Source organism: Antechinus flavipes, chromosome 1, assembly GCF_016432865.1.
Source record: "Antechinus flavipes isolate AdamAnt ecotype Samford, QLD, Australia chromosome 1, AdamAnt_v2, whole genome shotgun sequence".
Taxonomy (NCBI): domain Eukaryota; kingdom Metazoa; phylum Chordata; class Mammalia; order Dasyuromorphia; family Dasyuridae; genus Antechinus; species Antechinus flavipes.
The window spans coordinates 205,372,843-205,517,021 of NC_067398.1; the positions used below are offsets into that span (position 1 = coordinate 205,372,843).

General features: G+C 33.0%; 1 protein-coding gene across 1 annotated transcript; it reads left to right on the top strand.

Annotated features, from left to right (window-relative positions):
- Window positions 1–5,092: 5,092 nt before the first annotated feature.
- LOC127560387 (serine/threonine-protein kinase 16-like) lies at window positions 5,093–6,417 on the top strand. Its single transcript, XM_051994928.1, has one exon. It carries the CDS (start codon window positions 5,186–5,188, stop codon window positions 6,101–6,103), a length of 918 nt encoding a protein of 305 aa, XP_051850888.1. The 5' UTR covers window positions 5,093–5,185; the 3' UTR covers window positions 6,104–6,417.
- Window positions 6,418–144,179: the final 137,762 nt, after the last annotated feature.

A 144,179-nucleotide genomic window follows, 5' to 3' on the forward strand; every position in this document is an offset into this window, starting at 1 on the left:
AGGCACATAAGCCTTACTTATAGACCAGATCAACAGACAACAAACTCTTGAGGTTTTCCAGTAGTTTGGTTCTTAAAACATGAATGAAAATAGTATTAATTTGCTAGTAACGTGTTTAGAAGTGCATACCTTTTATAGATTATTTTTAAAAGGTATATAATAATCAATTAATTGGTAAACAATGCATAATCAGAAGTCAAATTTCTCTGTTATATTCCCTATATGTAATGCAAAACCAAATTGAATTGTCACTATTTCACAGCAGAAAACGTTTTATAAATGCATTCTCTATTATTTGTGGTTATAGAAAATAGATTGCATTGTATTATTTTAAATTCATGTTTGTATATTTAATTGTGTTTATGAATAAACAGGAGGAACAATTTTGGTTGAACCAACCATTTGATTGAAAAGACAATGAGAAATGAGAACCTGAGGCTAACTTGTAAAAAGCTTTAGCTTTGAAACATAGGAGTATATACTTGATCCTAGAAACAAACAGAAGCTATGGTCAGAACTGAACTTTAGGAAGATCACTTTGTCCATTGAAAAAAGGAAGAATTTGAGAGAGGATAGAGGAGCAGAGGGACAAATTATGACACATAAGCTCTACTACAGATGAGAAGTTTCTAATGTCTGAACTAAAGTGTCAACTGTAAGAGTAGAGTGGAGACACTTTTTGGGATGAGTAGAAGATTTAACAGTTGTTTGGATATTTTGGGGGGTGAGTCTAAGTGAAGAGTTGAAAAGTAAGCCAAAGTTGTGAACCTGGATAATTATGAGGACTTTTACAGAAATAATGATGTGTAGAAGAAGGGTAAATGATTAATTAAAGAGATAATAGTATTTTAGCAGCTAGGTGCTATCATTGATAGAAAGTTCAACATGGAGTTAAGAAGACCTTATGTTAATTGAGTCATTTATACTTATCTTAGCCTCAATTTCATTATCTGTAAATTGGCAAGATTAATAGTAACTTTCACAGGATTGTTAGGAACTTTGAATGAGATTTATAAATAAAGTGCTTTGGAAACCTAAAAGTGCTATATATTAGCTAATATATGGTAAAAATATGTGATATAGGTTACAATCCCTCCATGCCTTTTCATCAATGTCCAAACCAAGAAGAAAGATCCTAGGTCAGGACTGTTAAACTATTGATCATTTCTCTCAACTGTCATACCTATTCTATCCAGCTCTATTCATTATATGAATTGAGAATCCAACTTTTTATTTGTTATTTCACTCTTGAACCTTTCTTGATCTTTCTTTCAAATAAAAAACTTTGGGAAATAAGTATGATAAGATTTTGATTACGGCTTTTTCTGTGAGAAAAAGATAGTTTTGTGATCTATGAAGTCATCACTGAACTTAGCTATCAAATAGTAAACATTTATTAAGTGTGCATTATGTGCTTGTCACTAAAATCAACATAAAGAAATAAAAGAATTTGTGACATCATTCCTCCTGTTTTGAGAAATGGATACAATATATTCACTGATAAATAATATCAGGATATGTAAAACTGAATATAAAGTGACAAAATTAAAAAACAGGCACTAACAAATGGGGGGAATAAGGAAAGACTTCTTTTTTTTTTAATAATAACTTTTTATTGACAGAACCCATGCCAGGGTAATTTTTTTTTACAAGATTATCCCCTGTACTCACTTCTGTTCCGATTTTTTCCCCTCCCTCCCTCCACCCCCTCCCCTAGATATCAAGCAGTCTTATATGTGTTAAATATATTGCAGTATATCCTAGATACAATATATGTTTGCAGAACCGGACAGTTCTCTTGTTGCACAGGGAGAATTGGATTCAGAAGGTAAAAATAACCTGGGAAGAAAAACAAAAATGCAAATAGTTTACATTCACTGAGGAAAGACTTCTTAAAGGAGATAGCACTTTATAAAAGATACTTCAAGGGGACTAAAATTTCTGAGATGCAGATGAAAATGGAGAGTCAAAGCCAGTCAACATGGCAGAATGAAAGCAGGAACTTGTTCAACCTCTCCCTCTAAACTGTTCACTCAGTATGAGTATAGACATCTACCTCACACTTCAGGAAAGTAAGAGGGGAATGATATAAGTAAAGAGGGCAGAATTATAAAAGAAACAGCATATTGGGGGGTGGAACTGGTAAGTTACAAAACATTTTTGAAAATGGACAGGGTGAAAGGAAAGAGAGGAAAAAAATGGAAAATATAGTTAGCAATAGAAATTGTAAAAAAGAATTGTGAAGTACATTTCTCTAATAAGACCCATTTCTCAAACATAGATGGGGCTGAGTCAAATGTATGTGAAAAAAAAAAAAAAGAGCCATGTCCCAATTATTAAAAAAAATTTTTATGATGTGTTCCCCAAAGGGCATATCCATTGATGCAACTATTGCACTACTAGGATGAATTGCAAAAGATAATTTTTTTTCCAAAAAGGAAAAAGACCTCCATGTACAAAAGTATTCAGAGCAGCTCTCTTCTCAGGGCAAAAAATTGGAAATTGAGGGGATGCCCATCAATTGAGGAATAGCTGAATAAATTGTTATAGGGGATTATGCTGGAATGGTATTTTTCTACAGGATATGATGAGCAAAATGCTCTCAGGAAAAAAAAAAAAAAAAAAAAACATGGAAAGCTCTCTATGAACTCAAGCAAAGTGAAATCTATTGTATACAATGCAATAACAGTGTTCTGGGATGATCAGCTGTAAATGACTGTTATTCTCAGCAGTACAATGATCCATGACTACTCTAAAGGATTTATAATGAAAATTCCTATCCATATCCAGAAAAGGAACTGTTTGTGTCTGAATACACAATGAAACATTCTCTCTCTCTCTCTCTCTCTCTCTCTCTCTCTCTCTCTCTCTCTCTCTCTCTCTCTCTCTTCTCTCTCTCTCTCTCTCTCTCTCTCTCTCTCTGTGTTTATTTCATGTTTTTTTTTTTTTCATTTTCTTTTTAGAGTGGGAGATCTATGTTTTCTTTCACAACATAACTTTTATGGAAATGTTTGCACAACTTCACAAGTGGTTTCTTAATGAGACTAGAAATGGTGATAAGGGGAAATGGGAAAATATTAAATAAATAAATAAATAAATAAATAACTTTAAACAAACAAAAAAAAATAAATGAAGAAAGAATTATGGAAGCCTATGTAAAGGCATAGAGGATTCATTGTCATGTATGTAGAATGAAAAGTTGGTCAATGTCTAAATATGGACTATGAAAGAGGAATCATTGTGGGGTAAAACTCTAAAGAAAGAGGAATGATTCATTGTGAAAAACTCTGAATGCTATTATTTTCATAAACTGTGGCCTTCAAGAGCTAATATTCTTACTTTTGAAATGGTAATTGTCAGACATTCCATAAAACAAAAAGAAGTAACAATTTACTCTTCGATTATACATATTATATATAATATAATTCCTAGATAGAGCTATTTACATATCACAAACACATATATTTAGCTATAGATATAAATGTGTATGTGAATATATTGAAATGGACAAAGGACTGGCCTCCCCTCTCCTTCTTCAGTCTTAGGGCCTGGGGCTCACAGAGAAAGGTCTGCTCAGCTAGATTAGGGGACTTTTTTGCACTTCAAAGTGCCAGATCAGCAATGCTCCCAAGGATATCTGTTCCATGAGGGTGGTCAACTAACCCTGATCCCTATCTATGTTAAAATATCTGCCATTGTATCTTTCCTCCTGTAAAGTGGAGTCACTGTTTAACGTCAAAATGTGCCAGAAAGGGTGAACAAAAATGCTTATAAGGCTGTCCCTACTTCAGTTGGTCACGGAACCATGCCAGAATCCTACTGGAGGTCTGTCCTGGCCATGCACACCATTTAGGCCATTTACAAATAAATTATTTCTAAATTATGAATTACTATGGCCATCTTGAATTTTATTGCCTGGGCTATTTCACTTGGAGGTCCCCTGGAGATAAGCCTTTGGCTCCCTCTAAGGGCCAGTCCCTCTCCCTGGAGGGCGAAAGAGATTATAGATCCTAGGGGATGGCCACCGAAAGAGCTTCCTCGGCCTCTAATATTCAGTAATCTCTTTTCGGGGGACCAGGAGAGTGAGACCCAAATTTTGAATTCGGTCCAAAATTGGCATAAAGCATTCTAAAAGCCAGTTCTGGTTATTTTGAGGGGCCCCTGCACTTGCAGCTGCCTAACTATCCTGCAGCCGCCTGTCTGGTCTGTTGAGTACTCCTGTATCTGTAGCAAGTGGGCCTACCTGGACGCAGTGTTTGACAATGACCCTTGCTGGCTCTTCATGGGACGCCATCATAAGAGTCCTGACCTGGTTCTGGAAGACTAGTCTGTGTGTTCTGTGTGATTTGTCTGTCTAAAAGCTTTGTTAACAATGTTGCAACGGTGCTTAGTTTAAAATTGTGAACAACGTTGCAACGGTGCTTAGTTTAAAATTGTGATTTCTAACTTTTAATCTGTTGCACTCATTCATAAGCAAAAAGCAGCAACAGGATTTAAAATATATATATATAAAAGATGAAATGGAGATCTGCGTGTGTCTGTGTGTGTGTTTGTTTGCTTTGTATTTTGTGTTCTGTGTTTAAAAGTTAGCAAGCTTGTAAGAGATAAGAATTCAGCCTCTGTGTTGCAGGCTTAGAAAATATCAAGAAGTTTGAAAAATCTTTTTCTCTCCTTATCTCTGTCTCTGGCTGATTACAGCAGCCTGTGAGAAAAAGAGAGAAAAGGGAGAGAAAGGAAGAAATAAAAAAATTAGATTGAAAAGGATTTGAAAGTTTGGAATGTTAATTATATATATATGCAGTGTGCTAACATTTAAAGAAAAGAAGTTGGAATAGAATATCTAGGCATTCTCTGTGAAGGCAGAGAACAGCACTAAACGGGCTTGCAAGTTCACAGAATCCCCCTTTGGATTCTGGTAGGACAAAAGGGAATTCAAGGTGAAACAAACTTCTCTCCTGCAGCGGCGGAGGTCCTGGAAAAAGCCCCTAGTCTGTTTGCTGATTTAAGAGCTTTGTTAAGTTTTAAGAACAATGATTTAAAAATTTGGGAATTGGGCCGCAGCCGCAGCACCGGCCACTCACGCTTCTGGGTCAGCCTTTTGGACAGGACCCCCTGGAGCGTTTGCTCATCCCTGCCCACCTGGCTGGGCAGCCGGTGCGCCTACCCTGAGGATGACTAAGGCACCATGGGCCACACGCTGTGTGTCTGCTCCCGAGGGACCCTCACGATCGACAACAAGAGATACCTCTTCATACAGAAGCTGGGGGAGGGCGGGTTCAGCTACGTGGACCTGGTGGAAGGACTGCAGGATGGGCAGTTTTATGCCCTGAAAAGAATCCTGTGCCATGAGCAGCAGGACCAGGAAGAGGCGCAGCGAGAGGCTGACATGCACCGACTCTTCCAGCATCCCAATATCCTCCGCCTGGAAGCCTATTGCTTGACAGACCGGGGCTCCAAGCAGGAGGCCTGGCTGCTGCTACCCTTCTTCAAGAGAGGTACACTATGGAGTGAAGTGGAAGGCCTGAAAGACAAAGGCAGCTTCCTGTCTGAGGATCAAATCCTGCTGCTGCTGTTAGGCATTTGCCGGGGCCTGGAGGCCATTCATTTCAAGGGTTATGCCCACAGGGACCTGAAACCAACCAATATTTTGCTGGGAGATGATGGGCAGTCAGTGTTAATGGATTTGGGGTCCATGAACCAGGCACAAATCCAAGTGGAAGGCTCCAGACAGGCACTAGCCCTGCAGGACTGGGCAGCCCAGCGCTGCATCATCTCATATTGTGCCCCTGAACTCTTCTCTGTACAGAGTCACTGTGTCATTGATGAACGGACTGATGTTTGGTCCCTAGGTTGTGTGCTGTATGCTATGATGTTTGGGGAAGGCCCCTATGACATGGTGTTCCAGAAAGGCGACAGCGTGGCCTTGGCAGTACAGAACCAGCTCAGCATTCCCCAGAGCCCGAGGCATTCCCCAGAATTACGGCAGCTCTTGGCCTCCATGATGACTGTGTACCCCCAGTGCCGGCCACATACTTCTCTCCTCCTCAATCAGTTGGAAAGTTTGCAGCCCACAGCTCCAGGCCAACATACCACTCACATCTGAGAGAGCATGCAGTTTGAGAACAGAGAACTTTCTATAAGAGGGAACTACTTTTCCTCAAAGGGACTTTCACAATAGATTTGCATCCACAATTTCAAGAATATCTAGGTGCTTCTGAGCTCCTACCCATAAAGGACCAAGAGTGGGTCCTTGAGAAGGGTCCTGGCTGATCTAGAAGTGAAGAAATGGTCACATACTGTACAATCAGGCCCTTGAGTTGGACTGCTGTCTCACCTCATGGTCTGTGGGTGGGAACAGCATTTTCAGAATATGTAAATACAGAAGTAAAGCTAAAACATGTCCATAAAAAAAAAAAATGGGAATTGGTTGTTTGAAAAGTACTTGTGATATTAAATGTTTTTAATTTGTAAAGTGAATGGAACTGGCTAAGTCTTTCCAGGAAGGAATTTGATTAAGAATTTTGGGATGATTCTGAAAAAAATTGTGAGAAATGATTATGCTGTAGTCTTTGCATGCTAAATTTGTTTATTCTGAGTATAAGATCTTGGAATTTGTTTGAATATTGATAACTTTCTTACTAAAAAGGAAGAAAGAAAAAAAAAAAAAGGGAATAGAATTCCAATTTAGCCTGGGCTCAGTCATGGACGCTTTGCCTAGAGATGCTAATTACTGTCAGACAACACTCAGGTAGAATAAGAAAAAAGCATTTGTAAGAGCCCTGTATTAGGTTGGTTCAGAATTTGTTACCTTCTGGAATATATTGAGTTATTTGTTAACATAAGTTATACTTTAAATCCAGCTCTGCTGGACATTTGTGGGTTTTATGGAGGTTTGGGCTATTCACTATAGTGTGAATCTTACAGGTTTTTGAAGAAAAAAGGAAAAAGAGGCATGCAGGTGATTTAGGAAGGACTGATTTGTAGGAACAATTAGAGGTTTGCATAGTTTTAGAAAGATGAAAGAAAGACTTTTGGGAGAAGGTGAAGAGATGGGGGAGGGAGCCACCCACCCCCACTGCCTTCTGCTTCTTTACCAAAGGAGCATCTGGTAGGTAAGTTCTTTAAGGAGATTGTTCAAGTATGTAGCCAGGGAGAAAGAGAAAGTTGGAAATGGGTAGATTTGGGAAGAAACCTGATGTTGGGAAATTGATGGGCTAAATCTTGAAAAGGATCCTCATGTAAGAAATTGAGTGGGGAACCTAAGGGAAATTTTTTCTAGGGGGCAGGAGTGGGGAAAGGATGGCCACGTGGAATCCTCTCCTCCCTTTACCCCTCTAAGTGTGTTCCTGCCGTTTTTTTTTTTTTGTTTGTTTGTTTGTTTGTTTGTTTGTTTATCTGATTATGGCCAGTGCAGCAAACTGTGATTTAAAGGAACATTCTTACTTTTAAGTTAATTGATTGAATATTTGTTTTTTTGATACATAAAGGTTTTCTGTGTTAAGGAAAATGGTCATAAATGTAATCCATACTTTGGTAGGAATATTTCTAAAAGTTTAATTGCTATGTTAAAAACTTTCTTGAATTCTTTTATGTGGAACTGGGTATTCTGTATAAGTTTAAATTGATTGTATTAGGTCATTCTGAGGTTATTTAAAGGGCCTCTGAAAATAGTAGTTTTTTCTTTGTCTTTTTGAAAATGTTTCTCTTATGGACAATATGCAATTTGGGATGTTTTTCTGTGTATTGGGTTTTTTAAAAGCAAAATGATTTGTATGTATAATGTTCGCTAATGTAACATCTACTTAGATATGATCATTGTTCTAAGTTGTGAACTTACTGAGGGAAAATTTCTTTCTGTTATTACTATAAGGTTATGATAAATAATTGTTTAGGAGTTATCAGACATTTGATTAATAAAATCTGTTATTGGAGGTAAAATTTCTTGGGTTTATAGTTAATTAGTTAATGTTATTTGGGAGTTTTAGAGCTCCCCCCTCTTACAGTTAGTGGGAAGGTTGATTGGAACAAAACTGGGTTAAAGTTATTTTATTCTGTATGTGCTGAAGATTGAGTTTTAACTACTTATGTTATAGTTATGTTCTTGCATTTTTCCTTCTGTAACTGATCTCTATGATCAGAGCAATGGTCAATAGAAACTGTTAATGCAATTCAATTATGTCATACCTTGCTATTTTCAATCTAGTTATATGTAATCATTGTATCCTAAATGTTTGGGCAACTGAGTATTTTGCCTGGTCATCTGTCTATTACTGGATATTTGTGTTTTGTTTCTTTAAGGTTTCTACATGATAAGAGGACAATTAATAATGGTCTGTAAGACTGCAGCCATCTCTTCCCATAAGGAAGCTGATGGCCTCCTCAGTTTGCAGCAGTCTGGTGAACAGAGTCTTTTTATCTGAGACTGATCTAATCTTTATTTGTTAGATTTGTGTTTTTGTTCTAGATTTTGGTCAAATTACAGATATTGACTTGCTTCTGGAATCTGGATCAGCTTTGATTGTTGTCATGACACACCCACTCTGCAAGGAATGAGAGCTTCCTATCACTTCACAGCCTGAAGCAGCAGTTTTTTTTTTTTTTTTTTTACATGAGACCATGGACTGGACTCTGCATCTAGTGTACGTTGGACTGATATGAGGGACTTTGGGAATGGTTGGTGACTGACTATTAAACTTTGCCTGGATCATCTATTACTGTGTGTTTAAGATTTGGGATGGGATTTTAAAACTATGTAATTATTGCTGTTATGTTTGAGGGATTTTAGGAAATGCTACTGTACTGGTCTGTTATGTATAGGGATTTTGATTCACTCTTGGGGTTTAAATGTGGAATGGTCATTTGATAATTCCTTTCTGTGAGAAATGGAAACATTTGGGGAAATGGGTGTATTTTTTTTCAAAATACCTGAAAGAATGGGAACCATTAACTCCTATTCACTTTGCCTTAGGTATTTCTGCCCCACCCCCTATCTCACTAGTTCAGATTGAATTTGGATGCTTTAGTTTTAGAATCCCTTATTTTGTTAAAATTGCCCTGGCAGACTCAGTTTTGGGGATTATTATTATTATTTTTTAGAAAAGTTGTAGAAATCAGACACCTATCTTGGGACTGGCAGTCTCTCTGATTTGTTTTTCTTCAGTCCTGTAACCCCAGTTCATTAATTAGTACCTCAGCATTGCAAAGGACCTTGTTTGATATCAGGCATCTAAAAGTTTAGGGTTTGCCTCCCTTGGTCTAACTGCATAATCTGCTCGGCAGTCTGATCCTTTCTGCAGCCCTGCCTGTTTCTCTAGGGGGGGGGGGGGGGGGGGGGGGAGGAGGAAGGGGGGGGCAGGTGGAGCTACTACAGCCTCACCCTTCTCCCCTGGGGAGATCTGCCCCTCTGAATGGGCTTGAGCCCTTGGCCCTGCTGCTCTGTAAGCAGAGACTGAGTTCAATGCACAAATGACCACAGACCTAACTCACAATGAACTGTCCATCTCAAACTGGATTCTGTGGCTGAGATGGTGCCTCAACTATAGAGGACCTGATATGCTTGCAACAGGGAGCCTTTGTACTGCTGTTAACTCTGGGGTTATCAGGGAGAGACTTGTCCTTGCATTTTTCTAGTTTTATTTAATGTTAAGCCACAATTCTCTTTAAATGACCTGACTCAGTTTCCCTAATTGGTCACCTCGGTTTCCCTAAATTGTTCTGTCTGAAGTTTCCTTAACTGTTCTGCCTAATCCCCTTAGTTGCAAACCCTGCTTCTGGTTCATTAAGGACTGAGGGCCACTTGCTCTAAGGTTATAAAACGTTAATGTGAGACTCAAGATAAGGGGGAGTCCAGACTTCCTGGCTCCTATCAGAAGGTCCAGTGTCTCCCACTACGCTGTCACAGCCAGATCCGTAGTCTGTTCCCACTCTCTGTGTTCTGACCCTGCCCCTGCCTTGGTTTACCCCTGTGGTTGTACCATGTATGTGTATAATGTCATTGAGAACTCACATTCACCACTGGATATTTTGAGAATAGAGTCCTGTCCCGTCAATCAAACTCTCCCGTTGATAGAATGTTGGGAGCTTTCTGGTTTCTGTTTTGCCTCAGTTTCTCCAGCCTTACATTTGCCTTATTAGCTCTCAGGTCGATGCAGACATTAGGGCCCTAGAGAGTCTCCTTACTCATCTAGGAAGGTCAGTGGGCTTCCTGGCAGAAGTTGTATTACAGACCCACCATGGGTTAGATCCGCTGTTCATGAAGCAAGGGGTCTGTGCATGGCACTAGGAGAATCTTGTTGCTTCTATGCAAATCTGTTGGGTGTCATTAGGGAATTTCTTTCTTTTCTGTGTAAGCAGATGACCACCCTCCTCGGGAGATACAGGCCCAGTCCTTTTGTTCCTTCTCCTCCTGCTCATAGCTCCCTGCATCAGAAAGTGCCTCATCTCTTACATTCAGGATCGCATACAGAACCTGGAACTTTTCACTCTTAAAATGGCTTACTCCTGGTTGGCCTCAGATGAGTCCCAACTATGAGCATAAAAAGGGGGGACTGAAATGGACAAAGGACTGGCCTCCCCTCCCCTTCCTCAATCTTAGGTTAAAAGGCCTGGGGCTCACAGAGAAGGGTCTGCTCAACTAGATTAGAGGACTTCTTTTGCAATTCAAAATACCAGATCAACAATGCTGCCAAGAATATCTGTTCCATGAAGGTGATCACCTAACCCTGATCCCTATCTATGTTAAAACATCTGCCTTTGTATCTTTTGTCCTGTAAAGTGGAGTCACTGTTTAATGTCAAAATGTGCCAGCAAGGGTGAACAAGAATGCTTATAAGATTGTCCCTACTTCATTTGGGCACAGAACCATGTCAGAATCCTACTGGAGATCTGTCCTGGCCATGAAGACCATCTAGACCAGTTACAAATAAATTATTTCTAAATTATGAATTACTATGGCCATCTTGAATTTTATTGCCTGGGTTATTTTACAATATATATATATATATATATATATATATATATACATATATATATCCTTATGCATATACTTATTCACACAATTTTTAAAAGTGACTGTATATTAAGTTTATCTCAGTCTTTTTACAATAAATAAGTCTTTATCTGAAATTCTTCTTTGTATTTTTCCTTAGTTATTTTAAATTATTACTTCTTTTATTTAAAAATTTATAGACACACTTTCTTTTTATATCTCTCACAGACCATGAGAACTCTACCTAGTATGGTGATTCTCTTGAGAAGATCATAAATTACTGTTTAAATAAATGACACAGCTATTTTTGGGACTCTCAAAGAAGGTATTAATGGACTTGATGAGAAATGAATATTCTTCTACAACTGAGGTGTTAAGCCATTTAAAATAAATGAAGAAATGAGTTTTTCATTGTGGAAGCTTGTGAAATATAAGTTATTTATCTGTTCTTCAGGGATTTTTTTGGTGCTCACTTCTGCAGCTGGGAAAGCTATGTCAACTATATTTGTGACTACACTTAGAATAGTATTTCCCCTTCCTCTCCTTTAGGAATTCCCATTGTACTTCCCTTTAAAAAAATTGTCATCACTTAATTGAATATCTCCCTTTAGAAAATAATGAAAATGATCACCTTCCTTAATACATAGCTTTGTTTTTAATGCTTCAACAAACAGGTGTAAGTGTACATTTTACTAGATGATTAACTGGTCTGTGATTGAAAAAGAAATATCTTTTCCCAAGATTCAATTGGTAAGTATTAGTCTCTCTAAAGTCATTAAAAAGTCAAGTATAGAACTACTTAACTGGTCCTAGATTTCATTTCCACCACTCAACATAGAAAAAAAAAAAAAAAAAAAAAAAGTAACTACTTTAAGGAATTATTGATTTTGAGGTGGATTGCAAATCAATACCAAAAGCAATAGTGACCTCAGAGATCTTCCAATTAAACCTCTATATTTTTTTTAAAAATTGTATTTTTTTAAAATTTTATTTTATTTAATGTGGTTTAACAATAATAACCATCACAAACAATCCAGAGATAAATAACAAGGAAGAGGACAATTTAAAAAAACTAAATATTTCTGCTGTATGCAGTGCATAGATTACTGGGTCTAGAGTCAGGAAAACCTGAGTTCAAATCCAGCTTCAAACTCTTACTTATATGACCATGATCACGTCACCTAACTTCTTTTGTTTCAGTTTTCTTGTCTGTAAAATGACCTGGAGAAGGATTTTGTAAACTTACCAAGAAAACTCCAAATTGGGTCACACCTGAATAACAGCAACAACATAATTCAGTCAAAAAAAGTGCCTATACCAGTGTTTATTATGTACCAAGGCTATGTGTTTAAGAGCTTGGTAGAGTCTCAAACTCGCTCAGATTTTCATTTTATTTATTGAACTGATTTTTTTTTTAATAAATTGTTGAAAAATCACATTTCTTCCCTTGGAAACTGCCTATTTGTATCTTTTGACCTTCATTTTTAAGCAAAGCAGAATGAAGCTCAAAAAGATCAGGTCATGTTGCCCAAGGAAGTAAAGGACACAGTTTAGATTCAAATTCAGTCCCATTATTCTAAGTTCAGTACTTTCATATTATGATTCCTAACAGAATTCATATATTTCATTTGCTAATCATTCATTAAAAAGCATATAAATATGCATGTTATATGCTACCCACCCATTTTCATGTTCTCAAGATAAATAAGGCAAACATTAACTCGCAGTGATAATTTGCATTATAAACTGAAATGACAGGTTTATTGGGAACCTTCAGGAACAGATCCTTCAACTATAATTTCATAAATTCAATAAATCTCCTGGATTCATCACTTGTATTTTTTTATTCCTTTCCTTACCCCAGATACTATATAATAGTTCAGTTATCAAACTTCATCACCCACAAAGTACAGTTGATTTCCAGTAATTCTTATTCTGTTTGTGCTCTTCCAATCCTGCTCTGACCCAATTTAACACATAATATTTGATGGTGGCTGAGTTAAAACTTGAAATCAACTTGGTTCTTTTGGGTGTATAGACTAGGAAGTATTATAAAAGTTAACAAAATAGACTTTTGAAATGGAAATATGATTAAATATACTATTTTTTTTTCAAATGGATGTATTTAGTCTACACACATAATAAAACAAGCTCAGAAAAAGAGAAGAGGAATGTGAGAAAGAATAGAAATAGAAATATGAGAAGGTTGAGGATAAGTTTTTTTTTTTTAAAGGAAAGTTTTGAAACTTTCAGAAAGTAAAACACCAATTAACAGGTTAAATGGAGAAGTAGGAAGTGATAACTTAAGCATCATGAAGGGAGATAAAAATGAAAGTGTTAAAAAAGTCTTCAAGAAATACTGGAAATCCTTTAGAATTTTAAGGAAATTTCTTAAAATTTCTGTATCATGTCTCTGCATGCATTTTCAGGCATAAATTGTCCAATAAAGTTTTACATATCCTCTAAATATTACAATATCCTTTTCCATAGATCTTTTTTTTCCCCTTTCCTTTTGGTATTCACTGTCCTTATGCTTTTAGAAATTTTTTTTTCAATGAAAACATTTGCAATGGAGCTATACATGCAAACTGGAAGAGAAGTAAGTGCCTGAGGCAAATGAATGAATATTTAAGCACCCTACATTATCATAAGCCTGAAATTACTTTATAATTAAAGTAAATTCCTTTCCTTTTCCATAGAATGGGAAAAAGAGGGGGAAGTGACCGAGCACTTATTAACACTCTATTATGTGCCAGACTCTGCACATGAAGAGAGATAAAGCTCTTTTGAATAATTCAAGTTCATTCTTTTTATTTTTTATCATGTATATCCTGTATACTCTGAAAGGTAGATCCTGGTTACAAAGTCTTCTTTACTTATAGTAACTCATAAGAATCTCAGCAGATGAGTTAAATCAGTTTGAGAGTAGCACACAGGCCTCAAACCCATTGGTGAGTAAGAGGGATGTCTATTTCAAATATTTAAAGGCTTCTCAAGAGGGAAATGGGTAAATGAGAACAACTTATTCCAAAAGTCATGAAAGTGGTTGAAGCAAGCTCTGTAGTAGCTTAGAGCTTGCTCAGACATAGAAGATAATGAGGTCATCCATTCTACCATGGACCATTGTCTGTCATCTTGATTTTTGTCCTGTCACTGAACTTTGATGACTAAGGAAGAGAGAATGAACCTGATAACTTTGCACCTCTCTGCCTCACTTGAAGCCAATTTACAATCATGATGTCATGATTCTTCTTCAAAAATGAACAGCTCATAAAATGCATTGTGGGTTGCAAGCTGAGCTGGTAAGAATAACCTTAAAATAAATCCAGAGATTTTCAATGTATTAAATTTGCTAGATGATCAAGTGTTATGTAAAAAAGCCAGGGATATCAAGTGAGACTTGGGATTGAATCTCTTTTTTCCTACTGTGTGACAATTAGTTCTAAAATGAGGTGGTAAAATTGGATGATACCTAAGGTAAAACTCCAAATCCTCTAATCCTACAATCAAATAATTCTCTAATTTTATCTTTACTCTCTGCCTCAATAACATGTAACTTTAGTTTCAAATCCTGTCTATGCAAATATCTAAAATATCCATTATCTAAGTTAATTGAAATTGCATAATAACTATTTTGGAGTCATTTTAATATTACCCAATGAAGAGAACAAATATCAGCTTCTCTTCAGGAAAAAGAGAATAAAATACACTAAAATAATTAGAAACAATTTAATTCAGAGAATTATAAGAATTATTTTCTTATTCTAAAAACTATAATTGGATTTTTATATAGGACTTTTATAGGGAAAAGAAGAGAAGCATTATAGAAAAGAACTGAAAATAAGATTTTAATTCTAATTCCAATCTAGATGGATAATCATGTCTAAGGGAGGTGAAAAAAAAGTTAATTAAATATACTTCCTTATTTACGGAACTATCTAACAATATCAGAATCTACAAATTGCAAAAGGTAAAAGCATCATTTTTTTTTCTTTTTTTGGTCTAGAACGATAATTTCATCAAACTAAAGACATCTTGGGATGAAAACTTCCACCAATACACATCAGCACTTAAACTGTAGCTTATAATTGTAGGTTTTTCTGGAATATTGAGACTTTCCCATGATCAAAAGCTGAACTTGAACTCAATTGTTTGTCACTACAATTATATGCTTCCTTGTATGTTTATCACTTATTTATAATTGAAAACAAGATAAATACTCTTAAAATATATTTTGTTTTGAAAATTGAAACCAAAAATTAATATTAGCACATTGATATCAATATCAAAGATTAATATATTCATATGAAATTTTTCAGTCCACAATAGAAAAAAAATCAGTCTTTGAAGGAGGAGGGAAACTGATTTTGGATTTCTTTGGAGAGAACATTTAAGATTCATTATCAATTCAATTTAGTTATGGATATCTAAATACAAAGGTTACTTTAATTAACAGAAAACATTGTATTTGGATTATGTTAGTCAAAAAGGCTATCAGATTAATTCATAAAATCCAATACATTCTGTTGGATGAAAACTGCTTAAGATGTTTAAATAACCCCATTCTCCATTATTGATCATATTTTTAGTAATTCAATACATAGAGCAGAAGAAATATTAGGTGCAAATTCACCAATGGAAATAAACTCTGTTTTGTAAAAATTCATTGTACTAATTTAGCAAGGACCAAAAGCACATTGCTATGGAAATCTTATAAAAAAAAAAAAAAGTTTTTTCCTACACATTTTGATACCTAGTGTGCAAACACAGTTTTGAGTATTGAAAATGAAAGTATTTACTTGAGAAAAGTTACATGTCAGTTCACAAAACAGGGAAAAAAATGAGAAAAGGAGAGGAAAAAAAAATGTATAGCAAAGAAATGATTCAAATTGAAGGTTATAGCAGCTGTGCAAATAAAGAAAGTGGGGTACACAACAGTTCAGCATTCCCCTGATGGATCAATGAAAAACTTCTCTGTAAATAGTCAATGTTCAAGTCCAGTTGAAAATTAGTCAAAGAAAATATAAACAGCTGAGAAGCTATAGAACATAAGAGAACACCTAACTCTTTTCTCCCCACAGATGCCCACAATCTTTCCATTAATCTACATGAAAAAAATCAGGCATGAGAATGAAATCCAAAGGTAAGGACAAAAGGCAGTTGTTTTTAAACTTGACTGAAAACTAAAAATCAGATTGTGATAGGAAGATAGTCCTGTTGAGCATGGATGTAACAGGAAGGATTGTGAGATGGGTCTGCGTCTAAAAGGAAACAAAGACAAAGCTTTGTGTTGCCTCCAAATGCACAACTTTCTCTCACCTCAGGATTTTTAATAAAATAAAGTAACAAAAGTTAATGGTCTGCCAGGTGTTTGCCACAGGGAGTTTGTTTCACGGAAATTGAAGAAGGAACTTAATTTTGAATTTATGGGAATGGTTTCTCTCCATTTTTCCCCTTGTTTGTCCCTTGTTGATTTTTCAGCTTTGCTGACCGATGCCAAAAGTGCCACACTGGGACTATAGCACTGCTATTCATCTCTGCATTAGAACAAGATGTGTTTAACTTCCCCTTTATGTTTTCTTCTCCTCACCAGGGTATAGCCAGAAGGAGTAATAAAATGATCCAGAAACTGACTGATAATTGCTCTGACAATTTTTGATCAGTTCAACAGAAAATGAATCAAATACCAAGTTCTTGAGCATAGCCAGACACTATAGGCCTCCAAAAAGTCAGACACTTTATCTTTCATGACTTGAAACCATTTAGGGCATGTGCTCAAGTGTATTTACCATTTAACAGGCATTTTGAAGATAAAATGAACCAAAACAAAGTACCTAGGTGGTCTCCAGAATGATATAACAATATAGCAGGTGAGGAATTTGTATTCCAAAGTTAGTTCTTTGAAAAGGAAACCGTGGGAAGTGAAGCAAAAATAAAAGATATAGGCAGTTCTTCACCAAGAACTCTATGTATTATCATTTTTAAAGGATGGATTAAATTCCCATCTGTACAGGATCTGCTGAAGGGAAGTAAAACAAGACAAGACTCCTCTTTTCCTAGAATTTGTCATTTTAAACTAAGCCAACCAGGCAGTATAAAAATGTCTAGTTTATTTAATTTCAAATTACTTGGAGGTGATTTTATATTTTCTAATTCCAGTCAAATTAGGAGGAAAAAAGACACAAGGTAAGTTTGGGAATTCATTCAAAGAAAAAGATATTTAAGAACCCCCGGAGCATGTGGTCAGTCAAGATAGTCAATTCTTCCACTTTTGGAGGGGAGAAAAGAAGGGAGAAGAGAAAAGATATATATAATTATTCAAACTAGGTTAAAAAAAAAAAAAAAAAAAAAAAAAAAAACACTTGCATGGTTTCTGACTTTCCACAGATTTTTCCTGTGGTCTGACTCAAAATAAGTCTCAGAATATATATATATATATATATATATATATATTTATATATATATATATATATAGACTGAGCAAATATTCAACAAATACACCTTCAACTGAAGGTTTTTCAACTGAAAAGATGCTTTGGTTGTCTCCATCATCAGCAGTGGATTTCTCCCCTCTCCCTGCGCCCACTGACTGAAATTTGTTTTGAAGCTTAAAATAACCTTAACTTGCAAAACCCTAAATATCTTCCAACCTTTGCCTATTGACCACTGAGTCTGCATCTGATGGAAGTTAGCTCCATTGGCCTGGAAAAGTGAAGTACTGGGTCAGATCTCCCCAGGCAGAGTCAAGTAGGGGATTGAAGCAATTATCAAAATAACTCAGGCAAAAGAACCACACTTTGTCTGAATCTATGTGAATCACCTTGTCAACCTACTTCAGAGAAAAACTTGGTAGCCATCCCCTCCCTCCCATTTAGCAATATAATCATATTTATCAGTTTCTTTGACTTGCTCAAGAAGACCCTGCTTTAGAATAGTCACATTTCTATTTTTATAAGATTCAGTTTCCTACAACTTGAGTCTGTGACTAAAATATCTTGCAAGAAAATAAATGATTGAACAAACTTTGAAATAAATATCTATTACAAAAGAGTATTTCATATATCACATTTTTTTCCCCTTCATTTCTCATTGTCAGTCAAAAAGAATGTATAAGCATTTATTAAGCATTTACTATGTGCGAGGCATTACCCTGTGTTGGAGAGAGAAATGGAGACAGAGAAATAGGATTTGCCCAATTTGTTGTTGTTTTATTAACTATTTCTACTATTCATCTAGTTTGTGATATGCTAAAAAGTAGAAAGATAATATAAAACTACAGCTATTTGAGTATCATAATACAGGAGTGTTTTCTTTTTATGTGGATCTATGACTAGCTTTCCAGTAGTACCAAAGCAATGTAAAATACCATTTACATTTAATTAAATAAGTAATTTAGAATTTTTCTACATAGATATAACTTCTTTCAGCATTATCTTAATTACACAGCATTGAATTTTTGCATAAATATTACTTCCACTTATATATTATGACTAAATCATAAAGTCTCTTAGTTATTCTGAAAACTACTAGATCAAAGATATGTCTTTTTTCATGTTTTTAGGTGTCACACATCCTCCAAGAGGCAACAAATATGAAGAATAAACTACAGAGAAGCTCTTGACTATGTAAGTTTAAAAAAAAAAAAAACTATTATCTGAATTGTACAGATATCTTGGGAGTTTCTCACCCTTTCATCCTTCAAGAACCTCTAAAATAATTGTGTTACAAAAGGTTTGCATTAAGTTGAATTACTCTTGGATTATACAAAATACTTTCCTCACACAGTTAAATTGAATATAGATTTTAAAAAATCTGACAATTTAAACTGTCCTTGCAAAGGCATTTCAAATCAACTAAACATTTTCCACCGCATCCAAAGACTACTTCTGTGTTCTTATATTGTGTCAAAGACTAAGAGACAGAGACAGAGATGGAGGCAGAGGCAGAGAAACAGAGACAGAGAGACAAAGAAAGCAAAAATAGTTTGATAAAAACAACAAACAAATGCCTTCTAGCAAACTATGTCCTCTTCCCACATTGCCAAGAAGAGATAAAGATGTATTTTCTCATCTCTTTTCTGGGGCCACTTTACTACTGTCTTCTGATTCCTATGGAGCAAGTTTGAGTTCTTAACCAATAGATTGGTGTAGTAGATAAAGCAGTAAGCCTAGAAAATCTCAGTACAAATACAACCTCAAAAACCAGTTCTGTGACCTTGGACAAATCAAGGAATTTTTGTCTGCCTTAGTTTCCCCAATTGCAAAATGAGGATAATAATAGTCCCCAACTTCCAGAATTGTTGTGAAAATCAAATTACACACCCATGCACACACACACACACACACACACACACACACACAAACACACATATTTATAGCACCTAGAACATGGTAAATACCTTTTCTTAAAAACAGCATTTAAACCTTCCTTATTTTTGTTATTATTGTTATATTTTAAAAGATTCATAGCACTATATCCTAAAAAGGAATTGTAGGTACTTTGTTGTGAGATTTATGAATTAATCAGTATAGATATACCAAATGAATATATCAATGTTATGCTATTTCTTCCTCCTTTAATCAAACAAACAAAACAAACTTACTATTTATAATATGGGATGACTCCTAACCAGATGGATTCATGGGATCCTATGGTCATGAAAAAAAAAATTATTGAAAAAAATTATTTCAAAATTAGCTCCCCTGTAATCCATTAATATTATATGACCTATTTCCCTTTTATTTTTATGATATAATATTTATTATTTTGATTGTATTTCTATTTTGCTTATTATAAAATATGACACAAGATGTTAGTTCAAATACAATTTCTGCCAGAACTTGTCTAAATTTTCCCAGAGTTCTTGTGAATAGGGAATTATTTTTCTAGATGTTTTATGTTTTTGGCTTTATCAAATACCACATTATTGAATTCAATTGTTTCTTATTTTTCCTTCTCAAGTCTGTTCCACTTATTTATTTTTCCATTTTTTTAATGAAAGACAAATCATTTGGTAATTAGAGAGAGGGATTGAAATGTAGAAGAGATTTATTCTAACTCTTTTCAATATTTTCCCTTGAAATTCTAGCCTATATTTTCCTTTAAATAAGTATTATTTTATCTAGATCTATAAAGTATCTATTTGGTACTCCTAGTGAAACAATTGTAAATATGTACATTAATGTTAATGATGTTTTCATTTTACTTATTAATCTTTGTTTTTTTCAGGAGCATTTAGTAATTGTGTTTATAGAGTTGTGCTCAGAAATATTGTATAATTGGTAGTCTTCAACCTTAGCCAAGCTATTAAATTTCTCACTTTTTCTAGCAAATTTTCATTAAAGCTTTTTATTTTCAAAACATTTCAAAGCTTAGATAATTTTTAACATTCACCCTTGCAAAACCTTGTGTTCCAAATATTTTCCTCTCCCCTTCCCTTTTACCCCCTTACCTAGATGGCAAGTAATCCAATATGTTCAACATATTCAATTCTTCTATTCACATTTCCACAATTATGAGGCACAAGAAAAATCAGATAAAAAAGGAAAACATGAGAAACAAAATGCAAGCAAATAATAACAAAAAGAAGGAAATACCATGTTGTAGTCCACATTCAATTCCCACTGTTCTCTCTTTGGGTGAGATGGCTGTCTTCATCACAAGACTATTGGAACTGGTCTGAATCACCTCATTCTTGACAAGACCTATGTATGTTCATAATAAATGATCATCATATTATCCTGCTATTGCTGTGTATAATGATCTCCTGATTCTGCTCATTTCACTTAGCATCAGTTCATGTAAGTCTCTTCAGGCCCTTCTGAATTCATCCTGCTGATCATTTCTTATAGAACAATAGAAAAATAATATTCCATAAAATTCATATACTGTAACTTCTTCAGCCATTTTCCAACTGATGAGCATCCACTCAATTTCCAGTTTCTTCCTACTACAAAAAGGGCTGCCACAAACATTTTTGCACATGTGGACTCTTTCTCTCTTTTGTGATCTCTTTAGGATACAAGCCCAATAGAAACACTACTGGATCAAAGGTTATGCACAGTTTTATAGCCCTTTGGGCACAATTCCATATTGCTCTCCAGAAATGTTCACAAATGTTGAATAATACCAACAATGTATTGATGCCCCTGTTTTCCCACATTTCCCATATCCATCCCAACATTGATCAATTACCTTTTCCAGTTATCTTTGCCAATCTGAGAAGTGTGCAGTGGTACCTCAGAGTTGTCTTAATTTTCATTTCTCTGATCAATAATGGTTTAGAGGCCCTTTTCATATGCCTAGAAATGATTATAATTTCTTCATCTGAAAACTGTTCCTAGCCTCTAACCAATTATCAATGACTTGAATTCTTATAAATTTGAGTCAATTTTCTATATATTTTAGAAATGAGGCCTTTATCAGAAACCTTGGAGATGATTTTTTCCCATTTTATTACTTTCCTTTTAGTCTTGTCTGGATGGATTTTTTGTACAAAAAGTTTTTAACTTAATATTATCAGAATCATACATCTGGAATTCCATAATGTATTCTACTCTTCTTTGACCACAAATTCCTTCTTTCTCCAACAGATCTGAGAAATAGACTATTCTTTGTTTTTCCAACTTGCTTATAGTATCACTTTTCATGTATAAATCGTGAACTGTTTTTATATAATATTGGTATAGGATGTTAAGTGTGAGTCACTACCTAATTTCTGCAATACTACTTCCCAATTTTCCCAACAATTTTTTGTCAAATAGTGAGTTCTGGTAAAGTCCTGACTAGCTCTTTGGAGGATTTCAGGATCAGCCTGAGTCCTTGGTCTTAGTGGAGGGGTGAGGGAGGAAGAAGAAGCCATGTGGCTGGTCAAAGATGGAGTCTGGTGTCTTCTCTTTTTCTGTGGCTGAGAACTGGGGCTGAGAGGTATGCCTGAGAATGTTCTGTGTCTGAGACTTCCTTTAAATACTCCAGTATGATTATGTCACTACATCACACTAAGCATGAGCAACCACACTGAGCATGCACAACTGTAGAACATCACATCACCATATTACCCTAAATATAGGCCAACTAGATTGATTCACATTAAGTATGTGCTTAGAGAACCATTATCTTATATTGAGTCGGTACTTAACTATAAATACCCTACTGTTCTAGATTTAAGTATACTTTTCAGAGTCCCTGCCCTCTACAAGTTCTTATCCCAGAAGAAGGAGTCTTTGAGTTTATCAAATAGAAGATTACTATAGCAATTGACTATTGTGTCTTATGAACCTAACCAATTCCACTGATTGACTACTCTTAATTCTTAGCCAATACCAAATAGTTTTGACGACTGTTCTTTATAATATAGTTTTAGATCTGATAGAGTTAGGACACCTTAATTGCATTTTTTTCATTAATTCCCTTGAAATTCTTGACCTTTTGTTCTTCTAGATGAAATCTGTTATTATTTTCTTTAGCTCTGTAAAATCATTTCTTGGGAATTTGATTGATATTGCACTGAATAAGTAGATTACTTTAGGTACAATTGTCATTTTTATTATTAGCTCAGTTTACATATGAGCACTTGATAGTCTTCCAGTTGATTAGATCTGACTTTATTTGTGTGAAAAATGTTTTGCAATGGTGTTCATGTAGTTCCTGACTTTGTCTCAGCAGGTAGACTAACAAATATTTTATATTATCTACAGGTATTTAAAAGGGAATTTCTCTTTGTATATCTTGCTGTTAGATTTTGCTGGTAAATATAGAAACGTTGATGATTTCTGGAGATTTATTTTATATCCTGAAACTGGCTAAAGTTGTGAATTGTTTCCAGTGGTGTTTTAATTGATTTTCTAGGGTTCTTTAAGTATACCATCATATCATCTGCAAAGAATTTGTTTTCCTCATTATCTACTCTAATTCATTTAATTTCTTTTTTTTTCCCTCTTATTGCTGAAGTTGACATTTGTAATATAATATTGAACAGTAATGGTGACAGTGCACAACCTTGTTTCACCCTTGACCTTAATGGAAATTGTTTTAATTTATCCCCATTAAATATGGTATTTGTTTTTAATAGGAATGAGTGTTGGATTTTTTCAAATTTTTTTTTCTGCTTTTTTCAAATGCTTTTTCTTAAGGTAAACAAATGATATTTTTTTTTTAGTTTGCTTACTAATATAGTCAACTATGTTAGAGTTCAAATGTTGGAGTTTGTTCTCAGAGGACAGCCGGTTTAGAGGCTTAGAGCCCTTCGGATGTCTCCAAATCCAAAGGTTCTGTCCTTCAGCCTCTGCCTCTGCCTTCTTCTGCCTCCAACAGAGATGGAAGATCTCTCTTATCTCCTTCTGGGGGGCCCAGGCACCAATTTGCCGCGGAGAGAGGGCTTCTGGCGTAGCTCCACTGAGGTCCGTCAAAAGTGTTCTCTGCAGCAGAGTCGTTTCTCTCGAGTCTAGCGCGATCAGCCAGCCAAGAGGAAAAAATGTATTCTGCCATAGATCCTTCATCGCTGGCTTTTTATCTGCCTCTTCTGAGAGAATGGGATTATGGGTTTTCTCCCATAGTGCTCTCTGGCCCAATGACTTTAAGGGAGGTGTGAACTCTCTTGAAGTTAGAAAGTGTACTTTGTGAAGCTAGCATACTTGTGGAGTCCAATGAGTAAAGGTGGGAACACAAGCCTTGTCTTGATTAGTTCTACTTAGTACCTTGTTTCAGGTTCTGGCCAAAACAACTTCTTGTAAGATTAGATCAACTCTAATTACTTAGCAGTTAGTAAGGATTCCAACATCTCCCCCTTTCTTTTGTTTTAAAACATAGGGGGTTTCTGAGGGGGTACACATAAATCCATCAATATGGGCCAGAACTTTGTAACAGATATACATGGTATACATAAATCCATCAATATGGGAGGCATTATACATAATTTACATGAGCACATAGTAATATAACACAGGCTAGTGGTAATGTAACAAATAACAAGAATCAATCTGAAAATTTACACATGTCCATAAGTCCTAGAAACAGTCCAATAGGATTCCATTGTCCATTAGTTCATGTGCCAGGAATCTAATAATTCTTATGAGCACAATCAGCAACAGAACCACCCGATATTTCTTGGGTCTTCTCCTTTGTTTCAAGGGTTTGCTCCATCTTTCTGCGATGGACAAGGCGAATGCGGCTCGTAGGCACCCATCTGATTCCTTCTCCACCTGTAGAGATGCAAGCAAATCCTCTCCCCCAAGCAGTTAGCCTATCTGGTCCCTTCCATTCACCACTTTCTGGGTCTCTCCACATCACCTGGCGATTATCTAAAGATAGTGGAGCTGCTCGCACTGGACACTGCTCTTCTGGTGGGTTATAAAACCTGTCTGCTGGAGCTAGTGCATCTTTATCAAAGATTAAAAAATTAATGGTATAGAGAACTAAATTTAGAAGTTCTCTAGGGTTACCCGTGGCTCCTCCTTTCTTTTGTTTTTGGAGGAGTGTCTTAATGTCTCTGTTTCTTCTTTCTACTATTGCTTGACCTTGAGGATTGAAGGGTATGCCAGTAGTGTGTAGAATCTTATACTGTGCACAAAAGTGTTCAAAATGTTTGGAGGTATATGCCGGTCCATTATCTGTTTTTATTTCTTGTGGCACACCCATAATTGCGAATGCTTGAATGAGGAATTCAGTGACCACTCGGGCTGTCTCTTTTGCTGCTGGTATGGCAAAAGTGAATCCTGAAAAGGTGTCTACCACAACGTGGATAAAAGACAGACGACCAAAAGATTTATAATGAGTCACATCCATTTGCCAGATTTCATTGGGTCTCAAACCACGAGGGTTCTTCCCTGGAGGCAGTGTAGGAGCGTGGAAGGGAAGGCAAGCTGTACAGCTTTTCACTATGCTCCTAGCTTCTTCTTTTGTAATCCCAAACTGTAAACGCAAAGCTCGAGCAGCCTGATGGTATTTAGAATGGGATTCCTGGGCCTCCTGAAATAAAGGCGTACTGGCCAACATAGTTAAAAGGCTATCTGCCTTTGAATTTCCATCAAAAATAGGACCTGGAAGTCCACTATGTGAATGGACATGCAGGATATAAATCTTTCCTGGATGCTTTCTCACTTGCTCTTGAAGTTCCTTAAAGAGCTGATATATATTAGAAGCTGCAAATTTTATTTGGGCTGTGGCAATTCTTTGTACCACACCTACTGAATAGGCTGAATCAGATATTATATTTATGTCGCCTGGGTAATAAGTGAGAGCTAGCATGATCGCATATAATTCGTTCTGCTGGGTGGACTGAAAAGGAGTTCTGACTACTCTTTTTACAGTTAGATCATGAGAGTATACAGCACAAATATTTTGTTTGGCTGCATCTGTAAAAATGGTTGGTCCTTCAAGAGGAACCTTAGAAACCTTCTCCTCAAAAATCCATTGCCAATTATGCAGTAGTCTGGTTATCTTTAATGGAGATCCATGTGCAAAATTTGGAGCCATGGCCAATAAAATCTGCCACTCTGGGATGGTTTCACAGCATACATTAATTTGTGCATTTGTGTAGAAGGTATATATCTTGTCAGGTCTTGTCCCAGATAATTGTACTGCTCGCTTAATGGCCTTTAATAGAATTCTAGCCACAAGCACTGGGTAAGGCGTAAGGCTTTGTTCTGGTTGTGCTGGGAGGTTCACCCACTCTATCACATTGTCTCCTTGATGAAGGACTGCTGTGGGTGCTTCTTTCGTAGCAAAAACCGATATTTCCAAGGGTTTTTGAGTTACTCTCTCAACTACATTGGATAAAGCCAGTTCAACTTCTCTCAAGGTCTCTTGAGCTTCTTTTGTAAGCCGGCGTGGTGAATTTAAAGCAGTGTCTCCCCTTAAAATGTCATATAGGGGTTGCAATTGATTGGTAGTTAAACCTAATACTGGACGCATCCATTGGATATCTCCTATTAATTTTTGGAAATCATTTAAGGTGTTCAACCTCTCTGTTCTTAAAGACAGTTTTTGTAGTGTAAGTGCCTTAGGATATATTTCATATCCTAAATATTGAAAAGGAGCATGTCTTTGAATTTTTTCTGTAGCGATATGAAGTTTGTAGTATCTTAGTGTTTCTATGGTTTTTTGTAGACATGCTTCTAGAATTTGTTCCTCCGATGCACATCCCAATATATCATCCATATAGTGTAATAGCATAACTTTTGGAAATGCTTTTCTTATTGGAGCAAGAGCAGCAGCAACATACATTTGACACATAGTGGGGCTGTTCTTCATACCCTGTGGCAAAACCGTCCATTCATATCTTTTATAAGGCTCAGCTAAATTGACACTGGGCACCGAAAAGGCAAATCTCTTCATATCCTCCTTATCCAGAGGAATGGAATAGAAACAATCCTTGATGTCTATAACCCAAAGAGGCCATTCTCTAGGAAGCTGAGTAGGAGATGGAAGTCCAGGCTGAAGAGTTCCCATAGTTTCCATCTGTTCGTTCACTTTTCTTAAATCAGTGAGCATCCTCCATTTTCCTGATTTCTTTTTTACAACGAACACTGGGGAATTCCAAGGACTTAGAGAAGGTTGTAAATGCCCTTGTTCAAGCTGCTCCTGTACTATATCTAATAAGGCCTGAATTTTATCGCTACTTAAGGGCCACTGTTCTATCCACACTGGTGTATCAGTTTTCCATTGAATAGGAATAGGTGAAAGTGTTGGCAGGCCTTCAACAGCAGCCCTGCTTAAAAAACCGAAGTACTCATTTTTAACCCCAATTGTTGTAAAACGTCTCTTCCCCACAGATTGATGGGGATTTTTTCAACTATAAAAGGAGTAAAAACTCCTGTTTTGCCTTCAAAAGTCCATCTCATAGGGACAGCACTAACTTCAGCTGCTATTGATCCTCCTACTCCAGACATATAGGTATCTGCTTTAATCTTTGGCCAGTGACTGGGCCAACTGGCACCTCTAATAACTGTACGATCCGCACCTGTGTCTACCAATCCTTCCAATGGTAGGCCATTTATATAGATAGTGAGCATAGGTCGGTCAGCCGTTACTGCTGCTGTCCAGTATATTTCTGGTTTTTGTGGTCTGGAGTCAGAACCTGGGTGACTATCACGAGGCTGCTTATTAGGATTCTGTATGAGTAACCCTGATGCTACTACGTCTCCTGGGTGATAAGTCACACATTGACTACCTGTATTAGTGACTGGGATATTATCTACACATTCCCCAGTTTCCCACATCAGTGTGTGGATGGACACTGTTTTGTACATACAAGAAGGTGAAATGGTCAAGCCTACTGTGCCTGGAGGTAAGGGATCCATAGGCTGGAGAGGAACAGATTTCACCTCTCCAGGGGGTATCTCAGTTGTCCCAGCTGCATACAGCTCTATTCTCCCCAATTGTAATTCCCTTCTGCCATCAGGTTGCTTCCTGGCTGGTTGACTGTGTAATCCCCTTCTCCCATCATATGGCTTTCTGGTTGATTGGTCATGTCTGGGTACTGGACTTCTAGGCACTCTCTGGGTGCACCATTGGCTGCCATCATGCCCCAAGTATTTTTTGCCTTGGGCCCTGGGGCTGGGCCCCTCATCCCGTTTCCCTGAATCTGTCTGCATTCTGAGGCCCAATGGAAGCCTCTGTTGCATTTTGGACATGGGGTTTGGGGTCTTGTTCTCCCACCTTGTCTTCCCATTCTATCTCTATACCAACATTGAGCTTTCAGATGTCCTACTTTTCCACACTGAAAGCATCTACGAGTCTCTCTGGAAGTCCCTTGCCAAGAGGGATTCTGTCTTCTCATGTTTGGATTTTGGGAAGTCTGCATCATAGCCTGGCTATAAAAGGCACCTGTGTCCACTGTGGCACAGCGTCTTATGAGTTCCTCTAAAGGAGCATCCTTGCGCAGTCCTAGTATAATTCTTCTGCAAACCTCATTAGCATTTTCCTTAGCAAGTTGCCTTATCAAGATGTCTGTTATTGCATTTTCTCCATTTGTTCTTATGATAGCTGTCTGCAAGCGTCCCACAAAGTCAGCGAAGGGTTCATTTGGCCCTTGTGTTATTTTTGTGAAGGCCCCCCCTTTGTCGTCTTTATTGTGAAGAGAAGCCCACGCTTTGATAGCATTATCAGCAATTTGCTGATATGCTGCTACAGAATAACCAATTTGTGCTGCGACATCTGCATAAGGACCTGTACCTGTTAGTAGGTCACAGGTGATTGCAGTATGAACTCCACTTTGAATATTTTGTTGGGCTTGTATCCTACAGAGCTCACTATATTCAGAAAGCCACAAGTAGTTCTGTCCAGGTTCTAGGCATATTTTTGCTATCGATTTCCAGTCATTAGGGGTCAAGATTTCAAAAGACAAATTTTGCAATAGCATCTTAACATAAGCTGATGTAGCCCCATAAAGAGTGCAAGCTTTTTTCAGGTCTTTGAGGATTTCTATATCAAAAGGTGAGTATCTTCTACTTTCTTGACCTGAAGAATTAAACTGTTGAATTACAGGAAAAATGTGGTGTTGAAATTCTGTTACATTTTTCCCTTCTTCTCTGGCCTTAATTAGTCCCTTTTGCAATCTAGTCAAAGGAGCAGCTGGATGCTGGGGGGGAGGTGCTGGATACTGGGGGGGAGGTGCTGGATGCCGGGGGGGAGGTGCTGGATACTGGGGGGGAGGTGCTGGATACTGGGGGGGAGGTGCTGGATACTGGGGGGGAGGTGCTGTTGCTGTCACTGCCCCCCCCACTACCCCTCCTCCCTCCATCCAGGAGGGTGGAGTTGATGAAGGAAAGTCAATTACCTGCTCCTCAGGTGGGGCTGAGGCTGCCTCAGATTCACCCCACCCTTGAGCCTCACTTAAGTCTCCCTGCCCTGTGGGGATATGGCCATTAATCTGTTCTTTGTCTTCCTCCTTTATCTCAGGCTTCCCCCTTTGGCTATTCCTAGAGTTTTTTCCTTTTTTCCTAGAACAAGTACGGTATTTTAAGGCTATCTGTATCGTATTATATAAAAAGAATACTTCAATGGAAACTGAACGAGGACCGTTTTCATTGTAATATGCGGAGAGCTGTTGACCAACCAATGCCCAGTTTTTTAGAGAGATTTTCTCTTCCTCTAAGAGCCAAGGGGAGGTGCGTTTTAATGTAGCCAGAAGTCTAGCTGCTTGTCCCCAAGTTACAAGTAGCCCTTGATCTTCTATCAGCTTAAGCAGGCTTTCTATAGCACCACTCCTGGGTGGGTCTGGGGTTGGGGGGGTTGGGGTGGGGGATGGAGAATCTTTACCTAGGATCTGTCCCATTTCAGCCAAAAAAGGTTGTACTCACTCAGTTCCTGGTCACTGGAGACTTCTTGTGAAAGTAGGGTCCTTGGTTCCCACGCTTGGGCGCCAAATGTTAGAGTTCAAATGTTGGAGTTTGTTCTCAGAGGACAGCCGGTTTAGAGGCTTAGAGCCCTTCGGATGTCTCCAAATCCAAAGGTTCTGTCCTTCAGCCTCTGCCTCTGCCTTCTTCTGCCTCCAACAGAGATGGAAGATCTCTCTTATCTCTTTCTGGGGGGCCCAGGCACCAATTTGCCGCGGAGAGAGGGCTTCTGGCGTAGCTCCACTGAGGTCCGTCAAAAGTGTTCTCTGCAGCAGAGTCGTTTCTCTCGAGTCTAGCGCGATCAGCCAGCCAAGAGGAAAAAATGTATTCTGCCATAGATCCTTCATCGCTGGCTTTTTATCTGCCTCTTCTGAGAGAATGGGATTATGGGTTTTCTCCCATAGTGCTCTCTGGCCCAATGACTTTAAGGGAGGTGTGAACTCTCTTGAAGTTAGAAAGTGTACTTTGTGAAGCTAGCATACTTGTGGAGTCCAATGAGTAAAGGTGGGAACACAAGCCTTGTCTTGATTAGTTCTACTTAGTACCTTGTTTCAGGTTCTGGCCAAAACAACTTCTTGTAAGATTAGATCAACTCTAATTACTTAGCAGTTAGTAAGGATTCCAACACAACTATGTGAAGTTTTCCTAATATTAAACCAGCCCTGCATTCCTAGTATAAACCCTACTTGGTCATGGTGGATTATCCTGGAAATAATTTACTATAATCTCTTTGAACCTACCTGGTTTAGATATCAGCATCATATTATGTCATAAAAATAATTTGATTGTACTCCTTCTTTCCCAATTTTTCTAAATAGTTTGCATAGTATTGGATTTAGTTGTTCTTTAATTGTTTAGTAGAATTCACTTGTAAATCCATCATGGCATAGAAATTTTTTTCTAGGGAGTTAATTAAGAACTTCTTCAATTTATTTTTTCTAAAATGAGATTAAGTAATTTATTTTCTCTTCTGTTAATCTGGACAATCTGTATTTTGGTAAGCATTCATCCATTTCACTTTATCAGATTTACTGGCATATAATTGGTCAAAATAGCTCCCAATTATTGCTCTAATTGCCTCTTCATTTAGTGGAAAGTCCACTTTTTTTAAATTTTTGATACTAACAATTTGATTTTCTTTTTTCCTCTTTCTAATAGAATTAACTAAAGGTTCATCTGTTTTGTTTTGTTTTGTTTTGTTTTGTTTTTCATAAAACCTACTCTTAGTTTTGTTGATTAGTTCAATAGTTTTCTTACTTTAAGTTTTATAAATCTCCCTTTTCATTTTCAGAATTTCTAATTTGGTGTTTAATTGAAAGTTTTTACTTTGTTTATTTTATAGTTTTTTTAGTTGCATGCCCATTTCATTTACCTTATCTTTTTCTATTTTATACAAGTAAGCACCTAGAGATATAAAACTTTTCCTAAGAACTACTTTGGCTACCTCCTCTAAATTTGTTTTCTCAGTTTTGTCATTCTCTTAAATGAAATTATTGATTATGTCTATGATTTGTTGTTTTACCCACTCATTGTTTAGGATTAGATTATTTAGTTTCAATTAATTTTTGTTCTAGTTTTCCCTAGTCTTTATTACATGCAATTTTTATTGCATCATGATCTCAAAAAGATGCATTTACTATTTCTGCCTTTTGGCAATTGATTTTCAGATTTTTATGCCCTAATTACACAGTCAATTTATATGTAGGTCCCATGTACTGCTAAAAAAAAAAAAAAAAAAAAAAAAAAAAAAAAAAAAAAAAAAAAAAAAACGTGCTGTCTCCATTCAATTTTCTACAGAGGCTTATCAAACCTAACTTTTCTAAAACTCTATTTACCTCCTTAACTTCTTTCTTACTTATTTTGTGGTTCAATTTATCTACTTCCAAGAGAGCAAGGTTGATATCCCCCACTAATATAGTTTGCTCTGTAATTTTTGCACCTATCTTAACTCCTTCTCTTAGAATGTGGATGCTATACTACTTGATACTTGATATATATATATTTAATATTGATTTTACTTCATTATCTATGGTACCCTTTAGCAAAGTGTAATTTTCTTTTATATCTCTTTCAATTAGATCTGTTTTGGCTTTTGCTTGATCGAAGATCAAAATCATTATACTTGTTTTATTATGTCAACTGAACATAGTAGATTCTGCTCCAGCCTTTTGCCTTTACTCCATATAATACATATGCTTTAAATGTATTTCTTATAAACATAATATTGTAGGAATCTGGATTTTGAATCCAGTCTGCTATCTGCTTCTGTTTTAAAAGAGAATTAATCTTATTCATGCTCACAGCTAAAGTTACTAAATCGGTATTTCTCACAATTTTATTTTCCTCAAGCTACTTTTCTCTTTTCTTACCCCCTTTCCCTTCTCCCTAGTTTTTACTTCTGACCACCACTTCCCTCAAGCAGTCCTCCCCTTTTACAGTCTCTCTCTCTTTCTTATCCTTTTGCACTTCTACTATTGTTCTCCCTTCTATTAGTCTTCCCTTTTCCTTTCCCCTTTCCTCTCTTACTTCTCTATAGGGTGAGACAAGTTTCTCTGTGAGGTAAATATGCCTGATAATCTCTCTTTGATTCAAATCCAATTAGAGTGAAATTCACACAATGCATATCTCCCTCCCTTCTTTCTCTCAATTTCAGTAGGTCTCTTTTCCCTCTTCATGAGATACAATTGACCTCATTTTACCTCCCCTTTCCTCTTCTTCCAACACAATGCTTTTTCCACCTCTAGTTTCTTTTTTTTGTATCATTGCAATAAAATTAAATTATACCTACACCCTCTAAGTATAGCCATATCTTAAATACAGTTCTCAATAGTTAAAAATGTCATCTTCCCATATAAAATTGTAAACTTTTAAAATTAAAAACAATTATTATTTTTTTCTTTCTTTTTTATCTTTTTATGCTTTTTTTGATTTCTACATTTGAAGATCAAATTTTCTGTTCAGCTCAGGTCTTTTCATCAGAAATAAATGAAATTCACCTGTTTCATTGAATGTCCATCTTTTCCCCTGAAAGATAAAGCTTTATTTTGCTAGATAGGTGATTCTTGGCTGCAATCCACATTCCTTTGTCCTTCAAGACCCCTTGATCTCTTAAAATGGAAGCTTCTGAGTCCTTGATAATCCTGATGGTGACTCTTCAATGTCTGAATTGTTTCTTTCTGACTGCCTGTAATAGTTTCTCCTTGAACTGATAATTTTGAAATTTAGCTGATATTCCTTGAAGTTTTTATTTTGGGGTCTCTTTCAGGAGGTGATCAGTGAATTCTTTCAATGACTATTTGCCCTTTGGCTCTAAGTCATCAGAGCTGATTTCCATGATGATTTCCTGAAACATGTTGGCTAGACTCTTTTTTTCATCATGGTTTTTAGAAAGTCCAATAACTCTTCAATGGTCTCTCCTAGATCTATTTTCCAAATCTTTTGTTTTTTTCAATGAGGTATTTTACACTTCTATTTTTTTCATTTTTTTTTTTTGTTTTACTTGATTGATTCTTGATGTCTCATTGACTCATTCAATTCCATTTATTCTGATAGTGAATTATTTTCTTCAGTTAGCTTTTTTATCTCCTTTTGCATTTGGCCAATTAAACTTTCAAATGTGTTGTTTTGTTCATTGTTTTTTTTTTTATTTCAAAAATTCTGCTTTTCAAAGAGCTTTTTTTTTCTTTTTCTATTTTATCAAATCTATTTGTAAGGAGCTATATGCTTTTTCCATTTTTCTAAATCAATTTTAAAGGAGTTTTCTTTAGATACTTTCTGTGTTTCCCTTTCCAAACTCTCCTGAAATATTCTCATCTCCTTACCCCATTTCTCTCCTCTCTTTTAAGATCCTTTTTCAATTCTTCCAAGAGAACTTTGTGAGATGGAGACTGTATCTCTTTTTGGGGTGTCTGTCTTTTTTTTGTGTCCATAAAAATTATCTATGGTGAGAGTTTGTTTTGCTGTTTTGCTCATTTTTAACTGTTGAGATCTGCTCTTAAAGCAAAGGGAAAATTATCACAAGCTTCTTCTACAGGAGACAGGAGCTTCATGTTGCCCTGGAGTCAATGCTGCTGACTTCCTTCCTGTGCTGGTTGGGCATGGCCAAGTCCCATGCTATTCTGGGATTTAGGGGCTCACTATTTGCCTTTTGTAGTTGTGTTGGGTGTCTCGCAGCTAATCTGTGGATCCACTGTCTTCTAAACCAGCACAGAGTATTCAATGCTACTGTTTCTTGGCTAAGAACCTCCCAATAGATTCCCTAAGGTGCACAGACACCATACCATCCTGGGCCCCTGAATTTTGCCTGTGCTACACCATTTCCCCACATATCTGATTGTAACATACCTTTTAAAAGGTTCTTTCAAAATATCTTCTGCTGGAAAATTTTTATACTCCAAATATTTGTGTGTTCTGTCACTACAAAAGTAGTTCAAAAGGCTTGATCTGGTATTGATCTGAAGGAAATCAGGAAGAGCTCAAAGATCTCTCTATTTTCTGCCTTCTTAAATCTGCGCCCCCCCCCCCCATTTCTAGGATTTTCTAAGTAAACTATTTTACATCAAGAGACAATGGTGATTTTGTCTTTTTTTTTTTTTCTGTATTTCTGTGTCTTTAAATTTGTCTACTTATTACTATTGCTAACAATTCTAAAACCAAATCAAATAATACCAAGAAAAGAATGGATCATTGTTTTACTTTTATATTAATTGGTAAATATTCTAATAGTTCCAAATTGCCTAAAATAATGATTTTAGATTTAGCTGGATACTTTTTGAAATATATATTTAAAACTCTGCCTGTACTTTACAGGTTTTTTAAAAAGCAAATGTTACACCTTATCAAATGATTATTTTTATTAAGATAATCATCTCAATATGGATGTTTTTTGTTTTTTAGAAGAATAGATTTAGAGTGAGGAAGCAGAAAGAGAAGGGAAAGAGCTTTTACATAGTATCTACAGTCACTGTGCTGTATTTTATGAATAAAATTTCATTTGATACTCAAAACCCCCCTGCAAAATAGATGCTCTTATTGTCCCTCATTTTATAGTTGAGGAAACTGGGAAGGACCTTAGAGCTCAATGAGCTCAACACCTTTATTTACTAAAGCATTAAAAAACAAAAAAAAAAAACAAACAAACAAAAAAAAAAAACTGTGGCACAGGTTAAATGGTCTTCCCAAGGACACACAAGTAAAAAGTATATGAAACAGACTTTCAATCCAGATTTTAGACTATATTAATTGATTTTCCTGATGTTGAACCATCTTTAACTCCCTGATAATAAAATGCACTTTCACTTTGGTAAGTTATCTTTTTTTTTCCCTTTTGGAGAGGCAATTGGGATTGTAACTTGTCTGGTGTCACACAGCTGGTGAGAATTAAGTATCTAAGGCTGCATTAAAAATCAGATACTACTGATTTCAAGGCTGGTGTTCTATCCACTGTGCCATGTAGCTGCCCCTGGTAAGTTGTCTTTTAGATAAATTACTGCAAAAAAAAATTTTTTGCTGCTATTTTACATTAGGAGATTCATGAAAAATACTATTCTATATATTTTGTCTTTATTCTTCTCTAATTTAGGTAGCAAAACATTTTTTTTTCATTCAAACATTTGGTAGAGTGTTTCTTGGCTTTTGAAATTGATTTGTGAGCTATATTAACTAATGATTCTTTAAAAACTTTATTAGAACTCTACTATAAATCAATTTGGATAAGCTTGCCCTCATTCACATTGTGATACTACATTTATAGCTAGTTCAATTTTCTTTTTTAAAAATTGGATCGGTGGTCAAATAATATGAATAGGCCTTTTTCAAATGAAGAAATTAAAGCTATTTTTAGTTACATAAAATTTCTTCAAATCTCTATTGATTAAAGAAATGCAAATTAAAACCACCTGACTCCTACCATGTATTGTTCTGTAATACAGGAAACTGATGAGTGTTGCAGAGAATGTGGGAAAATTCAAACACTAATGTATTGTTGATGGAATTGTGACTTATTCTCTTATTTCAAGGGTTATCCATGAATAAAAAAGACAAATAAGAGAAAACATATGAGAATAATCATCAAAATCACAAGTAAAATGAACTGATTCTATTATTTTTGCTTTTGTGTAAGTTGTAGCATTGCACTAATATTTTATAAAATGAATATCACTACATCATGTCAGTTCCAGATAGTAAAATTCTATGAGGCTTATTGCTTTTTTCAGAAGGATTCCTGGCTTGGCAAAAATATGAATCATTGTTGATTCTCCTTAGCAATGATAAATATGGAAGATCACTTCTCAGGAGCATTTGTGTTCTATACATGAGATCAAAACTTTTCTTGCACTCAATATAAAAAGGCTAACAATAATGATCTTTAGATACATATTTGGACATATATTTATAAATACACAATTTTAATCTCTTTCCAATTATAATTTTAAAACATCCAGGCACCTTTATTTAGCACAATTATTTACAATATTTTATAAGTATTTTACTCACCCTACCCATTCCTTCTCCCCATAGTTCAGACTTCATCTTTCTAATAAAGAGTGGAAATTAGGACATGAAAAAGAAAAACACCATTTTAAAAAGTCACAAATATTCTGGCACAAATCATTTCAGTATAATAAATCTAAAACATTTTACAAAACCACTAAAATGAAGATGCAAATCAAAATACTATTCAAATATTCTTTAATATTAGTGATCTTGATGTGATATAAAAGTATGGAACCTATTAAATTGGATCAGAATCAAATAAAATGTTGCCACCTTTCTAAATGGACATTTTTTTTTCTGGAAGGAACAGAAAATAATTATAAGGAGAGGAAATATAACAGAGGAATTTTCTTGGTGACAAAGAGGAAAGCTAGATCTTGTCTTTGTAACAGATCCAAAATCAATTCTCTTCCTTTGCTGTGGTTTTCATTTCTGAGCACTATAATAAATATTTAAGCAAAAAAACCTTTGAAATTAAATCACCTCTCCATAGCCCCAACTCTGAGTATTGGGGCTGTTCATTGCATAGCTTTTCTAGTTTTTAACCACAGAGTAAATAGCATTGTGCTCACTCTTGAGCAAGAAAGAGTATAACCTAAACATATTTTACATTTGTTAAGCAAAATACTGCATCCTGAAGAATATACACTTGGCATTGGCTTAAGTAACTCAAGCTGCAAAGATCCAGTTAAGAGGAGTCATTCAATGACTAGATGCTTATTTGTGGAGAATTGGAATTATGTTTCAGCATGGAAGCAACCTCCCTTAGAATATGTACCAACTTAGCTTCAACTTTCATGAAAGAGTAATATATTTTGAACCAACCTATTGTCAAAAGGCTGCTCTAATGGGAAAAGTTTATGTTACAGGTGTGTGTGATTAATGATTACCTATGAATTTTTTAACTTAATGATGTCAAATTAATGACAGATGGATTATGACCATTCATTAAAGACAAAATAAAATGCTGCACACCTGTCATGTTGAAGCAAGCAGAGTTATAATCCTTAAAAAGCTTTTCTAAACTTTTGTGGTCTAAAAATCTCATCAATATCAACTATAAAGAGTTTTACTTGCTTCTTTCATTTTTTTGTATTTCAATAGCAGAACAAAGTCATAAAGTCTCTGAAAGCACATCATTCTTGCTTCTCTTGTGTATCTTTCAGTGTTAGCTTTAAAACTACTTTGGGGTTATAAATTCAGACATGAGCTAATTGTTTAAAAAAAAAAAGTTTCTAGAGGCAGTTAGTTAGTGAAATGGATAGAGAAGCAGTTCTGAAGTCAGGAAGACCTGAATTCTAATTCACCCTTAGGCACTTAACATTTTCTAGCTGTATGACCCTGGGCAAATCACCCCCACCCCCCAAAAAAATCACTAGCTTATATTTATTAGCATAATAAATAAAAGCAAAAAATACCTAACATAAATGTAATATTGATCTCATGAAAAAGACTAAATTCCAAATTTATTTTAGTGGTCAAATTGTTTTATGACATAAATTTTAAAGTATTGATTTTAAAAAGGGAAAAAAAAAACTCAGTGGCACAAATGTAGGAATTCTAAAATATTTTCAGCTTTTTGCCTTGATTTTCTTTATCTTGATAATATACATGGAAAATAATTTTCCCTAAAATTCCTTTTGTAGAGACCCTCAAAAAGGCTAAAAATAAAAACCCAGAATCTTTTTTTCTTTGTTTCTTTCTCTTGGGGTCACTCCTTGATCATTATATTCTTTTAAATTCCTTGAAGTTTGTGTTTTATTTGTTTAATTTCTAGATAACTGGAAATGGAACTGTTTTGCTAACCACCAATTATGCCTTGAATTATTGAGTCATACTATAGTACTTAATAACTGTCCTGTTTATTATCTACTTTGTTTATGAACTGAACTTTAATATTCAATGCATTGATTATACCGAGAAACTTTTCTTTGAGGATAGAAGCAATAACCTTCCGTAGAATGCTAACTACCACTGAGAATTATGTTTAGCTCAGACTTCCATTGCCATAGGCAGAAATAATTGATTTTAGACTTGGTGAGCTAGTTCTTAATACATATGCCCAGAGGGAGAATGTCATTTTAATAAGGTAACTTCCATAATATACACACAACTTAAATGAGAATGCTTTCCCTTTGTCCTCTAAAGGAAAGAGCCCTTACCCTAAAATTAAAAGTAAACTGAAGAAGTGTACTAATGTATCTGCAAATTGGTTCTGTCAATTTAGCTATATATACCATCACTACATCTTGTCAGTTCCAGGTAGTAAAACTCTATGAGGCTTCTTGCTTTTGTCAGAAGGATTCCTGGCTTGGCAAAGATAAGAATCATTGTTGATTCTCCTTAGCAATGATAAATATATAGATTTCATAATTGAAGAAATCACTCTCTGGTACTGAGAATCTCTGAGTTTTACTAGTTATATATTTACTTCTAGTAGCTATGTTTTTATATAGCATCCATTCCCTTGCTCTAAAGGTCCATTATTCTTATCTACTGACTCAGACAGGCCATAATCAAACTGATATTATCAAAATAACTAAGGAGGGGAGAAATAAAGCAAACCTTTTCAATAATTCAAGTAAATGTTGGAAGTAAGTGAGCTTGCCTAAGCATATTGAAACTATTATTTAAATTTTTCATGGAACAGTAACAATGGTAGATACTAGTAGATAAGAATCATAGATAGCTTTAAAAAAAAAAAACTTTTTATCCTATAGTTACAAATTATTTCTTTATCTTATTGATCTTATTCAATTTAACTTGCTATCCATTGTTGTTACCGCATACTAATTTGTTAACAAACTCTAAACTAAGCAGTTCCTCATCCATTTCTTTATTTGACAAACATTTATTAAATCACTGTTATATAAACAGTTCTTTTTTCCTATGGGTTGTGGTATTTGTCTGTAATCCCACATAGCAAGAAAGTCAAGTCTTGTGGAACTTTTGAGTTCAGGCATTTTGAGCCACAGAGGGCCATGCTAATTGGGTATCTACACTAAATTCAGCATTAATAAGTGGAGTCCCCAAGATCACAAAACAAGCAGATTAGGTAAAGAATAGTGACTTGGCCCAAGTCAGAAATAGAGAAAATTCCTGTCCCAATCAATAATGAGATTGGGCCTATAAGTAGCCTCTGTACCTCCAGCTCAGGTAAGATAGGCAAACTCAGTTTTAAACAACTACAACTATCCTATATCTAGTTAAGTTTAATCTCATTACCTCAAAGGTTATGCCAATAAATCCATTTTTCTCTATGCAAGATTCTCCGTACCAATTTTAAATTATATGAAATTTCCACAAATCAGAATAGTATGTACTTATTTTATATAAAAAGATGTGAAATAGCATTTCCCAACAAAAGAAAGGTTTTTATGCCTAATACATGGTCAATTTTTGTGCAGGAGTACTGCACAGAAAAATGTATATTCTTTTCTGTCCTTCAATTTTCTCCAGAAGTCTATCATATTTAATTTTTCTAGGATTCTCCCTAGTTTCTTTCTTATTTATTTGGTGGTTAGATTTGTCTGATTCTTAGAAGGGAACTTTAAGATCCCTCACTAGAACAGTTTTTCTATCTATTTCTTCCTGTAACTGGCTTAAAATATTCTTTAGGAATTTGCCTGCCTCACTACTTAGTAGATACACATTTAGCATCCTTACTATTTCATTGTTTACAGTATCCTTTATCAAGATGTATTTTCCTTGCTTATCTCTTTTTATAAGATCTATTTTTACTTTTGTTTTATCTGAGATCAAAATTGTTACCCCTGATTGTAATGTTCTTGTTGGTTTTCTGGAGGTCTCTGGACCAGCCTTAATCACCAGGAGAATAGCCAGGTGTTAATGTCCAAATTCTTTATTGTCTCCTTCCCTGGGGCTAGCTAGCTTTCTGGAGAGCCTTTCAGACTGGCTTTGATCTCAGTGGGAGAAGTGCCGGAGGCACTCACACAGTGGTGTGAGATGAAATGAATGAATCTGGCTCTGAGTCCCTGGGCTTGTGCTTCAGCCTCCAGCAACCACAAAGGTGGACGATGGAATGAATATGTCTCTGCCTCCCAATCTGGCTGAGTTTGTCCCAGTTTATATGCTCTATTTGTATTACATCATTGTAGATGTGAATCTTGTAGAACTATATTAAGTACTAAGTACATGTACTGAACTAGAGAACTATTAATCACCATGCTAAACTAGATAACCATTGTCTTATCAATTCTACTGACTTAACACCTTGTAAGAATCCTGCTTTCAATATTCTGACCCATAACACCTGCTTTTTCTTTTTCTTCACCAAAAGCATAATTATGTTCCAGCATTTTACCCTTACTCTGTGTAAGTCTGTGCCAAATGTTTCTTGCACACAACATATTGTAGAATTCTATTTCTAATCCACTTTGTTATTTTCTTTGGTTTTATGGGAGAGTTCTCCCCTCCACATTCATAGTTATGATTACTAGCTCTGTTTATTTCCCTCCATTCTATTTTCTGCCCTGTATATACTTTTGTTCTCTTTCCATACTTTCTTTAGGTTATGTGTTTTTTACCCACCCCACCCACTATCTTATTACTTACCAATCCTTCCAGCTCCTCTTCATAGTGTTTTTTTACCCACTCCACCCACTACATTGTCTTCTATCAGCCATTCCTCCCTTCTCTTACTTTTTTCCCTAGCAATTCTGCCCTCCCTTCTATCCTGTCCCTCCCTTTTCTTTCCTCTTTCTCCTCCTACTTCTTTATTTTTTTTTTTATATCCTTTTATTGATAGAATGCATGCCAGGGTAATTTTTTACAGCATTATCCCTTGTATTCATTTCTGTTCCAATTTTTCCCTTCCCTCCCTCCACCCCTTCCCCCAGATGGCAAGCAGTCCTTTACATGTTGAACAGGTTACAGTATATCCTGGATACAATATACGTGTGCAGAACCGAACAGTTTTCTTGTTGCACAGGGAGAATTGAATTCAGAAGGTATAAATAACCCGGGAAGAAAAACAAAAATGCAAGCAGTTTATATTCATTTCCCAGTGTTCTTTCTCTGGGTGTAGCTGCTTCTGTCCATCTTTGATCAATTAAGGCTCTCTTTATCGAAGAGATCCACTTCCATCAGAATACATCCTCAAACAGTATTGTTGTTGAGGTATATAATGATCTTCTGGTCCTGCTCATTTCACTCAGCATCAGTTCATGTAAGTCTCGCCAGTCCTCTCTGTATTCATGCTGCTGGTCATTTCTTACAGAACAATAATATTCCATAACATTCATATACCACAATTTACTCAACCATTCTCCAATTGATGGGCATCCATTCATTTTCCAGCTTCTAGCCACTACAAACAGGGCTGCCACAAACATTTTGGCACATACAGGTCCCTTTCCTTTCTGTAGTATCTCTTTGGGGTATAAGCCCAGTAGAAACACTGCTAGATCAAAGGGTATGCACAGTTTGATAACTTTTTGAGCATAGTTCTAAATTGCTCTCCAGAATGGCTGGATGTGTTCACAATTCCACCAACAATGTATCAGTGTCCCTGTTTTTCCACATCCCCTCCAACATTCTGAATTATCTTTCCCTGTCATTCTAGCCAATCTGACAGGTGTATAGTGGTATCTCAGAGTTGTTTTAATTTGCATTTCTCTGATTAATAATGATTTGAAGCATATTTTCATATGTCTATAAATAGTTTCAATTTCTTCGTCTGAGAATTGTCTGTTCATATCCTTTGACCATTTATCAATTGGAGAATGGTTTGATTTCTTATAAATTAGAGTCAATTCTCTATATATTTTGGAAATGAGGCCTTTATCAGAACCTTTTATTGTAAAAATGTTTTCCCAGTTTATTGTTTCCCTTCTAATCTTGTTTGCATTTGTTTTGTTTGTACAAAAACTTTTCAATTTGATATAATCAAAATTTTCTATGTTGTGGTCAATAAAGATCTCTAGTTCTTCTTTGGTCATAAATTCCTCCCTCTTCCACAGGTCTGTGAGGTAAACTATCCTATGCTCTTCCAATTTATTTATAAACTCATTCTTTATGCCTAGGTCATGAACCCATTTTGACCTTATCTTGGTGTACGGTGTTAAGTGTGGGTCAATGCCTAGTTTCTGCCATACTGATTTCCAATTTTTCCAGCAATTTTTGTCAAATAATGCATTCTTATCCCAGAAACTGGTGTCTTTGGGTTTGTCAAACACTATATTATTAAAGTTATTGGCTGTTTTGTCCTTTGAACCTAACCTATTCCATTGATCAACTAGTCTATTTCTTAGCCAATACCAGATGGTTTTAGTAACTGCTGCTTTATAATATAATTTTAGATCTGGTACAGCTCGGCCACCTTCATTTGATTTTTTTTTCATTAATTCCCTTGAAATTCTTGACCTTTTGTTTTTCCATATGAACTTTGTTGTTATTTTTTCTAATTCATCAAAGTAGTTTTTTGGGAGTCTGATTGGTATAGCACTAAATAAGTAGATTAATTTAGGTAGTATTGTCATCTTTATTATATTTGCTCACCCAATCTAAGAGCATTTAATATTTTTCCAGTTGGTTACTCCTACTTCTTTATAGAGTTAGATAAATTGCTATACCCAACTGAATGGATAAATAATTCCCTTTTAGAACCAAAACTTATGAGATCAAGCTTCAAATAATGCTCATCTCCCTCCATTCTTTCCCTCAATTGTAATAAGTCTTATGCACCTCTTCATGTGAACTAATTTTCCCATTTTACTTCTCCTTTCCTCTTTTTCCAGTACAGAACTTTTTTCTATCCCTTAATGTCTTTTTCTTTAAGCGCACGCTCAGTCCATATGGTGCCCATCTCTCTCTGCCCCAGTGACAGATACAGTTCTCAAGAGTTACAGATATTGTTGTGTCATCTAGGAATGTAAACAGTTTAAACTCTAAATAATATATATTTTCCTCTGTTTACCTTTCTATGCTTCTCTTAAATCCTGTGTTTGTAGATGAAGTTTTCTGCTTAGTTTTGATTTTTTCAATATAAATGATTGAAACTCTCTTAATTCATTGAAGCTCCATTGATTCCCCTGAAAGATCAATCTGAATCTATCTCTCTGAGTAGTTAATTATTGATTGTAATTTCAGGTCCTTTGCCTTCCAGAATATGATATTCCAAGCCATGCAATCTTTTATTGTATAAGCTGACTGATCCTGGGTAATCAAGGTTACACCTTGATATCTGAATTGTTTTTGTCTGACAGCTTGCATTGTTTTTAACCTTGATACTATAGTTTTGGAGTTTTGCAATAATATTTCCTGGATTTTTCCTTGTGGGATCTCTTTCTACAACTGATTATTTCAATCAGTATTTCCCCTTCTCTTTCAAGAATGTTGGGGAAATTTTCCTTAATGATCTCTTGTAGAATGCTATTCAGGCTCTTTTTGTCATGGCTTTCAGGTAGGCCAATAATTTTTTAAATTATCTCTTCTAGATCTGTTTTCCAAGTTGGCTGTTTTACCAAGGAGATATTTGACATTTTCTTTCATTTTTTTCATTCTTTTTAGTTTGACTAATTCTTGCTATCTCACAATCATTATCTTCAATTTGCTCTATTCTAGTTTTTAATATGTGATAGCTTTTGTATCTTTTTTTTTTTCCAATTTGGCTAATTCTACTGTTTAAGTAGTTGTTTTCTTCAGACAATTTTTTTTCTCTTTTCCAAATTGTTGGCTTTCTCATTCATATCTCTCATTTCCTTTCTCATTTTTTCTTCTTTCTTATTTGCCTTTTAAAGTCTTGTATGAGCACTTCCAAGAAGTCTTTTTGGTCTTGAGACCAATTCATATCACTCTTTGAGATTTCTTCTGTCGATATTCTGTCCTTGTCTGAGTTTGTGTTTTGGTATGCTCTGTCATCATAGTAGCTTTCTATGGTCAAGATTCTTTTCTGTTTCTTGCTCATTTTCTTTCCTTTCCTTTTGGTGTTTCCTCATTTTTTTTTTTTTATTTTAATGGTTGAGCTCTGCTTCTAGGGTAAAGAGAGCATTTTTCCAAGTTTCCTGTGCAGCTCTGAGCCTTGACTTTTAGCACAGGGGCCCCTTGTGTTTTTAGGGGATAGCTTTGCCTGCTCTATTCAAGAAACAACCTAATTTCCCAGAGTTTGCCTTCTGAGCTGAGACTGAAAGCTACCCCACTGATTTGTTATTCCACTGAGCTAGAACTGAGGATTGCAGTTGCTGATTTGTTGTGATTTAGCCCATTTCACTGGCTTTCCCAGAGTATATCTGAACAGGACTGAATACTCTTTTTACCCCAGTGAGATTGAAGTTTTTTCAGTCTATCTTGAGCTAGAGAGGGCTTTCATTTTGTCAAACTCTGTTCAGAAACTTGATTTCATGTGAGTTTTGAGAGAAATTGGGAGAACTCAAACAGCTTTCTGACTTTCTTCCACCATCTTGACTCTACCCCCAGAAGTTCACCCCAACAAAACAAAGGATCACCCTACTGTGTACTCTCAAACAGTCAAAAAAATATGAAAAGTTACTTTGCTGTAGTGCATTGGCTTTCACTATTTGTATATTGATTAAAAAAAAATATGGAGGTAACCTGCCTTTTGAATTTATCTCATTCTGAAATTCATTTTTAAATTTCCTCATTTGATCTGACTTTATTTGCATTTTTTTAATTTTCAAAGTATATCTTAATGGACTTATACATATAGTGCTAGAGAGAAGAATCATCTAACATTTTGTGGAAACATAAAATCAATGACAACAAATCACACAATCCTTTTCAATTCCCATACCATATGATGTAGAGTTCTTGCTTCAATAGATAATCCATTTGTAAATAGTGGCTCACTGTCAACAACTATAAGAAAAAGAATTGGAAATTCCTAATTTTAAAGTAAACCTTCTTCATTTATTTTACCCAGCAAAGAACAGTATTGTGTTCATAGATTTCATTTTTCAAAGCTTCCCAGAACTCCAAGTGCTACAAACTAGTTTTCATTGTGCCCCATTAATAGATGTCAGACAAAGACTTCTAAAAGCTTTTCATTGGTAGGGAATAAAATATAAGATATTGTGTAGTCTAAGTAATATTTAAAAATTACTTTTACATTTTAAACATCTAATTAACCCTCCTAAAATAGGAAATCTTGGAATTATTATAGTTGTTTTCAATAACTTGCATTTTGAATACATTATGCCTGTAAAAATTGGGAAGGATTTGTTTCCAAAGTAGTCTAGACTTAAACAAAATTTTAAAGACAAACTAAATTGTTTTGCTCAGAATAAAGCAATTAATGGTGTTCTGATTTAATTTACTAAAGAGTATAAGCTTCACCTTCACTTCTGTATTTCATCAGTGGACCATTGAATCAATTTGAATCACAAATTTTGCTTTTGTTCCTTTTCCAATAAACAGATTAATAATATAAACAATAACAAAAATGATTAGCACTAAAGAGCACTTTAACTTTCGCAAAACATTTTTTAAAATTCATTTTATCTTAATTCTATGAAGTAAGTGCTATTATTATCACTAATTCACAAATAAGGAAACTAAGGCAGATAAAAGTTAAGTTACTTAGCTAGGGTCACTCAGTTCATAAATATCTAGAGTAGGATTTTAACTCAGGTCTTCTTAATTCCAAATGAAAGGTTGTTTATAATATGCCTCTTGGCTGCTAGACAATACTTATTTCTGTTTAGTATATATATGTATGTATCTGTATGTATATATATATATATATATACATACACACACAATGCACACACACACACACACACACACACACACACAACACCAGAGTTAAATTATACAGAATGTAGTACATTTGAAACAAAATGGGAAATGTTGTTTATTGCCACTTTAGTCAAATTTATTAGTCATTAAAAAATGTTAATATTATTAGTTTTCACTTATCCAGGTATCTATGAATTATCCACTATTTTACTTTGTCTTTTACATCTTCTTACCTATTTTTCTTTTCTATTTCTAATTTTTCTTCAATCATAGAAAAATAAAAGAAAGGAAACCAAAAAATTCCATACTCTACATTTGACCTTCATCTAAAGGATGGGTCCAGTATAAAAGGCATAGCAATGACTAATAGTGAAAGTAAAGGATGTTTGATTTTCTTGCCATGAAGTCTTGAATAAACGTTCTGAGGAACTGCTTACATGTTTGTTGAGAAAAAAAATAGATCTTATATTCAAACCTAAATACAATGTCATGGAAGCTGCCAAGACAGAGGTTACTAAAATTAGTGTTCACTTGGTAGAGTTTTATCTTCCAATCCCTGAAAAGATTTTCTCGGAGTAAATTCCCCCTTTCCCCAGGCATTTTGGTCAGTAAATACAACTAGGAGAATTAAATGGCATCTATTCTGTTCAGCTGTCATATAATTTCACTTTTTTTTTTTCAAAAAAATAATTATTCATGTAGAAATCTACTTAAAAGAGGGTATAGAACTATTATGAAGGTTTTATGAAATTGACACTAAAATTAGATGTCACTTAGTTAAAGTCATGTTCATGGGAAGGAAAGGATTAAAACAGTAATGTTCTGCCTACCCAATTAAATTGGGGGAAAAATAGTTATGAAGTACTTTCCTTATATAGATGCTGAAAAAAAGTCCTGTAAGCTAACCCCCCCCCCCAAAAAAAAAAAAAAGATTTAAAAGGCTCCAGGTCTTCCATTTCCAGCTAAAACTCAGAGTATAAATCAAATGTTACTTTTATGACTTACATTCAATTTTCAAAGGAGATCATTCATTCTATTCATGTAATGTTTCAAGTCAAGATAACACAGCATGGAAAGGCACACTAAGTCATCTTTACTAATAAAGCTAATACAAGGGCAACATGACAATTGTAATACATGATCCTTATCCATTGGCTCCTTTCCAAGGTAAAATAGATTGTATACCCATGTTGGATTTGTTGTACTGTAAAAATTGATTCTGTTGATATTCAAGTTTGGCAGTGTCATGCCTAGTGTATGTAATTTAGACCATAGAATCTACATTATTACTGGAGCAACTTTTCAACTTATTTAGTGATGCAGATAAAGACAATAATAATAATAAGCAAACATTTATATAGCACTATGTGTCAGCTACCATATTAAGCACCCATAGTTATCTCATTTGATCCTCAAAATAACCCTAAGAGATAGATGCTATTATAACCCCTATTTAACAGATGAGATAAATAGAGGTTAAATGACTTGTCCAGTGCATTTAGAAGTGTGATTTCATTAGTATCAGGAATTCCCAGATAAGGAAATTTTCTCTTACTAATGCAGGGGGGAGAGGAGAGTGTTTCTTGCAATTTGTCACTTTAGTTGTCTGTAGCATTAAGAAGTCAAATAACTTGCTCAGACTCACACAGTCAATATGTGTTATAGGAAAGAAATGAAGGGGTGAAGCATTTGTTAAGTGATTACTATGTGCCAGCCATTGTGTTTTACAAATATCAATTCTTTGGACTTCACAACAACTCTAAAAGTTGAAAGCTATCTTTATCCCTTTTTATAGACAAGTATGCCGAGATAGGTGGAGGTTAAAAGTCTTGCCCAGTTTCATACAACTAATAAAATTCTGAGCCTACGTTTGAACTCAAGTCTTCTTGACTCTAACACCAGCTTTCTATCCACTGTGATTAGACCGCAGAATGATTATTACAATGCTTTATGAAGAGAGGTTAAATTAATTCCACATTCTGTTAGTCATAGCTTTCCCCTCTGCTTGTCCTTTAGACTTCTAAATGTTTAATATACAGCATAGTGGATTTCAATTTCCTTTCTTCCTCCATGTTCCAATTGAATTGAATGAACAATAAAAGAGAAGGAAAATAGGCAAGAAGGAGTAAAGGAACAGGAAAGGCAGTGGATAATTCACAAAGTGGAGTGTCTGTCCCTAGATAATTGAGAGCTGACAATATTAACCTTCTTCTTTTTATGACTGATGGGTTTGACTAAAATGGTAATAAGCTACATTTCCCATTTTGGTTGAAACATACTGCATGTCATGTGTAGTGTAGTTCTGGTCTCAAGAGGAAAATGGATAATCAGTAGAATATTTTTCATTGTCTCTTCTTTGTAAAGATTTACTGAGTCGTCTCTAATGTACACTGACAGCTCTTGAATTAAAATTAGAGGAATGCAGACATTGATATTTTCAAACTAAAATAGTCCCTCTCTACTCTTTTGCATTCCCCAAAAATAAATCAGGTCTATATCTTTTAATATTTGATCTAAATCTTTCATTTGTGAAGGTCAGTGGAACAAAAGGACTTTTTAAAGATTAAAGAGATCAAAGAAAAATGGTAGCTAATTGATAGATCCCAGTAACCAACCAAGGGCTGTGATAAAAATCCCTGACACAAATCTGTTATTGCTTGTGATAGAGCTGAAAAAGTCACTTAATATGACTCCAAATCTTATTACTGACCCTATTAAAGGGAACAAGAGAAATGAAATAGTAACATTACACCTTAATTCAAATATGACTGAGAATATGGCACAAATAACTGTTTCCTTTCCTGAATTTTTATGGTATGTTCAAAGATCACCAAAAATAAAGTTGCTCCCTAGCATTCTGAAACAAGTTCTCCTTCTCCAGTGGATCAGGGCAGAATATTCAGGCTGTCACTTTCTTTAGTAATAGAAAAAGGGTCTGGCACCCGTGATACCAGATAAGTCCTGAATGATTTATTTATTTATTTATTTTTGCCAGTGACCAAGCTCAAGGTTTGGTGACAGATGGTGAATTGCTTCATACTCAATTCTTCAGTCTGACATATGTCTATCTATCCTCAGCCTAGGACTTTGAAAAAAAAATAATGTGATACAACAACTCTGGGAGGTAGATGTTACTATTACAATACCCATTTTTTACAAATTAGGAAACTGAGTCAAACAGCGGATGAAGAACTCATTCAGGCTCACATAGCTAGTAAATATCTAAGGTTGGATATGAATTCAGTTCTATTTTTTAAAAAATAGTATTCCATTTTTTCCCCAATTTATTTTTTCAAGATTTTGGAGTTCTAATTTTTTTCTCCTTCTTTCCCTACTCCCCTTATGAAAATGGTAGACAATTTGAAATAAGTTATACATGAAAAAAATATATATATATATATAATCATGTAAAACATGTATTCATATCAGTCACAGTTGTGAAAGAAAAAACAGATCAAAAGCATGAAAATATACTTTTGTATAGACAAAAGAATAAAGTAAATGAAAAAGAATGTTTTGATCTGCATTCAGAGTCCTTTAGTTCTTTATCTACATGAGGACTGCATTTTCCTTTGTGAATCTTTTGTACATCTCTCAGATCATTTACTATATTTCTGTGAAGAGCTAAATCATTCATTGTTGATCATCACCCAATATTGCTGATACTGTGTACAATGTTTCTGTTCAATTCTGCTTATTTTACTTTGTGTCGGTTCTTACAAGTCTTCCCAGGTCATGATGAAATCTGCCTGTTCATCATTTTAATAGCACAATAGTATTCTGTTACATCAATATACCCCTGCTTGTCCATCCATTTCCAATTGATGGACATTCCCTCAATTTCCAATTATTTGCCAACACTGAAAAAGCTGTTATGAATATTTTTGCACACATGGGTTCTTTATCCTTTTTTATGATCTCTTTGGGACACAGAATTAATAGTGGTGTTGCTGGATCAAAAGATAAGCACAATTTTATTGACCTTTGAGAATAGTTTCAAATTGCTCTCCAAAAGAGCTGTCAGTTGACAACTCCACTAACAGTGTATTACTGTCCCAATTTCCCCATTTCCTTTCCAATATTTATCATTTTCCGTTTTTGTCATATTAAACAAACTGATAGCTGTAAGGTAATATCTCAAAACTATTAGAATTTTCATTTGTCTAATCAAAAGTGATATAGATCACTTCTCCATATGTCTATAGATAGTTTTGATTTCTTCATTTGAAAATTGCCTATTCATATCCTTTGACAACTTATCAATTGGGGAATGGCTGATATTCTTATAGATTTGATTAGCTTCTCTATATATTTGAGAAATGATGTATTTATTAAAGATAGTTGCTGAAAATATTATTTCCCAGTTTTCTGCTTTCCCTCTAATCTTAGTTTTATTGGTTTTGTATGCTGAAAAGTTTTTTTTTAATTTAATATAATCAAAAGTATCTATTTTACATTTTTTATTTTACATTTTGTAATGCTTTTTATTTCTTGTTTGGTCACCTATAATTTACTCAACTTCTTTTAAAAAAATGGATACTATACCACTTGGTGAATATATGTTTGATATTATTAGTACTTCATTGTTCTATGATACCTTTTAGCAAGATGCAGTTTCCTTCATTATCTTTTTTTTTAGTAGGTTTATTTTTGCTTTTTCTTGTCTGAGATCAAGATCATTATTTCTGCTTTTTTTAATAGCTTCAGCTGAAGCATAATATATTTGACTCCAACCCCTTACTTTATTGTGTGTGTGTGTGTGTGTGTGTGTGTGTGTGTGTGTATGTATGTGTGTGCTTCAAGTGTGCTTCATGTGAAGAACATGTTGTGGAATTCTGGTTTTTGATCTTCTCTGGTATCTGCTTCCATTTTATAGGAGAATTCATCCCATTTATATTCACAATTATGATTACTTTATGGTTCCCTCCTTCCTCTTTTTTTTCCCTCTTTGTCCTTTCTTTCTTTTCACCCTTTCTCTCTTCACCAGTGCTTTTCTTCCATCCACTGTCTCTCCCAATTTGCCTTTCCCCTCTCCCTTTAATATATTTCTTTCCTATTGGGTAAAATAGATTTCTATACTCAAATATGTATATTCATTCCTCTTTGAGCCAAAACTAAAGAGAGTAAGGTTCAACTGATGCCCATTACCAATAATCCCATTTCCCCTTTCATGTTAATTAATAGGTTTTTTTAAACTTCATTCTACCTCTCCCTCCCTCTGCATTCAGTGAATTCCTATTTCTTATAATTTAATTATTTTATGTCATTCTCTCAAAATTATCTCAAGTCCATACCATTTCTATTTATATTCTTTCTAGCTATACCATTAGTAGTACAATCTTTAGAGAATTACAACTATCATCTTCCCACATAGGGATATAAACAGTTCAGCTTCATTGAATCCATTATGTTTTATTTTTATTTTTTACCCTTTTTAGATTTCTCTTGGGTCTCGATGTTGAAAATCAAAATTTTGTTCAGTTTGGGTCTTCTCCTTATGAAAGCTTGAAATACTTCTATTTCAATGTATAACATTTTTTTCCTTTGAAATGTTATACTTAATTTCACTGAGTAGGTGATTCCTGACTATAGTCTTAGCTCCTTTGTCTTCCAGAAAATCATCTTCCATGACTTCAAATTCATTAATGTTGCAGCTGTCAAGTTCTGTGTAATCGTGACTGTAGTTCCCCAATGTTTGAGTTGTTTCCTTCTGGCCATTTGCACTAATTTTTTTCCTTGACTTGATCATTCTGAAGTTTGGTTATAATATTCCTTGGAGTTTTTAATTTGAGATTTCCTTACTAAGGTGATCTGCAGATTTTTTCAATGCCTATTTTGCCCTCTGTTCCCAAAGATATTAGAGCAGTTTTCCTTAATAATTACTTGAAAGTTGCTTCTTTTGATTGTGGCTTTCAAGTAGTCAATGCTTTCTTCATTGTCTCTTATCGCTCCATTTCCAGGTCAGTTTTTTTGTTGTTGTTGTTTGTTTGTTTCTAATGAGCTATTTTACATCTTCTTCTACTATTTTTTCCATTGTTTTGAATTGGTATGATTGGTTTTTGATGTGTCATAGAGTTATTATCTTCTACTTGTCCAATTCTAATTTTTAAGGTATTGTTTCCCTCAATTAGTTTTTTTAGTTCCTTTTCTTTTTGATCAATTGTATTTTTAAAATTATTTTCTCCAGTGGATTTTTAATCTCTTTTTTCCATTTGACCAATTCTACTCTTTAAGTAGGTTTTTTTTTCTTTTTCCAAGCTGTTGATTTCATGATTCATTTGCATCACTCTCATTTATTTTTTCAATTTTTCTTCTACCTTATCTGTTTTTAAGCTCTTTTTTGAATATTTACATGAATCTCTCTGAATTGGAGACCATTTCATTTTTCTTTGGGGTTTTGTCCAAAGATGTTTTGATGTCCTTTCCTGAGTTTTTATGTTGATGTTCTCTGTCACCATAATAACTTTCTATGGTCAAGAGTCCTTTTGTTGTTGTATTGCTCTTTTTTTACCTTTTCACCTTTATTTTAGATTTGAGCTCTGTTCTCAGGGTAAAAGGGGCACTATCTCAGGCTTTTTGTGCCAAGGGCTACAGGACTAGGAGGTTTAATCTAGTGTTACACTGATGTTGTCCTGAGGCCTACAGAGTACCTTTGTATCTGGTTCTGAATTGACTAGCAAGTGAATTGGATTAAAGTGAGGGATGGCTGTACCTTCTGATTCTTCTGAGCCTGGTGACAAGATATAGATCGGGATAATTGAAGATAGCACTGGATGAAGTAGAAGATCTTACTCTTTTTATGCTAAAGTCTTTTACACATCTCAGTTTGACTGGGGTATCACTCAATCAATGATTGAGGCTAGATAAGAAATGAGGCAGAGAGTAGCCTCTTTTACCTGTTTAAAAAATAATGGGGGGGGGGGAGACTTTTAGTTTCCAAATACAAACAATAACTATTTATATTCCCTCTAAGCCAAACAAGGACAAAACAATAACCAAATGGAGCTTGACTTAGAACCTATTGTTGGCCAATCAATGAGAGCCAGAATGGTTGGCATTTAAGGAATGGACCTTAAAAAGAAATCCAACTCGTAAATCCCAAGATGTCTTGGAAGGTTTCAGAGATCAAAATTTACATTCTATGTAAAGCTATGCTATGCTATGCTAAAGCATGTAGTAGTTCTCCAAGCTGGAGTCTGCTATTCTCCTGGCTATACTAAGGCATATAGTTAGGGAGGGAGAAAGATCCTGGTGTTGGCTTTTGCTTACTCCACTGTACTGGCACTCAGCATCCCTGCCAAGAAATGTGCTGGCTGCTGAGAATACAAAGATACAAATTGAAACCATTTTTACATCTAGGATAACTTACGTTATACTGGGTTCATATAAAATATACACAGTTAAATTAATGAAACATTGATATAAAGCAAATAAAAAATAATCAGGTGGGATCAGGTCTTTTGTTAGAGCTGCATGTAAGTTATAAGTCTTCTTCTGAGGTATGTATTCCAAGAAGCAAAGGTAAAAAGGGAGAGCCTTTCAGATACCGAACACTGATAAATGTATAGACACAGGAAATGGAATGTCATTCATGAAGAATAAGACAGTTTGACTGGAGCATAGCCTCTGGGAAAGAACATGATGTGATATAAGTTTGACATATAATATAACATATTCTAATATAGCATAATAGATTAAAGACAAATTCTGAAGAATTTTGAAAGGTAAAAATTAATTTCTTCCTAATTTCACCTATCTTTAATTGCATTTGGAATTTAGAATTTTCAAAACCCTCCTATTTGATAAGAAAATAATTTTATCATTTCTAGCTCTATTATTTACTTTCTGTACTTCAAGTAAAATGGAATTTCTGAGTTATGTCATGTCGTGCCTTACTCTGACACCCCCCCCCAAAAAAAAAGGTTTTCCCCCTCCTGATGTGTGATAATTAATTTCTAGTAAAAACAACAAACAACAACAACAAAAACCTAGTACTATCTTCTTTTTCCTTCCTATTTCCTATCTTTTCCTTTGCCTTGTGTCCAATTTTACATTTAGTGTTAAGCTGGATTTTAGACACTTTATTTTAATCATTCTCAATATTGGCCTCCACTTCATTTATCTGCCTTTAATAGTATTGACAACAATTCACATGTAAAGAGTGTATTTTTAATTACAAAGTGTTTTCCTAAAAACAGATAGTGCAAATATCATATCCATTTTACATATAAGGGATCTGAAGAATTTGCACAACTCATTAGTTTGAAGACAGTTTATGAAATTAGGTCTTGCTTTAAATATAATGTTCTTTGCATGGCAGTATCTGCAAACAAACCAAACATCTGCCCATGTACACAATGACATTCTGACTATGAAGATACTCAATGACAAGTATTGTTAAAGTTCATGGACTTGAATTTTGGGGGGAATAAACAAAACTTTTTAGGAACCAAGGTGGAGAATAGTTGATAAAATCATACAGAAAATACTAATTAGTTACAAGGATGAAAAAAATGAAATAGGAAGGAAGAGGAAATGAAAATGAATGAAGCAAGACAAGATGCAACAGAAAAAAAAATTAATAGCCCATGGTAATTTAATTAAAATTGGTCTTTAAATAAAGTTAGAATGGAGAGATTGAAGGATTAATGGTGGCTATTTAAAGCTGGAAATTTAGGTTCCTTGAAGCTCCAACTTATGAAAATAGACAGAAGTGATTTCTTTAGTTTAAGGGCCCAGTGTTTGATGTTAACTATGCTCTCTCTTCAACCATTTTTCCATTCTTTTTGAGGGAAAATGGGTTGTACAAATAGGATTTATTGTTGCAATTAAATATTTTCAGGTGATTGATAGAATTTTTATTTGGTGAGTGTTTTGTCTTCTGAGCTAATTATATACCAGTAGTAGTTCATTGACATGTGGCTAGTATGTAAAATTAACCAATTTGTTCTCATCTTAATTGTCTTCTAACTGGTGTTGGAAGGATTACAAAGAGACATTTGTCAAATACATCTCAAGTAAACATGTGAGGCAATCAGCAAGCATTTGGTTTATTGAGTGATTATCCAATATGTTTCTGGATAGAAATGTGAGAAGACTTTATTGAGCCAATGACAGCCTTTTCAGAATGTATATAGTATGACTAAGTTTCATAGAATCATTGCTTTCTTGACAACTTTCCAGTTTCTCATTTTCTTTCACAAAAATAGGATCTTCTGTATCATCAATTCTTTCTCATAACCCAGCATATTACTGTAATTCCATTGTTCAGATATTATGACTACATAGTAGGAACAGTACTAATACAATGTTAAGTCATAATCCAATTATCTTGGATTTAGGTTGTCAAAAATAATAACATTAATAACAATTTTCCTAAGAAAATATACTTAAAAGCTTCTATCTGGATGAGAAGAGCTAATTGTAAGTTAGTTAGTTAACCATATAAATCTTTTTATCACATAATGTTGTCATTTAAGATCACAAAATTTAAATATAACTAAAAAAGAATTCAATTGCTTCAGGCTCAGGATTCTCTTGTCATAAATGCAGGAATAACACTGTCCCTAAATATTTCTTCAATATCATCTAAAACTAGGTCTAATATAGTTCAATAACAATATTATGAACCAAGTGAAGTTGGATATGGAGAGAAATATGATATGTCATAGAAATAAGGTTTTAGAAAAAGGAGAACCTAAGATCATAATCCACCTAACAAATCCAATAAGTGAAGTTCTGAAAATGTTAAAAAAAAAAAAAAGCAAACTAATGTCTATGATATTTCTAAGAAACAGACAAAATGTCCTATAATCAATTTAACAAAATTTGAAAATAAGTTCCTGATTATGCGTACCCTTCAATTGTATTTATCTATTGATAGGATATTATCATAGTTCATTCAAAGAATAATTCACTCATTCTCTCTAATATGCACCTAACTTTGGTGATTATCATATAAAATAATAATAATAATTAAGTGAATAATTTTCTAAGTGATATGGAATAACATGCACAAAAATACATATATCTAGAATGCCTAATTTCAAATAAGATATAAGAAGTATATGTTAAATAAAGTGTCCATAAATCAGATGCTGTTTAATTTTATATGGTAATTTAAAAGTCAAGGCCATTTGAAACCATTATGACAAACCACTTGTCATAATCTCTTAGAGATGCCATTGACCTTGCTTAGAAATTTCTATTACATAATAAAGAATGAATCTGGATAAATAATACTAAACTATATATCCACTTCAAGGTAATTTACTTAATTTTAACTAATTTTTAACAATGAATCACATTTTCTCATATATATATATGTTAAAGTTGCAAAGCTAGAATCATTGCATGGATATGTGTGTTTATATGTATTAAAATTGGCTGAAAATGCATGTTCCACCATATTGCATTGAATTTACCTTCCCAGGAGAGACATTGTGTGTTCCATGGCTAAGCTGATATATTTTTTTCAATTAATATTGAGCTGGATGTTTCAGTATTTTCAAGGAACAACATAATGATTTAGAGCTGTAATTTTTGAAGTCACATCTTTGTATTAAATTAAGAATGTATATTTTTCTTGGTAGTTTAACATTTATTATTAATAAATAGCAGAGAGCTAACAATATTGCTTGGCTGCATATCACTCCAAAATGAATTATTCTATTAAAATGGTGACTTTCAATGTTAAGCCTGAGGTAGGAAATGGGCTTGAATATAAATTTATGTTATTCACTGATGCCTATGGTACTTGGGAACAAAATAATTCTTTCCAGAAGGCAGGTTACAGAACAATCTGTATTTTCTGTTCATAAGAACTATTCAACTAGAAAAGAATATATGTCATTAAATCAAATCTACCTCCCATTTGTTATAATTTATTTGATAAATATCTATTTTTGTTTTATTGGTTGATGGTAATTATTTAGCCAGTATCTCTCTCAGAAGATAAAGAAGATTAAAGAAGCACTTACAAAAATGTATAAGCTAAGCAATATTACTTTAATTGGAGGTGAGAAAATCCATGAACTTTGTGCGTGCGTGCGTGTGTGTGTATTTAAATCAATGTATTTCAATATACTTGATTTTCCTTATTATCCTATATTCTTTATTTTATGCATTTAAATATATTACTGTAAGAATAGGTATATAGTTTTCACCAAATTGGTAAAGGATTCCATGACAAAAAAAAAAAAAAAAGAGTTAAGATCTGTTATCACATCCTCTGTGACTACCAATAGAGACTTTCACTGATAAAACCAATAGTGACAAATGGTAGCTATATGAAGTGAGCTCAATCTCTTAGGACTGTTCAGCTTATTCAACCACCCCAGTCTTTATCATTTTTTGCCAAGAATAAGGAAGTTTTCTTTGTTTTCTTATTGGAGGTCAAGGACAATGGAGTAGAGCACAGGAAAATGTTAGCAAATAAAAATTGATGAAAGAATAATATATGATGAAAGAATTTATATAGCTCTTTAAGATTTGCTAATCATCTTACAAATATTACTTCATGTTATCCTCACAGCAGTCCTTAGAGGTAGATGTTATAATTTTCACCATTTTACAGATAAGGAAATAGAGGCCAATATAAGTTAAATGACTTGCCACTAAGTTGCTGATGCTTTTCAGGGTCTGGTCAATGTCATGAAAACAGGCACAAAAACAGCATGTGTTGGAGGCCAGTTCTAAACTCAGGTTTTTCTGACTCTGGATGTAGCAATTTATCTGCTCTTTCCTGTGGTACAAATAGACTGAGATTCAAAACTATTTCTATTAATATTGATGACTTTGTTAGCCATTTAGGATCTTGATTTCTCATTTTTTAAATCCAGGTTACACAGTGTTTTAAGAGTAAAAAAATAACATAAATACAAATTACCTTCAAGTTCTAATAGGTTGACATCTATCTAGTAATAATCACGGAATCCCTTTTGCTTTCATGAAATACATGTCACATCTGGAAAGATATATATTCCCTCCCCAAGCATTAAAGAATTTTTGCTATTGGATGATGCAAAAAAAAAATCTCTCATCTCTATAGATTTACTCTTTGGAATAAAGACACAATCTATTTATTGTTCCTTCAGCCTCTATGACATCATTGATGTGGAAAATGTGGGACAATAACAATTGGCCACTGAGAAAGAATTATCCATTTAGAAGACTAAAAGGGGAGGGGGTCACTTCTATTCTCATTCTGCCTTCTCATTTGTCAAACTTGTAGAAATTCTGCAAGCTTTTCACTTGTTTTTCCATCTAGGCAGGGAGAAGATATTGTTTTTCTTCTTTCCATTTGGGTCAATATGCATCTCTTTATATATGGAAATAAAAGCATTTGCTCTTCTCAGTGAACTGAATGATATCTCAAAGCCTTTGCTAAAAGATGTTCTTTTTACTTTTTGTCTTTTCATACAAATCTTCTCATGTTTCTTTGAATTTCTTCTATCATCCTCTATTGCAAAATATTTCATTTTACTCATATGCTGCAAATTTTTTCAACTATCCTTCAATTGATATGCATACACTTTAGTTTTTGTTTCTTAATAAGACAAAGAGTCCTGCTATAATTATATTGGATTATTGTCTTTGATTTCCTTGAGTTATATATCCAATGTAAGTTTTCAAAGAATTGTAGATAATATGATTAAAAATCAAGAATTTGAAGAGACTTTAGAAGCCATTTATTTCAGAGAGACTCAATGGTCCCCCAAAGCCAAGGAAAATTCTTTTCTTTGCCAAAGTTGCAAAGTTGAGTGTAATTTTATCCCAGGGTCCTCTAATTACAAAATCCACGTTTATTTTCTGATTTGAGAAAATTTAGTCACTTTTTAGGTATAATTTCAAACTGATATACAAACCATTTAGATTACTTCACATTACTACCAAACATGTATTTAAGATAAGCCTGCCAATATTATTATTTTATCCAATTGCTACTTTACAGGTTATGAGGAGAAATTTTAAGTATTTTAACTTGCAGTTATTTTATTATTGGATATTTGAAACATTTATATGTTAATGTTTTACAATTTGTTTTTGGAAAACTTCATATTCTTTGACCATTTACCTAATATGGAACATTTTAAGGCACTGATATATTCATCTGAATTTCTAAAGCTCTTTTTCTAATGCACCGTAACTGTAACTGGTGCACAGACACTAGGCAAGTTGCTGATGCTTTTCAGAGTCTAGTCAATGTCATGAAAACAGGTACAATAATTTTATAAAGATTGTGGCATAGAAAGTTATGCACGAGTTTCTAGCCCAGAAGAACTCTGTTGAGAAACAAAAGAGGGAGGTGAGAAAAAACTTTGGAGGAAACAAAAATTCAGTAAAAACAGAGAAAAACCAATGTATTCCTTTATAAAATAAAGGACTATTATAGAAGATAACCAAAAGTCTGTAGATATTCTGGCATAGAAAAAAGTCAGGGAAGTTGTAAACAATGTAATTTCCCATAAAAAGGAGTGTAGGATCAATATAACTTCCAATCTAATACTATTGAGGCCTTATCTAGGAATAAAATAAAAGTATGCACTTTAGGTTAGTAATTCCATAAGAAGACATGATCTGAAGTCATGTCAGCCTCTAACATAATAGGTTGGAAACCAACACTCTCTTAGGTCAACACCTATCAAGGAAAGAAAGCCAATTCCTGAAATGAGATACAAGAAGTTGGTGGGACTGAGTCCAGAGTTACCAATGGGAATCTTTATGAGATAGACCCTGAAGTCAGCATGAGCTCTGATATTTATTTAGCATATGTCAGTGAATTAAGCAACTCCTAGTAGAAAAGTGTGCAAGGAAGTAGAGAAATTGTTGTCAGAGCTAGAAATGGAAACCTCAGAGGGATGGGTTCTGAAGCAAACATGACTGTAGTCAGAGTTAGAAATGTCAATCCTCAAGGGGATGAGTTAAGAATGATCATGACATTTGATCTCTGTACAAACACTTGTCAAGGATAAATCTCAAATTGCACTGACATGCCAGGAAATAGTGATGAGGTCAAAATCAATTGCATGTTGGATTGAGAAAGAAAGATAAGGCAGGGAGTTACATAAAGGGAAGACCCTGTTCCCAATCCTGTATCCAGCCTCTCCTCCCAGGTCAGGACTTGAACCTTGATTCTATGATTGCAAATCTAACACTCTTGTCATTACAACATACTGCTTTCTCTTCCTGAAGTCATATTTAATCTTTTCTCCCTATGTCTTTCATCTATGCACCCTTAGAACTATGTATTCTCACGGAGCCAGACTTTACCTGAAGCAGGAAATTGTTGTGGAAGCCTTTTACAAGACACAAGTGACTGATATTCTTCCCGTCATTTTTCGGCCTTCTCTGGGTGCCAGATTGAATTCACTGATTGACTTTTCACTGAAGACAAACTGCTTGATCTTGTATTTTAGTAATATAGTTGAAATTAAAGAGAATTGGCTGCATTACTAGAAATGTGCCAGAAGAAGAAATATAGAATACACTGGAAGATGATAGAGGAGAAATGTGCCAGAGCAGGCAGAGTATCCCATGACACACAGAGTATCCCATGACACATAGACTATCTGAATAGTCACTTAGTGCAGCCAATTGTCCCAGTTCTTTGGGCAGTACTGGTTAATATGAGAGATGGCAATAAGACTTCCTATAATCCATTAAAATTGCAGGGAGCATAAAACTTGCATCCCTATGGATTGAGAAGGAAATAATTCCTATATCTAATGGAGTAGGGATAGAAAGAAAAGGGTATGAGAATTTATATCAATCATTTAATAAATATTCAATAAGTGCTACATTGTGCCAAGTACTGTCCTAAGTACTTTTTGTTCACAAAAACCTCACAAGTTGATTTTGTTTATTATCCTCATTTTATGTTGAAAAAACTGAGGCAATCAGAGGTGATGACCACAATTATACAGTTCTTTTTATCTAATTAATGCCAATTAGTCTTTTTTTAATAAAACTTTTTATTTTCAAAATATATACCTGAATAATTTCAGACATTCAGTCCTACAAAACCATGTGTTCTAATTTTTCCTTCCTTTTCCCCCACCTCCTACCCTAGACAAATTATCCAATATACGTTAAACATGTGCAATCCCCTAAACATATTTTCACAAATAGCATGCTGCACAAGAAAAATCATATCAAAAAGAAAAAAAAAGAGAAAGAAAACAAAATGCAAGCAAACAACAAAAAGAGTGAAAATACTATGTTGTGGTCCACATTCAATTTCCACTGTTCTCTCTCTGGGTCCAGATGTCTGTTTTCATTGCAAGACCATTGGAACTAGTCTGAATTACCTCATTGTTGACAAGAGGTATGTATGTCTATCAGAATTGATTATCATATAGTCTTGCTATTGCTGTATATAATGGTTTACTGCTTCTGCTCATTTTACTTAGCATCAGTTGGTATAAATCTTTCTAAGCCTTTCTGAAATCATCCTGCTGGTCATTTCTTATAGAACAATAATATTCCATAACATTCATATACCACAATTTATTCAGCCATTCTCTAACTGATGAGCATCCATTCAGTTTCCAGTTTTTTGCTACTACAAACAGGGCTGCCACAAACATTTTTGCACACGTGGGCTCTTTCTCTTCTTTATGATCTCTTTAGGATACAAACCCAATAGAAACTACTGGATCAAAGGGTATGCCTTTGGGTATAGTTTCAAATTGCTCTCCAGAATGGTTGAATCAATACACAACTCCACCAACAATGTATTTCCTCATTATCTTTTCTTGTCACTTCAGCCAATCTGAGAGGTGTGTAGTTGTATCTCAGATTTGTCTTAATTTGCATTTCTCTGATCAATAATGATTTAGAGCACTTTTTCATATGACTAGAAATGATTATAATTTCTTCATCTGAAAATGAACAGAAGTACAAACATTTGTCCTTCTCCAAGACCATTGGCACATGTCTTCTCTGTATTATTTCATTCTCTAGGAAGAGTGAGTTTAGAATTTACTCACCATCTATATAACATTTTCCCCATACATTTCACTTCCAAATGTGACATGGCTGGTGGGTAGATGAGTCAATTTCTGCTAGTGGTAGACTGGGCAAAGGAAAGTTACTAAGAACTTTATACAAATGGGAAATGCCAGAATTCTAGTGACTTGCTCTCTTGAATTTTTGACATTTAAATTTTACAGCCATTTTCTGCCTTAGCAAAGATCAAAGTCAAAGAAGCAAAGAATATGAGACCAATTATATGGGCAATATATTGACCCTGAAATCTTTCTCTATACATAGATTATGTCTTTCTCATAAAGTCTGATCAAGGAGGAGAAATTACAATAGCAAGCACCTTGCTTTGACTGGTTAATGTCTTTTGAATGCATCCTATTTCTGGTTTCACAATTAATAGCCTGTCTTATTGATCATATGGTTATTTATATATATTTTATGATTTTATTCATTCTATGACTATGGAAAAATATAATTTATTCAATTATAAACAGGTGAGACATAGTCAATTACAAAATGATATAGAGTGGTTTGCAAATCATTTAAAGGATAAGTCAGAAAAATAAGAAAAGTCAAAAGATAGATTTCAAAAATATGTCTCCTAAACTTAAAGCAAAAAGTGATGGATGTTATAATTGTGCTTGAGGAGTAACTCCAGCTGAGAAAAGGAATAGATTTAAAGCAAAGAATCTGAGAAGTTATTCAGAGGAATTAACTGAGATGTCAAGCCTAGAGATGTGTTAGTTAAGCACTAATCTTAGCACTGGAAGTATAAATTCACCAAATACTAAATTTATCAAGGAACTTTAATATACAGTTCTTATGCTGTTGTTTTTGTCCTTCATTCTCAAAGAGGCCCATGACATTGGGTAGATGATGCCATGACATGCAAGTGAATTGCACTTGGGAAAGGGAGGGCTGTGCAAGATCACTTGTCTCACTTTCCCGTCCAGAACCATCTGGCCTAGTGGCAAGAAACAGATCAAGATAACTGGAGATGGACTTGTATGCAATGGGAGACTTTGGCCTTTTAAGCTAAATTCTTCAACAGGTCTCAGTTTGACTGAGGCCACACTCTTTTAGTGGTTGAGGCTAGGTAGCAACTGAGGCAAAGAATTTCCTCTTTCACCTAATCCAAAAAAGTCTAAAGGAAAGAAAGAATGAACAAATGAATCTGGGAGGGTAAGACCCTCAGGATTTCTGGACAAAGTAGAAATGACTGCTAATTACATTCAATGTGAGGATCAGGCCTTAAACCAAAACGAGTCTGAGTTATGACAGAAGAACACTAAATTTTATAGTTCTAAAGTTTTTAGTTATATTTCCCACTTGAGTTTTCTTTATTTGTGTATTCCTTGGGAGATTTCTGTAATTATGTGCCCACTTTCAGTGGGCCAGAAAATAGATTCAGTAGAGCAGACTGAGTAGAAACCAGATTGTCAGATATTAAAGAGACTGAATAGAATTGGAGGCAATAAGTATACAGTACCTGTTTACTTAGTTTGACTATAATAGAAATAATATAATAGCTAGAAAGGGTAGACAGATCCAGGCAAAAATTACAAAAAAAAAAAAAAGATATATTTGAAGGCAGATTACAAGCCAATAAAGCAAAAGAACTTGAAAATGTAATAAATCACTTTTACTACTACTATTACTACTTTTCCTGCTATTGCTACTACTACTACAACAATGGCAAAATGCCAAGAAAAGTAATTTTTATTCCTCATAATAATGATCTAATATTTTTAAAATGTGTCCTAACCTATTTGCATTAAATTTATTTGTTGATGATGTATATTTTCATTCCTTCCTTCTAAAGCATGCAGAGAAAAGAGAAAAAATTGTAAACAAAAGCAATATAGTAACAATATGTTTTTCTCCACCTCATAAAAATATGTCATCTAAATTTCCACTACAAGTGGTAAAGCAGGTAGATAGAGCAGAGGTACAGTGATGAATCTCCACAGGATTTAGGACTGGACCTAGGATAGAATATAAAGATGATCACATTTTGTGGTGATTTCAGACCATTTAAGGTGTATTTGGAATGGATTTGCTTAGCTCCCTGAGAATACTTGGCTCTGAGGATCTGCAAATGGTGGAAATAGGGAGAAAACTATAAGGTATGATTTCAGGAAGGGAAGCAGTATGGTGCAAGGGAGAGAGTTCAATTTGGAATCCTAGGACCAGGATTCAAGTTCTAATTCTGTTATTGATTATTTTTGCAACCTCGGGCAAGATCAAGAGCACTTATTATGTTTGGCCCTCAATTTATTCAACAGTTTAGTGAGGTTTCAACAGTTTCTTTAAACCTAGGATCATATATCTAGTAAGTGTCTGAACCCAGCTTTGAACTTAAGAAGAACTTAAAAAGATCATGTTTGCCCATGATCAAACAGCTAGTAAATATCTGAATCCAGATTTGAACTCAGGAAGATTAATCTTCCTGGCTTGAGCCCTAGCACTCTATCCAGTATGTCATTTTATGACCAACTACATTGACTCTGGATGAATAGTTACATCCATCACACCCTACTTTTCCATTTATGAATTAATATTTTTATCAAATTTTATCAAAATTTAATATTTTTACTCAGAAGATCTCTCCCCAGAAAAGGAAATAGAGAAGAGATATATGGAAAAAAGTCCATAATCATATTAAAAATTGGACTGGATATATTTTAAGCAATGCTATTTTGCCATAGAAAAAATAGACAAAAAAGTTAAAAATTCAAAGCATGAATGGAAGTTTAGAACTGAGGATACCCTTAAAGGGGGAAAGAAAAAGTAAAATATCAAATTAAAATATTTCTAAAAGATGATGTTATAAATGAATAATTTTCCAAATAAAATAAACTATAATGCGAACTCAGGGAGGATTTTGTTTTGAATTATTATTTAGCAAAAAAGAGGAAAAGTTAATATAAATAAATAAATTTAAAATAAATAATTTATAATTCATTATGAATAACTTTGGTTTATTTTAGAGATACAACAATGTCATAATCTTAGGAAAAATAATATTATAAATATTCCTTTAGATAACAAAGACATTATTATACCAATGGACTCAAAAAATATTGAACTAAATACACATTTTTATATTTAGGGCTTGAAAGGGATAGATAGACAGATAAATAGATAGACAGATATTTACATATATCTTTGTTTTTATCTAATGTGATCAAAACCATACACCAAAAACACGAGTATTATTTTCAAGAAATAAACACTAAAATTAATTCCAGAGAAATAAATTAAAGGGGGAAAATGCTAAGAAAGAATAGATAATATTATTCATATTTGTTTGTCATATGCCAGTTTATTTAAAAAACCTCAGATAATCAGAAAGAAACTAACTGAAACCACTAATTGCTACAAAAAAGTACCAAAATACAAATTGAATCCACAAAAATCATCAGTGCATATATTTTTCTAAATAGCATTCAAAATAAATACTAAAAGTATAAAATGTTTATGGCTTTTCCTATAAAAGAAAGGAGATTTTTATAAATATAACTGTAACATAGGAAAATTCTAATTCTAAAATAAAGAAAAACTCAAATGACTTTATATATCATATCATATCATAGTTTCTATTATATAAATAATAATGACTAACTAAAATAGCTTACAGATATACTATTATATCAAACTACCAAGGGTTTGCTTCTCTAAAATTGGAAAAACAATAACAAAATTCATTTCAAGAAACAAAAGGTTAAAAAATTCAAATGCAAAAATAATAAATAATAACAATTGGCAGAGGGAATGGGGCCTAACATTGCCAGATAGCAAATCACATTATAAAGCAGTAATCATCTGAACTACTTAGCACAAGTTTAAAGATTAAATAGACATTATTAAAAGATTAGGCAAAGAAGACAGAACCTATTAAATATGCCTCAGAACACAAACTATTGAGAGTAAGATTTCTTAATTTTAAGAGATCTGCTGGGAAATTTGGAAGAAACCATCCCAATAACCTGGAAAGGTATGTAAGTAAGAATTCACAAATGCACACATGCACATACAAATAGATGCAATAGTGCAATATAAATATAAAGATATATACATGTATGTATGCACATATATCTGTCATTCGGATTAGTGATAGATCTGTATATAGCTAAATCTGAACCTAAATGACAAAAAAGTCCTTTAGATATAAATTTATTGACTAAAGCAGTCTTTGTAGTAGAAAATATTTTTTTAAAAATCTAATCTCAATAACTCCATTTCCTCTCCTTTCACCCTCTTCAGTCTCTTTGCAGTCTGACTTTCTGTAGCATCATTTGTCTGAAAGATGGATAAATGGAGAGAGATAAACAATGAGATAAAGAAAGAGAGAAAAAGAGAGAGAGATAAAATTAGTTTTGAAAGTAATTTGCATAGGGATAATAACTGACCTCATGAAAGCTGATAAGGTCACCAAGGTACATGGTATGGAGAAAGAAGATAAGAAGATACATGACAGAGCCTTGAGAGTTATTGGGAGAAAAGAACATTTATACATTTTTTGGTCAGGAAGTTTCATATTTAAAATACCACATATGACATTTATACATAAATATTAATATTTTTCTAGGAAAACTTTTCCATTATTCATATCATAAAGCTATCTGAGTTTGGACCAAAAATGTATAAGCTACACCAAAATTTCTCTAGGAGTTCCTGTACCTTAGGGAAGTCCTTAATATTCTAGAGAAATTTTTTCTGGTAATTTCCAAAGGTTTCTTCAATGTGTATCTGCTACTTTGAACAGCAATCCAAGTGAATTTCACACGGACCCAATAAGACAGTTAGAGAAAATAACAAACAAGATCAAATGTTTCTGGTTACTTGGCACATAGACAAACCTTATTTTATGGATTTGCAAAACATAAGGATCTCACAATAATGAAATAGTCTAGTCTATTTTAAAATTAAAAAAAAAATTCTCAATTAGGCACTCCAGCAAATTCCAGTGTTAATAAACATTCAATAAATCAACAAATGCACAGTTTGCTAAATTTCCCAATTGGGACTTAATTGTGAAGGACTTATATAATGAAAAATCAACTACATTCTTATATCTTTTTATTTTACCTTTTATTCAGGACACCACAAATTAGAATATCTAGAAACAAAGGTCCTAGATGCATAGTTTCTCTAGGGACCCCCACAACTACAAATTGTCCAATTTTAACTTGGACAAACATATACATGTAACATGCTACTCTGGCTCCTTCCTGAAGTACTCTTCTCTAATGCTCTTGGCTCTAGTCCCCACCGGGTTCATTCTGTCACCATTCCCTCAACATTGTTAGGTACCAGTAACTAAAATCTTAATTCTATCTAACCATTTAACATCAATTGGCTTTTGCAAAAGGTTATTTAATTCAAAGACAACATTAAAATGTATGCCTCAGAACTTTTGTTTTAGTATCACTGTCAGTCCTACCAAATTCCTGTCCAAAAACTAAAATTCTATCAGAGAAATCTTTGTCTCATTTCACTAGTTTGGACTTCTGAAGGTTGCTCCTCTAGGGCTCTCTTTATTAGTCTTGAAACCAAATCTTACCCTATACTCTAACTTCCAAACTCCTATAGCTTCCTATCTTGATCTTTCAAAATTCCCAGTGTCATGGTCTCCATTCCTTTAATATAAAAAAGTTAAGGAATAAGACCTTTTTCTGAATGTCACATGACTTCAAATTGGTAGAAGGCCCTGACATGTCTTCTCTTATAGAATATAACCCCTCATATGCCATAAGCAAAAGAATTATCTTTCTCCCTTCCAAAAAAAGATTGAAGCAAATTGAAGCTGATAGGTCTTTTTATGTCCAAATAAAAAGCCTCCTTTTCAACATGTTTAAGTCAACTGAAACATCCCACAATGTGTCAAAGGTACTTTTCTTACATATCAGCAAAATTCTTCTAGAATTCTTTTCTCGTTGTGTAATCATACACACATGAAAATACACAAACACACATATAGAGATTCTCATACATTATGTGAACTATATACGTATATCTTATGTGTCTGTGTATATAAACACATATTATTATAATAATATTGAAAGTTTTAATGACTCTAACTCATTGTTCCTTACCCTGCTTGTCATTTAGTACAGGGGACCATTGATACCAACTATGCATCTTCTTTGTCAGACACCCCCACATGTAATCTTTGTAATTTTATCTGCAAATTGTCATATTCTTACTGCTTTGGGGAAGAACAGAGATCTTTTTTGCTGAGGTGGACCTATCCAAATTGTCTTGAAGTTGTCTATGAAAGCTAGACTCACCTGGAAGCCATTGCTGATCTTCGATGACCAATGTGTTGCTACCATTACATATTTATAATAAATTCATTTTAATTCTCCTTGCCCTAAGTTTTGCCTCAATAATCATGATAACAGCCCAAATAAAGAATTTCCCTTTCAATAGCAAAATATTTGATTAATGATTGAAGTAAAGAAAGAAAGAAAATTTTGAGGATGTTGGGAAGATTGCAGAAGGCATAATATTACCATGCTGTCCCATATTCCCCTACAAATAATGCCTCCAAGTAAACTCTAGTACTTTTGTAAAGCAGTCATCCAGCCTAAAACAATTTGAGGGGAAATTAGACAAGACAACTTCCTGACTTTATTAAACTGCAGATAGTTTTGGACAGTTTCTATTGAATCAACAAACAAGCTTTAGCAGCAGCTATGTTAACAATAGCCTTAGCTTCCATAACTTTTGCCCCAAGGAATGTGTGGGGGTCAAGTGGCTGAATAGGGGAACATTGCAGAGCACTCTGCTGACAGTTTTGGTACTTGGTAGGGGCTATCGGCAAAGAGAAGAGCACTCATGTTATTTAATATAGATAGAGAGAACAGGGTATCCTCCTAGCTATGGTCAATTGCAGAAGAAAAGTCTTTGGTTTGGGTTCCAGAAGGGAGGGGAAAGCTGAAACTTGCAGCAATTAAAGGGACCAAAGGGAGTAAGAACATTCAAAGTGACAGTATTGTTGGAATATGGTCACGGCTCAGGAGAGAGAAGTACCTCAGGTTAGACCACCAAGAGAGAGATCAGAAAACAATAGCACAAAAACACATGAAGACTGAGATATTAGGACAAGAATGTGACTTTTATATAGAATTAAAGCCAAGAAATGAACTGCTTTATCAAAAAAATAAGTAAGCAAAAGAGGAAAGAACCCTGGCCACAGATAGCTAGGTGACAGAGAAGATCCGAGTTCAAACTCAGAAGACAGGGAAGTCAAAACAACTACTTCCTAAGCTTCAAAGAAAAATGTAAAATTGTCAACAAATCCAGAAAGAATTCTTGAAAGAACTATAAGAGGATTTCAAAAATCAAATAATAGAGATTGAGGATGAAGTAGGGGGAAAGTAGTAATAAAAGAAACATTTTTTAAAAAAGAAAATAGTAAATCAGGGGGAAAAGTCAAAAATTTAGAGAAGAAAACAATTCCTCAAAAATAGAATTGTGTAAGGGGAAGCTAATGACTTCAAAGACAACAAGAAATTATCTAAACAAAATCTAAAAAAAAAAAAGGAAAATGGAAAGGAATATGAAATATCCCATTACAAAAAGAACCGACCTGGAAATCAGATTAAGGAAATACAACATAAGAACTGTGATTTTTTAAAAAGCTTGAATACTAATGCTTCAAAAAGGGATGAAATAGAAATTGAAAAAAAAATTCACCATCACCACCTGAAAGAGATCCCAAAATGAAAACTCACAGGAATTTTATAGCTAAGATTTCAAATTTCTGAGTCAAGAAGAAAATACTATAGGTAACTAGGAAGAAACAATTTAAATATTGTGGATGTATAGTCGAGATAACATGAGAATTATATGCATCATCAAAAGACCAAAGGTCATAGAATATGATATTCCAAAGAACAAAAGAGCTGGATTGGAAGGATAAATAATTAAAGAAATATAAATTGTCCATGGGAAGACACAGTCCACATAACAAAAATGACAATTCTATCTAATTTATTGATTCAGTGTCAAACAAATTAAATTCGCCCCCCCAAAACTGTTGAGCTATTAAAAATTTCATTTGGAAGAACAAAAGGTCAAAATATCAAAGGGGTTAATGAAAAAAATGTAAAAGGAGAAGGTTTAGCAGTACCATATCTTCAACTGTATTCTAAGATGAACATTATTAAAATTATCTGATACTGAATAAAGAATAGAAAGATGAATTAGTAAACAAAATAGGCACAATATACAATAAATGATTATAGCAAATTTGGATTTGATAATGTAAAGATTTACGCTTTTGAGATAAAAATTGATTATTTATTTTTAACGTTGGGAAAATTGTAAAGCAGTCTGACAGAAACTGAATATAGAGAAATATTTTATACCATTTACCAAAATAAAGTTGAAATTGATACATAAACTAAATACATAAGCAAATATCACATGTAGATTAGAAGAACATGGAACATATTAGCTATTAAGCTTATGGATAGGAGAAGAATGTATGAATAAATATGAGATAGCATTGTGAGGTATAAAACATTATTTTATCATATTAAACAACAGGTTTTGTTTGCACTAATGAAAATGTAGTCAAGAACAGAAGGGAAACAGAAAATTATGAGGGAGGAGTGGGATTTATATACAGTTGCCAAGATAAAGGTCTTAAATCTGAAATTTATAGAGAATTTGTTCTAATTTATAAGATGATGAGTCATTCCCTAGTTGATAAATGGCCAAAGGGTATGAAAAGGAGTTTTGGGAAGAATAAATCAAAGCTCCATATAGCCTCATGCAAAAATACTCTAAATCATTATTGATTAGAGAAATGAAAATTAAAACAACTTTGAAATATCTCACATGTATAAGATTGGCAAAAATGATAAGGGGAGAAATGAAATTTGGAGGGCATGTGGGAAAATTGGGAAACTAATACACTTTTGTGGAACTGTGAACTGATACAATCATTTTGGAGAACAATCTGGAATTATTCCAAAAACATTATAAAAATGCATATAAAATAGCAGCTCTCTTTGTGATGACATAGAACTAAGAATTGAGGGATGCCTATCAACTAGGGACTAACTAAACAAATTGTGTTATGTGATGGTGATGGAATACTATTGTGCTATAAGAAAAACTTGAATAATGTAAAGTGAAGTGAGCATAACCAAGAGACCATTGCATATAATAATAACAATATTGATCAAAGAATAATTGTGAAAGACTAGGTTGATTATTATAAATGCTCAAATCAACTACAAAAGACCTTTGAAGAAAGATGCTATTTACATCCAGAGAAAGATTTGATAAATAGAGGTATGCAAGTATGTACTTATATATGTGTGCATGTGTGAAATGGTGATCTTTTTAGTACAAGATGGGCATGCCAGGCATCAGTTTAATTGCCAATCTTTGGTGATTCTTTCCTTTACCCAGTTACTCTTCTTCTCCTTTCATTCTGCATGCCCCATCACTGCCAGACTAATTACTCCCTGAAACCCCAAAGGGATGACATCTAGATCAAGTAAATTTTTGAAGAAGAATCCTTACAATGGCATGTGTTAGGTAAGATCACAAGGAACCTAACAATAATCCTACAAATAAAAGCATAAACAAGAGTGAAATGTTCAACAATTGATTATGAACAAGTGTATCTTTTCTTTAATCAACCAGTGGTAGAGCTGAGTAAAAATTTCTAGGAAGGTAGAAAATTTCAACAATTGAGATTTAAGGGTCTTAGAGAAGAAAATCCAAAAGATCATTATAAGACCACATCTTTGAATAACAGGTTATTTTCTCTTTTCATCTGACACATTTTTTAAAAGATTATTCATATATGATCAAAAAATCTATTGATAAGGGGAATCAGTTCTAGTCTATCAAACAGCATGCAATTATTAAGTTCTAATTATGTGCCAGGCACTGTGCTAAATAGCACACAAAGAATAAGGAAAAAATCCAGCCTTGTCCTCAGAGTACATGCTAATGGGAGAGGAAAGTCACATGCAAACTATGCACAAACAAGATATACACAGAGTAGATGGAAAGTAATCACAGAAGGAAGGCACTCCTAGTAGCAGGAACTGGGAATGACTTTCAGCAAAAGCAGGTATTTGAGCTGAATTTTGAAAGAAATCATTGGGTAGAAGCAGGATCATAAAGTACACAAAAGGGAGGAAAATGTTTAAAGACTGGGAAAAAAGCGGGGAAAAACAAGGATGTGAGCAGTTTGAAATGTCAAAGTATTTTACATTTGATAATGACAATATTAGGTAGCCATTGGAGTTTATATGTGGGAGTGGGGGGCTAGGGTGTTACATGGTCAGATTTGTCCTTAACGAAATTTACTTTGGCACCTTTGGAGGATGGAGTGGAGTACAAAGAGATTTGTGTCAGGCAGACCAACCAGAAAGCTAATTCTAATCATCCAGGCACTTGGTGATGACAGAATACACCAGGTGGTGCTCATGTAAATAGAAAAAAAGCAATCTATATGACAGATTTTAGAACAATAGCCCTAGGAGATCCTCTCAGCATATTTTTCTTGCAGGATGTTTGTGTTATCAAGAAATAAGTAACTTCTGGTTTCCTCATTAGAGAAAGAAATGTTGCAGATATGCTTTTGACAAAATACCCTGAAGCCTACAGACTTAAATTTAAATTTTCAGAGATTTAATTTACATGACACGTGTGCCTTGGTGCAAAATATATTTACTTAAAGTCTGAATGTCCCTACTCCAGTCCACATTCACCATGTTAAATCATGTTTCCTAAAGCTCAACTACATCTGTCCTGAGCTTTTAGAGGTATCCCTAATGTGTTGAGTGTGTCTTTCCCACACCCTGGTTTGTTTTTCCCAATGTTAACTGTCAGTAGTTAGCACCTCCATTTAATTTAATCAATTAATGGTATTTGAAGATATAGGAAAAATCTTATAAAACATCTTTCTTAGCCCCAATTTCTGGTGCACACTATTTTATTTATCACCTGGAAATCTGGGAAGTCTGATTTAAAACATTTGCATTGCCTAAAATGTGGGCAACTAATTATTTTAAAGTTTTCATTTTTTTAAGATGCTGCTCTCCTGCTTTTTTTTTTACTTGTCTGATGTCTCCTCAGTTTCCTTTATTGAATCTGCATCAAAATAAAGTAAGTGACCCCTTTCCCACCCCCAGCTTCTCTCCTTGGCCTTCTTTATCTCCACAATACTATTTCAAATGATAATGCCATCAGCTCCTATGGTTTCAATGATCATCTGTCTTGATGATTCCCAGAACTACTTATCCAGCCTTAATCTCTCCCTTGACTTCTAAGATTCCTATCTTCAACTATCTATTAGACATCTCAAACTGGATGTCCCATAAACATCTCAAACTCAGCATGTTTAAAACATATCCTTCTGCTTAACCCTTGCTCCCTTGCAAAATTTTATATTATACCACCATTGTTTTAGTCATTCAGGCTCTCAACCTAGTGAAAATGTTCTTCTTCTTACTCTCTCATTTTTTATATCCAATCCATTGCCAAGTAATGTCTATTTTAAGTCATTACATCTCTCATATACTCCCCTTTCTCAGCTCTGAAACCATACTAGTACAGGTCATCATCACTTCTTACTAGAATATTTCAATAGTTTTGTATTTGGTCTACCCACTTTATCTCTCCCCATTCCAGCCCATCCTCCATTTAGCTATCAATTGATCTACCAAAAGTGCAAATTTGCCCATATTTTTCAACATTATTCATTAAAGTCTGGGACTCTATAACTTCTAGGATCAAGTAAAGTCTCTTTTGACATTTAAAATCCTTCACAACCTCAACCTCCCCTACCTTTTCAATATTCTCCCCTACTCCAAATCACATATTCTAAAATCCAGTGACACTGACATCCTTGCTATTCCTTGAAAAAGACACTTCATGTCCAGATTCTATACATTTTACTGACAGTTCCATACATATAGAGACAAATAGGCAGACAAAGACATATAGACAAGAATATATGTAAGAAGGGTTATACTTTGTATCTCCCTCTGTCAAATACTGTATAACTTTATTGAAAGCATTAAAACTTTCAATGCTCTAGACAATTCTAAAATTATAAGGTTTAAAAAACATATCTACATATATTGGTAGAGGGTGTCTCCTGATTTTAGAGTTTTCTCTGTCAATGACCTCATAATTACTTGTTGTTTAGTGAATTAGTTATGTCTGATTCTACATGAACCCATTTAAGGTTTGAACAGTAAACATGCTGACATTGTTTGCAATTTTCTTCTCCATCTCTTTTTACAGATGATGAACTGAGAAAAACTGTTAAGTGTTTTGCCTGGTATTAGATAGCTAATAAGTGTCTAAGGCTAGTGTTGAATTTATGTGTTCCTGAATGCAAGTTCTACACTCTGTCCATTTGTATCACCTAATTGTCCCTATGATATCATAGATTCAATCCTTTCTCTCTCTTGAAAGTTTCAGAAAACTGGATGAAAACCATAGAAGATAAATGATAATTATACCAAAAATATCCAATTATATAAAATGTCAGATTTTAGAAGAAATTTGCATATACTTTTCAACACTCCTAAAGTGATATCTTAATATCAAGCAGATAAGTCATATACTTGTGAGACACATTTTCCCCTATTTTTCAACTTTTATTCACAAATATTATTTGATAAATTGATAATATTTCCATTGAAAAATACTCACTGCCTTATTCAGGAGGTGAATTTGTCTTCTATTTAGATATAAAATTTATGTGAAATATGTTTCCATTTTGAATAATAATCTGGTATGACTGGGACTTTTACATCTGGGGTCATCTGTCATTTTCTAGCTATCATCAATACAGGTACACTTACATTCAGTTTTTTTTTTTCTTTAACCAAGGCCCTTCCATCACGGAGGCTCTAAATCACATATTGTCACTGTTATTATTGACACAGTTGCAATTCGGTCTTTTACATCAGTTAGTTGTATCATATTTTCAGTGCTAGCATATGAGTTCTTAAGAATAACAAGGAGTAGTAGAGAGTAGTAAATTATAGAATTGTGGATCTTTGATTTAGAAAAGGAAGGAGTCTTGGAGATATTCAAATCCATCCTCTTTATATATGTAAATAAACTGAGGCTACAGAAGTTAAATGACAACTCAAAGTCACAGAGAGAGTAAATGTGTACAATAAAGAATTGGACTTGAAACCAATTTTTGGTTAAATACCTTAATGTATTCCTACTAAAGAATAAAAACATTCTGTTTATAAGTATACTAATAGTATTATAGTAAAAGGTACACATTGTAATGAACCCTGATATTGCTAGGAATATTTTAGAATATTTGATCTAAAATTGGTACTTGATTGCCTGGGTTTTTCCTTTAGTAAGCAAATAAAATTATCAGCATATCAGAGGTTATAAAAGCTTCATACATAGAAAAGGAAATACATGTTGAAAACAGTGGCACAAAACACAAAACAAAGCATGCTGCTATTTTAATTATTTTTAATTAACTTCAGAATCTGGCACATTGATGCCAGAGAACCACAAGTTCAACTGAAATTGGCCACAGTTTTGCTAATATAGTATTTTCTAAAGGATGAAATGTTCTATGGTGAATTTCCAGATTTTTAAATATCTCAGTCCTGAATAAATATATCTGTAGCATTACATAAACATGGTACCTTGATCTACTTCAGGCTTGAGAATCAGATTAGAAAATATATTTTATGAAGGGCATTAGACACAGTATAATTATGATTCACAGAACTTAAAGACTTTTAGAGGATTTTACTTTAGAAGATCTTTAGAATACTTCAGAGATCATGACCATTTTGCAGATGAGAAAATTGACCCCAAAGTGATACAACGTAAATATCATAAGCTTTCTACTCTCCCGCATGTATGGAATGCATCCTGGAAAGAATGCCTTCTATTCCCCACAACTTCTTAAGATTCTTAGTTCCTTCAAAATATCAATAAATTAGCTATTTATTGAAAAAGTTTTCCTGATCTATATATATATATATATATATATATATAAATTGTTTTAAAGGGAGGCTGTCTGGGGAAAGGGAGGAAATGTATATTGGGAAATGAAGGTAATACAAAACAAAATATATAAACAAAATTATTTTAAAATCCAATATTTTTTCCAGCTAGTAGAAGTTGGAGTAAAACACAAAACATTAAAATAATTAGAAAATGATTTCATATATTTATATAATCCTAGACAGTAATAAAACACTGTAAAATTATTTAATTTGATCTTCACAATAAGTCATTTATTTAGGCAATATAGGTTTTTTAAACAAGGAAACTAAGGTTAAGAAAATGTTCACCACATGTACAAAATTGTTTGTGGCAGCCCTTTTTGTAGTGGTAAGAAACTAGAAATTGAGCAGAGGTCTATCAGTTGAAGAATGGCTGAACAAGTTATGGTATATGAATGTTATGAAATATTATTGTTCTATAAGAAATGATCAGCAGGATGATGTCAGAGAGGCCTGGAGAGACTTACATGAATTGATGCTAAGTGAAGTGAGTAGAACCAGGAGATCAATGTATACAGTAACAGCAAGATTATACAATAATCAATTCTGATGGATATGGCTCTTTTCAACAATAGAATGATTCAGGCCAGTTCCAATGGTCTTGTGATGAAAAGAGCCATCTGTACCCAGAAAGAGGTCTGTGGGATTGAATGTGTATCACAATATAATATTTTCACTCTTTTTGTCGTTGTTTGATTGCATTTTATTTTTTTTTCCTTTTTAATTTGATTTTTCTTATGCAACATGATATTTGTGAAAATAGGTATAGTGGAATTGCACATATTTAACATATATTGGATAACTTTCTGTCTGGGGGAGAGAGAAGAGTGAAGGGAGGGAAAAAATTTGAAGCACAAGGTTTTGCAAGGGTGAATGTCCAAAATTACCTGTGCATATATTTTGAAAATAAAAAAAATTTTGATAATAAAAAAGAAAAAGAAAATTTCCAAAATTATATGGCTAATGAATGGCATCCTGGGACATAGAGAACTAATTCTCTGATTTTGACACGTGTTTTTCATATTTTACCATAATACAGTTCAAATTGAATTTAAAATTCTGCTGATGTGATTTATCCAAGGTATAATCATTCCTTATTTCTATAAATATAGATTTAATTATATCCTGGAGTGGGAAGAAGTTGACTCAAATGTTTAAGAAATAAATGCTTTATCTTATCATTTCTTTCTTCTCTTGCCATTTAGCTAACTAAAAGCATTATCCAAATAGAGTTGGAGGGAAAAGAATATAAATTAAGATTAATGAGATCCCCCAAAATTGCAAACATATAGAAAATTTTTTTTTTAAATGTTCTCACATCATAGGTGTGATAAGTTTACTTGAATAAATTACTGCAGAATTCTTGGAGAGATTGTTGATTTAAAAGTGTTTCTTTGCTTGAATTACAAAAATAATTAATATAAACAGGGATCTGGAGCCATCTAAATATCAAAAGTCACCAGATGATCATTAATCTTCTCTTTTCTTTGACCTACGTATATCATTGATGGGGTATTCATTTATGGTCAGTGAATAAAGAACAGAGTTGGAGCTGGGTCCATTCAAAGAAAAAGAGTTTTAAGAAAAGGTTAAGGATGACTGATTTTTACTTTGCTGATTAAATTGGCTGCATGCAGAATAAAAGCCCTTGAAACATCCTTATTACTTGAGCCATTGTGGAAAAATACAGCTGCATCAACAGTAAAGTTTAGAAAATAAATGTGAACATGAAAAAGTCTTATAGCCTATGAGTTAAAAATTTTCAATTTTGCAAATAAAGTTTGCAATAGAAGGTCTTAATGAAGCATAAACAAAAACTAAATTACATTTGATCATTTACTGTAGTTAAAACACAGCTTTCTTGCTTTAGCAGTTTTGACATAAAATTTGTTTTCCAGAAGCAAATCTAGGTGATTCCATCAGCTCCCATGAGTTCAATTATCATCTCTCTTCATATGACTCCCAAATCTAATTATCTAGGCCTTATCTCTCTCCTGAGCCTCAATCTCACATCACCAACTGCCTCCCAGACATCTTCACTTGGATGTCCCATAGGCATTTCAAACTTACTATGTTCTCAAAACAAAACTCATTATCTTCCCCCTAAAACTCATCATTCTTCCTAAATTCCCTATTTCTGCCAAGGGATCCACAATCCTTCCACTCAGCATCCCAACATCAGAGCAATTTTGCCTTTTTACCATCCTTAACTCACTGCATCCATCAATTGCCAAGACTTGAGATTTCTCTTCCACTTGCACCTTTCTTGTATTCATCCTTTCCCTCTGTGCATTTAACTATAACCCTATTTTAATGTACTTACCATCTCTTACCTGGAATAGTGTAATAATTGAGTTATTTCCCCATCTCCAGTCTCTGTCCTTTCTAATTTCTTTTCCCCATAAGCTCTAAACTCATATTTCTAAAGTGCAGATATGAATATATTACCCTTCTGCTTAAGAAGCATGAGTGGTTCCCATTATCTTTCTCCTTCCGCCATTATATATTCCATTACATATTAACTGAACCTAAGAACTTTTAATAGTAAACATACCTGAATCATTCTTTACCATATGACCACCCTTATCCTACATCCCAACTAATAACAATAAATAAATCTTTCACTCTTTGTAGATATCGAAATTTTCTGGTAATATCTGTATAGTTGTTGTAAATATATCCTAAAATAAAACTTTCTAAAAGACTTATTCTGAATTTTATGCAAAACATTTTTGCTGAATCTCTCTTCTTTTGTCCACATGACCATACCTTCCTCTGAAAAAAAGAGGACTTCATTTGGTGCAACAACAAGGTCTGATTGTCTAGCTGACTTGTCTTGAATCAAATCATTTTTGACATAGTTCAAATCCTCAGGAAACTATCTGTAGCCAATTCAAACAAATAAACGCTCAAATAAGAAAAGTAGAAAGAAGTCCTGCTGTCTTACATTTCACTTAATAGTTGTTTTCCTGATGTACTCTAGAAGAGTTTTTGCAAGGACAGTATGTATTTTCTAGTTATGTCAAAATGTCAATTCAAAATCTATCAGTTTTAGTAGGAAAGTAATACTTTGTCATAAATGAAACCTAAAAGCCTGTAGTCTGCCTGGCACCCAGAGGAGACAGAGAAAATCTTCCATTGTCCTAGGATAGTATCAGTTATTATTTTTAAAGTTCAATAAGAAAAATATTTGTCTGACATTCATTTGGATTTCTTGGGGAGGAGAATATTTTATCAATGGTATCTAAAACAGAGCATGGTAGCCAAGAATATTTTGTAATTATTATTGAATTATATTTCTTTGACTGGTTGTTGTAAAGGATTCTAAATATTGATAAGATTCACTTGACTTTTGCTTTGCTTTCATATAAATGACTGAAAAAACAGATGTCAAAAATAAAAAAAGCATTTCTCCCACTGAGTTATAAATACATTTTATTCAAACATGGTATGAATACTCCTTTCTTAGTCTCTAAACCTTTAAGACTAGGAGTGTGTCAAAACTTAGATTGTCAAATTAGTACCAATTTAGTGCAATTTAAGGATATGTAATCTTGTAAAAGAGAATGCAAGCTGAGACTTTTTTATTTATCTAGTGACATTTATAGATGCTTCATTGGTCTTCATTGTTTTGCTGTTGCAGGAATGGTAAACATATTTTTGAAATATCATGTGGTTTTCTGGCTAGGAGAAAGAAAGAACTTTTGTGGTTATTTGTTGGGCTGGCATGTATTCATCTTTCAGAAAGCAAAAGAATTATGAACTAACCAAAGAGACCAATTTATTCCCAGTAAATAAAACTGTGAGATTATACACAATGATGTGTCCAAGATGTGATGAGAGTATGACAAACGATCCTTCTAAATGTGTTTTACAAATAAAGTTTAATAGAAGTGTTCTGACAAGAGTTGAATAGTATACCATTCAAAAGAATAGAAATTAAAAAAACAAATAGAGCATTTTCCTAAAGTTCTGACAATTATTTTAAGACATTTGCAAGAAGTTTTTTTTTTATTTCCTCATGCTTTCTTTTTCTTTTCCAGTAGTATAATATAGTACAGTACAGTATAGTATATCAGTATACTATATATACTGTACTATATCAATAATACTACATTAATACTATTTTTCAACTGTATATACATTTCTACTTTTTTATTTCTTATTTAGTGATCATACAGTACAGAAATAAGTCAACTGAATCATAGTATGAACTCAACTTACATAATACAACACAGCAAAATTAAGACTAGACAGAACACAAAGTCTGTCATGCCATTTTAATGCCATATACTTGATACAGAAAAGGGGGAAAAAAGGTCCTGTGATCATGTTTTTTGGTGATTAAGGTGATCCAGCTGCATGCTTACTCCAGAGGCTGTGCCTTTCAGTGATCATGCTCACAAAACAAATATTTGCCTCAACCTAATCTATATAGAGAGGAACTACCTGGATAATACTTTGGACTTGTTGACATTAACAGTTATGTTTGGCTACTGACAGCCTTCTACTGTCACCAGGAACTTACATTGAGAGATTTGCATGGCATTAACTTCAGTAGTTCCAGATAGAAGAGAAGCTTATGAAAAACAGCAAAGTGAATCTTTCACTAATCAAAACAAGTAGAGAAACCAAAAATAAAGGGAGATGGAATAAGCATTTATTAAGCATCCACCGTATGTGAAGCACTATGCTAAGTATTTTACAATTATCTCCTTTGACATCTATGACAACCCCATTAGATATCTGCTATTATCCTCATTGTACAATTCAGGAAATGGAGGAAAGGAGATGATAACTAACTTGTTTGAGATATGACTAGGCAAATTCCTAAGGCCAAAATTGAAATAGTCTTCCTGACTTCAAGCCCAGAATTTTTCTAGCTTTTTAGTTAGTTTTTCCCACTTTCTAGATAGGTATTTTCCCCCCACATTCTAGAGCTCACTCACACACACACACACACACACACACACACACACACACACACACACTTTCTAATTGTATCAGGGAAAAAAATTTAAAAATATAAAATAAATATGCAATATGACAAAAAAATATTATGGGTTAGGAACTCCAGAAAAAAAAAAAAAAAACTGCAGAAAAAGCACATAATCTGTCAGTTACCATCAAAAAAAAAAAAAAATCCCATGGCCTAAATCAGCATTACATAAAAAAGACTGGATAGAAGATAAGAGTCAGACCAGCTTAACTATAGATAATTAGCCCTCATTTCATTTCTTTCTTTTTTTTTTTTTTCATTTTAAGTGGAGAACAAAGGGCAAGGGAAAAATATGTAGTATATGATGAAAGGAAAAAGAAACCTAAAAATCATAATCATGAACTCAGTCATGCTTCAGAGGATAAGAACTCAAAATATATCATTTACATAAAGCCCATTTATAATATTCATGTAAAAATGAGTAGTTGAAGTTAATATCCATTATTCTTTAACTGGATTCAGAAATTCAAGAGTGATAATCTTGACCTCATTAAAAAAAAACAGTAAGAGGAGTAATGGTGAAAAATAAAAACATAGAAACAACATTTTGCTTAATGTACACTATAGATTATGAAAAACTATGTGAACTTAAAATTTAAAGAAAATGCTACCCTAACTCTATAGATAAGTACAGATAAAATCCATAGCAGTTCACCCTCCCATTCAGACCTATACAAATCTAGCCCCCCAAAATGGAATAAAATATTAAATAAAATATTTTTAAAATCAAATATAATGGAATTTTGGCCCTCACCAAAAGGAATAATGAGGAATAGGAATGTATAAACATCTATATACATACATACATATATATATATATATACACATGTATATTTTGGGCTATAAATAGCATGTTTTGAAAATTTTTGCATGTTCTATGATGTGAAGAATGCTTACATAAATGCAGAACAGCAAGCATGTTAAGAACATCATTTACTTATGACAATGTAAAAAAATACTTATAATGAAAAAAAAAACTTTGAAGAAAATAATCACACCTACTTAATCACATAACTTAATCTTAAATAATAAGTGGGTCTCCAAAAGTAATACCAAGTACCACAATTAATTAAAATAGAAATTAATAAAAATAAAATAAAAGATAACATTATAAAATAATTAGAAGCAAAGTATATTAAGTATCTTTTACTATTTTTGATATGAAAAAAGTTTTAACAAAAGAAGGCATAGAAATACTCATAAAAGTCTAAAAAAAGATAATTTTGATTACATGAAATTGAGGAGCTTTTGCACAAGCAAAATTAACAAAATAAGAAGAGAAGCTGACAAGAAAAATTATTGCAATATATGTGTAGGCAAGACTGTTTAAAAAGCATTACCTACTGCATGTTATAAAGGGATACACAATCCACTCCCCAAAAGAAAAACTATAAATTATTAATGACATGAAATACTGCTCTAAATAACAAATAAAATACATGTAAAATAAAATCTAATGTTTCTTTTTGCACTTAGCAAATTGATTTTAAAATGATAATTGATATAAAGGGATAGTCAATTTTGGAAGAATTCCATAAAAACAAGTATATAAATGCATAAGTTGGTAGAGCTATAAATTGGTGCATCCATTCTGGCAAGAAATTTGGAATTATGCTAATATTGTCTAGCATAACTTACTATGTCAAAAAAATGACTCAATTTAGCCTAGGTCTAGGTTTTAACTGCATATAGTTCTTTCTTTCTGCATAGTTAGAAAACAAAATGCAATTTAGTAATAAAAATCATAAGGAACTGAGTTTCCAGGCAATTATTTTGATTGCTAGACTGAAATAGGTATTTTTGAGCCAAATTAATTTAATATAATGAATTATTCCTAACTTCTCTGGCCTGTTCCAACCCAAAACCATATAGATAGAGAAAATCACTAATTCAAGACACAAAATAGTTATATCTTTTTCTAGAAAAATTATAATTTAAAAATTCAATAGGCCAATAATAAAACTTTGGAATCACTGAGAAATATTTCATAATGAACCATTCCATCACATTGCATGTTGCACTGAAATATGAGAAACATAAAGAGAGTAGAATAAATGTAACATTATTCCAGTGTGGTTTCTCAAAGCACATAGGCACAACTCAATCACTCTCTGAATTATTTTATTAAGCTGAGTATCTAGACAAGGAAAGGAAAAGACTATAGTCTCTTCAAGCTTAGAATCATTATCCTGGAATATCAACTCCACAAATGTCTGCTACTGCAATTGAATCTCACCAAATCTTTTCCCCGTTTTTTTTTTTTTAAGCTATTAATTAGAGGGGAAAAAATTCACTATATGATCCTAATCCCTCTTATAGGTTTCTTATATATTTCTTTCTTTCTGATCTGGGAAGAAATAGAGTACTGAGGTTTTAAATTGGTTTATCCAACTCCCTCTGCAAAACATTCACCTCAATCCCTGTTTGAATAACTACTACATTCCTCTCTGTGGCTTATCCTTTTTAAAATCCTTAGTAAAATCAACTGTTACAATCTGGCATCTGGATTCAAGCTGCATTGAATCAAATTACACAAGAAACCTTAACATGCAAGGATGATTAGATGTTATCTTAGGATGCTATCAACAATACATTAATAGATATAGCATAATGCAAAACTTCACATGACAAATTGTTTCAAATGTCATAGTAGTAAATGCAAATTCTTGCAAAACAAGCAAATATGTATAACCACCAAAATTAGCCTTGTAATAACATGCATGATTAACAAATTCATCCATCTATAAAACATGCAAAATATCAACACAAAGTAGATAAACAGAAATGTTAAAAATAATAAAACAAAAGTCTGTTTAAATATGCAGTATTTAGAATATGTGTCAATTATCAAGGTCAATTGCATTCAACACACACATGGATGGATATTAGCATTATCATATTGCTACTTTTATAATTATTTGATCACTTAGGACATGTAAGGTATTATGGTCCATGATTGATTAGTCTCAGCTCTTCAATTACCTACTGACCTGTCTGCCCTTCTATTTTATGGTTCTTGATGGAATGGACTAGTCATATCCTCATCAGAAAAAACTAATCCTAAATTTATTTAGAAGATCCAAGCTTTTAAGATGTATTACTATTTTCAGAAGGGATGTGTCTGTATTTTAGAAATCTCTACCCAATTAGAGAAACACACATGAAAGCTATTCTGAGGTTTATTTAATAATACCCATTGGACTAGCAAAGTTGAGTATCCCCTCCCCCCAAAAAAAGGAAAACAGACATCAGGTGAAAGAAAAAAGAGGTTTATATGTACTGTTGGTGGAGTTGTGAATGCTTCAATCATTCTGGAAAACAATTTGTAATTATGACTAAAATGACATCCCTCTGAATAATATTCCTGGATTATCACTACCAATAGATGAAAAAAAATTTAAAAAGAACGAAAGAAACATTTAAGTACTTATTATATGCTAGGCAATGTACTAAGCACAGGATATGCAAATACAAGGAAAAATAAAAATGGTACCTAAATTCAAGGAGCTTATTTCTAATGGAGGAAGCCAATATGCAAAAGGAAGTTAATGTTGTTCCCAGATGAGAAGGCCCTATGCATTGAGAAAAGTTTCAGGACAAGTTAACAGTAAAAGGAGATTGTTTTTAAATTCCAGAAAAAAGCCAAGAACAAGAAATAGAGTAGAATGGTAATAGACTGAACTGGATTAAGAACACTTATAGCCGCTCTTTTTGTAATGGAAATAGCTGGGAAAAAAGCAGCTGTCTATTATTTGCAGAATGGCTAAATTAACTTTGAAAATGAATATAATCACATGTGGTTATACAATAAAAATGGTGAAAGATGCAATTTCAGAGAAACACTGGAAAACATGATACAAAGTAAAGTGAACAGAACCAGAAAAACAGATTTTACAATAACAATACAATTTGAAAATTGATCAATTATAATAACAAATTACTGATGATAAAGTATGTTACCCATCTCCTGACAAAGGGGTGATAGATTAAAAATGCCAGATAAAACTTGCATTTTAAAATATGGCTTATATGGGAATTTTCTACAAAATCCTAACTGTTTTTCCTTTTTCTCAATTTTAAAGTAGTCAGTCAGAGGGAGAGAGGAATTAGGAGTATCTTAATCAAACAAAGAAGAAAAATATAATGGAAGAATAATTGAAATTCTGTTCATTTTTTAAATGACCAGAAAAGAACAGAAGGAAATTCATAAAGAATCAAAGAAAAGCAGGATAATTTTGAAAGCTGCATGTTGAATTTATCATATTAAAAGTGAGGAGACAGAGGAGATTCACAGTTTAGTGTGTAGTCCTCTTTTTATGTTCCACCAAGTAGAGGAAAATATTAAATTAAAAACAGAATAAAATAAACAGAAGAGGTAGAAAAATGAATGGGTTTAATTAGGTAACATCTAAATTACTTTCATCCATGAATTTATGATCATTGTTTCTTCACAATACACTCCACCTAAGATAAAGCAGCAATGACAAATAATAAAATCATCCTATAAATTCTTAAAATGAAATATAAATACTAAGGGTATAAGTAAACAAGTATATCTCACAATTCTAACCAAACACAATTCATATGTGCTGATGGAAACTCAGAAAAAAGTCAACATTTTTAGTGACATGAAAACTGCAGTACTCTTAAAGGGGACTTTTCCTTCCTATTAGATAACACAGTATTTCGGATCCATTACTACAAATGGTCAAAAGCATATAAAAATTGGGATCTGTATTCTCTAAACTGTACTAAAAAGCCCACTTCAATTTGTGCCTTCACATCTGTGCCTTCAACTTTTTCAGATGCAAAAAGACAAGAGCAAATTTCCCTTTGCTTAAACGACCCTGGAAGCCACTGCATTCAGAAGATCACTTCAGGAATTGTTCACTTTGTGAACATGGACATCATTACTGACTGAACAACTTAACAACTATAATCAGAAAAGTCGTTTTTGAGCTATCTCCCCTTTCTACTTCTAAGGGAAATCATTTGTGGCTTTCTTCAGGGCAATGCTTATCAACCAAATGCTCAGGTTCATCTTCAAATGTTCCAGACCAAATGTACTGTAATAGCGATAACTGGCCTTTCAATATTCTGGTCTTTTTTTAAAATGCTGTACATCTTTTCATTTATTTCCCCATTTTCACTAGGTAGAAGCTAAAATTTCAATGAACATATATGGAAGTTCTATATAGTTTCAAAAATAATTTTATTTATCATACTTTAATATTTGTAAGACCTTCCTCAATTAAAAATAATTATTTCCTACTTTTGTATCAATTTTGTGATTGTTTCCAAATTTCAAACATTCAAAATAAAAGGAAGAAGTCAATTTATAAAGACTTCTAGTTTTACTTTATGGTATTTTTTTAAACTGAATCAATTCTTGAAACTCTTTCCCAGGATTTTTATTTAAAAAGAAATCTCTTGGTTTTCTTTTTTTTTTTTTTTTTTGTTTTTAATTCAGATATTTTAAGTATTTTTTATTCATGATACTCAGGTAAAGATATTTTATTTATTACTGTGCCAATAAACACTCAAATAAAAGTTATATTCTCAAGACAAGTATGTTCTTCTATTTATCATGTAAAATGTTTTACAATGTTTCTACTTTTTCAAATTTCATGCATATTACTCCCTTTTATATATTTAACTTTATAACTAACCTATTTCTTGTTTCTAGGACTATGTCCTTCTGCTTCTATGATTTTGCACAGGCTGACCCAATGCTTGGAATTCTATTTTTTTAAATTTTCATTTACTTTTAATAAATTGAATAAAGCAAGAATTAACATAATATAATAGAATTTGGGGGAGAAGATGATTGCATCTGAAACTGCAAATTGATTACAACTTGCTATTTTTTAAATACTTAATAAAATCATCATGTAAAATTTTCCCCTTTTTTCTTCCCTTCCCTGTTGCCCTAAAGATTTCTAGCATTAGACACAAATGTGTATATGCATACATGTGTAAAATCATTCCATTCATATTTTAATTTATCAATTCTTTCTCTGGATACACATCATGTCTTACTTCATATGTCATTTGTAGTTAATTTGGGTATTTATATTAATTAAAATTGCTTGCTCAAGGCTGTTCTTAAAACAACATTATTATTATTATTGTATACAAGTTCTGTGTTCTAATATCTTAAGAGTTCCTAGCTTTCATCAATACTTGTCTCCAATACAATCTCTTAAGGAAAGATATTTCTGATTTCCTTATTTATTATTATTTTCTCTCTCTCCTCTTCAAAGTATCACATTCATGCTTTGTATGGATGAAGACAGGGATTGTTTTACATTTTTGCCAACCAGGGCCATTTTTCTTTCCACATTAGATTGAGTAGAATGATTGAATTAAATACATGATTTATACTTACAGACTAATTGTTTCTGGTTCTATCAGAAAGTCACCTAATCATATTTTAGACTAAATAATGGCCAAGGGAGTTACAATATATTAATAAACAACCATCAATTAAATGCCAGGCATTGTGCCCAAATGCATCTACACATATAGGTATGTTAAAATAAATATGAGATGGAGTTAGTATTGGGGTAATCAAAAAAGGATTGATGTACAAAATATCACTTGACTTCATTATTGAAGAAAGATAGGGGCAGTACATGTGATACACTTTACAAAGGGAAGGAGACTGGAGAAAAATACTTTCCTGTTTTTAATTTCCCTCTTTAGCCTCAAATCCTTCTGAGTTTTCACTTCCTTGATACAATTTTTATAACACAGTATGAGATTTCCATATTTATTTCTCTATTATTAGCATTTAATCCCATCTCCTAAATATTCTGTCTTAAAATTTGAGTTAGTTGTTGAGTTTTTGCTTATCCACATTGGTCTTTTGGAAAAAAAAAAAAAAAAAAACAACAACTTTCAATCCCCCTTCTCATTGGAATTGTTTCTCTTTGCAAATTTAGAATTTCATTCATTAGTATCTCTTATATCCTCTGGACTAAATTCTTCTGAATTACTTCAATCCATAGAATTTGACTTATCTTTCCTTTGAATACTTAGAAATCCGGTTTTTCCTCAAGTCTAGAGTACATTTTATATTATTCCAAGACTTCTTCTTTACAGCAAATTCAAGGATGGCATGGTCATTTCCTCCTAAAGTTCTTATCATTTCTACCCCAAAAACCAATTCCTCCACATTAATGAGAATAAGATCTAGAAAAGAATTTCTTCCTCTTTGTTCTTCTAACTTTTGCAAGAAATATCATCATTAAGACAAATCTACAATTCATAAATTTTTTCTGCTTTTGTGTGTTTGTGGGTATGTAAAGGTGCATATGTGTGTATGAGAGAGAAAAGGGGAAAAGAATGATATTAGAGACACAAAGAGACAAAAACAGAGACAAAGAAAGAAGGGGGGGAAGAATAGAGGGAGGGAAGAAGAGAGAGAGACAGAGAGATATTTAGCATTCTAGCAGATATGTTGAAATAAATGAAGTCCCATCTCTACTATAGAATGCCTCTCTTTAAAATTTGTGATATTTCCTTTCTTCTGTCTCCTCTTTCTGATCATATGGATTATAATATAAATCATGAAAAAATGATAAAATCAGTTCTAATCCTTTCTTTGTTCTTCATCCAAATATATTCTAAGATCTTCCCTCTATTGTTCCTGGATTTTCTCCATTGAATATACTTTCTTCGTATACAATGCTTACTCCACCTAGCTATATTGATTTTTTCTTTCTTTGGAATGAAATATACCCATGACAACTAAAGTCGTTATGGGTTTCATCCCATCAGGTCTTAGTGATATGTATTTATATGTAACTGGGAAAAATACTACTGCTTATTTTATAAGCACCATGCATATTCATGCATCTTTAATATCTTTATATCTTTAATAGAACAAAGAGAAATGTTTTCATTCTACTTTATCATAACAAAAGCAAAAAAGGCTGAAATACATCTTATCTAGACAATAATTAAATAAGAATAATAATTAATTTAAAAAACCACATACAAAATAAAATGATAAAGTAATAAAATTCTGAAAAAATGAATCAAAAAAGCAAATCACAATAACAAAAAATAGTTATGTTAAAGTGAATAATAATGTGGAGAAAATATATCAAAAGTTATGGGATACTGAGACATAATGCAGCCTCAGAAGAAAATGTATTTGTCTGAAAAGTTTTTTTGGGTTCAGTCATTTGAATCATGTGCAACTTTTCATGACCACTTGGGAGGGTGGAGTGGCTTTTTAACAAACATACTGGAATGCTTTGGCATTTTCTTCTCCATTTCATTTTACAGATGAAGAAATTGAAGCCAAAAGGAGTCAAATGACTTCTCCAGAGATAGCTAGTAAGCGTATAAGGTAAGATTTGTACTCAAGTATTCCTGATTCTGGACCTAGTATTCTATCTACTGTACCACCTAAATGCCTTTATAATTATAAACTTTGTTATTTAATCTTTTTTTTCAGTTGTATCTGAACTCTTTGTGACATTTGGGGGGTTTTCTTGGCAGAGAAGCTGGAGAGGCTTGCCATTTTCTTTTCCAGCTCACTTTACAAATGGGAAAACTGAGATATATTGGGTTAAATGATTTGTTTAGAGACACACAGCTAATAAGATAATAATAATAATAATAATAATAAATATATAAAATAATAATAATAAAAATCTAAATCTTGATTTAAACTTAGCTGCTCTTGACTTTGGTATCAACACTATCCATTGAACAACCTAGCTGTCCTGTGAAAACTTAGATGAAGAAAATAAAAAGATGTTAATACACTGAAAGAGCAATTTAAATGTCTAGAAATTTTCTCAAATAACCCAAGAGAAATAATAAACCTTATGGCAGAGGAAGAAATATTCAAAGTTATTAAGGAAGTAATGCATAGAAAAAGCTCTAGAAATGATAAAACTAAAATATTTTTAAAAGATAAAAATATTAATAATATAATAAAAAGAGATTTATCCACTGTACTTCCATGATCAGGAGTAAAGATACTATATAGAAGTAGGAAGTAAACTTCCAAAATATCCTTTTCTTTATCTCCAAAGAACTATACCTCCACTGAAAATTTTACCTTGGCCAGCACCAAAAGCACATCATCTATGAGCAATTATACTTCCTGTTGTAACAACCAGGCAGCCAGATCTGATGTTCCCAAAAACTACAAGCACAGCAGATGAAACTCCTGCTCGAACAATAGAATACTCTTCTCCATGCTATTACTTCAATGGAAAATGACTTTTCTAACTTTGCAAGAAATAGTGTACCATGACCAGCAAAGGAAATAGTCTGGTGCGAAGAACCATTATGGGCTTAAAATGATCTGTGAATTCTAAAGCAGTGTGGGTTTGCAAATGGGTTAATCTAATTGAGACTTTCAAAAGGAAAAAAAAATGGAAAATCATTAAAAACATAGTGAAATGATAAAAGAAAGCCAACTCCACTAGTATTTTGTTGTTATTGGTGGTGTAAGGGAAAGGTGTGGGTGTGAGTATAACTAGTAGCCTTTTGTTTCAGAGATACCAGATAGGAATGGTATTTCCAATGTGGAAATATTTCCAATATAGGAGATAATATAAAATATTATTATAATAATATGTATATACATGATATACATAAATCCATCAATATGGGAGGCATTACACATAATTTACATAAGCACATAGCAATATAACACAGGCTAGTAGTAATGTAACAAATAACATGAATCAACCTGAGAATTTACACATGTCCATAAGTCCAAGAAATAGTCCAAAAGGAATCCATTGTCCATTAGTTCATGTGCCAGGAATTCAATAGTTCCTGTAAGCTTTGAAGTACTGCAATAGTCTCATCAACAATTTTTCATATCAAGGAATCCAATGATTCTTGCTGGTTTTTCAAGAACTAAAATAGTCTCATCTTGTGTTAGGAAATCCAATGATTCCTGAAGATTTTAAAAGTTCTTTTAACAGTCCTATTGTCAGCCATGCTCTTTCAGTGTGACATTATCTCTAGAATCTATGCTCCAACAATCTTGCTTGTTAGTAAATGGATAACAAATTGAAATGCCTGCTATACTGCTCTGTGAAAGTATGACTTTTCAAGGTTATTGAATATTAAATATGATTTATATTATAATCCATATGATCAGAAAGAGGAGACAGAAGAAAGGAAATATCACTATATATATATATATATATATATATATATATATCTTAAGTTATGGCTAGTATTTCAAATGGAATTATTTTCTCCTAGGGAAGAGAAAGGAAAATCAAATTACCAAAATAAAAAATGAGTGAGGTGAATTCACAACAAGCAGAGAACAAAGAGAAATATAAGAAACTACCATGTGGAATAATGGATCAGAAAAAAACAGAATTCACTTCAGTTTTTTAAAAGTGAGTAATAGAGACAAAAACAGAGAAAGAGAGACAGTGACAGCTATATATTATATATACACAAATATATATGTACATTTATATATGTATGTGTGGATAGATAGATAGATAGATGTAGAGAAATCTTAATCCATTTCAGGGGGAAAGAACTGAGTAATCCATAAATGGAATCTAAAGTAATTATAATAAAATTTTATCAAAAAGTTAAAGAACAAGTAGATTAAAATTGGCTTAAAATAGAAAAAGAACACATCTTTTAAACCTGTTAAAGACAAATATATACCTGATACCCAAATCAGGATTCGGGATCAGTTTAACTAATAAATTCTTATGTGTTAAGGACCAGGCCAAAGTGGAGGGGCAGGTCAATTCTCTAAGAGCCTGCACAACTATGAATCATAACACGAGGGAGTTGCAGGGTGGCCTTTGCTGATGCAGATATTCTTTGTGGATGGGGAATGAAATAAATTAGAGGCAAGAGGGAAAAGGAGAGAGGTCAGAGAACACAATTGCCTCTCAATCTCCTTGCATCATCATCATCATCATCATCATCATCCTCTCACATGATGAAATCTGTTCTACAGGTCTGAGTTAAATGTCCAGCAGTCACTGACAGGTGGCTCCCATATCGCAACACTTATGCAAAAATAAACTTAAAAAAAATCCAACCCTAGAAAGGACAGTAATACAAGAAAACAATCATTATGACAAACTTGGATTCATAGCAGATATTTAGTGATTTAACAAAAGGGAAATAATTAGCACAATCACAACAGAAGAAAGAACAAAAACGTAACTATTTCAATAGATGGAGTGGAGAAAACCCTTTAATATCCTATAGCACTCATTTACACTAAAAATTCTAAAAAGCATGGGTATAATTCTCATACAGTGTAATATGTCTGAAGGTCATGATTCATCAGAAGTCTGAGACTGGTTTTAGTTTGTTCATTCTGAGATTGTCAAACTAAAGCCAATCAAACATCCATATAAATTAAGTCTGGCACTAATATGATAAGCATAACAGCAAAGGGCCACAAATCTGATTAAGAAGAAACAAACCAGTTTTGATCAGAAAAAAACAATTGGTTAAATCTTTTCTTCAAATCAGTGATAAATTTAGGATTGTGAACTTACCACTCACTATACCTCCAGTCTGGAAGAATTAAGGTTACTTGGTCTCAACAACAAAACAAAACAAACAAACAAAAAGGATATAGCCATAGAAGATCTCTTATTTAATATGATCAAACATACACACACACAAACCCTTGTTTTCAATATATAAGTATAAGGTTTTTTTTAATGGTCACAACTATCATTCAACATAACTACACCAATAAGATAAAAGGACAAAATTAAAAATCCAAATATAAGCAAAAATGTGAAAAAACTAATATTATTTTCAGATGACATAATCATTTACTTGAAAAATTCCATAGAATCAGAAAAAGAAATAACTGAAATAAGCGATTATTACCTAGTGTTATAAAATTATTCACAAAAATACAAATAAATGCACTCTATTAAATCTTATGATTATGTTCTTGATATATAAATCACAGACACAAAGTAAAAAAAAAGAATATAATAGACTATTGTACAAATGCAAAAATAAATTACAAAATTAATTAACATTTCTATGCAGACATCAAGCAATCAATAAGAAAAAATATAAAATAAATTCCATTCAAAAAAATTTAAGGAAACATATGGGGAGGTAATTGCAAATATGCATGTATAATTTGTGCAAATACAATCAAAATCACTCATTTGAGAACTAAGGGAAGACTTAACAATCAGAAATATTTCTGTCTGGGCATTATAATACAATAAAAAGAGTTTACTGCCTAAACAAACTTTATAAGCTGATCCCTGCCTACCTTTTCAGTATTCTTAAATCTTAATCTGAAATCCACTAACACTAGTTTTCTTTTTTTTTCTACTCCAAAAAAAAAAAAAAAAAAAAAAAAAGACATACCATTTCCGAGACTATACAGTTTTGCCAGTTGTTCTTCATGCTTGGAATTCTCTTTCTATTCCTCTCTTGCCTCCTGGCTTCTCTAGTTTCATTTAAGCTTCTGCTGAAATCCCAATTTCTGAAAAAAAAAAAAAACACTTTCTCCAGCCTTTCTTATCTTTAGTTTAGCATTCTTTCTGAGTTTATCTTTTTTTTAAATTAATATTTATTTATTTTTAATACATATTGTTTTATGAATCATATTTGGAAAGCAAAATCAGTGCAAAAGGAAAAAAGCCATGAGAAAGATAAAAAAATCAGAAAAAAGAAATGAACAGAACATGTGTTGATTTACATTCAATCTCCTTGGACCTTTTTCTGGATGCAGATGGCATTTTCTGTCCAAAGTCTATTAGGATTGCCTCAGACCACTGAACCACTAAGACAAACCAAGCCTTTCATAGTTCATAATCAAATATTCTTGCTGTTATTGTGTACGTGTTCCTGGTTCTGCTTGTTTTGCTCAGCATCAGTTAATATAAATCTTTCAAGGCCTTTCTATAATCAACTTGTTCATCACTTTTTACAGAACAATAATATTCTATTACCTTCATGTACCACAGCTTGTTCAGCCATTCCCCAATTGATGGGCATCCACTCCTTTTCCAATTCTTTGCTACCATAAAAAGAACTGCCACAAACATTTTTGCACATTTGGGTCCTTTTCCCTTCTTTATGATTTCCTTAGGATGCATAGCCAATAATGGCACGAATGAGTCAAGGGGTCTTTCTGAGTTCATCTTTAATTTTTATAGTATATTTCCTGTTTGTATATAGTTAGTTGTAAGTTACCTCCCTCTTAAGAGTGTGAGATCCTTGAAAGCAGAAATTGTTTTTGTTTGTTGTTTTTCTTTGTATCCCTAACTCTTATCATATTACTTTGGAAATAGTAGACAATGCTTATTTAACTGACAAAAAATATTGTACAGGTTTAGTATTATACTTTCTAAAACTGAGTAAAATGATGACAAAATAATTTCTGGAATATTTTTGGACAATATTTTGAGCATGAGAAGAATATGATATAGAAGTTGGCCTCAGAGTCAAGATGAGTGGTAACATCAATTATCTTAGAGCCAATTTAGCTTTGATTTGGATGATAGAGAATGTAGGAGATTCTTGCTCTTCAAAAAATCTCTAGCCTTATTTGTTGAGCAAATAAATTAATAACATTTCTAGAGAACATTTGTCCCTTCTGCTGCCATCTAGGAAAGGCTAAGTAAAACAGTAAAAAAGGCAGATTTGAAGTCAAATAAACACAGTTTCTTCCATAGTATTTTTTTTAATTTTAAAGATGTTAAGTATTTTTCTGATTTCTCATATTTCTTGAAAAAGTTTGCAACTTATATAGCTGCAAGATTAAAAGTATAATAAAATTGTAAGTACTCTTTGCACTTCTAATGGTGACATTATCTCTAGAATCTATGCTCCAACAATCTTGCTTATTAGTAAATGGATAACAAATTGAAATGCCTGCTATACTGCTCTGTGAAAGTATGACTTTTCAAGGTTATTGAATATTAAATATTCATAGTTATTACTCATTAAAAGATCCTAATTGTTCTTTAGTATTCATGTGAATTACAAAACTATAAATTTATCTCATCCTTAAAAAGAGTAAACCCAAGTAATATTGGATTAACAATTGATTAGAATAAAATTCAGATCTTTTTGAGTGTTTCATTTGCTTCATTTTAGCTTCCATTTAAATTGTATTAGAAAGATTTTGAAGATCACCAAAAAATAAGGTGATAAGATAACAGACCCTGAGGGCCTTTTTCAAACTAAACTGCCAAGGATTCCAATTCTACTCCAGAAAGCAAAACCTTTTTCCCCCTCTGGGCTGGCCAAATTGTTCAAATCCAGACATATGCTTGCCAAAAAGATTATTTTATGGAGAACTTATACAAGGCAAGTGGTCATAAGGTGTTCAGAAAAAGAGATACAAGGACTCTCGAGGTCTTGGTTAACAATTGATTTTATGACATGGGAGACAATGGCATAGGACTGCCCAGCATGGCATGCCCTCCTCAGAAAAGGTAATGTGTTCTATAAGCAAAGAAGAATTGAATAAGCTCAGAAGAAACCTAAAATGTTTAAAGTTAGAGAAGCTATCCCAAATGTCCATAAGTACTCTTTCTGTTCTCCTATAACAGAATGTTTCAAGCTCATATTGGTTTGATCACCCACAGATATATACACTCAACTCTAACATAGTGATGTCATTTTTGCCCTCTTCAAGAACATCCAGCCCTCAATTACCTGATAAGGCTGCAAGGTGTGTAGACCATTATCAATTCTAAAAGGGAATTTCACATGGATTTGTACTTATACACTGAATGAGTCCTGAAAATCATTCCTTTGGAATGGTGCAGCAATTTCCATGGATCCCATATATTGCCATCAAAGGGGGAGGTAATTAAAAAATGATTGTAATAATCCACATTAAAGTCAATAAAATGAGCTGAAAAACAAAAGCTATATTTTTAGGAGGAATCTCTAAAATGTTTTCTCTTCCTTAGACTATAACAAAGGGGACAAAGATTTTAACTCCCTTCTTGCCCATCAGCATTTGTGTGTACCTGTCTAGATAAGCCTGAATCCTTGCCAACTTCTTCTGTATTCCATTTTTTACTTTCTTCTCTGAATATAGATCAGTGACCAGAAATACGGAGAAAGATACATATTTATTTTTAGCCATAATTATAAATTCCAAATGTTCTAAAATGAGACTTCAGGTGGCCAGAAGGAAGAGAAGATCAAGACTGTGAATGGCTCAGTCATTTCAGATCTGATGAGAATGAGAAAATGAAAGTCTATTGCATAACTCTAACAAAAGTTTCTGTAGGTCCTGGGAGAGTAGACTAGTGTGATAAGTTACTTGAGATAGTTTAAGTTTTCTTATTTGATGTGTAAACTATTAAAAACCTTTTGTATCTTAAGTATTTTCTGTAATGAAAGAAAAAAAAACTATTATCTGATAGCTAATTATTATATTTTATCCTGAGTATCTTTCCTAGATGGGATATAATTGCCTACATTTTGAGGAGAACATAGAATAGAGATATAATTCACTTAGTTTTGAATATTTCCCTAGAGTCTTCTGCTGGTGAAATAACAAATTCTTGTTTCTTCAGAGCACTTTCCCCATAGGATAAACAGTCAATGGGATATTAGAACCAGGTTCCTTTTTAAAAGAATCCTTTTCTATCCTAATCATATAACCTTAGCTGTTCTTTAAAAAAAAAAAATCACCAATAGATAAATATTCAAAGAGTATGAACAAACAGCTCTTTTTAAAGAACTGCAACAAGCAAAATGGAATAGAAAGTAGTAAAACTTTACTCTCTCCTACAACTGTTGTGATAAGAGAGAGTTACCTGCCAGTGGCTGCAGGAGATCTTACTCAGACCTGTAGAATAGATCTCTTCATGTGAGAGGATGATGATGATACAAGGAGACTGAGAGGCAGTTGCGTTCTCTGACCTCTCTCCTCTTCCCTCTTGTCTCCAATGTATTTCATTGTCAACCACAAGGAACATCTGTGTTAGTAAAAGCTACTTTGCAACTCCTTCAAGTGTTATGATTCACAGCTGTGGAGGCTCTTGAACAATTGACCTGCCCCTTTCCTTAGGCATTGGTCTTAACATACAACTATTCAACAAAGATCTAATATGTGTATAAAATTAAATGCTGATCAGGAAATTCAAGGGGAAAATGATTGTCATATTTTCAGACCATGTTCATATGAAAAGAAGACAAAGATGTCTAAAAATATTGGAGGTAGAGTTTAGTCAAGAGAAGCCACACACAGCCTTCTCAAGTAAGAACTGAAAAAAGAACTGACCTCAAATTGTTCAGTTCAGCAAGAAGAGATCCTAGGTTTGGCATAGTGGCCTCAAACTATATAGGGAAGATCCAACTGATGGATCTTCTACTCAATAGATTATTACATCAGAGATACAGAGTGAACTGAATTGTACCTAGAAGTGGTGATTGGGGCAATTAATGTTAATAATTCCTCAGCCTTGAGTTGAATGAAGAGAAAGCACAGAAGCAAGAATAAACTAAGTGGCCCTCACTCTAACAATAGATCTTGCTCTCAAATTCATTCCCCCACATTAGTCTGAAGCTAGCAGTATGATAATCAGCAGAGAAAGTCCAACCAAAGGAAGCTTATAGTTTTACCCGCTGAATCTGAAGAGCTTTCTTTTCAGTAGATAGTAGATAAGTTAAACAACATTCTACTTATGTTCCAACCAGGACTGCTCCAATTGTCCCTGGAGTCAGGAGGATTCTTGAGTTCAAATCCAGCCTTAGACATTTGATAGTAGATGTAGGACCCCTGGGCAAGTTGCTTAACCCCATTGCCTCAGAGGGGAAAAAACTGACATGGAAAATGGATAGATGAAAAATTACTAGACTGTCAAATATCATGACCAAAAAAAAAAGCATAAAATGAACTTGACATGATAATTCAAGATATCATAAAACTGTCTAGCTCTTTTAGAACCAGAGAACAAAGTAAAAAATATAAATAATCCACTGAATAGCTGATGAAAGAAACTCCAAAATAAAAATATCCAAGAACATTACAGTCAAAATTCAGAGCATATAGGATGAAGAAAAATAGTGCAATCAGATAGACCAAAAGGAAAAATAATTCAAGTGTCAATTCAAGCAGTATAAATTAAACAAGATTTAGGAGGCATCACTTTAAATTAGCAAAGAACTTGGAATGTGATGTTCTAGAAGACTTAAGAAACACATATAAAATAAAACATTCTACCACTACCTCCCAAAAAATGAGGATAATTCTGTCAGGAGCAAGCAGTGATTAGGAAATAAACCTTTAATAAATAGAAGACATTCAATTATTTCTGATGTAAAGACCAGGGTTGAATACAAATATAGAAATAAAAATACCAGAGTCAAGTGAAATAGAAAGGGGACTATAATGAGGCTTCATCAGATTCTAAATGAGTAGGGACTATTTACATTCTAATATAAGGAAAAGATTTTTACTTAAAATCTTTTCATCATTGTGTGAGTTATAGTAGGAGTTTGATAAAATAAGAGGGACTGAAGATGATTTTTCTGTTTTAGTAATCTTAAAAAATATATGAAACAGAAGGGAATGCAAATACACTGAGGAAAAGGAGAGAGGAAGTTTCAGGATTATTTTACATTATTGAGTTGTACAAATAGAAGTCTATAGAAACAAAGTGGAAATGGTGAGGGGAATGAACAAGGCTTACATCTGAACTGGTCAAAGAAGAGAATAATAATATACACTTGGGAATAGTAAACATTTCACTTAAGCAAACAGGAGGAAAAAGAGAAGAATAAAAAGATAGATTAATGAAGAGATTAGTTCTAAGCAAAACCAGCTCTAATCCCAGAAGATAGATTGCAAAAAAGGGTTATAAAATGAAAGAAAAGAAAATGATCTGGGCTCTGGTGAAGGAAAGAGAGGTAGAATAGAGGCACACTGATACTGAGCACACTCTTCTCTCTCCACCCTCTTCATTTTCATAGAGAGGAGGTAGAAAACTGATTAATGCAATGACTAACCATGCCTCCAGAGGATGCAAAATAAAATATGCTACATAATAGAGACAATGGTCTCAGGATTAAAATTGAGACATTTGTATTATTGGACATGGTCATTTGCATGTTTGTTATAAGGGTTTTGTTTCTCTGTTATTATTTGTTATTTGTTAAGTCTCACTTCCAGAATACATAATGAAGTGGTTCAGATTTGCAGTAATAAGAGCCATTTCTCTTATTACTGGTAATAAGCTGGTAAATGGTCAAAAGATATATACTGGCAATTTTCAAAGAAACAACCTCTAAGTACTAATTACCACATAAATTGCTCAAAATCTTTAATAATCAGACAAATCAAAATTAAAGGATCTCTGAGCTTTTATCTTATACCTCTAGAGTAATGAAGTTGGTGAAACCAGAAAATTACAAAATTAGAAAAATTATAAAATTATAAAAAATAAAGTATTGAACATATACACTTGGTAGAGTTATGAATCATTATAGATGTTTAATGTATTAATTATGTTTCAAAAGTTATTAAGCAATGCCACTATTAGTTCTCTTCCACAAAGAGATAACATGAATTATATTCTTCTAATAGCAACTCTCTTTTTGGTGGAAAAGAATTAGAAACTAATAATGTACACATCAATTATGGAATGACTGAATAAATTATGTTAGATGAATGAATGTTATCATTGTACCAGAAGAAGTAGCAAACCAAATTATTTCCAAGAAATTTGGGAAGACTCCTAAGAGTTGATGTGAAGTAAAGTAAGCAGAATCAATAAAATAATATCCACAGTGACAACAATAATATAAATGGAAACAAAACCACAAAGTAAATTTAAAAAGAATAAATGGTGTCAGACTATAAGAAATATATTTTCTGAATTTCAGAATATACTTTCATAATTCTTTGAGATATTGATTGATTTTGCTAATTTTCAGTCTTCTTTCTTTCCTTTTTATCCATTAGAAATTAATTTTTTTTTCCAAAATGACACTCTAGAAGCAGAGGGAAGGCAAATTGAAATAAATTTAGATTATATAAAAACAGGATACCAATGAAATGCATTTATGTTTTTTCTTCAATATTTTATATTATATTCATTTGCATTTGTAAAAAATATTTATTCTGTACTTAATAAATAAGATAATTAGTTTATGAGGACATAAAAAGTTGTATCACAGATCTTTATTTGGTACAGTTTATTTTTCTTTTAAATATAAAAATCATTTTAACTTCCCACAACCTGATATGGTGCTTTTCAAAAAGAAAGAATTCAATACTTACTTCTGATACCTGTCAGTTGAATAAATGAAATTTTTTGGGAGATTACTTCTTTCCAAGAAGGTATTGAGATTTCACTATGTGCAAAGTATAAAGTAGAATAAAAAGTAAATTGGTATAACATATTGTCTGCATCTTCTAAGAATTTAAAATCTAGTTGGAAAGATGTGCACAGATAAGTGTAAGCCATATATGCTTCACTTCTCTTCTGCATCACCTTGCCCAAACATAGACTGTGAACATTCTTTTAGCTTTCCAACTTTAGTGATCCTTTTATCATTTTCTTGTCATCAACATTTTTAGATCATTGTCAAATACTGCTGCTTCCTAATTCATTTGAACTTGCCTATTTAGCAACCACTCATTCCCATATTCTACTTCTTAGATTCCAGAGAAATTCAATTTTCATCAGTGTTACATAATCTCTTATATCTATCGTCTTAAATTATCAAATGACCAAGTCACGTATTTCATGGAGAAAAGTAGCTCCTTAACTCGGTTTACTGGTGACAGTCAACATGACATAGTTATCTGCCTTTATGCAATATTCCATAATATACAATATTATGCAATATGCAATATACAATTATATTCTCAGCCTACTGTTCAACTCTTGGTTTCAGTTACAATACTAAATGCAACATTGTCATTTTTAAATACTCCAAATTGGAAAATACTCCTTGATAATTTACAAATTTGACAATGATGACATGTTCTATTCCTGAGAATTACTGAGTGGATAATTAGATATGCTAGAAACCTAGTTTAAAAATTACATATAGTTCTACTTTACTAATAAAAGCTTATTTTTTCTACTGGTAAAACAGTCTGTAACATGTAGGAAGGTTAATTTACAAGGAAAAAAATCACCAAATGTCTCAAATAGAGACAAGTAATTAGATCAATACACCAATTTTTTGTAGTGTTCTATCTTAAAACAACTTTTAAAAGTTTAGAATATTTTTAAAAATTTATATCTAATACCTAAGTTACCTTTTTTGTAGACTATAGGGAAAGGGATAATAGAATAAAAAAACTGTTAAAATGTTCTTTAACATTGCTATTTTTCATATCCTTATATTTATCTAATTGCAGTCTTATTGTTATGAATTTGTTGATCAATTGAAAAAATTATCTTTTTTCCAGAGGAATCAGACACAGCAGTGTACAATGTAAAATAGTCATTTGACACGCACTCATTTTGTTATTGCTAAAGGCACTGAGTCCTGACAATGACTAAAAGAAAATGAAAACTGAATTCCAAGTTTAAAAAAAAACAACACCAAAACAAAGTCTTTAATAAGTCTTCATTAATCAAGGCTAGGTGAACAAAATCATGTACCTTCTTAGAAGGGAAATTCACATTGGGAGGAATGATCTTTTAATATTTTCTGGTTTCTACAACTATGCCCTGAAGTGATGAAAGGCATTTTCTTCTGAAGGAGTCACTATGATAAATGGCATTTAAAAGATCCTGAAGCTCAAGGACTATAGAGAATTTGGTAAATTAGCTTGACTTTTTTTTTGTCATCTTTTTCAAAAGGGGTGACTTTATGTTTTATGCTGGGGTGCTGTATTTAAAATGACATTCCACTTATGTTCAAAACAAAATGATGATTTTTTTTTTTTTTTCTATGTCCTTCTGAGGAGTCAAGCTTAAAGGTTATCCCCCTAGGGGATTTGGATAGCACAACTCTAGGATGAAACTAGATTTGAAAGCTTTTTATATTTAATGCTTGGAGAAAGATGGTATTGTGAATCAAAGCAGAAGAGTGGGAATGCTGAATTCCAAACCTAAACCACACTTATGATTTTCTGTGTGACCTTGAAAACACCTTTTCACTTTGATTTTCTCCTCAGTTAAAATCACAATAGTAAAGTCTAGATTAAAGAGAGATTTTATTATCAATTTCTTATCTAAAGTTCTCAGAATATACATATATATATATGTATATATATATATATATACATATATATATATATACACACATACACACATACACATGCACACACATATATATGTATGTATGCAAGTGTATACACACATAAAGCAGGGGTAAGGCACTGGCATTTATGACAGCACATATCTTAAGAGCTCAACCTTGCTTCTGGATTCTTTGACTCATTGTCATTTTCTTCACTGTCATCATCAATAATTTAGAATGCTTACTACATGCGAGACATTCTGCATAACATTCAGATATATACTTGAAAATTTATACTGAAATCAGGGACAAATTCTTGTAGGATATATTTCACTTATTGGTTCATTTGCCTTATAGAGAAGTTAAATTATCATATTACAATCTGACTTTATGAAAATTCTTACAAAGATACAAAGGAACACATTTTCGTGCCTTAATGATCATGATGTGGGCTATCTATTTCTCATTTTAGTTACAAGAGGTGTCTTTCTCTCACTTGGAATCATACAATAAAGACAAGAAATTAAGAAATGTGATTTCTGGGGTGATGATATTACAAATGTCATGCTCACAAACATTTTTTAATTATCTCAAAGCTGCCAATGTAGTTGTTTTAGTGTGAAAAAAATCTAAATTGTGACTTTACATTTGATTTTTACAATAATCATAAAACTTAGAAAACTAGTACTTAAACCTTGTGACATACCTTAAAATTAACTCAACTTCATTGCTTTACATATTTTCTTATTAGTCCATTTCAGCTAATTTAATTAAACTCAGCATGTAGTTAGAGTCACTTATTAATTTATGATTAAAACTGAGGACACAAAGAGAAGAACAAGAGAGTCCCTGTTCTCAAGGAGTTTACAATCTTCTAGGGTTATATGATGTTAAAGATTAGTAAATGCAAAATGTACCAAATACTCAAATGTTCTATGACTTCATCAGTTTGGAAAATCTCTCCAACTTATGTGGATCTCATATTGCATGCAACCCATCAGTGCTTGCCTATACTATGTATTCACCACAAGTAGTACATCTAAAGTACATGAGACTGCTTATATTCTCTTCCTATTGAAAGACTACAAAAGGTACTCTGGTTTTCTACCTTTTGACCTTACAGGTGACCAGCTAATATCTTCTTTCTATTTTACAATTCTTCAATAGCATCTTTTTTCCCAGTGCTTTTTACTTCTTCATTGGTTATCCCAAATATATCCTGCCCAAATATTTCTATTGCCCTCTATGTGAATTTCTTTTTTTTAATATTTAGATAATATTGCATGCAATATCTCTCAATTATATACAAAAGAAGTAGAATGTTGGTATGAAAAAGATGGGAAAATGAAATAATAGGCTGATTTACCTTTTGGAATAAGAAAGTATAAAGGCAGATGATAGATAGATGTCTGTGATGTATATTGTACATGCACATTTACATATTTTACATATATATGTGTAATGACCGCGTATTTAAAATAAGCTGGAGTCAGGAATTCAGGTTAAGGGAAAAATCTTCAATCTTTATTGAAGTGAAGAGGTGAAAAAAGATTGCGATAGCAATATGGGCAGCTGCGACAGGAAGCCAGCTAGCAGAGAGAGACACCTGAGCTGAAAAGCCATCGCAATCGCAATTGTAAAAATGCTCCCAGTCTCTCCTTCCCCTTCCTTTTCCACTCCCCTGCCTCCACCCACCAAAATCATCATTTCCTATACAACACATTAGGACTTGCACAAAGAGTGGGCGGGGGCCATTCTTTCTCCAAGCTTCTATATTAATAGAGTATGGTCCAATTACTATTTAGCCTCATGTGCTTGGGACCTCAGTGCATCAACTCAAGCCTCAGCCCATTACATATATGTATTTAAGGCTCCTTTCCATTTTATACATACTCATATTTATGCCAATTCCATATATATATATGTAAAACACATACACACAAATACACACACATCTGTTTAGGAAGATAGATGTCTGTAACTGTATTTATTCATTTGCCTTATAGAGAAGTTAAATTATCATATTACAATCTGACTTTATGAAAATTCTTACAAAGATACAAAGGAACACATTTTCGTGCCTTAATGATCATGATGTGGGCTATCTATTTCTCATTTTAGTTACAAGAGGTGTCTTTCTCTCACTTGGAATCATACAATAAAGACAAGAAATTAAGAAATGTGATTTCTGGGGTGATGATATTACAAATGTCATGCTCACAAACATTTTTTAATTATCTCAAAGCTGCCAATGTAGTTGTTTTAGTGTGAAAAAAATCTAAATTGTGACTTTACATTTGATTTTTACAATAATCATAAAACTTAGAAAACTAGTACTTAAACCTTGTGACATACCTTAAAATTAACTCAACTTCATTGCTTTACATATTTTCTTATTAGTCCATTTCAGCTAATTTAATTAAACTCAGCATGTAGTTAGAGTCACTTATTAATTTATGATTAAAACTGAGGACACAAAGAGAAGAACAAGAGAGTCCCTGTTCTCAAGGAGTTTACAATCTTCTAGGGTTATATGATGTTAAAGATTAGTAAATGCAAAATGTACCAAATACTCAAATGTTCTATGACTTCATCAGTTTGGAAAATCTCTCCAACTTATGTGGATCTCATATTGCATGCAACCCATCAGTGCTTGCCTATACTATGTATTCACCACAAGTAGTACATCTAAAGTACATGAGACTTTGCTTATATTCTCTTCCTATTGAAAGACTACAAAAGGTACTCTGGTTTTCTACCTTTTGACCTTACAGGTGACCAGCTAATATCTTCTTTCTATTTTACAATTCTTCAATAGCATCTTTTTTCCCAGTGCTTTTTACTTCTTCATTGGTTATCCCAAATATATCCTGCCCAAATACATCCTGTCCCTTTCTATTGCCCTCTATGTGAATTTCTTTTTTTTAATATTTAGATAATATTGCATGCAATATCTCTCAATTATATACAAAAGAAGTAGAATGTTGGTATGAAAAAGATGGGAAAATGAAATAATAGGCTGAATTACCTTTTGGAATAAGAAAGTATAAAGGCAGATGATAGATAGATGTCTGTGATGTATATTGTACATGCACATTTACATATTTTACATATATATGTGTAATGACCGCGTATTTAAAATAAGCCGGAGTCAGGAATTCAGGTTAAGGGAAAAATCTTCAATCTTTATTGAAGTGAAGAGGTGAAAAAAGATTGCGATAGCAATATGGGCAGCTGCGACAGGAAGCCAGCTAGCAGAGAGAGACACCTGAGCTGAAAAGCCATCGCAATCGCAATTGTAAAAATGCTCCCAGTCTCTCCTTCCCCTTCCTTTTCCACTCCCCTGCCTCCACCCACCAAAATCATCATTTCCTATACAACACATTAGGACTTGCACAAAGAGTGGGCGGGGGCCATTCTTTCTCCAAGCTTCTATATTAATAGAGTATGGTCCAATTACTATTTAGCCTCATGTGCTTGGGACCTCAGTGCATCAACTCAAGCCTCAGCCCATTACATATATGTATTTAAGGCTCCTTTCCATTTTATACATACTCATATTTATGCCAATTCCATATATATATATATATATATATATATATATATATATGTAAAACACATACACACAAATACACACACATCTGTTTAGGAAGATAGATGTCTGTAACTGTATTTATTCATATATGTCTCTCTGTGTGTACATATGTATATATGTATATTTGTATATATTTTTTCTTTTTTAAAAAATAATTATAACTTTTTATTGATAGTACATATGCATGGGTAATTTTTTACAACATTATCCCTTGCACACACTTCTGTTCTGACTTTTCCCTTCCCTCCCTTCACCCACATGTTAAATATGTTATAGTATATTCTAGATACAATATATGTGTACAGAACCAAACAGTTCTCTTGCTGCACAGGGAGAATTGGATTCAGAAGGTAAAAATAACCCGGGAAGAAAAACAAAAATGCAAATAGTTTACATTCATTTCCCAGTGTTCTTTCTTTGGGTGTAGCTGCTTCTGTCCATCATTGATCAATTGAAACTGAGTTAAGTCTTTTTGTCGAAGAAATCCACTTCCCTCAGAATACATCCTCATTCAGTATTGTTGTTGAAGTGTATAGTGATACTTTGCATCTCTCTAAACTCTTTCTTGCCCTCAGAATACTTTTTTTCATGATACGGCCTCAGAATTAGTACTTGACTGGAAAAAAAAAAAAAAAACCATGAATACATTACCAACAGAAGATAGCCATTCGCCAGAAAAGTTCTGTTTTTGCTTGTGGGCAAGGACTGTTAGACCAGGCGCAGCCTGCAGGCAAACAGCAAGAGCACAGAAGGCAGCTCAAAATGAACAGACTGGAGGGGAGTGGGGTATAGTAGCAGCCATCAGAAAATTTGAGGGGAGAACTTTACCCAGTGTGAACTTCCTTGCCCTGGCAGCAAGCCAGTAGATCAGGAAAGAAGCTACAAACACAGGGAGCTTCAATCCCAAAACACTGGGGTTTCTTGGGACTTGACCAGACCCATCCAACACCCAGAGTGACTCAGCACTCTCTCAGAGTCTCAGAGAGTGGACACTTTGCAGGCAGCACTGCCATTGCTGTTCCACTACTGCTTCATTACTACCTCCTGTAGTCTGTAGAGAAAGCTTGGTAATATCATACTGCTTTTTTTGTTTGTTTGTTTTCTTTAATTCTTTTTTGTCAAAATGAGCAAAAAATTAAAGTGACCTCTAACTATAGCTAGCTTCTATTCAGGAAGAGAGCAGACTTCAAACTCTGAGAAGACAAAAAAACAGAGTATTTCCAGATGAATCACCAAAGGGAGACATGATCTGGTGCCCACCACACAAGACTCTCATAGAAATTTTAAAAAACTCACACGAGAGCTAGAAGAAAAATGGGAAAAGGAAAGGGAAGCTTGTCAAGAGGGTCTGGATAAGTCATCCCATTCATTTAAACATAGAGTGGATAAAAAATTAAATCTCTGAAAAACAGAATTAGTGAATAGGAAAAGGTAAACAATTACAAGGGGAAAAGAATTAGTGAAGTGGAAAACTAAAACAGCTCTCTAAAAAATAAAATTAGTGAAATGGAAAAAAATTCCATAAAATAAAACAACTCACTTAAAAACTCAATTGGACAATTACAAAAAGAAATTAAAAAGTAAATGAAGAAAATAATTCATTAAAAATCAGAATTGAGCAAATGGAAATGAATGACTTGAGGAGACACTGAAAATCAGTCAAGCAAAACCAAAAAAAAAAATGAAACAATGGAAAAAATGTTAAGTACCTTCATGGGAAAACAACAGACCTAGAAAAATAGATCTAGGAGAGATAATCTGAGAATTATTGGACTTCCAGAAAATTATGATGAAAAAAAGAGCCTAGACACTATACTCCAGGAAATCATCAAAGAGAACTGCCCAGATGTTATAGAAACAGAGGGTAATGTAGACATTGAAAGAATTCAGTGATCACCTACTGAAAGAAACCCAAAAATCAAAACTCCAAGAAATATTGTGACTAAATTCCAGAACTATCAGACCAAGGAAAAAATACTACAAGCAGCTAGGGAAAAAAAAATTCAAATGTAGAGGAGCCACAATAAGGATTACTCAGGATCTAACAGTGTCCACATTAAAGGATTGAAGGGCCTGGAATCTGATATTCCAAAAAGTTAAGGAACTTAGTATGCAGCCAAGAATAACTTACTCACCCAAAATGAGCATTTTTTTTCCCCAGGGAAGAAGATAGGTATTCAATGAACTAGGTGAATTTCATCTATTTCTGATGGAAAAAAAAAAAAAAAAACAGGACTAAACAAAAAAGTTTGCTCTCCAAATATAGGACTCAAGAGAAACATAAAAAGGTAAAAAGAAATCTTGGGAACTATATATTTGTTGTGAGTATACATATAGAATACTTTATAATTTGGTTTTATAGTTATGATATAAAAAAAGAAACTAAAGGTGGAAATGAAATTATATCAGAAAAAGGGTAAAGTGAGGATACTACATTCCACAAAGAAGCAAAGGAAAGCTATTATATCTGAGGGAAAGAAGGGAGGGGGATGAATATAGTGTGTATCTTATTCTCATCAGAATTGGCTTAAAGAGAAAAATATTAGATATATTCAATTTACAGAGAAACTTCTCCCACCTCATTGAAAAGTGGGATGGGAAAAGTGAAAAGGGAAGAAGTAAGCTAACGGGAAGAGAATACAGAAATTGTGAGGAAAAGGGGTCAGAAAAGGGGAGGAACTCTAAGGTGGGGGAGGGATCCTAAAAAGGGAGGGTTGTGAGAGGCAAGTGGTGCTCACAAGTTTATTACTGGGGATAGGGGTAAGGGGGAAAGAAAGGAGAAAAGCATAAGCAGGAGCTAACAAGATGGCAGGAAATACAGAATTAGTCATTTTAACCATAAGTGTGAATGGGGTAAACTCCCCCATATAGAGGAAGCTGATAGCAGACTGGATTAAAAGCAAGAATCCTACAATATGTTATTTACAGGAAACACACCTGAAGCAGGGAGATACATACAGATTAAAGATGAAAGGCTAGAGCAGAATCTACCATGGTTCAGGTGAAGTCAAAAAAGCAGGTGTAGTCATCCTGATCTCAGATCAAGCAAAAGCAAAAATTGATCTAATTAAAAGAGATAAGGAAGGGCACTATATCTTGCTAAAGGGTAGCATGGATAATGAAGCACTATCTATATTAAACATATATACACCAAGTGGGGTAGCATCTAAATTCTTAAAAGAGAAATTAAGAGAGCTGCAAGAAGAAATAGACAGCAAAACTATAATAGTGGGCGATCTTAACCTTGCACTCTCAGAATTAGATAAATCAAACCACAAAATAAATAAGAAGTCAAAAAGGTAAATAGAATACTAGAAAAGTTAAGGATGATAGATCTTTGGAGAAAACTAAATGGAGACAGAAAGGAGTACGCTTTCTTCTCAGCAGTTCATGGAACCTCTACAAAAATTGATCATATATTAGGACATAAAAAGCTCAAATTCAAATGCAGAAATGTAGAAATAGTAAATGCATCCTTTTCAGATCACAATGCAATAAAAATTACATTCAACAAAAAGCCAGGGGAAAACAGACCAAAAAATAATTGGAAACCAAATAATCTCATCCTAAAGAATGTTTGGGTGAAACAGCAAATCATAGACATAATTAATAATTTTGCCCAAGAAAATGACAATAATGAGACATCATACCAAAATGTGTGGGATGCAGCCAAAGTGGTAATAAGGGGAAATTTCATATCTCTAGAGGCCTACTTGCATAAAATAGAGAAAGAGAAGATCAACGAATTGGGCTTGCAGCTAAAAAAGCTAGAAAAGGAACAGATTAAAAACCCCTAACTTGAAACTTGAACACTAAACTTGAAATTCTAAAAATGAAAGGAGAGATTAATAAAATTGAAAGTAAAAAAAAACTATTGAATTAATAAAACTAAGGTTGGTTTTATGAAAAACCCAACAAAATAGATAAACCTTTTTAGTAAATTTGATTTAAAAAAAGAAAGAGGAAAATCAAATTGTTAGTCTTAAAAATGAAAAGGAAGAACTTACCACTAATGAAAAGGAAATTAGAGCAATAATTAGGAGCTACTTTGCCCAAATTTATGCCAATAAATTCAATAACTGAAATGAAATGGAGGAATACCTTCAAAAATAGAGCTTGCCCAGATTAACAGAGGAAGAAGTAAATTGGTTAAACAGTCCCATTTTAGAAAAAGAAATAGAGCAAGCTATTAATCAACTCTATAAGAAAAAATCCCCAGGACCAGATGGATTTACATGCGAATTCTACCAAACATTTAAAGAACAATTAACTCCAATGCTATATAAAATATTTTTTAAAATAGGGATTGAAGGAGTCCTACTAAATTCCTTTTAAGGCACAAACATGATACTGATAACTAAACCAATTAGGTTGAAAACAGAGAAAGGAAATTATAGACCAATCTCCCTAATGAATATTGATGCAAAAATCTTAAATAAAATATTAGCAAAAAAATTACAGAAAATCATCCATAGGATAATACACCATGACCAAGTAGGATTTAGACCAAGAATGCAGGGTTGGTTCAATATTAGGAAAGCTATTAGTATAATGGACTACATCAATAAACAAATTAACAAAAACCATATGATCATCTCAATAGATGCAGAAAAAGCATTTCATAAAATCCAACAGCCATTCCTAATAAAACACTTGAGAGGATAGGAAAAAATGGACTTTTCCTTAAAATAGTCATGGAGAATATCTTTAAAACCATCAATAAGCATCATATGTAATGGGGATAAACTGGAACCATTCCCAATAAAATCAGGAGTGAAACAAGGTTGCCCACTATCACCATTACTATTCAATATTGTATTAGAAATACTATCTTTGGCAATAGGAGTTGAGAAAGATATTAAATGAATTAGAGTACGTAATGAGGAAATCAAATTATCACTCTTTGGTGATGATATTATGGAATACTTAGAGAATGCCAGAGATTCTACTAAAAACCTATTAGAAATAATCCACACCTTTAGCAAAGTTGCAGGATATAAAATAAACCCACATAAATCATCAGCATTCTTATATATCACTAACAAAATCCAACAGTTAGAGAGAAATTCCATTTAAAGTAACTACTGATAGTATAAAATATTTGGGAATCTCTCTGTCAAGGGAAAATCAGGAACTATATGAGCAAAACTACAAAACACTTTCCACACAAATAAAGTCAGATCTAACCAATTGGAAAAAATATTAAATGCTCTTGGATAGAATGAGCAAATATAATAAAGATGACAATACTACCTAAACTAATTTATTTATTTAGTGCTATACCAATCAGACTCCCAAAAAAACTATTTTAATGACCCAGAAAAAATAACAACAAAATTCATCTGGAAGAATAAAAGGTCAAGACTTTCAAGTGAACTAATGAAAAAAAAAAAAAATCAAATGAAAGTGGCCTAGCTGTATCAGATCTAAAACTATATTATAAAGCAGCGGTTGCTAAAACCATCTGGTATTGGCTAAGAAATAGACTAGTTGATCAGTGGAACAGGTTAGGTTCAAAGGACAAAATAGTCAATAACTTTAATAACCTAGTGGTTGACAAACCCAAAGACCCCAGTTTTTGGTATAAGAATTCACTGTTTGATACAAACTCCTGGGAAAACTGGAAATCAATATGGAAGAAACTAGGCATTGACCCACACTTAACACCATACACCAAGATAACGTCAAAATGGGTTCATGATTTAAGCATAAAGAACAAGATCATAAGTAAATTAGAGAAACATAGGATAGTTTACCTCTCAGAGTTGTGGAGGAGGAAGGAATTTATGACCAAAGAAGAACTAGAGATCATTATTGATCACAAAATAGAAAATTTTGATTATATCAAATTAAAACACTTTTGTACAAACAAAACTGATGCAAACAAGATTAGGAGGGAAACAATAAACTAGGAAAACATTTTTACAGTTAAAGCTTCTGATAAAGGCCTCATTTCCAAAATACATAGAGAAATGAATCTAATTTATAAGAAATCAAGCCATTCTCCAATTGATAAATGGCCAAAGGATATGAACAGACAATTTTCAGATGATGAAATTGAAACTATTTGTACTCATATGCAAGAGTGTTCCAAATCACTATTTAACAGAGAAACGCAAATTAAGACAACTCTGAGATGCCACTATATTGGCTTAGATGACAGGAAAAGATAGTGATGAATGTTGGAGGGGATGCAGGAAAACTGGAACACTGATGCATTGTTGGTGAAGTTGTGAATGGATCCAACCATTCTAGAGAGCAATTTGGAACTATGCTCAAAAAGTTATCAATCTGTGCATACCCTTTGATCCAGCATGGTTACTACTGGGCTTATATTCCAAAGAGATACTAAAGAAGGGAAAGGGACCTGTATGTGCCAAAATGTTTGTAGTAGCCCTTTTTGTAGTGGCCAGAAACTGAAAATTGAATGGATGCCCATCAATTGGAAAATGGCTGGGTATGTTGTAGTATATGAATGTTATGGAATATTATTGTTCTATAAGAAATCACCAGCAGGATGAATACAGAGAGGCTTAGAGAAACTTACATGAACTGATGCTGAGTGAAATGAAACCAGGAGATCATTATATACTTCAACAACAATACTGTATGAGGATGTATTCTGATGGAAGTGGATATTTTCGACAAAGAGAAGATCTAACTCAGTTCCATTTGATCAATGATAGACAGAATCAGCTTCAGCCAGAGAAAGAACACTGGGAAATGAATGTGGACTACTTGCATTGTTGTTTTTCTTCTCAGTTTATTTTTACCTTCTGAATCCAATTTTTCCTGTGCAACAAGAGAACTGTATGGATCTGCACATCTATATTGCATCTAAGATGAAATTTAACATGTTTAACATGGATGAGACTGCCTGCCATGATAGAGGGAGGAAAGGGAAAATTTGGAACAGAAGTGAATGCAAGGATCAATGTTGTAAATATTATCCATATATATGTTTTGTCAATAAAAATCTATAATTAAAAAAAAAAAGACTTTAATAGGTAGAATCAAGAAACTGGCACATGAACTGTTGTTTTGAACCCAAAAGATTTAAGTTCAAGTCCTGAGTGACTTTGACAAGTCATTTAACCAGCCTAAGAAAATTTTTCATATGTAAAATGGCAAAGGAGAAACTGAAGACTGGACTACATTGTCTATGAGCTCCTTTCTGCTCTAGTTCTATGATGCTATGATTCCATATTAAGTATTGTGAGCCATATTGTTTCTAAAACAATACAAAATGTGTCATGTTTTAATTTCCAGTTCATTAAATTTAATCCATTCTTTCAGTCCTATTTTACCTTCTGTTGCCTAAATCATCTCCTTCAGATCCATAAAATACTGCATTTGGCTGATTTCTAACTCTCAAACTTCTAAATCTTTATCAAGTACTCACAGAAAGCAGAGAGTGTATGCTTAGTAAACTTACAGATGACAGTCAGATAGTAGGGATGGCTAATAAACTAGCTGACAGGGGAGATGCAAAAAAATAATTATGAGTTGGAATTAGTAGAGCAAAACTAATAAAATTAAATTTAGTATGCATAAACATAAAATCCTGTACTTTTGTTAAAAATAATCAGTTATACAAATAAAAGATGGGAGCAACATGGGAAGAAAGAAAATGAAATGAGAAAGGCCTAGGGGGTTCAGTGAACTATAAGCTCAGAATGAATCAGTAGTGTGAAATTAGAAGTCATTTATATAAGTAGCATTCAGAGCAAAGGAGTTTACACCACATTCTACTCTGATTATATAACATCTGGAATATATGTCCTTTTCTGAAAACCACATTTTAGAAGTGGGCATTCAGGGAAAGATGACCAAAATGACAAATGAATGCCTCAAAACCATGAAAAAAGAGAAGCAGTTAAAGGAATTGCAAATTTTTGTTTGTAGTTTTCTTCAAATTTAACTTGATTAATTTCCATCTAATAACTGAAAAAGCTTTTGTCCAATTCATTTGCATTTCATAGTATCACCTCCCTGGTGTTATTTATGATCCTTTTCAAGAATGAAGGACAAACAGCAACCTCTGTTTACTCCAAAACAGTAAGGATGATGATTTCAGCATAATGTAGTAAAAAAAGTTCCTAAAAATCTGTTGTGTTTTCTAGAGCCCCAAGATTGGAGTGCCAAAATGTACTGTGCTTTCTAGAGCTTTTCTAGAGCATTTGGGATGCCAAAATATATGGCCCAGACTAGCTCTCTGGAGGATCTCGGGACCAGCCAGAGTCTTTGGTCTTAGTGGAGGAGTGATCAGGTGAGACTCACATGGATGGTCAAACACCAAGTCTGTTTATTCCAAATTCTCTCATCCTTATATATCCTAATACCCTTATATAACCAAAGCAATACTACACAAGCACTAACTATATATTGCCCATGTGGGATTATATAAACAATTTGCTATTGTATGTAGATGACTCTTGGCCACTTGATATCACTCTGCTTTAATTACAATGCAGGTTGTCACTGCTCCCTGACTTCTCAGGAAGGTTAAGAGCCCTCAGGGGAGATGGGGAGCCAAACCAGACATTGTCAGCAAGTTCCCTCTAGGCTGAAGAATCTTATACCTCACCCAGAGTTCCATCATTATCTGTGGCCCTCTAAAAAAATCAACATTCTAGATGAAAGAGTTATTATACAAAAAGATATTCACAACCTAAAACATTAGGTCAAATCAAAAAAGATGAAATTAAGTAGACATAAAATTTAAATATTCTGACCAAGTGTTTTACTTCACATTTTGTTGTTGTAATTGATTTCTCAAGTATAAGATAGGGAAGTTCTCCCAAAATTATACTTGACTTTAAATTCAATATTTGTCAATAGTGGCATGTAGTAACCAGAGAAGGTAATGAAATTTTAAAATTCATTAAATAAATGGGTAAAAAAGTATTTATTAGATATTGAGTACTAAGTGCTGGAGATACAAATACAAATATCAAGAAAATTAATGTCCCCATTCTAATAGTGAAAGACAATTAGAGGAATGGTGGACAGAAAGAATTATTTTGTTCTGAAGAGTCATAGAGATTATAGGTGGAGTCATGGGAAAACTGATTAAATTTTACTTTATAGAAATGACAATGTTGATTTGATGACTGCTCACAGAGTAAGAAGTAGGATGTGAAGGAATGAAGATGGAGTGAAAGTGTATCTCAAGCCAGATAGATATAGGGAACTCTCACCAATCAAGGGAATATAGCCTCAGGTCTGCAAGCTCAAGAACAGGTTTTGAATAATAGCAGTTAGTGGCTGGGCAGCAGAACAGACAGGAGAAGGAAGAGAGGAGAATAGAAAAAGAAGTAGAAAAAGGCAGTGATAGAGAGAAAATATAAAAGAAAAAGTTCATACTTCAGATAGACATTAGATTAAGCGACCTCTGAAGTTCTGTCCAATTTTGTAATGCTATGACTCATTGTAACAAAAATTAGTAATTAACATTTTCCCAATAAAATTATTTCATAATATTCTTTATATCCTATATCCAGTTCACTGAAAATATGTTTCTGTTTAATATTCAGTGATGTGGGGATCTTATAACATAATACTTATGTTGGCATTTTTAACGTCTCTTTTTTCTGACCTTAATTATTACATCATTTTTCCTTTTCTCTTATGAAACTTAAAAGATTGTATTTTGTTTAGTTTTTTTTTCCCCCTGAGAAATTAGGCAAATCTAAAAGTACCACAGAATATCAGATGATTGAGTTTCTCTCTGTGTTTCTCTCTATCTCTCTTTGTGTTTCTGTTTCTGTCTCTCTCGCTGTTTCTCCCTCACTCTCACATATTTCCTCTCTTCTCTCCTTTTTTGCTTTCCCTTTTGGTACTAAATTTATGATCCTTTAACCATAGGTACAGAAGATAAGTAAAAGTTGCAACTTGTTCCTTAACTGAAAAGACATTTTGACTCCGGGATCCAATAGGAAAATGAGATTTTTAAAAAAACCTCAAATACAATATAAAATAAAATCATTTCTTAAGACTAAAGTTTAATTCACTAAAAAAGTATTACCCACCAACTTCGTTAGTGGATCATTCATGTACATGAAACATGTACATAGGATATTGACTTAAATGCTTTACAATGTATCAGATAAAGGCATAGAACAAACAATACAGTTCTATTTTTTAGCCACCTCATTTAATTCATTTATGCTTTTTTTATAGATAAAACAGTTAAATTAGAGATACTTTAATATATTTGAACAACTAGAATAAGACAATTAATGAAATACTGATATTCTCATATGGGGAGATGAACCAACTATGCTTTCAGAATCTCACTATCTTCAAAGGTTACAGAGTAAATAAAGAGACAAATTCATGTAAGAAGTGGACTGTGAGGGAATGAAGATGGAGTGAATGGTGTGTCTGAGACCAGATAGATATAGTGAACTTCTAATGGATTTTCTCGATGTCATTTTAAGAGAGGAAATAAAATGAAGTGGGAAATGGATAAATTGGGAAATAAATAGGTAATTAAAGGGAAGAATAATTTATCTATTTTATACAAAAAAGGTGTGAGAGAAGAAAAATATAAAAACATAAAAAGAAAGATAGAAGAAATAGTTCAATACACTCATCTGAATCTCAAATAAACACATACATGCAAGTACGTGTGTGTGTGTGTGTATGTGTGTGTATGTGTTTAGTTTGGGATTACCTAAAAGTTTAAGAGATATAGTAAAGTTCATAAGGGAAAAATCCCAAACAAATTTCAACTTTATAAGGTTATTCTTAAAGGGAAAGGACTAGGAAGAGAAAAGGAAAGTATAAATAGAAATAGAGTCCTGGCCTTGATTAAGAAAGGATGGGTGAAGGAATAGGAAAAGAGTGTATCGATTGTAGATTTTAAAATTATGATCAGTTTCTTTTTCTCCTAGCCCTTTTTCTGTATTTAGCAGAAGTTGAACTGACCAGTTGTGATCATTTAAACAAGGTACATGTTGACTCAGAATTTAAGTGTATCATAGATAAGGAACAAACTCTCTGGATGTTTCTATCAGTGTAGTAATCCAATATTGTAAGGATTAAGTGTTTTGAGTTCAACTCTTTTTGCCCAGGGGATCAGCAGGAAGATAAATGGTTGAGTCATTTAAAGCAAAGAAGTTTCTATTTTGATCTCTTCACTTCAAATCTCCCATATGGCAGGTCCATCTACGAATTTGATTCTTGATATGAACTCATAAAGTAGAAAAGAGTATCTTAATGGATTGGAAAAAGAATCCAAGAATATGTTGTTTAAAAATATTAAAAACATCAAAAATCACAGAACTAAAATGAGGGAAAGTCTAGCATTTATTATGCTTCAGGCAAAAATGTAGAAAATTATAATTTCAAAATATTCAACAGCAAACATTTAAGTGATTAAAAGCAATAAACAAGGAAAGTACATTATGGTTAAATTCCCCATACATAATCAAATATTATGGAACTAAATGACAGCATCAAAATTCTTGAAAGTAAAGACAATCAAATGCTGTTTCAAAGTTCTGATTTTTTGTGTTTATACATACAGGTTTTGAACTGCCCTAACTAATCTTTGTAAGGGACTGGAAAACGTTTCTTAAATCCCAAAGTTCACTGGTTTGAGACTCTTCTCACTGGTAAAGATCAATGTCCCTTGCTTATCTGAGGAACAGGATAGAGATAGCAAGAGAAATAGAAAATCCAGTATCTTCACTCTCTTCAGGCTTTTCATTTTCTTCAGATACCTCCAGCTTCCAATTTTCAGAGAAAAAAAAAAAATGAATGAGGCCACCCAGACTGCAGGTTGCTGAAAAAGAGTCTGGGAAGAATTCTGATATAAAAAGATATGGTAATCTCCATTGTGTCCCTATCACCAACTGGCTGCACTAGAAACTTTTGGAAGTTTTCTCTTTGGGTGACATTTGGAACTTTCTTTCTTGGTTGGATTGAATTACCTCTCTTTCAATAGGAAAACTCCAATATGTAACCAGTACATATTTTTTAAAAATATATTTTCTATGATTTGTTTTTCTATCATTTTGAATAAATGAGTTTCTTTGCAAAAAATGAGCAATTAAATTCAATAAACTTTGGTGAATTTAAGTCCCTTCATCCTATATAAAAATCATATAAATAAGTATTGTTTTAGGTTGGGGGGGAGGGGGTTTCTGTATATGGGAATTCCTTTCTTGAATGCTATGCTTGTATTACAGCTGCAAATTTTCCTTTATTTAAATTTTTCAGAAAGTAGTTCTTTTAACTTACAGTTTACTATTTGTTTCTAACCAAGAGTTGAATATGAAGCTTCTTTTTTCTTTAGAGCAATCCAGTGTCGCTGACATTAGTGTACTGAGAACAGATTGGAAATGCAGATTAAAGACAACAAAGATTGACTCTTTATGTGTACAGATATATAGACATAGACAGTATTTATTCAAACAGAACAAAAAGCTGATAATGTGTTTTATCTTAGCACTGATACTTGGGTAGTAAAGTAAAAATTAAGAAAAATATGATAGGAAATAAGTTAACAGTGGCATATGTTGTTACCATTAAATATTGCATAAAGGTAAGAAACACATATTAATTTTAAAATTTTTGGCAAGTGTCAAGATGCTTTTAGCACTGAAATGCTAGGATTTCTGTGGCTGGAGAAAAGGGTAGAGAAATGACTCAAGAAGGATTCCTTGAAATGTCCCACCTGTTTTATAATAGTCACCATGCTGAAAAATTGGGTATATTGCTAATATTTCAGGTCCAAACTTTTTCATATTTTCAGATGCTTGGCCCTCTTGCCAATTGTTCACTTTTTCCTGATCTCATTGGCGATGATCTAGAAGCTAATATTTATTGATTTAGTGTTAATATTATGGATGCTTTAGCACCATGGATGGTCATCATGAAGTAGTAATGCTAATTGAAATAGTTCGAATGAATTATATAATAAATTAATGGAGTTCTTTTGAAAATACCCCTTTCAATCTAATCAAAAAGCCTCTATTTTCTTTTTTTAATTAAAGCTTTTTATTTTCAGAACACACATAGATAATTTTTTAATATTTTCCCTTGCAAAACCTTGTGTTCCAAATTATTTTCTCCCTTCCTTCTTTCTCGCCCTCTGCCCTAGATGACAAGTAAAACAATATATGTTAAATTTGTAATTCTTCTATATATATTTCTACAATTACCATGTTGGATAAGAAAAATCAGTTCAAAAAGGTAAAAAATGAAAAAGAAAACAAGTAAACTACAACAAAAAAGTTAAAATGCTTTATTGTGAGCCACACTCAGTCCCCCAGTTCTCTCTCTGAGTGCAGATGGCTCTTTTCATCACAAGATTATTGTAACTGATCTGAATCACCTCACTGTTGAAAAGAGCCATGTCTATCAGAATTGGTCATAGTACAATCTTGCTGTTTCCATGTATGATGTTCTCCTGATTTTACTCAATTCACTCAACATCAGCTCATGTAAGTCTCTCCAGGTCTCTCTGTATTCATCCTGCTGATCATTTCTTATAGAACAATAATATTCCATAACATTCATATACCATGACTTATTTAGGCATTTCCCAACTGATGGGCACCCACTCAGGTTCCAGTTCCTTGCCAAAATAAAAAGGGCTGCTACAAATAGTTTTGCACATGTGGGTCCTTTTATTTTTGTTATGCTTTCATGGAGACACTGATAGATCAAAGGTGAAGTACAGTTTGATAGCCCTTTGGGCATATTTCCATATTGTTCTCCAAAATAGTTGGATCAGTTCACAACTCCAACAACTATGTATTAGTGTCCCAGTTTACTCATGTCTCCTCCAACATTCATGATTATCTTTTCCTGTCATTTTAGTCAATCTGAGAGATGCATGCATAGTGATACCTAAAAATTGTACTAATTTGCATTTTTCTGATCAATACTGATTTTGAGGGGTTTTTTTTATATGACTAAAAATGGCTTTAGGTTCTTCACCTGAAAATTATCTGCTGAGATTCTTTGACTATTTATCAATTGGATAATAGTTTGTATTCTTATAAATTTGAGTCAATTTTCAACATATTTTATTTTATTTTTTTTATGTTCTCTTGTTTCTTTCTTTTTTATATATATTTTTATTTTTTATTTAATGATTACTTTATATTGACAACATTATCCCTTGCACTCGTTTCTTTTCCGATTTTTTTCCCCTCCCTCCCTCCACCCCCTCCCCTCATTTAGGCATAAAAAACCAGATCATAAATAAATGAGAGGAACATAGGATAGTTTACCTCTCAGACTTGTGGAGGAGGAAAGAATTTATGACCAAAAAAGAACTAAAGATCATTATTGATCACTAGACCAATAGAAATAGAAAATTTTGATTATATCAAATTAAAAAGCCTTTGTACAAACAAAAGTAATGCAAACAAGATTAGAAGGGAAGCATTAAACTGGGAAAACATTTTTACAGCTAAAGGTTCTGATAAAGGCCTCATTTCCAAAATATATAGAGAATTTATAAGAATCTATTTATAAGAAATCAAGCCATTCTCCAATTGATAAATGGTCAAAGGATATGAACAGACAATTTTCAGATGATAAAATCGAAACTATTACCACTCATATGAAAGAATGTTCCAAATCACTATTGATCAGAGAAATGCAAATTAAAACACCTCTGAGACAACGCTACATACCTGTCAGATTGGCTAAGATGACAGGAAAAGATAATGAAGAATGTTGGACGGAATGCAGGAAAACTGGGACACTGATGCATTGTTGGTGGAGTTGTGAATGAATCCAACCATTCTGGAGAGCAATCTGGAATTATGCCCAAAAAGTTATCAAACTGTGCATACCCTTTGATCCAACAGTGCTACTACTGGGCTTATATCCCAAAGAAATACTAAAGAAGGGAATGGGATTTGTGGTAGTCCTTTTTGTAGTGGCTAGAAACTGGAAAATGAATGGATGCCCATCAATTGGAGAATGGTTGGGTAAATTGTGGTATATGAATGTTATGAAATATTATATGTTCTGTAAGAAATGACCAGCAGGATGAATACAGAAAGGCTTGGAGAGACTTACATGAGCTGATGATCAGTGAAATCATTATACACTTCAACAACAGTACTGTATGAAGATATGTTCTGATGGAAGTGGATATCTTTGACAAAGAGAAGATCTAATTCAGTTCCAATTGATCAGTGATGGACACAATCAGCTACACCCAGAGAAGAAACACTGGGAAATGAATGTGAACTACTTGCATTTTTGTTTTTCTTCCCAGGTTATTTTTACCTTCTGAATCCAATTCTTCTTGTGCAACAAGAGAACTGTATGGTTCTGCACACATATATTATATCTAGGATATACTATAACATATTTAACGTGTTAAATGCCATCTAGGGAAGGAAGTGGAGGAAGGGAAGAGAAAAGTCGGGACAGAAGTGAGTGCAAGGGATAATGTTATAAAAAATTACTCATGCATATGTTCTGTCAATAAAAAGTTATATAAAAAAAGAAATGATGATTTATTTGAATTTATTTTATATCTGATAACTTTGCTAAAGTTGTGAATTGCTTCCAAAAGTTTTTAGCTCTAGGATTCTCTAAGTACACCATCATATAATCTTCCAAGAGTGATAATTTGGTTTCTTCATTACCTACTTTAATTCCTTTAATACATTTATTCTCTTATAACTAAAGTAAACATTTGTAATACAATATTCAATAATAATAACAGTGATAGTAGGTAATATTGTTTCACTCCTGATCTTATTGGGAATGGTCCTATATTATGCCTATTACATATGATGCTTTCTGATGGTTTTAAATAGATACTACTGATCATTTTAAGGAAAACTACATTTATTCCTAGGCTCCTTATTGTTTTAATAGGAATGGTTGTTGCATTTTTCTCAATTATTTTTCTGCACCTATTGAGATAATCATATGATTTTTGTTGGTTTGGTTATTTATAGAGTGAATTATAGTAATAGTTTTCCTTATATTAAAGCAGTGCTGCATTCTGGTACAAATTCTACTTTGTCATGGTATATTTTCCTAGTGATATCTTGCTGTAAACTCTTTGTTAATATTTTATTTAAGATTTTTGCATCAATAATCATTAGGGAAATTGATGTATAATTTTCTTTCTGTTTTGACTATGCCTGGTTTAGATATCAACAACATATCTATGTCAAAAAAGAAATTTGGTAGGACTCCTTTCCCTATTTTTGCAAATAGTTTGCATAGAATTGGTATAATGTCTGGGTTAGTTTTCTGGAGGGCCTCAGTATCAGGCAGAGTCAGGATCAGTCAAAGTCCTTGGTCTTTAGGAGGAGAAGTGAAGGAGGCAGGCAAGCTGCCATGTGGCTTGCCAAAGATGAATCCTGGACACTGGAGTCTGGAGCCCGAATTCGCTCTCCTCCTTGTCCTTTGGCAGAGTGATTCTGACCCTCTCCCTCAGCCCTCCAATCCTTGCCTACAATTACCTCACCACCACACATTCAGCAAGCACCAATGGTGAGGAGAACCATCACATCACCATCTCATTTAAATATATGTATATAGAACTCTTATCTTACATCAAATAAGTAATTAGCCTTAAGTGCTCTGCTGTCTGATTCAAGTACACCTTTTCAGAGTTTCAGCCCTCTACAAATTGGAATTAATTGTTCTTTAAAGGTTTGGTAGAATCCACATGTAAATCCTTCTGGCATGGAGATTTTTTTCTTAGGGAATTGATTAATAGCTTGTTCGAATTATTTTTTCTAAAATAGGACTATTTATGTAATTTATTTCCTCCTCTGTTAATCTGGGCAATCTATATTTTTGTAGGTATTCATCCATTTCGTTTAGATTATCACATTTACTGGCATGCAGTTGGGCAAAATAACCCCTAATTAATGCCCTAATGTCCTCTTCATTGGTGGAAAGTTCACCCTTTTCATTTTTTTGAAACAATTTGATTTTCTTCTTTCCTTTTTCTAATCAAAATAACTAAAGCTTAACAAAACGAACAAAATATGTTTTTTCATAAAAACCAAATCTTAGTTTTGTTTATTAGTTCAATAGTCTTCTTATTTTCAATTTTATTATTCTTCCCTTTTATTTTCAGAATTATAAATTTGGTATTTAATTGAAGGATTTTAATTTGTTATTTTTCTAGCTTTTTATAGTTGTGTTTGATGTCTTGCAGTTAGTCTGCTTATCCACTAAATTCTGAATTAGCACAGAGTAGCTAACACTGTTATGATTTGGCTAAGAGCTTCCTGGTAGATTTCCCTGCCATGTGAATGTCACTCTTCCCTGGGTCCCTGCACTGTGCCTGAGCTCAACCATCTCCCCTGTGCCCAATTGAAACAGAACTTTTCTGAAGTTCTTCCAAAGCACTGGAAATTTGTTATGCTTCAAATATTTGTGGGTTCTGTTACTCCAAAACCCATTCAGAGGCTTTATCTGGAATTGATCTGAGGGCAACCAGGAACAACTCAGAGAAAAACCTTTCTACTCTCTGCCATCTTGGCTCTGCCCTCTAATTTTCTTAATAGAGGATTTTTGAGGCCTTAACCACAGTACATCACAATGTCGCTTCCTTTATATTATCTGAAAAGACAACAGTAAAGATAGACTACCAAAGCCTGAAAAGTCTGAACAAGGATGAACCAAGTAATAAACTGTCAATGATATGCTGCAGAACATATTGATCACTGACAACAATTTACATTAGTTGAAAAGTTAACATATTTTAACTTCTTTCTTCTGGAGAAAAAAAATCTCTCTGAAATGCTGCCCTCTCCATTTTCATCTGTCACTCTCTCTAACACTATGTCATCTCAGACATTGCCGTTTATTTCATTTTTAAAACTTTTTACCTTTATGTTATAGCCCATTGACAATCTCTCATAATACTTAACAAATATTTGATGCTAATTTATGCACCATCCTGGGTTGTAGCACTTTTGCTCCTTCTCTGAGGAAAGTCTAAGGTTAATGAACTTTATTCATTCTTCTGTTCATGTGCTTTACTTTCAAAGCTAGTTTTACATGGTAGTTATGTAGCAAAACATTTTCAAAGAAACTTGATATACTATCATCAGTCCTTAAACTAGTTTATTTGACTATTTTCTCATCTTCTGAAAGTATTTCTACCAATACTTACTAAGAACTGTTGAAAAATTTAAAATATTTTCTATGTGTGTTGATGGAGAATTTTTCTTGGGTGAACTAATTTTATAATTGTGAAATACATCTTTTTTAGAGGTACATAAGGATCTCTAGGGAAGATTTAAATGAACACTTAGATTTTTGGATAATTTTACATACAAGTCACATAGTGATAAATTATTGTATTTTCCATGAAAATAAAATTTAAATCAAAATTAATAAATGTATTAATACAATAAATTTAATTTCTTTGATGCTCAATTCAGTACAACAATTATGAAATATATGTAAATGACAAATTTGACATATGCAAAATTTCAACATGGGAGCAATCTGTCATCATTCCCACTAAGGTGTGTTCATGACACATATGATGTATATTACCTTCTTGGTGCATAGAACATGAAATATGTAAATTCAAAGTAAATAAATTTCTTCATGAAAATATTAAAAATATAAAAATACTATTTTATGTTTTCAATAGTCATTTTTGTAAGAACAAAAAACTCATTCTTCAAAATAGTCTCACTTTTAAAATCAATACAACCCTCAAACTGTTAAAAACCATAATTAAAATTTTCAAAACAATTTTTCCTAAATTTTGTTTAACCTACTTTTTACTAAAGCTTTTTTTTATTTTTCAAAACATATGCATGGATAATTCTGCAACATTAGCCCTTGCAAAACCTTGTGTTCCAGTTTCCCCCTCCCCTTCTCCTATCCCTCTCCTCTACATAGCAAGTAGTATAATATATGTTAAATATGGTAGAAATATATGTTAAATCCAATATATGCGTTCATATTTATACAATTATCTTGCTGTACAAGAAAAATCAAATCAAATAAGAAAAAAATGATGAAGAAAGTAAAATGCAAGCAAATAACAACAAAAAGAGTGAGAATGCTATGTTGTGAACCACATTTAGTTCCCACAGTCCTCTCTCTGGGTGTAGATGGCTCTTTTGATTACAAGACCATTGGAATTGGTCTGAATCATCTCATTGCTGATGAGAACCACTGTACCTATTTAAAAAAAAAATTAAATCATCTCTTTGTAATGCGTCGCTAAAGTAGTGGTTATTTAAAAAAGGAAATATATTGGATCAACTAAAATTAGTACAAACAAGGTCAATAGATTAAGTAGCAAAAACACAAATTAAAAGGCCCAAATTTCAAAAATGTAATTATATTTATCATTGAGATTCATACATTTCATTATTGGTAGAGAAAAAATAATTGATTGAATGCCATCTTAATGCTTACAACTAGTTTTCATTGGTAATTGAAATAAGCTATTTTTTTCTGAAAAGGAAAATGTGTTTAGAAAGCAAAAATATTTTCTCAAAAGCTACATATAAAGCATCACAAGATTTCTTGCATTGTTGCAGGTTACTTGCAGATCCACTGAGTAAAAACCTTATTTGAGAGGAAAGGAATTCAGTTTTGTTATGGTCTAAATGAAATTTGGTAACTCACATGCCAAGTAGCTTCAAATGATATCATTTTCCGATAATATGATGGGAAGGAAAATGACCCACATATCTGAATATTCTTGTGATTAGTTCATTGAAAAATAAATAAAAAATTCTCTCCTTTCCATTGCAAGTGGATAAAATAGCATATTGAGTGAAATTAATTACATATATTATATATTATATATATTGTTATAACTGATGATAGGATTTATTATTTGCAAGCCTCTCAATGATATATCAAGATAAATTTTCAATGCAATTAAAATTGTTTAATGAAAATGAGATGTGGGATGATTATTTGAATTCATAATGATAGAACTCAATCAAAAATCTGGATGAAACGGAAGTCTGAAGGAATGCCCAAGAAGTAACCAAGTATTTATTAAATGCCTACTATGTTTCAGGCACTGTGTAAAATTTCAGGAGTCAAAGAAAGTAAAAACAGTCCCAACTCTTAAATAATTCATAACCTTATTGTTGTTAATATAAATTATGGTACATTCTGCAGTTGGGTCACCTTTCAAGCTATAGAACCACTTATATTTATAAATGGGAGTGAAGGGCTATATATTTTTTTCAAGTTGTTAACAAAATAAATAATCCCTTAAAAAAAAAAGGAAGTTCTTTAATGTTATGACATATACTGAGGACACACTACTTCTATATTGGAAAAACAGATTTTTTTTTTTCATTCCATTACACTTTGAAGGATGTTAGAAGTAAAAGAAGAAATTGTCATTTTTCCTGCTGATAAAAAAGATGAAGCACATTAATTTTATATCAATTTTTCCCTCTATAGTTTAGTTGGCTATATTTTATACTAATTGTTCTTATTATACTGCCTTATTAAATACCACTTTCAAAAACTAACTAATTTTGCCTAATTTAGCCTGCTAAATAATTATTGAGAAAGGCAAATTAGTATATAGAATTTTTTAAAGCAACTCCCAAATTACTCAGCGCTATTCCTAGAACGCTAAAAGAAATGTAATAGCTTTACTCTGGGAAAATGATCAGTGTAAATTGGATTTAGGAACTTAGATTTGATTTATATTCTTCAAAAGAACAATGAACCCATTTTCTGCAGACAAATATGATATGCTTGCACTTGTTCTGTCTGGAAAAAGGGAACTTTAATAGGCTTATCTTGTAAAAGTATGATGAGACAAGGTTTTTAAACCTAAAAAAATCTCCTATTGTAGTAACAAATTTTACTACCATTAGTCACATTTTTTATTGAAAAATTCAGTGGAAAATTCAATATAAAAGATCTGCAAGAAATATAAAACATTTGAGATTAATAATAAGGCACTAAAGTAAGTTATCAGTACTCTTAAAGCTGACATTATTATTAAGGTAATTTGAAAGAAAGGTTAGGGCTGATTTGTGTATGATTGAGTGACTCTAAAAAAACAAAATTGGATAGGAAAAAGTAAAAGTATTACTAAATTGGAAAGTGAAAGGAAAATGGGAGTGGAGGGCTGATAATATTGGAACCTTACTCTTATCTGGGTTTCAAAGGAAACGTGTATCTGGAAAGGTATAGAAGTCTTCTAAACATGTAGAGTGGAGAGAAAACTGGGAGACAGGGTAGGAGAAATGTTTTAAGAGAGGTGAATGAATTTGGGAGTGTGGAAAAAAGAGGGAGATTTTTGGAAGAGTATGTAGATAGAGATTAGGAAGTAATAGGAGGATTCTTATGGGGCAGGTAAAGTAAGGGGTGGGAAAATGGGGAGAGAAGATAAAGTAACAGGGATAATGTAAAAAGAGAGGCAGAAAAAATAGTGAGTAAAAATAATATGGTAGGAATTCTCTAATAATAAATATAGTGTAATTATATTAAAGATAAATATATCAAGATTACACAATTACTGAATGTGAATGGGATGTTTATAGCAGTTCTCCTTGTGGTTTTACAAAGAACTGAAAATTATAGGGATCCCCATCAATTGTGGAAGGGCCAAATAAGTTATGGTGTATGGCTATGATGAAATATTATTATTCTATAAAAAATGATGAACTCAATGATCTTAGAAGGGCATGAAAAAACTTGCCTGAAATGATGAAGAGTTAAGTGAGCAGATCCAATAGAACATTGTATACAGTAACCACAATATTCTTGAAGAATGACTTTGAATAAGTAACTCATTTTGACTATTATAAATACATAGTTTTAAATTAAAGGACATATGAAGAGAGATGCTACCTGCTTCCAAAGAAAGAACTGATAAATAGAAATATAGAGAGAATAACTTTACGCACATACATATATACATATATTTGTATATACACATGCACTTGCATGTTTAATGATAGCCATCTCTGGGGGCAAAAAGTAAAAGAAAAAAAGGAAAAAGAAATTTACATGATACTTATTATATTTTTGGATGCAATAGCAGGTTGTACATGGTAGATTTGCAGTATCATGAGCAATCACTTTATGGTATTATGGAAAAATTTGTTTTCTTTCATGAATTGAAAATAAAATAAACTTAAAATAACAAAAAGACAACATAACTATATGATTATTCATTGAAAAAAATGAGTAATAATAATAACAACAGTATATTTTAAGGAAATTTGGATTAAAAGGAAGTCTTCTATTAAAATATCATTATAATAATTTTTATGTTATATTATGAGCTTGTAGAAAATTCCATCAATAAGTAAATAACTATATGTTGGATGTTTGTATTTTTATTTTTTATATTTTATATGTATACATCAAACATATATATAAATATAAATAAATGCATATTTACATATTAAATTTTTATTTATATTTTATTTATTTCTATGTTGCTATAAAATTATAATAATTTTTTAGATTTATTTGAGTAAAATATTTTCTAAGACAATTATTTGTGTAGATTTATGAAAAGCAGGAGCAAGGAGCAACAATTTTTTAAAGGAAGAAACTGCCAACTAAATTTTGAAAAACACTAAAGTACCATATATGTGCATTCACACACAAAAATATAGCATTATAACACAATCTCACTTTACCCTAGCTGATTAAAAACTGTTTTGATATCATATTTATGTTTTAGTAGGAATGAGTTTTTATCAAAATGTGGTATTTCCTTTTAAATCCATGTTAAGTTCTGGGAATATATAAAGTAGAAGGTCCCTGCTCTCAAGTAGCATGCATGTAGAAGAAAATACATATGAAAGGAAGCTTGAGGAGTTGGAGAAGATGACTACCTGGATTGAGGACACTTTAGAGAAAGTCCAGGAGGAGAGCTAAAAGTGCAATCTGAGGTAAAATGAAAATATATTGGACATTCCCCTTGACATAAAGGAATAAGCCAATGAGAGAGAAAGGCCAAAGGGGCAGGAAATACTTCTAATATGCAAAGTCTAAATCTGGAATGAGCTTCCAGAGTGAAAAGGTTTAGGTTTCTAGGGAAAGTCAAGGAAGAAAATGAGCAGTGTAATATGAAGAGGAATGAAAATATCAATTTAGTTTCAGTAGAAAATGGAGTGAAGATCTAAAATGTTCTTCAAGAACAGGAAACTAGGCCTTTCTAATATTCCTAATAAGATTTTATTATCTTATTTTATTTGTCTAGGAACAAATATCAATTCCTAAATTTGGGTACAAAAAATCAGGTTCACAAATACAAGATAGAAAGGCATACTGAGACATCAGTTTGAAAATATTTGGGAGTTTTCACTAGATTCTAAATTGAATATGAGTCAGTGGTATAATGCAGTAACTGAAAAAAGTGTAATCTTGGGCTATATAAATGCAGCACCAATTCCTAGAAGAAAAAGACAACAATCCTCTTGTATTCGGCCCTCAACAGATTTCCCGTAGAATATTATATTTCATTTTGGATGTCACAATTTAAGAAGGACACTGATAATCTAAAGAGTATATTGATGATGATAATGATGATGATGATTATAATCATCATCATCATCATCATGACAGTGAAAATTTATATAGCTTTTTAAAGTTTGCAAAGTACTATGCATGTGTTATCTCTCTTGACCTTGAATTAAAGTCATCATTTTTAATGGTTTGCTCTGAAGAAGACAGACTTGGGAGAGAAGGAAAGGCAAGATTTTAAGTATTTGAAGGATCATCATGTAGAGAAGATTCAATTTGGCCATAGAGGTCAGAAACAGGGACGATGGTACAAGTTGCAAAGAGACATTTTAGGCTTGATGTCAGGTTAAATAAAGCCCAAAAATTCCTAACAAGTAGAGCTGTCTCAAAGTAGAATAGGTTCTTTTAAGAGATGGCAACTTCATCCTCATTGCAAATCTTCACACAGTTGCTTGGAAGGTAGGAGGTATAGAATATAGAACATTGGGCCTAGGTTAAGAAGACCTAAGAAGACTTACTAGCTCTGTGATCCTGGACAAGTCATTTAATTTTTGCCTCAGTTTCCTCACCTGTAAAATATGAATAATAAAAGTATCTACCTCACAGGGTTGTTTTGAGATCAAATGAGATAGTGCGACATTCACTATAAAATGATTAGTATAAACCTAGCATATAATAAGTTCAATATAAATGTTAGCTATTATTATCATTCAGCAAGGATCCCTGTCAGGGATAGGGAAGACTAGGTCTTGAAATTCCATTCCAACTATAATTCTATGAGTCTTATTTTTAAATATGTATTTACAAAAATTCAAAACTAAAAACTGTTAATGATCATGCCATTATGGCACAGCATTTTATTTCCTTCCGGAATCACTTTCCTTATTGGTAAAACACGAAAAAGTATTGTGATGAGAAGTAAACACTATAAAGTACATTACATCTTGTAAATTCTAAATTACTATATACATACCAGATTAAGTGAGAGGGAAACTAGATATATGCTTTTATTGATATAGGGAACTATCATTGAGGAAAGTCCTTCCATTAATACAAGTGAGGCATTAATTCTACAACTCTAGTTTCAGAAATGGCCTGGGACAAGGAAAGTATAAGTGATTGTTCCAGTCACACATAACATTTATGGATCAGAAGTAGAAATGGAACCCAGGACTGTTAGGCTCCAAAGATGACTATGAGAGGTTGGCTCAATTATGCTACTAATAATATTGCCATGAGTCTTCTCATTTTCTGAGAAGTTGCCATTCTTTAATGATTCTTTCATATATTATTTTCTTCAGACTATTGCATAAAGTAAAATTTGTATTTTGTTAATTGATTAAAATTATGGCAATATAAAATCTTTTATTTTCTAAAAGTATCCTTAAAAAGATCCAGTAATATATAAAATGAAAGAATTACATATACCTTATCTGATTCCCATATGATATTGCTTTTTCAGTGAGATTTCTGTAAACTTTGTTTCCCTAAATAATGTGATTTTGAGTATTTGTCATGAGTATCTACTAAAAACTCTTCTTTTGAATTTTTTGTGATTTCATGTTATGTTACAGAGCTTGTCTTTACTATCAAGATCTGTGATAATGATGTAGTAATTTTTTTTCAAGAACATTTTGAGGTTTGTTCTTAAAACTGAGGGATGACATCTATTACTTCATAAAAAAAAGAGAGAGAGAGAGAAGATTCTGATTCTAGTCTCTAGTTCATTTCTTTCTAGGTATTTTGTTGATGGTATATATTGCAGTGATGTGCAGCTTAATTTCTACCATGATCCTTTACTTGACTTATGTATTTGCACAATTTAAGGGCAAATTATTTTATAACAACCTTTCCAAAATTTCTGTCACAGATGATCTGGTTCTGAATTGTTATAAAATAGTAAAATACATTTTTTTAATTTCTCAGTTTCTATTTTAAAAATTGATATGATTTGTCCATTTACTTGACCCAGCATTCTAAATATATAATTAACTGAATTCAAGGGGCTGTTACCCACAGAGGGCCTTTGTATTACACTCTTGGAAATTAGATATTTTATAAACTCCATCTGGAGACAACCAACTTTTGATCACTTTCTTCAATATAGTGCCTTATATCCCTTTACTATTGCTAGGAAAAAACAATATCAATAATTTCAGATTAATTTTTCTAAGTTCTTAATGTTTTTATTATATTCTCTGAGAATGCCACTCAAACTTGTTTCACCCTTTTTTTTTTTCCTAAGAAAATATAAAGCTTTTCACAATTGCTACAGAGTAATGAACCTTGAATTTTATTGATATTGCGTAGGGTATTTTAAGATACTTTCCAAATATGTATCCTATTACACTGTCTCAAAAGTATATATTACTATTGTGTATTAATATGAATATTGAATAATTGTTTTTAATATATGTTTTATATTAGGTTTTAAATTTAAGAAGCCAGTTTCTTGACTCAGCTTTCTCTTTGATAGTTTAATGCTTGATTTGTCTTGCCCAGGGAAAAGTAAGTTATCTATAAGTTTTATATTCATACATTAATTCAAATTATACTCTGGATTACAGATTGAAGTCTTCACTCTCTTACTGTTATATACATTAGAACTGTTTACAATAAAGTTATTATGACATTTTAATATCATTTGGAAAATATCCCATTAGATGCAAAGACTATCAAATATTTTTGGTGGAGCCACAAAAATTGATGTTATACCTTTGTGTCAATAGTTAAAATGTTCTGATGCAATTGCATCATTAACTTGAAAGTAATACTTGGTTCAATGTAGGATAGATGAAAATGGATTTAGAGTTAGAAAAAAACGATAATGGTCTTAAACACTGTCCTTGGAAAGCACTATGCTATATAAATTGTTCTTGATAATGTTGTCCTGTTTTACTGTTCTAAAGAACAAAATTTTCCATATATATATGAAATATTCCAGTATTCTCACTGTTTTTATAACTTTTCAATATATCTGCAATACATAAATAAGTACTGCGTCAACAAGGCAGTCTAATTGTTATAGAGCTTTAGGCATATTGTTCAATAATTAGCAAATCAATATCTCTTTATATCTGTGCACATTCTTAGATACCTCTTTTGAAGTCTATCATTCTTCAGTCTACAATTATCTTATGTTTGTAATTTTTTTAAATGATAATGTTATGAAGACTTTATAGAAAGTACATAAACATGACTTTAGATTACATTTAGAGAGGACATTGATTTTCTCATTTTTAATAATAGATATGTGAAGCCTTCTATTAAGAAAAGGGGGATCAAGTTTGAATCTGAAAAGAATGTGATAAGCTGTTTAAACAGTAATTCATTTTGGATCAGTCTTGAATCTGAAAAGAATGTGATAAGCTACTTAAATACTGATTCTCATATCACTATGAAGAGTCTCAGTTGTGATAGGAGTTCTGTAAAGAAACTCTAACTGAACTTACCTCTCTTTATGTAACTATTCTGATATTCTAGTAATAGTGAACAAGTTTGTTCTAACTTTCACTTTCATCCTGTTGGACGTTTTTTAAAACATAGAAATGGCTAGAACTTTTTCCACATTTCATCAGATTCATGCCATCAAACTAAAAAGGGCTTTTCAAATTTCTAGTTTAAATATGCTCATTTTCTTTTAGAAAAAATAACTTGATTGATCAATATTGATTATTAAATAGGATTGGTTATGGTTCTCTTTATGTAGTGTTTTCAATTGATCTAATTGTTCATTTTAATACCAATGCCGAAAAGTTTTATAACATAGTTACAGATCTATGTTATACACCATTTCCATTTTTCTTCATATGTTCTTTATAATTCATTTGGGTATTTACAATAGTCAAAATAGCTCATTGACTCAAAGTAGTCCTTAAGATAATATTGATATCACTTCAAATAATGTTGTCTTGGTTCTGTTAATTTTGCTCTTCATTTGTTCATGCAAATTGTTCCATGGTTTGTTTTGTTTTGTTTTTTTTTCTGAAATAATGGAGTTCATCTTTCCTTATAACTATTGATTTGCTATTTATTGATATTGATTTGCTATATATATAGATAGATAGATAGATATAGATATCGATATTGATTTGCTAATTATTGAACAATATGCCTAAAGCTCTATAACAATTAGACTGCCTTGTTGACGCAGTTGTTCTTTATTTCTTTAAGAAGCACCCTGTAACTGACATTCCAATTTTTTGATTTGTAGATGAATCCCTAAATATTTTGTGCATTGTGTAATAATTTTAATGGGATTCCCATTTCGATTATTAACTCTTAGATTTTGATGTTTTTATGCCCTCCATCTTTTATGCCCTGCAACAATGCTAAGGCTATTAATTGTTTCATTTCATATCTTTGCTGATTCCCTAACATTTTCTGAGTAAACAGTCATGTCATCAGAAAATGGGGATAGTTTTATTTGTTCTCTGTCATTGTTTTTTTCTTTTTTCTTTTATTTTGCTATTGTTACTATTGGTAGTATTTCTAAAATTATATCAAATAATAATGAGAATGAGCAATCTCATTTTTATATTTTTTGAGAAAGTTTTAGTTATAGCCTTAGCACATGATTTTACTTTTGGTTTTACATAGCTTTTTAACTGACATTTTTAAAAGTCCCTCAATGCATGTACTTTGTAGACTTTGAAGTAAAAATAAGTGTTATGTTTCATCAAAATTATTTTTATGCATTTATCAAAACAATTATGAATTTTGAATGATTTGTTTTTTTTAATATATACTTATTTAAAACTAAATACAAAATAATAAAAGACAGAAAAGAAAAAAAAAAAAAAAAAAACAGATTGCACTGTGCCCAGCAGAACATCAGAGAAGATTCAAAATATGTAACAACAAATTTCCATTTCAAGAAGGCATATATAATGGCAGATAAAATTATATTCATGATTGTCCATCTTTTCTTTGCTTTCTTATAGGTTATACTTTTGTTCTTTTTTTTAAAAATTTTATGTTTATGTTATTTTATTCTGTTTTTCCCTTTCATTCTCATCCTCCCACTTCCCACAAGCAAGCTATAGTTAAGCATGAGTATATTGATAGATAAATAAGGATCATACATATACATGCATATATTTGCATTCATCTATCTAACACATTCTTGTGAAGTTTTAAGAAATACCAGCCCTCTTCCCTCTCTAATGCCTCTGCATTTCATTCAGCTAGCATAATTAATATTTTTACCTTCTCCTAAACAATTTGGATTTTTAGAATCAGATTATACTCAATTCTGCTCCAATCTTAGAGATTTGGTTTACATTTTCACATAAAAACATTTTATCCTTGTTTGCTCTGTTGAACTTAGTCCAAAACCTAATGTTGGCTCCTATATGTTAAATTTTCTGGGTTCAGGTTTGATTGAGACGAAATTCTAAAAATCTTCAATTTAATCCTTTTTTTTTTTTCCATTCAATATTATCATTAGTTTTGCTGGTTAAGATTTTTTGGCCACAGGCTTAGTTTTTTAGATTGTTGTGTAATATTCTGGGACATGTGGTCTTTTATTGTAGATGCTGATAAATCCTGTATTTTTCTAATTGTAGCTCCAGCATATTGAATTGTTTTTGTTGTTGTTGTTGTTTGTTTCTTGTAGAATTTATTCTTTGATCTGGGATTTTTGAAATTTAGCAGTAATATTCCTATGGGTTTTCCCTGTAGGATGATGTTGTGATCTTCTTCTTCTCAAAACACAGCCAGGTGATCAAAGTTCAGATCTTTTATTATCTCCAACATAGCCCGGTTAGCTTAGAGGCCTATCTCTCTGCTTGGTTCCAAGAGCTCCTTCCGAATGTCACCAAATCCAAAGGTCTGGTCCTTCAGCCTCTGCCTCTGCTTTCTTCTGCCTCCAACCAGCACAGAGATGGAATGAATCTCTGAAATCTCGACTTGTAGCTTCTTCACTCTGAGGAACTTCCTTGACTGGCCCATTGAAGCTCTATTTATGCTCAAGAGAGGGATTGTGGGTTTTCTCCCATAGTGCTCTCTGGCCCAAAAAGCTTCAAGGGAGGTGTGAACGCATTGAACTCCAATGAGTAAAGGTGTGAACACAAGCCTTGTATTAATTAGTTCTACTTAGTACCTTGTTTCAGGTTCTGCCCAAAACATCTTGTACGATTAGATCAACTCTAATTAGTTAGCAGTTAGTAAGGATTCCAACAGGATGAGATGGTGATTGGTGGATTTTTTTCTATTTCTACTTTGCTCTTGTGTTGTATCACTCTGGAACAATTTTCTTTGATTATTTCTTGTATTATTGTGTCAAGGTTTTTTTTTTTTTTTATCATATCTTTCAGGTAGTCCAATTATTTTTATGTTTTCTCTTCTTCTCTTCTTAATCTGTATTTTAGATATGTTGTTTTTCTTATAAAATGTTTCACATTCTTTTCAATATTTCTAGATTTACAGTAACTTCACTGGTTTCCCCTTGCCCAATTCTAATTTTCAAAGAATTATTTTCTTCTTTAACATGCTGTATCGCCTTTTTCTAGTTGGTTAATTTTTTTTCATAATCTTATTTTTTAGGGGTTTTTTAAAAAAGTTTTTCCTCAGTATCCCTCCATTTGATTTTTAATTCTTTCTGGGCAGGTTGCCACTTAACATTACTATTTGGGCTACAAAAGACTCTATTTTTCACTATCCTACTCTGATGATGAACCTCAGGTTTCCCTCTTTCCATAGTAAGTTTTATGATTGGGTTCCTTCTTCTTTGCTTGTACTTTTTTTTTTTTTTTTTTTTTTTTTTTTTGAGAACTATTAGTGTAATAGTTCTAATCCTGGGCTGGGGAGACCCAGAGAATACTGTTTCTGGCTTCACTTCACTTCTCACCTCTGACCTGAAACCTTAAACCCAAAACTCCACCCTCCCTCAAAGCGTGGGCAGTCAGCAGCTTCCCTGCCTTATTGTTTTTGTACTAACAAGTGTGCTAGTTCCTTCTCCTTTAGAGCAGTGTCCTAGCAGTACAGCTGGGCCTGGCATTCCTGATCAGCAGAGGTTCCTTCTGAATTTTTTTGTGAATTCACTAGTACTGGGAGTTTTTATTTTTCTTTAGTAATTTTTTTATACCTAGTACTATTTCTGTTTTAAGATTACATTTTTAAGGATCTTTATTTTGTCTTCTGTTAGTATAAGTATTTTATATTTTTTAAGTATTCCTTTAATTGTTTTCTGTTCTCAGTTTTGGGAAAATCTGTTCAAAGTAGGTTCTTATAATTTTTATTTTTTTAATTTTCTGGTTTTGTTGTAATTATACCTTGTACATCTGCTATTTTGTTTGGTTTTTCTTACCTCCTTTTTAAAATTAGATTGTGAAAATTCTATCAATTTTAAAGACTTTTCAAAGAACAGCTTTTAAAAGCATTTTTATAGTCTTTTGAATTTCCTATTTATTAGTCCTTTAATTTTCAACATCTCCTTTCAATGCTTATTTTGGTTTTGTTTGCTTCTTGGATTTTTAATTTTTAACTATATATTCAGTTCATTAATCATCTTTTTTCCCCCTATTTTGTTAATGTCTATATTCAGAACATTCTAATCCCTCTTGGAGTTCTTGATAAATTCATATAAGTTTTATGATTTTTTCTTATTTCTCTTCCTTTAGATTTTAAAGTCTCTCCTGTTTGATCATAACATGAAGTTTGTCACTGGAATTGTTAAACTTATCCACTATGTTTCTTAGTTTTAGCAGAAGATTTTCTTTCATTGTTTTGGTTTTTTAGACTTTATGCATGATGAATACTTTTGACTGGAACTTTACTTTCTGTATTCAGAAGTGTCTTGTATTATTACTTGCATTTTGGTATTTGGTCTTTTGTTTCTATAACTTTAACATGCATATAAAGCTTAAGTTTATCTTATTTGCAATATCAACATATTTACTAACATAATTATTATGGGTTCTTTAAAAGTTAATGCTTTTTGCTTCTCATCTTCCAGTTTGCCCTTCATGTCTATATAAATATTCATTCCAAATCAATTGTTCCCTCAGGTACTTCTTTGGAAAGTCTTCTTTGGATTTTTCTTCCCATTCTTCAATTTATTTCTGCTACGTAAGCAATAAATTCTACATTCACTCTTATTTCTCTGTGGAGCCATTTGAGATCATCAGCTATAGTTACAAAATCTCTTGAGAATATACAACATCTTTTGCATGTCTCATCAGGCATTGGTTCAATTTCTTTTATATTACAGAATTTATTCAGAGATCTTTACATTTAATTAGCTGTCTTGGTGGTCCTCTTTTCTTGTGTTTCAATAGCTTCCTTTTGCTATATCTGTGGTTGTTCAAAGTTTTTTAATAAACTTTCTTGAAACTGATTTATTAATCTTATCTTTTTTTCTTATATTCCTCTACTACTCACTTTTTTCCTCTTCTTTGATGACAGATCAATTATGGGCTAGACTTCAAAGCCATTTCAGTCTCTTCCTATGTTGGAAAATTCACATTTTATTGGCTTCAGTTCCTGCCCTACATGATTTTGGGGGGGTGACAGAATTGGACCTATCCTTTAGATTTCATCTAGTCCTAAACATATGATAGAATCTTGTCTCAGTTGCCTCTGTTCTTTAATTCTCTGGTTAGACATTGTTACAGCTCTTGCCACCCCAAATTGAACATACTTTCATTTTCCTGTATCTCCACTTTCTCAGGTGTGTGTGTGTGTATGTGTGTGTGTGTGTGTGTGTGTGTGTGTGTGTGTGTGTGTGTGTTCAAGGCTGAGATCTCTGCTACTTGTTATAGCATGATGGAATGAGGATAGGTACATGATGTGTAGCAGAAGCAAGTAAACTGCTAAGTAAATCCAATAACACAAACCTCTTATCCTTCTCTGTCGGAACTCAGAAGCTAATAGAAGTGATGATGCTAAGCAAGCTCATTAGAGAATAGAGATTAGCATCCTCTGGGATTAATGAATTGGTTGTTAATTCATTAGATTTCTTGGTGGCTTGGTCTATGATGAAAGCTTCAATTATGTCTTGCACATAATTGGTTTTAAGGGAAGGAGTTTTGTGAATTCATGAATTTTGGAGAAAATTTCTGGTTTTCTAAGTCTTCTTGATCATATAACCCAGAATTCTTTTCTTTTTTTTTAGCTTCTTAAGTTACTTTGTTTTTATTATTATTATTATTATTATTATTATAGCTTTTTATTTACAAGATATATGCATGAAAAATTTTTCAGCATTGACAATTGCTAAACCTTTTGTTCCAATTTTTTCCTTCCTTTCCCCAGCCCCTCCCCAAGATGGCCAATAACCCAGAATACTTAACAACTTAGATTCCAATGGAAAAGATACATAAAGGAGAGCTGGGGGGAAAAATTAAGTGTAATATGAAGCTAGACAGGACATGATATGGAATACAGGTTTTTTGCAAGATGACTAGAAATTCCACCCATCAGGGTTAAAAGATTCAGAGGAAGAATCAAAGGTTTCAATGAAGGGTAGGAGGTAAGGAGTAATGATGAAAAAGGCCTTCATGGCACAATGAAAAAATTACCAGTAATCATTTTCATCACAGTGATCAGGATTCTAACTCAATTAGGATTATTGCCAGAACTTAGTTCATAAGCATTTCAGGGACCTAACAAATCTGTATAACTCTGCCTGAATCAATAGAATCCCCACTGTATATCACCCTAACTATGATTTCCCCTATTTTGCCTCTGCTTCTTCAAAATAGATAATGGATGAGGATTTTAGGAAGTTATTAATATTATTATTAAATTTAGCTTCTGCTTAAACTAGCTGATATTGAGTCTTCAGCACTACTTTTTCAAGTATGATTATCTGCCAGGGACAATTCATCAACTACATGTCTCATTAAGTAGTATGATAGATAGGATTTGGATGGAGGACAGAGCATGGAGACAAGGGAGAGTTAGGAAGCTCTTGTAGTTGTCCAGATGTGAAGTAACATTAAATAGTATTTACAGAAGGAACAAAAAGAAAGATAGAGATAGAAGTAATGCAATGAAATAATTAAAACAAAGATTGAATAGATATAGAAACTTGGAGAAAGAAAATAAAAGATGAATTAAAGTAATTAATCCTTAGTTAAATGTTGATTTCATTAACAGGAATAGGTCATTTTGAAGAGCAACTAGGTAGGATAGTAAATAATGTGTTAGATCTTGAATCATAAGTTAATTTGAAAGCATTCCTCAGAAACTTACTAACTCTACCCGACAAGTCACAACTTATAACTAGTGGAGTTCTTTCATCTGGAAAATGAGCATAAATACTTCTTAGAGTGTTGTGAGGTTCAAACAAGATAATATTTGCAAAGCATTTTACAACCCTTAAAGTACTAGACAAATGTTAACTATTTGATAATAAGTCTGCTTTGAGTAGTAGATGAATTAGAAGATTACAACCTTATCTGATAATGTTTTATGCTGCTAGATGATTATTAATACAACTTAATACCTTCCTCAAATGGTCATAATTCCTATTAGATTCTTAGCTATAAAAATTTCTCTTAAAAACATTTCCCAATTAATAAATAGTCAAAGGATATGAACAGACAATTTTCAGATAATTAAATTAGAGCCATTTGTAATCATATAAAAGTGCTCTAAATAACTATTGATTAGAGAAATGGCAATTAAAACAACTCTGAGATACCACCTCACACTTCTCAGACTGACTAAGATGATATGAAAAGATGACAATGTTGGAGAGGATGTGGGAAAATCGGGACACTAATGCAATGCTGGCGGAGTTGCAAAGTGATCCAAATATTCTGGAGAGCAATCTGGTATTATGCCCAAGTAGCTATCAAAATGTGCATACCTTTTGACCCAGCAGTGCCATTATTGGGTCGGTATCCTAAGGAAACCATAAGGGGAAAGGCTCCACATGTGCAAAAAAATGTTTGTAGAAGCTCTTTTTTGTGTTAGCAAAGAATTGGAAAATGAGTAGATGCCCATCAATTGAGGAATGGCTGAATAAGTTGTGGTATATGAAGATAATGGAATATTTTTGTTCTATAAAAAATGATGACCAAGCTGATTTTAGAGATTTACATGAACTGATGCTGAATGAAACAAGCAGAAGCAGGAATACATTATACATAATAATAGCAAGAATGTGTGATGATCAACTATGAAAGATTTGGTTCTTCTCAGTGTTCAGTGATTCAAAGAAACCCCAATAGACTTTGGACAAAAAAATACCATCTGCATCCAAAAAAAACAAAACAAAACAAAACAAAACAAACAAACAAAAAACAATGGAGATGGAATGTAAATCAACATATGCTATTTTCATTTTCTTTTTCTATTTTTTCCCTTTTGCTCTGATTTTTCTCTCCCAACATGATTTATAAAGCAATGTGATTTAAAAATAAATAAATTAAACTCATAAATAAAGAAAAAAATTTACAAGGGAATTCTTACAAATAGGATTGTGTTAGCACTACCATTTTAAATTTTATATATTTGTTTATAATTGACCTTTGCCTCAATATGTCAAGAAGTGGTTTTAATATATATTTTATTATAGTAGAAAATAATAATTAAATTTCAGTCTAAAAAAAGTGCTATATGAACAGAAAGAAATATATTTGGTTCAATTATCCATGGACAAGATGATGAGTAGAAATTAATTAAATGAATAGATGTCCTAAAACTGCATTTTATCCATGATTTTTATCAGTTTTTGTCAAAGCTACTAATAAGTTTTTTTTTTTTAACTAAATGATTTGAGTGTTACTTGTTTTCCCTTCTCTGTCACTGGAGAAAGTGAAAAAATAAACATTCTGTTATCCAAAAGGTAAAAAGAGCAGAATGTTTAGCCTTATATATCAATTTTTCCCCTAGAATATGAGCAAGCAAGAGAACAGTAAAGCATGAAAAAAAAGAAGAGGAATTGTTAAGGGTTAAAAAGCCTTTAGAAGGCAAGGAATGTGGCTCAAGGCATATGGGAGGATAAGGAGATACCCAGACCCAGGCAAGTCCTACATGGAGGTGGGGCATAGCCCCAAGAGGCGGTATCTGACCCCAGGTACCATATCTCCCTCCTTAGTGCTCTCAAAGCCTAGCACACCACCCTCACTCTTCTCGAGCTAGTTCCATTATGCCAGGTTCCTAGAGGACTTCCCCTTTCCCTGGATTCCTCAGAAGGGTAGAAATATGTGCTATCTAAGAATAAAGTTCTCTTTCACTTCACCTCTACCTCCTGATGGTCTGTCTATATGTTATCCGGGTTGGTGCCTGAAGACGAGTAAGTGTGGCCTAGCCATGCCATCCATGGATGGGTAGTAAAAGTAGCTCAAAGGGGTGCTACAAGGTTAGGGTAGCATTAAGAAACACTACAGAAATGAGCAAGAAAGGGGAAAAATGACTAAAGGAAAGAGACAGAACTTTAAATTTTAACCAAATACAGAAGGTAATTCTATCATATGAACTTTAATAATGCATTACCAGAGAAGTAATTAAATTCAATTCATTCAATAGTACATGTCACATTACTAGTCATAATATTTCCAGGAGAATTGTTTTCAAAAAACAACAAATGCTTTTCACTTTTCTCTCTTTAACAAAAGATACTTCAGTATTTGGCAGCTTCCCGAAAGATTGAGTAAATAAGCAACATTATTTCTAATGAGAAATAAATATTTTTCTATTACTAGTCATAATTATTATATTTTTACTCATGAATCTATTTTTAAATAGGAAAAATAATGAAATGAATATTTCATAATTAATTATGAAGTTTTTAACATAAATCTAGCATTCTAAAAATGAAATCCTGTCTTCAATAAGATAGAATTATAAAATGAATTCTCTTATTAGAAAATGCTATTAAGTTTGTAGGACTAGAAAATTTTATTTTGTAAACTGTTATAAATTATAATCTGGGCATATTTTGCTAGATTTTGCTAGATTTTTGAAGCATTTCTAAGTATTATCCCACTCATTCTTTTGTAATTAGCCATGTAAGGTCTTAAGAAGTTAAGTGGAAAATTTAAAGAATACATTGGACCTAGAGTCAGGAAGACTCTTCTTCAGTTCAAACCTGGCCTCACATATTAATTAGCTATGTGACTTTGGGCAAGTTATTTAACTTTGCCTCAGTTTTTTAATCTATAAAATGAACTGAAGAAGGAAATGGCAAACAACTCTGGTATTTTTGCAAAGAAAATCTCAAATGGAGTCACAAAGAGTTGGACAAAACTGAATAAAAACAATAATTCTATATACTGTCTCTTCAAACAATAAATAGAAATAACAAGAACAATACTCTGCTCTAAATTCATTATTTAGTAATAACATTCAATGCTTCATAGATAAAGATGCTACAACTCAAAACTTATAGTTTAAGAATATGACAAAATATTTTACCAATTATTCATAAAGCAACGTGTATTAAAAAATAAACTTACAACAAAAATAAACTTTAAAAAGACTTTATCGACTCTCATTGATTTACTAAACACTTCAACAAAGATTTAATATGGAATCCCCAAAAAACAGTGGTAAATAAAACCAAAGAAAAACACCAATAAGTTTCTCCATTGAATCTATGAGGTATAACAAGACTCAATGGGAGACTTAATAATGTCTTTTCCAGGAAATAACCCTCAGCAAATGAATCAAAGCCAATAAAATATTGGACCTTAACTGAGAGAGCTGCAATGGAGAATAAAGACTGACTTTAACAAGAAATTAGATATGTTAGACAAGCAATGGTTGAATGCATGCACACACACGTGGTGTAGAAATATACTAAGTTCAATAGTGAATTAAATATGGAGAGGGAAAAGAGAATTGGGAATGGAATAGTATGCTTATCACAATAGTACAAAGTAACTTCAGAGATTGAATCATGAAAGGCTTAATTAAAAGGAGAAAAAGAAAATTAAAAACCAGAGTTCAGAGTCTGGAGTAGAGAGAAGAATAAAGGCAGAGAAGATTATTATTTAGTTATTTATTATTATTATAGTATTAATCCCATATTTTAATTAATTAATCCCATATATTATTATTAGTTAATTATTATTATTATAGTATTAATCCCATATTTTTTTCTTTCTCCATTTTGGTTTTCTTTGTAGAAAATAAATGAGGTAAAGAAAACTTTAAAAAGATCAAATTTAAAAAAAAAAAACATAACTGATAACCAGAACAGATGCAAATGGGATGACTCACCCCAAAAAATGAAGGAAGGAAAAATAATGAATTAAAAAGTAGGATCCAAAAATAGAGTGGTTACAACAAACACATGTGAAACAAATATCCATACAGTTTGAAAAGGCATTGGGAACAAAATTTATTTTGTCTCAGATGAACTGAAAAAAAAAAAATAATAATAATAATAATCATTATTTTAGGCAAAGCAAGAAAAAAAAAGATAAGATTAAATGGAACAAGTAAGAATATTATGCAATATTTGAGGGTACTATAGATAGTGAACTAATACTAATAGCTAATATATAGTGAATACATAATTTTATAGAAGTACATCTGTATGTGTGTATATATATTTAGATGATATGCCATTTGGTAATTACATACTTATATTCAAATTTTAAAACTAAAGAAAAAGTAAATGACCTAAAGTAGAAAAACAAAACCAGCATTTCCGGAGTGGAGCCAAGATGGCCAAGTAAAGTCAGGAAACTGCTTAAACTCTCCGAGGTTTCCTCGAAAACCCCACGAATCCAAGCCAGAGTCTGACGGAACGCAAACCCCTCTCCAGGTCAACCTAGCCTGAAAAACTTCAAGAAAGGTCAGTCTTACAGGGGTGAAAAGGGTGTCAGCCCAGGTCAGACTGATTCTTGGAAAGCTGGTGAAAGGGGCTGAACCCCAGCAAATCAGCAGCTAAGACCCTCAGTCCTGGCTCAGTAGAGGAGCACAACAACGGGGCAGCTTCCTGTCTCAGCTTCCTGTCTCAGCTTCCTGTCTCAGCTTCCTGTCTCAGTCGTCAGTCCGACGGCAAACCCTGGGAAACCAGGCTGTTTCCTGAACCAGGAAGAGCTACCTGCTGCTAACACAAGGGGGCGCGGTGCTCAAAGCCAAGGCTCAAAGTTGCACAGGAAGCTGGAAACAGCGCCCCCTTTACTCCAGGAGCAGAGCTGCACCTTAAAAGTTAAAAAAAAAAAAAAAGAGGTAATATCAAAAGAAAAGCAAAGAAAATGAGCAAAAAAGCAAGAAACAGAAAAGAAAATAACCTTGACCATAGAAAACTATTATGATGACAGAGCAGATCAAAATATAAACTCAGATGAGGACAGAATGTCCACAAAGGAAATATCAAACAGTGAAATAAATTGGTCTCAAGCGCAAAGAGGCTTCTTAGAAATGCTCATAAAAGACTTTAAAGGGCAAATAAGAGAAGTAGAATAAAAAACGAGAAATGTTGGGTTTGAAAGAGTCAACA

What these genes read in the sequence shown, in the direction of transcription:
- LOC127560387 (XM_051994928.1), top strand. Translation starts at nt 5,186, where the DNA reads ATGGGCCACACGCTGTGTGTCTGCTCCCGAGGGACCCTCACGATCGAC.